The 144,179-nt window shown below is 42.1% G+C and overlaps 1 long non-coding RNA gene across 2 annotated transcripts; it reads right to left on the minus strand.

Annotated features, from left to right (window-relative positions):
* Positions 1–40,810: 40,810 nt before the first annotated feature.
* Positions 40,811–83,376, minus strand: LOC133387272 (uncharacterized). Of its 2 annotated transcripts, XR_009763440.1 has the most exons (5): positions 83,014–83,376; positions 76,437–76,504; positions 75,467–75,660; positions 43,820–43,866; positions 40,811–41,784 (listed from the first exon to the last, which is right to left on the minus strand). It is a non-coding gene; the product is annotated as an uncharacterized LOC133387272 (long non-coding RNA). The 2 variants fall into 2 exon arrangements; XR_009763439.1 differs by having other exon boundaries at positions 40,811–43,866.
* Positions 83,377–144,179: the final 60,803 nt, after the last annotated feature.

Consider the following 144,179-nt stretch of genomic DNA (forward strand, 5'->3'; position numbering starts at 1 on the left):
TTTTGCCAATAATTTTATTGTTTTAAGTCTTTCTGTAAACACCTTTGATATTTTTTACACTAAAGCGGTATATAAATGTTGCAAATAAAAATACATCAATAAATGTTGGAGTCACTGTGACCCTTGAGTCTCTTCCCACTTTTAGGAACCAAGGAATCTGCCTTATACTGACTCAGGCCATTTTGTACCATCTAACTCAGTACTCATGACATGGACTAGCATTGGTTCTCCAGGATTCCAGGCAATAGTCTTTTCCAGGAATTGAATTTTGGACCTTGTATGCAAAGCATATGCCCTACCGATGAGCTACAACCCTCCCCCTGTTTAAAAAGTATCTTTTAAAAATTTTCTTTGCAATTCACTCTTGAATGCACATCATACCTACAACATTTATTTATAGCACATTCAACACCCATTTGAAGCACATGAATCCCACCACAGAATCATGGGAATTTTCATTTATTAAGGGTGGTGAGAACTATAACTGTGAGGGGGAAACTACACTTCCCAGGATTCTTTAGGCGAAGTCATGGGCTTTAAATGCGAGTTGGATGTGCTTTAAATGTGTTGATCTACTTAATCAACTTTGCCTGCATGTAAATCGTTTTAATTAATTTTTCAAAATGGAAATGAGCTATAAAGTATACTGGGTGACCATGTGCTACTCACCATCTCTCAGCCTATCCTCCCCTCAAGATGAAAACAACAGAGTACCATGACCACCCCAAGGAAGAAGGGCACGCTTAAAATGTAGAGAAAAAATCATCTACAACCATAGTGTGAAATCAAATACTTATTGGGACGCAGTATGAAGAAATATTTATATAAACATGACTATCAAATATGTTTATTAATTACACAATCTGTAAAGATATTTGTAGTGCAATCCAATGTTTGTTTACTCAGAAGCAAGTCCCAATGTATTCAATGGGGCTTACTAAACTGGGAAGTGTGCAGAGAACTACAGCCTCAAGTGATAAGGAACTTGTTCTTTCAACAAGCCTTTTAAGCTGAGACCTTATCCCAGTCTGAGTCTGTGTTGGAATTCCTTTTTTATGCCTTTTCTTTTTTAAAACAAATATTTTAAAAGCTTTTTAAAAATGTTTTCAAAGATGTTTTAATAGATTTTAAAGTCTGTTTTTTATGATGTTTTAAAGTGCTTTTAGTACTTTTGTTTCCCGTCCTGTGCTCCTACTGGGAGGAAGGGCAGGATATAAATCAAATAATAAATAAACTTCATTCACCCAACCCAAAATTCAGAATCGTGCCTCTTTAGGCTGTTTTCCAACTGTTTATTCTTGCTTTTTGGTTATTGGATTTTAAAGGGATTTATTTCTTGTTGTGAGTTGTCTTGGTTTCCAATCACCAACCCAATCACAGAGTTGTTAGAAAGACTCCATACACACACTGCAGATGTATAAATACATACAGCCCATATAATACTTTATTGATAAACCACTTGGTCATTGCAAAAAATCAGTATTAATTTTAAACAAATCAGTATTAGTTTCCTACATAATAAAAAAACTGTAATACCTAAGTAAGCCCTGCCTAATTGCTTTAAAACAGGACTGGAGAAGAACAGAAAGAAAGTCCTTCCCCCATTTTTTAACTCTTTCCCACTCACCTCCCATCTGCTGCTGCTTTCTCCCTTCATTTTCAGCCATTTTCTCTCTCTTGCTTAATCACACAGAGCAAGCTCAGCAGAAGGCCAGTGTGAGTCACATGTCTGTTGCCCACCAATCACAGGAGCAGACTTCCCCTGCTTCGTCGAAGTAACTGGAAGGGGAGGGGGGAGGAAGAGTGAAATGAAAGAAGTATTTCTTTTGCGCATGCGGTACGTTATAACCCACTCTAAGGCATTTTTTAATCACTTAATTAAAAATAAATTGAAACCTACTTCAAATGAAGTACAGTGTTTGGGGCAAGCTCGGGCAATTGATTAGGGATACCTTAGAGTCATCTCTGAGTTGTAATCAAGGACAACAGATTATGTCAATTTCAAGGGGAAAAAGTCCAAACGGCTTCTAGTTTTTTTTCCTCCCATTTTTCACTTTAACCTGTGGATTCTCCGTGGGGGGGTTGTGTATCACCAAGAAAACTTCCAGAGTTGTAGAGCAAGCGATTCTGAATCCAACAGTATAAGCCTTGTAAGTTTTTGTTTTGAATTGGGACTATACAAAGCACGAGAAAAGGGTGTGGGGGTATTTTCATTTAACATGGTAGAACGCGAAAAATCCCTACTAACTATAGTATACAGCCACTCTTGTGGCTGTATAATACCCCCTCCATTTCAGAGTCAGAAGGAGGAGGAGGAGGACTATCCTAGAAAGACATCTGCTCACTAGGCTGGCATAGTGATGAAATCTAGAGTATGGGAACCTATGCAATAGGAATCCCCAGTTCAAATGTCATTAAATGGAGTAAATAAAAACATAGAATTACAGAGATGGAAGGGACAGTAGAGATCATCTAGCCCAAAGCCCTGCTCAATGCAGAATCTGCAATGCAGTATGCAACTGCAGCAGGTGTGGGGAACCTTTAGTCCTCTAGATGTTGCCGAACCCCAATTCCCATCATCCATGACCATTGGCCATGCTTGCTGAGGCTGATGGGAGTTGTAGTTCAGCAACATCTGGTGGGACAAAGGTTCTCCACCCCTGAACAACATAATTCCTGACAGATTGATGTACAGCCATGGCTAAAATAACCCCACTGACCTCTTCTGAAACAGTCTATTCTACTGCAGAGCACCTCTTAACATTAGGTAGATTCTTCTATGGTTTAGCCCAAATCAACTTCCCTGCCATTTCTAACCACTGGTTCTATTCCTGCCCTCTGCTCCATTTTCTTCTGTGTTACAGCCCCTCAATTTGAAGACATAATTCATGTCTTCTGGGTGTGATGCTTAACATCACAGAGTATGGTCTCAATGCACATGAAGTCACCACCTTGCTGACGCTAAACAGGTTTGGGTCTGGTCAGTACCTGGATGGGAGACCACATGGGAACCACATGTATGCTGCCTTGGGTTCCTTGATGAAAGAAAGGCAGGATATAAATGTAAGAAAATAAATAAATAAATAATAAACATGATATTGCTGCTCAGAACACAAACCAGTGTTGAGTTCCTCCCCCCTTCTATATGACATGTTGGCAGATTTACCTGTGTCATTTCCCCAACATGCCCCTATCTCTACCATCAGCAAGGCAATAAGGTGGAGTGAAGAAACCAACTTTATGACACTGGCAAGTCTGCTGAAAATCCTCAGAAGAGATTTAGCTGAGAAAATCCTTGCGAATTTTATTTTCCTCCACTAAGGGGGTGAAAGGGCAATTTTGCTGAATATTTGCCAACTTTTTGTTGGGGCAGTGGGGGTGACCACCATTCCAGCCCAGCCCAGCCCACCTCCAGGAACAATGCTAGGAGGATGCAAAATACTGACGAGATTGCAACATAGCTAATTTTGGGAAAAAATCCCACCAAAATAGTCCTGGAGAATTTATCTTTCCCCTAGAGAATATTCAGTGACACCCTCCTCCTCACAATTTCAGAATAAGTGGGAAAAGTAGTTCTTCCTGCTTCAGTCTTTACTGCATTGGTGTTACCTTGAACACTTTGCACCTATTGACATTCCCCTTCATTCCCAAAATGCCCCTAGAAACTAGGGTGGTGAATTTGGGAGGTTACTTCAGCCACATACAATTAATTGAGATAGATGTGGATACAACCCTAAAGCAACCTATTACTAAGCTAAGGCAACCCCAGAAATGGTTTGAGATCTAGATGGTGAAAAACGGGATTTACATTTTAAAAATAAAATATTAAACACATAATTGAGAACAGGAGTGGGAAACCTGTGACCCTCTAGATCAGCGATTCCCAACGTGGGTGGCAGCACCCCCCTGGGGGGCATTACAGCCTTTCAGGGGGCATTGGCGTGACTACAAACTTTAGGGGGGCATTTGGATTCATTAGGGGGGCATTGACATTTGGCGGTCTGATGCGACAGTTGAAGCATTTAAGTTTAATTTTATTTAATTCACAAATGATTAATTTTTAAACTGTTTTGTCCCCAGTTAGAATGTATTTAATAGTCTCAATTCATGGAAATAACTATAAATAGTATGTGCTCTTTAGTAAAGAAATTCTGAATAGCAGCCAGTGTCATATCAAGGAATGGGGATATTAGCCACACCCCGGCACTAGGTAATGTTCCGATGCTGTCTTGAGGGATGTTGGAACCAATCAAGAGAGAGTGTTTGATAAGCTGGGTGTATTGGTGGTGGGTGCATTCTTCCAACGGATGAGTGCCGTGTGCAAACGGGTGATGCAGACAGTCAGTTATTCGCTGGTTTTCTTCAGGAATGGGACACACTCGCTACCCGTTGTCTCTGTGATGTTTAAATGAACTTGTTTAACAAAACAATGCCGGTAAACTGAATGAGTTTGTTGTTAAGTAACACAGTGTATTCTATTGGTTCATACTGTGTGGACATAATTAGTTTTTGCTTATATTTTTAGGATTTGTGGAATAAGAAACAACTCCTATATCTGCAATTTGTTTCTTGCATGTATTTTATGGATTTATATACTCCAGATATTGTGAAGTTAGCCAAAACTCATCATGCTCAAGGATCACACTAGTATTTTATAATAAATCTCATTTTATTTACTTTTCTATAACTATGTATGTATATTAATAAAGCATACTAAGAATTCAATGTGTAATCTAAGTGCAATAAAAAGGCATGATAAAAACAATCAGTAATAATAATTGAAAATACCTTTTATGCATTACTCATATTTTAAGGGAAGAATAGGAAGCATTGGCATATACTTATCTGAAGGGGGTGTTGGGCACAAAAAGATTTTGCAAAGGGACGTTGGGTCGAAAAAGGTTGGGTAACACTGCTCTAGATGGTGTTGGACTGCAGATCATTGGCAATGTGGCCAATGATCAGGAATGAGGCAAATTGTAGTCCAACAACAGCTGGCCACTGGTTCCACCTCCCTGCTGTAGAAACACACAAGCATAGCCCTAGATTCATGGAGTACAGGGAAAGGTATTAGCTACGTACATTGTGATCCTATGCAAGTTTACTCAGAAATAAGCCCCATGGAATACTATATTTGGGCTGCCATTCTAGGCACACTTACTTGGGAGTAAGTCCCATAGTATTCCATGGGGTTTACTCCCAAGTAAGTGTGCCTACAATTACAGCCCAAGTCACATTGAAATTGGTAGGATCTTAATTATGTTTTATTCCATTGCTTTTAACAAAATTTAAAATGCAATCTTATGCATGTCTACTCAGGGCAAATCCCATAGTTTTCCATGGCATCTGCTGGATTGTGTTCAAACACGTGAAAAGCTGGATTATTTTATGTGCACATAATTAGGGCAAGACATTAAAAATGTATGTAATGTATGTGTGTGTTCATGTGAATGTACACACACACACACATACTTGTTAAGTGCCAAACAAGTGAATAAACATTTCATTCAATATTATCTGCTTCATTTAGCTTGCAATAGCTTTAATAGATAATATTCACAACATAGTGTGCTTGAGTGAGCACAACATTTGCAATTCTGGAGCACTTACTCGGACAGGCAGGAAACCACAGAAAGGCAATTAACATTTATCAAGAATCAAGCAAAGCTTCTGTGGCAATCAAAGAAAGAGTGCAACTAGAAAAATGCCACTTTGCTGACAAAAGCAAAAGATGTGGAGATTCTAGAAAAGGGAACATTTGCAAGGAGAACATTTAAATGGCTTGATTCAGGCAAAGCTACAGACTTTCGAAAGCCCCCATTAAGAACAGGAAAAGTACCCTACTGGATCAGACCAAGGGTCCATCTAGTCCACTAGTCAGAAGTCTCAGCATGGCGTGAAGGCAGTAGCTCCCTCTTACTGGCTTGCCCACAACAACTGCTATTCAGAAATAAGCTATCTGTAAACACTGAGGTTCCACTTAGATACCATGGTTAAGTGGCATGCTCAATTCCCCTGTCCCATGCTCTTGTCCCACGCCCCTGCATCCCAGCCTGGTGGGCCTTGGGCATGCTTTCTCACCCGGCCTATGTAGAATTCAATAGTACATAAGTCTGGGAAGCTTTGTTTATTTAACACAGATGAGGTAAGATAGGCTCTTATGTGTACTTCATTGCAAATGCATATATAGGTTTTTTTATTACAATCAGGAATTCAAAAAGAGCTTAAATAGTCTGTTGCATGAGTCTTATAACCACTTGAACAGCCTTTTTAAACTGGATGGCAGGATGATATGTTTAAATCTAACACAACAACAATAATGTATTTATGCAGCAGTCTTATACAGCACATGACACTTCATCGAGTAACATAAACAACAGGAACAATAACGAAAAAAGACTTCAGCTCTATGCCTTGAGTAACGTACAATCTAAATGCACAATCCTATGCATGTGTACTCAGAAGCAAGTTCCACTGAGTTCAGTGGGACCTGGGTGAGCCTAACAGAGTCATAAATAAAAACTGTTTACAAATGGCTAATAGTTAATACACAACTTCTTATTTATTTATTTATTTTTAAAAGCATACTACAGTTGGAACGAATGAACAATGTAACCACTATACTTAAAAAAATCCAGTACTAATCTGCACTCTAATATTAAGCCTTAGCTTGGTGTTTCCTGACAGGAGTCCAATTTAACCAATCTATTGATTCAGGATTCAGTGTTTGTATCACTGCAAAGCATTTGACAATATATTCAATAGAGTAGCTGGATTAGTGTTGTTTGCATTTGTTTTCATTTATTGTGCTGTTTATTTGCATGTTTGTTTGGCTTTTAGTATTGCTAATCCCTTTCATCAGATCTAATGCCGTCTTGTGCAAATAAGAAAATCCTCAGGGTTGCCCATACAGTCACTTTTTACAAATATTTCTTGCCCAGAGAAGCCACTGTGCAAATATTGGTGTAAATATTCATGAAAGACCTGAGACCAGCTTGTGTCAAACTTCGAGATGGAGCTCCTATGGGTAGATAGCTTCATTAGAAATCAAAATATCAGTGGAAGAGGGGAAAAGATACCTTAAATAACACCCCAGATTAGAGATATGCTAGAATTCTGCCCAATTTGGATTTGATACTGAATTTTCCATTAATTCACTTTTTCTTTATTGTTGTAGATCAGATTTTTATGTAGTAATTTTCTGTGGCTATTTTTTTTAAAAAATCTTTAAAAGCCTCTAAAATATCGATATTAAGAACAATAACTTTAGCAATATTTCCTTTAAAATGATCAATATTGTATCTAAAGATAATATTAATATCATTTTTTGGCAAGGAAAACATAGGCTTTAAACCACAAATGGAACCCCACTCACAGAATGGATCTAAGGGCAGATCCACATCACATATTTAAAGCACATCTAGCACATTTAAACCCCATGATTTCTCCCCAAAGAACCCTGGAAACTGTGGTTTTCCCCTCTAGAGCTACAAATTTCCAGCACCCTAAACAAGCTACAGTTCCCATGATTCTTTGGGGGAAGTCATTTGCTTTAAATGTGCATTGGACATGTTTTAAATGCATGGTGTGGGCATCCCCTTACTCATCTCTCCACACTATTGCCTCCTCTGCCCTTTCCCCAAGATCATCCTGAGGGTCAGGGGATACTCAGGAATGGCATTGCGTGTAGTGTCAGGAGGGGCTTAGAGAAGGGTCAGCAGAAAATGTTCATCTTCTCTTGCGAGAGGAGAAAAGCCTTCTGCCCATGCTGGGACCTCTTTGGCTCCAGCCCATATTTGACATCAGCTGACATAGTCAAGGCCACCTCCAGTCATGAAGTTCAGGATACAGTCACAAGCGGAGTCTGGTTACAGCCACATATGGCTAAAAGAATGATTGAGAAATCTGTATCCATAGAGACAGGACACATTTCTGAAGTTCTCTATTTTCTGCTTCTGGTACAAACAAGTATGAAGGGCAAAAGGAGATGAACAGAGGCTCCATGTGATGTACTTGTTGCTAAGCTATACGAGAGCAGCCAGCAGGTGAAAGATGGAATGTGTCAAAGATTCTCCATATAAAATAATCATTGCAAATTCAAGACTACACAACAAGGAGAACAATCTTAGCTGAGCCTTTTTCTTTCTAGTTTTGTGTTTCCAAAGTGCACTTTTTAAGTGGTTATCCTCCCACCTGTAGTCTGAAACGGGTGGTAATAACATTCACAAATTCTTGAAAAGAAAAATGGAAAAAAGAACTTTTTCAACAAAATATTGTAAGCATAAATTGCCATTTGGTATAAACAATAAAGATTTGACGTGCAGGCTGGTTCTATATACATACCCCACATCCCACTTCAACGGATTAAAGTTTATCACCAGATGATATCATGTTGAGCATCTGCTCATGTGATCTCCCTATGAAGAACTCTTGATAATCAGATACTAAAGTCCTGCTCTATCAGCTAGGGCTATGCGCCAGATTTGGCTGAGTCCCAAGTCAAATTTGGGCTATTCAGAGGCATTTGGGTTTTGGCCAAGTCAGGTTAAGGCAGTTTGGATTGGATCCAGAGTGACCAGAGGCTGTCAGGGGATGGGGCATCAGTCAGGAAAGAGAGGCAGCCTGCAAAAAGGCTCAGACCTACCTTCTGTGTCTTTCCAGGAGGAGGTGGGCGCAACACCGCAGCACTCCTTTCAGCTTCAGTTTCACCTGGCAGGATCAATGCCTCTGCACAACAGCTGTGCAGGGAACTGATTTCCAAAGGAGCACCATGCGGGATTAATGCCTGTTGAGCAAAGGCAGCGATCCTGCGGACTGAGGGTGCTGCTTGGCAGGAGGCCTTTCTTCAGGAAAGCCACTTGTGAAGCAGCAGCATGCAGGATTGCTGCCACCCTTCAACAGCTGTTGAGCAAGAGGCATTGATCCTGCAGGATGTGGGGTACATTTCAGCATCCCACAGAAATTGACTCCCGCTCTTGTTCGGGATGTGGAGGAGACACAGTGTCTCCTTTCCCTGTCACATGCCCACCCATATGTTTAATTAGGAGGGGGGTTGCCCTAATTAAACATTAGTCCTATACCCAAACTTATTTGGGACTGGCTCCAAGGTGGGGCAGGTGCTCCCTGGACTGACCCAGGGCAGGTCAGCCTTATGGATTAGAGACACAGGGCAGATCAGGGGGGCTGTGCATAGCCCTAGTATTAACCTCTACTTGCTTACCAGCCTTATCACCTTCTTCTGTCTCCCAAGCAGATTGTTCTCACTCTTTCAGTTCTCACAGCCAAGACAATCAAATAAGGTCCATTAGAGGGATCTTCCTTCTGCTTAGGCTTATAGTTTGCCAGGTTCCATCAGACTGAACAAAGTGGTTGATCACAGAGCCGACAGGAGCAGCCGGGAGGCAGAACTGCTTAACACAAATCAGTGTAGCCAACGTGGTGCCCTCCAAATGTTTTGTATTGCAACTCCCATTAGCCACAGACAGCACATTGTCAGGGCTGATGGGAGTTGTGAACTATAACATATGTAGGGCATCACATTGGCTACCCTTGAGCTAGGAGGTAATACACAGCGGCATCACTAGTGGGAGTGCGGGGGGGTGCGGACCTCCAGCGCACGCACGTGCTCCAGGCTGCACCGACCCGGACCGCTTCTCGGCTCCTTTGCTGGGCAACGGCATGGGGCAGGGCGGCTCTGGGTGTCACCCCCCTCAGGGCACAAAGCAGAAAAGTTACAGCTCTGGATTCAGAACTGTAAAGTTACAGCTCTGGATTCTGGGTGCAAAACTGAGAGACATGTACAGTTATTTCCTGAGCCCAAAACTCAACTCTAAATCCATGGGCTCACCAAAAGCTTAGAGGAGAAATACGGAAGGAAGACAATGCTGTTTGCTCTGCATTTTGGAAATAACTTACCCGACTGGCTGCTTCCAGACTAGGGTTGTCAGGTTCTTGACCTGAGACTGATCCTGTATCTTTAGGAGATGAGAAAGTCAGCCAAGTGCAGGTGTTCTTGCAACTCTGTAATGGGAAAAACCACAAGGTGGAATTCTCCCTCCCCCCTGCACAACTTTTAAAGATACAGAAGACCTCTTGGATGCTAGGCCCAGCCTCCAAGAGGTCTTCTGTATCTTTAAAAGTTGGGCAGGACGAAGGGAGAATTCCACCTTGTGGTTTTTCCCATTACAGAGTTGCTAGAACACCTGCACTTGGCTGACCTTCTCTTCTCCTAAAGAGACAGGATCAGTCTCAGGCCATGGACCTGGCAACCCTACTCCAGACCCAAGTGAGGATTGGAACACAGATATACTGAGTAGTCAGCACATCTATGAAGTGATCTGCATGTGGGTCTGACAACAGCTTACAGATCCTTATGAGGCGGTCTGAGGGCTGCCTTCTTTTTCTTTCATAAAAACATTTTAAAGCTTCTTGGAGCAGCTAATAAGTTCACTGTGGCCTAGGGATGGAAAGATCTGCCAGTTTTGGTTCTCTCAGTTTCTCATTTTTCCAATCTTAAATTTCATTACCCCATAGAATTGACTCCTGTCTTGTTCAAGTTGGGGAGAAGGAGATACTACGTCCTTCCCCTGCCCCTCTTCCATCCCTATGTCTTTGTTTACTGTAATTAAACATTAGCCCTACTCCCAACAGTGCTGCACCAATTTGTGATTTTAAAAAAAATAAAAATCCTCATGAAAATTCTCCAGCATTTTAGTGCAAATTTCTCCTAATAAAGACATTTTTGTAGGCAGTTTTGACTATGCACACATTTTTGCAAGCCATCTCTCATCACCATCATATAATGCATTTTTGTATGTTATTTTCACTCAGACACTCATTTTTATGCACACTTTCCCCCAATATATGCATTTTTAATAAACACTGGGTGGCAAAGTTCATCGCAGAATTCAAATAAGTCCAAATTTCAAAGGACGGCAGTGTTTCGGTTCTCATATTGTTTCAGAAAGTGCGAATTTGATAAATTCTGCCTGAAATATGAACTGAATTGAAATTCTTGTCCATCCCTATTGTGGCCACAGTGGCAAAATGTTCCACAAAGCGACTGTAGGTCATAAAAGGCAGGACCGGCGTGGGGGATTCTATGGGGAGAAATTATGGCTGCCACCACAGAGGATGGAAGTGGGACTATCAGGGAGTGGAGACAGGCCATGTGATATTCCCAACCACCCCCTCCACTTGTTCAGTGTATGTTTGGAGATAAGGGTTATGGTACAAGTGATGCAGGTCTTGGCTTGTTCAGTGGCTGAATAGCAGGCTGCCTGAAACTCCAGTTGAACTTTCTTGATTGAAGAATATGATTCAACTATAATAAATAACTGGGTGGCTTGTGTATCAGACTGAACTCAGGCCAATATGGGCATTTTATTGTCATCTGTTCCTGTATGTAGCATTATCTTTCCTTAGTGTACACTTCTTTCTACTGCTACTTTTAACAATGAATCTTTGTTGGGATGTCCCCACCCCTCAAAAAAGGGAGTTAAATTACAATTTGATAGATGATTTGTGGAGCCACAAATCTCAAGTCAGAATCCTTTGAATCTTCTAAGGCATTTCTCCGATAAATGCTGAGATCCCATACACACGCTTGCTTGAGAGCAAATCCCATTAAACTAGCAGGAAATGCTGCCTGATAAATGAGGAGTGAACAGGATTTAGCTGTGTGCAAAATCTTCCCCATTTGTTTCATACCACATGACAATTTCAAATTGCAATATTTTGTTCTGAAAAGTGTTTTTCTTTTGTTGAAAAAAATGTTGATGTTGCTGCCTTTCTAACTTCTAACTATAAAATAGTCCTTTGGAGGCATTAAGTTAATTTTAATGAGTCAAAGCAGAATGCAATTTGGTAGTAAAATATAAAGTGAAAAGACCATTTTAAATGAAAGATATAATCCACCACCTTTGCATTATTTTATTTTATTTTATTTCTAGACATTTTACTGTGCAGTAGAGCAGACAATCTGTTCTTCCTCTTAATAATATGGAAGGGTGATTGCACCAATGTCCCAAAGTCTGCAATCTTTAAAACCTAATATTTTCACACTACTTTACAAGTGTTACTAAAGCATGTAAGAAAGAAAGAAAATGGATGATTGCACTGGGTGAGGAAGATCCTCAATATTACATAAAAGTTCAACGGAGGAATAATTAATAAAGTGGTTGTTTTGACTCCAGGGAGGAAAAGAGAAGTGTGGCGGAAGTCGTACATTCAATCCATTAGAGAGAAAAAGCATGACAAAAAATATTCCTCTTGCTATTGTTTCAGTGCTTCAGTTTCCCTGGAAACTGCTTTTTCTCATTGCCATTCTCTTATTTGCCCTAATTGACCATAGCTCTGTTTGCCCTCACTGCTGTTCAGTGGAAGCTGGGCCATTGGGGCAAATGCTCAGTCTAGGTTTCTCCAAGCCTACCTGCTTTGTTATTTCCAACCTGTCCAGCGGATGATCCTGGCTGGTTGCTTCCTCCTCTGTCTCACTGTTGCTCTTGTAGAATTCAGCGGGGGGGGGGGAGATTAGAATTAGTTGTCTCTACCTGACATTGCCTCTGGTTCCAACTACTGTTGGCCTCCTTGCCTTCTGCCCTATCAGTCTCAAAAGGCACCAGCCACCACTGCTTCTATTTAATCCTATTGTGTCCAGAGACCCAAACGATTTTCTTTTTTAATAATCTGTGTAGACTTAGGGACATTTGTGCAAGCACCCTTTCATCTTATCAGAAGGCATGAACTGAAATGTGAAATTCACTGATCATCACATTAGAAGTAGCATTCATTCTGGTATCACTGGCCATATCAAAGAGGTTACTGCAGACAATAGGGTTAAATGGCAACATTGGCACTGAGGGCAAGAAAAAAAGGAAATGACCAAAACAACTATGAAATGATGCATATGTGTTTGCCGACAGTGACCAACATTGCTAAAAATAGGAAGAGCTTTTTGATAGTCATGAAAACAAAACGGAAACTGAGGACAGTTTTTTCTGGTCAGCCTTCCTGCTAGCAGGATTTCTCAGGTGAGTTTCACACTTTCCTCTTTCAAATGTTGAGGAGGTATACATGGGAAGCTGCAATGAACATATTCTTTGCTGTCTCCCAGAACATTGTAATTCACATATCCTTTGGGAAGAAAGGTGGGATATACATTTAATAAATAAATACATAAATAGGGTTCAAATTGGCAACTGTGTGAATGTGTTTTTAAAATAAATAGCAGGATCTGGACTGGGATCTGGCAGAGGAACAGAGGTCTCTAGATTTGGACTGTAGAAGGGGAAAGTTGGGTTAAGTGTCTCTTTATCCTTCACAAGGGTCCCACTCCTGATCTCCCCCCACCTGCCTTTTGACTTTTAAAAATCCATTCATGCAACTGTTAATTGCAGGAACGGAAAGTGTTCACCAGTCACAAGATTTTAGTTGTAAGTGTAGCTTTGGGAAGCAGCCTGATCTGTTTCAGAGCCTCTCTGGGTCTTCCCAATTTGACTCATTCTTCAGGACTAGGGATGGGCAAGAAATTCGATCAAGTTCGTATGTAAAGCTGAATTTAGTAAATTTGCCATTTCTGAAACAATATGAGAACCTAAACACAGCCATCCTTTGAAATTTGCACTTATATGAATCTTGAGATGCATTTCACCAACCAATGTTTTACAAAAATGCATATATTAGGAAAAAGTGTGCATAAAATGGTTTTTTTGTGATGCATTATATTAGGATAAACTGCTTGCAAAAATGTGTACATTAGTCAAAACTGTATACCAAAATTTATTTATTAGGAGGAATTTACACTGAAATGCTACAGAATTTTCATAGGATTTTTTTTAAAAAAATCAAATTGCTGCAGAAATGTCCAGAACCAAATTTAAGATTAGAAAAATGAGAAAGTGAGACAACTGAAATTGACAGATAATTCTACCCCTGTTCAGGACTAAGTTATACCCATTAAAAATGAAGCTGTTTTCTCCTCACTGACTATAATGGGGAATCTAAAAATGGCAATATATCTCACCACCAGCCCCCCTTTTTTAGAGATTTGAGTGTAATGTGCATGCATAGGACTTCTTCCAGAATAGCGATGGGCAAATCTGTTAATTTCAGTTTCTCTAAGTTTCATCCAAATCACTGCCTGTATCTCAGGCCACATGCACACTATAAAGTTCAAGCACTATGATACCACTTTGACAGTGCCGCCAGGGTGCTGGTAGTAGGAGACCCCATTCCCCTTACAGAGCTACAATCCCAGAGTTCCATGGGAAGAGGGACTGATTGCCAAACCACTCTGAGGACTGTAGCTCTGTGGGGGACTTGGGGACTTCTAACAATTCTCAGCATGCTTCACAAACTACTCTTCCCAGAATTATTTGGGGGGGGAGAGCCATGATTGTTACACTGGCATCATAGTGCTTTAAATGTATAGTGCACATGTGGCCTTTATCACTCTTTGGGCTGTATACTATAGCCAGCATGGATTTTTCACATTCCACAATGTTAAATTGAAAATATCCCCCATGCCACTCTGATGTTTCCCATAAGCTCATTTCAAAACAAAACCTTACAAAACTTATAGTCCTGAACTCAGAAACGTTTGCTTAACAATACTCTAAGTTTTCATAGCAATACAAAAAACAATCAGAGAGAATCAAGAGTTCAAAGTGTAAAGAGAGAAAAAAAACCAGACCCCTGTTTGTTTGTTTATTTATTATATTTATATACAGCCCCATAGCCAAAGCTCTCTGGACAGTTTACAGATATTAAAAACATTAAAAACAAATATACAAATTTTAAAACACAAAAAACAATTTAAAACACAATTTTAAAAAATGTAAAAACAATTTAAAAACACATGTTGGGCTTTTTTCTGTCAGAGTTCTCATAATTTGTTGAAATTCATTAAAAATCAGCCATGTTCTCAGAGTACCTGTAATCCTGTTACTGACCTTGCCCCATACTCTGAACTTCATCTTCTGCAGTTCAAACGTTTAAAAAATGCCTGGCAGATTTTTAGTTATTTTAAGAAATTTCGCTTTGGAGTCAATGATAAGCGTGGGCATGCTCAGTAAGAACCAACTGTCAGTGTTAGCCAGACTCATAGCTGCTTAGCTTGGCTATTGAGGGGGTCACACCCAGACAAGACTTTATTTCACTTTAGACAATCATGGCTTCCCCAAATAATCCTAGGAAGTGTAGTTTGTGAAGGGTGCTGAGAGGAGACTCCAATTCCCCTGACAAAGCTCCAGTGGGCAGAGTGGTTTAACAGTCAGCTCCGATTGAAGCTCTGTGAGGGGAACAGGACATCTAGCAACTCTCAGCACCTTTCACTAACTACACTTCCCAGGATTCTTTGGGGAAGCCATGGCTGTCTAAAGTTAAATAAAGGCCTGGTGTGGGTGTGGCCAGTAACAGCATTGGTTTAAATTTGGGTGGAAGGCTACATATGCCTACTGTAGAATAAAAAGATGGGAGAAACACTGAAAAACAATGATACTCTTCACAATGTTTTCCTTCTAGAAAGGAAAGGGGCTTCCCCTCTGCCCAGTACCCACCCACCCAATCTTTCCCCTCCCCCCTTTCTGCCCTCCTCCTCTTCCCCTCCCTGCCCCTTCCCCAGGTCAGCCTCACTTATCCTAAGCATGATCGTACAGGAGTAAATCCCATTGAATGCAAAAACCATGCAAATGATCAAACCTGCCCTCTTCTCCTCCCTACTATCCCTTCCCTCTTGACCTTTCCCTACCCCTTCCTTCATCTTCCCTTACCCTCCCATATCCCTTCCAATCCCCTCCTTCCCCTCTCCTCTTCCCTCCCTCTCCTCTTCCTCCATGGTCAGTTTTACCTATCTTAAGCATGATTGCACAGGAGTAAGTCCCACTGAACTCAATAAGCATCCAAATGATCAAACCTATCCTCCCCTCCTCCCTCCCTCCCATCAGCTCCCTTTTGCCCCTTCCCACCCCTTCCTTCACCCCTCCCCCTCCCCTTCCAATCCCCTCCTTCCCCTCCTCCTCGTTCTCTTCCCCTCTCCCCTACCTTCCTCCTCCCCTCTCCTCTCCCCTCCCCCTCCTCCCTCCATGGTCAATTTTACCTATCCTAACCATGATTGCACAAGAATAAATGCCACCCTGGGCATATGTAAATTATCAGACATGCTTTCCCTCTCCTTTCCCTCTCCTCTCCCTTCCTCCTCCCTTCTTCCCCTCCCGTGCCCACTCCAGCTCTCCCTCCCTCCCTTCATCTTCTCCTTCTCCTCCCCCTATGCACAGTTTTACCTATCCTAAGCCTGATTCCATGGAAGTAAATCCCACTGAATTCAATAAACATGCAATCAAACCTGCCCTCCTCCTCTCCTCCCCCTCCTGCCAGCTCCCATCCCCCTCCTGCACTCTGCTCTTCCTCTCCTACTCCTGCCCTTCCTCCTCCTCACCTTCGCATTCCCCTGTAGTCAGTTTCACCTATCCTAAGCATGATTGCAGGGAAGTAAATCCCACTGAACTCAACAAGCATGCAAATAATCAATCCATTCTCAATAAACTTGCACAGGATTCAATTTCTTACCTCCCAGATTAAAAAGCAGAGAAATTCACTAATAGGCCAAAAAAAACAAACAAACCTTGCGGTTTAACAACGTACCTATAGCCGACAGATATTTCTATCAAACTTAAAAACCAGGGAAATTGGGCAGCTATAGTGGATACACCAGAGGAGCAGGAGACCTGACCTCGTCTCTAAGATATTGTGCTGCCCTACAAATCTGTAGCAATGCAAACACAATTTGAGTTGATCTTTCCCGGTCCAATCACTTCCTGTGCAGCTTTGACGTATTTGGGAACATGTGCATCTGAGCATATGATGAGTGGTGGCAGCACCTGCAATCAGCCCAAAGAACAGAAACAAGAAATGTGCTGTGCTGATCTTGTTTTAGCAGGGAGGAAGCAACAATATTAAGAAAGTTGCTATAGTCCAGATAGTCACTTTAAATATGTTTAATTTACTTTTAGTGAAGTTTCCTATAGTAAATCATTTACTATTGCTTCTTTTTCTGTGAATGTGTGAAGTACAGCAATACTTTGCAACCCAAAAAAACCTCCAAAACCAATGGTGGAATAATGGCACTGACTATTCTGCAGAATAGTTTTCAGTAGAGATGAGGAGTGTCTCAGTTTGCACAAGATAAAACAGTGGGAGATGAAATATATTCTAGCAAAATTCTAGGTGCACTCTTAATTTCCTTAAGTGGAGTGGTTTAAGCACAGCAGGCTGAAATTATGTATCTTGGGCAGGCCAAGTTTGTTTTTTCTAACAGCTAGAGTCATTGCTTAGGTAGTAACATATTGTAATCAGTCTCATATCAAACTGCAGTGTCAGATTCAAATGTTAATGCACCCAATATAGAAATGGAACATAACTTCCAGTCTTTGCCATCATATGACACTGACCAATAAAAAGGCTTTGAAATTAATAAAAATAAATTTGACACAGATTTCTAGGACAAATAATGAGAGAAATATAATTTTCTAGGTTAGATTCTCTGCAGAAACAGTAGTAACACAGGAAAGAAGCAAAGTAAGAACATCAACAAACCTACAAAAATATAATTCTCCATCTTTGGAGATGGCAGGTTGCCACAACTCACCTAATGCTCAGAGGCACCTGTTACCAAATTCTTCCAAGCTACACAGGAAGTGGATTGCACTGTGAAAGATCAACCCAAATTGTGTTTGTATTTTTACAAATTTGTAGGGCAGCACAATATCTCAGAGAGGAGGTCAGGTCTCCTGCTCCCCTGGTGCATTCACTATGGCTGCCCAATTTCCCTGCTTTTTAAAGTTTGATAGAAATATCTGTTGGCTATATGTATGTTCTTAAACCACAAGGTTTTATGGCCTGTTAGTGAATATTGACTGTAGTTAACACTTGACTTTGGGTGTATGGAGAACATTCATACTCCATATGTATATAGTCCATCCAGGAATATAAATTGAGGATTTCATCCTTCATGTTAATTAATTCTCTTTTTTTTACCACTAACATAAATTCAAGAAACCACTCACCAAACTTTATTTTCAGCTCAACCCAATTACATTGCAGCTTATGGAGTTTATCCATATCTTTAAATAAGAAAGTAGAAAAGAAACACAAAGATTAGATATAATGTAATGCTATTAATATTGCTATTATATAATTATGTTGTCTCCAGTAAAAACTTAAAGGGATGGTGCATTCAGAGCTGAAACACATAAGGCTTTTTTCATGTTGGCAACCATTATTGATGGTCTCCTAAACTGCACTTTGGAATACCACAAATATGCTACTTGGATGACAGTTTGTTGTTGTTACATGCCTTCAAGTTGATGACGACTTATGGTGACCCTATGAATTTGTGACCTCCAGTAGCATTTTTTGTAAACCACCCTGTTCAGATCTTGTAAGTTCAGGTCTGTGGCTTCCTTTATGGAATTAATCCATCTCTTGTTTGGCCTTCTTTTTCTACTCCCTTCTGTTTTCCCCAGCATTATTGTCTTTTCTAGTGCATCATGTCTTCTCATTATGTGTCCAAAGTATGATAACCTCAGTTTCATCATTTTAGCTTCTAATGATAGTTCTGATTTAATTTGTTTTAACACCCAATTATTTGTCTTTTTTGGTGCAGCTTCGCTTACCTGCGTGAAGCTCTGGGGAGCGGAGCATAGTTGCGGCCGAGGGTGAAGCCGCAGAAGCCATTTTAAGGAAGGGAATGTCGTGCGTCGCCTTGTGATGATGCGCAACGTTCTGCACGGAGGAGGCGGAGCTAAGGTGCTATTTAAGCCCACGCCGCCTCTTCCGACTTCCTCTTGGCTCGCGACGCCCACCCCGCCCTCCCTCTTCGGTGTGCCCATGGTTGCTTTGGGGCCGAGTAGGAATTTTTATCCTGCCCACCCTTGTTGGTAGGCAGGGTTTTTTTTGCCTGCTCCACACTTTGGGAGATGGAGGGAGATGGGTTAGGGGGTGTCGTGATTAATAGGTTGTATTTTGGCTAATTTGGCTAATTTGGTTCGAATCAAAATCTTAATGTGGACATTTGAGACACGGATTCGGTAAAGTGCGGGAGGGGAAATAGGTAACGACAGCTAGGTGCCCCCCCTAGGCACCTTTCAAGGTTCCAGAGGCCTGTCTCTCAGGGTTTTACGGCCCGAGGGCAGGATATGGGCTGCTTTTGGGGCCAACTTACCTCATTCACCCGAGGGTTCTACGGCCCCGGGGGGTGGTGACGTGGGAAGGCCTCCCTACTCACCTATAAGGTGTGGCCAGGGCAAGGGGTAAGCAAAAGGGGCTTGCCCTTTGCCCCAGTAGGGGCTGGTCGCCCGAGAGCTGTAGGGCAAGCTGCTTGCATATAGTTAGTTCCCGCACTTAGGTTTCATCTCTGCAGGTCGCTTTAAACATTCTTGTTTGTTATTTAATAAAGTGGCCCTTTATTCAACCATAGCTGCTGTTTGCGTATTATTTTACCCGTCGACCGCAACAGTCCATGTTATCCGCAAATCTTTCCTCCAACACCACATTTCAGACGAGTTGATTTTTCTCTTATCTACTTTTTTCACTGTCCAACTTTCACATCCATACATAGAGATCAGGAATGCCATGGTCTGAATGATCCTGACTTTAGTGTGCAGTGATACATTTTTGCATTTAAGGACCTTTTCTAGTTCTCTCACAGCTACCCTCCCCAGTCCTAGCCTTCTTCTGATTTCATGACTATTGTCTCCATTGTGGTTAATGACTGTGCCAAGGTATTGATAATCCTTGACAAGTTCAATGTCCTCATTGTCAACTTTAAAGTTACATAACTCTTCTGTTGTCATTACTTTAGTGTTCTTGACATTCAGCTGTAGTCCTGCTTTTGTGCTTTCCTCTTTAACTTTCAACAGCATTTGTTTCAAATCATTACTGGTTTCTGCTAGTAGTATTGTATTGTCAGCATATTTTAAATTATTGGTATTTCTCCCTCCAATTTTCACACCTCCTTCATCTTGGTCCAATCCTGCTTTCCATATGATATGTTCTGCATATAGATTAAACAAATAGGGTGATAAACATAAAATAGCATACCTTAACATGGATGGGTGGAGATAAACAACTGAAGCATTTGTGCATCCAGGAATACACCTTGAACTGAACTATCCAGCCCAGGGATCATTGATAAAGTAACACATGTGTCAAGAGGAAGTGAAGAAGGTAACAGGAGCTGCGACAGATTTATGACAAGGGAGGGAGGGGAATATTGGTTAAAATTTGATGTTATACTCCTGGGTTTGCTTCTCTAGCACAAGCAGCTAGGACAGGGGGTAGCCAACATGGTGCCCTGCATATATTTTGGACTACACCTCACATTAGCCCCAGACAGAACAGCCAATGATCAGGGATGATGAGAACTGTAGTTCACAACATCTGGAGGCTCATGGGCTACCCTGATTTAGTATATTATTGTTATGTGCAAGCAGGTATATTTTTGGATCTCCTCTAAGTCCCTCTTTTCCTATAAGCTCTCATTTTGTCCTGTTCCAAGTCCCGCCTTTAGGAAAGGAATGTTATGCTTCCACAAATGAGAGGGCATTTTCAGCAGTGGCATCCTGACTTTGGAATGCCCTCCCTAAGGATACAGGTCTGGCGTTGACATTACAAGCTTTTCAGTTTGCCCCAGAAACATTCCTGTTTGCCCAGATATTTTAGCTTTTAATTGATTTTTGGAATTTTGTTCAATCCTCTTTTTCAGATTCTCTTTTCAGATTTTTATTTTGTCTTCTATTTATTTTCTCATATTTAGTTGCCATTTTGAAATTGTATTTTTATAGTGTCTGAATAAACATTATTGACACTTTTCACCCTGGAATCTTTTGAAAAGGATGCTTAAGGATTTTTAAAGTAAATAGTTATTATATTTATTTAATAAACAGTACAGTATTTATTTAATAAACAGTTTATATATTCTTCGTCTGCATATCCGCATCGCCCACCTGAAATCTCTGAGGTCCCAGCTTCCTGACATGCTATTGGCTTGAGTCCGGAATGTATCCATTTGTCTTGACACTTATCCATTATGTCTGTCTCAGAACTGGTTTACACAATTGTGCACATTCTTAGTTGTTTTAACCTGAATCTTATTTTCATCCCAGGATGTGGTAATAGTCTTACTTTTGAGCTATTCTGTATTACCTGAAAACAAATTTGTATTACTGGCAATGGAAGCTATAACCAGACCAGTTTCTGCCCTGGGATATTATTGAGAGATGTCAGTCTAATAATACTGTAAGTATTAGAAGACGTGTGTTGATTTTCTTTGTGCATCAATGCACACATTAAAAACTAGGGCTGTACACAGCCTGTCCCCTGAACCACAGCATGGTTCTGATCCAGGAGGCATCAGACTGACTTACCCTGGGTCAACTCCAGGGACCACCTGCTCTGCTTCAGAGCCAGTCCTGAGTAAGTTTGGAGGCAGGGCTAATGTTTAATTAGGATAAATCCTCCCTAATTGAACATAAGGCTGGGAGGGGGGAAGGTGATGTTGTGTGCAAAGCAGCATCTGCATTCTGTAGGATTTCTCTCTTGGCTCAAAGGCTGATAAGTAGATGGAGCAATCCTGGATGGTGCTGATTTGCAAGCAGCTTTCCTTCAGAGCAGCATCTGCACCGTGCCAGATTTATGAGCCCACTCAACAACTGCTGAGCAGACCCATAGATTCTGTGGGGTGGCACTGAGGCAGGGAGCCACAGCACTGGACCTACCTTCTCAATCTTGGCTTGTTTGCAGGTTTTCCCATTTGATGCCCCACCCCTGACAGGCCCAGATCACTCTGGGTCATCCAATCTGATCCATGGTGATCGATGGCTGCCTCAGCCTGACTCTGCTAAGGCCCAAAAATCTCTGAATAGATCCGATTTGCCTTGGGACTTTACCAAATCCGGTGCACGTGGGCTCAACATGAATAGCCCCAAACACACCAAGCCGCTGTTTAAATGGAAAACACAGTGTGGGTGGCTTACTGGGTATATGTTGCCTTTTTGAATCAAACTATAACAAAAGATAATACTATTAATATATATTAAACTGTTCAACAACAATTGTAAGCTGAGAGATCTAGATGAGAATATAGTTCTGACCTTTCATCAAAATTTTGCCACTAAAGTCTACCTATAATTTCCAGGTGAAATCTTCAGGTTCAAAGAGCATCATGAATCAGATTTAGAATCCCCTGGTGTGAATATCTCAGGTTTTGCTTCAAGTCCTGTAAGTAAAGAGAGCTGTTCTATTAGCCACTGATGACAACAGATGAGTGAAGAGGCCTACATTACAAAAAGTGAGGAATTGAATTTGTCTTACTTTTCAATTCCTTCCTTTTTATTGATGAACGATATCCAGAGGGTAGCTCACTTTATAGCTGAAGGGACTTCCAACATCAGCAGTTCTAGTTCTGACCTTTGGAACCAAACTAAACATGTTTCTGGACTATACCATTTCAGACACTGGCAGCAGGAGGGGTGTATGAAATACTTTGTATATTACAAAAATAGTTTGTTGAGGATAGGGATGGAGTTCACTGCCTAGTTCCGATCCACTTGTATTCCGAGAGTCTATTTGATCATAATCACCCTTTTTTTTGTTTGCGCTTTCTTTGGCACTTGCCAATTCGATCCGCTGGTTGTTTTTTTCTGGTTGAGAAAAAAAGTGTAATTTTTAACGTAAATGCCTATATAGGTGATCACGGTGTTCCAAATTGATTATCTTTTCCTATTTATCACATCTACACACTGTAACAAATGCATCAACTTAGAGGAAATTATGAAGATAATTACATAAAATAGGGGGGGAATCTGTGCTGCTTACAGCTGTGACTTGCCCCAAAAAATCTATGCCACAGCCCGCCACAAGAAATCAGTGCTGGTCCGAAAAGATAGGGGATTGTCGAATTCAGTCAGAATCTGGTACTAAGTTCGATTTAGTGGATATTCTCCCCCATCCCTAGTTGAGGATAAGGGTTCTAGACTCCCTGACATGGTACTTTGCTATGTTATAGGACTTTGCTTTTCTCCGGACAGCATTCAAACTTGCTTTCCACCTTCAGTCTGATGTGGTACAGTCTAGACAGAGCTGCACAATGTGCTTCTACTAACCATGTAGCTCAGCTCTGAGACAGACTTCATCTCCCTTCATCCATATATAATATTTATCCATGGACAGAAGCCACAAAAGAGGTTCCAAAATGTTCTTAGATAACACATCCCACCATTCTCATTTAAGGGAGTAGGACCTCAGCAGATGAATTATTTTGGTTCCCCTTTTTAAATGGGGGAAAATACCAAACTTCAGCCTCAAATTAATGTCTGTCTTAGAAGTGTGAGATGCACAATCATCCAGAGATACCCTAAGGGCACTAAAAAAAGAACACATTGTGTCCTGTTGATTAGGTTAGATAATAGTTTCCCATGGAATAACCTTGGGAAATGATTGCTTCAATAAACAGTGAAGCTCATTAACATTTAACAGCAACTCTGTCTTTGGTAAATGGATTGTATTGAAAAGGATTTTCAGTAAACCACCAAGTAATTTTCCTTCCTAGAGATCATTGACCTCATTGTTCTACATATACCACCACCATTGCCTGGTTCTGTCCTTGGCCTTGTTGCAAAACAATTATATAAAATAAAACCTCTGCACTGATTCTAAGGAATGGGGGGGATGAGTAAATCTAATGTATAACATCACTCACTTCCATAATTAACAATGATCATGTTGCTTAGCATCTGAGCGTTCCTTAATAATTAAAGGACTTTTGGGGCCTAAAGATTAAAATGCAGACATGTTGGCTCATAATAAAGTGGTTCACTTTAAAAAATTTCATTCTCTTGTGTTTTATTCCTCCCAGTCATCAGTCTCTTAATATTAAAAAAAATCTAACATGCAGACAAAATAAAGTTATTTGCATGGAATTTTGCTGAATGCAGCAGCTACACAAAAAAAGTCATTTTTTCCTATAAGGCTTAATTCAAGTTGCTGTGTAAAATTGTATCAGCAAGGAGGAATTCTTGTCATCTTAATTTTACACCGAATATGAATTGCTCACAGAAGGCTAGAAAACATGGAGCAGACTATAGATTAATGGAATCATACATAAATAGCTGGTTCTGATATTTCATGGTTAATTATAAGCTCAGTAGAGAACGTCCATAAACACTGGAGATTGCGTAGGTTCATATGAATGAATGGAGGTTTGTTTGCATATAACTTTCCTCTTTTCCCCATGGATATAATGCTTTTTGTCCCTCCCAACTGATCCCCCAGAACTCCTTAGTGGAAATCCCTGTGTTGACTTCAGCAGTCACTGCTAATATTAATTCAAGGTGGAACAAAAAATTACCAAAAGCATGTGACTGCTGTGAAAACAATGACCTCTTGTTTAGTTTCCCTTCTCCTTTTTTCTAACACATATGCCATGTATTGTGAATCATTGCTCCCTCTTCACTCCTCCTCTGGTGCAAGCAGAAGAACATAAGAAGATAAGAGCCTGCTGGATCAGATCAATGGCCCATCTAGTCCAAGATCCTGTTCTCACAGTGGTCAACCAGATGCCTATGAGAAGCCTGCAAGCAGGACCTGAACACAACAGCACACTCTCCTCCTGCAGTTTCCAGCAACTGGTGTTCAGAAACACACTGTATCTGCCCATGGAGGCACAGCACAGCCACTGATAGCATTATCCTCCATGAGTTTGTCTGATCCTCTTTTAAAGCCATCCAATGTGGTGGCAATCTGACCACTGTGGGAGCAAATTCCATAGTTTAACTATGTGCTGTGTGAAGAACCACTTTCTTTTGTCTGTCCTGAATCTTCCAACATTCAGCTTCATTGGATGTCCATTAATTCTAGTGTTTGTGGGGTACACACATGATGCTGCCCCTCTGGGCAAGGTACAGGAATTACAGACCAAAAGCCGGGTGTGGGTTGAAACAGACCACAACTTTATTGATTTCAGCAGGTAAGTAGGGTTGGCATGGTATTGGGGCAGGATCCCTTCAAACAACCTGAGTGTTGCTTGACAACTGCCTCAGAACGACTACTGAGGGAGTTGGTCAGTGTAAATTGGACCCAGGGTGGTGCATGTCAGGCATCTGGAGTCTTGCTGGCAACCCGAGCCATATGGCATCACAGCTGCTGCACACTGGGTCAACATCTTCATCTAGCTATTCCCTATAATTTCAAGGTTTTGTTCCTGGTCAGTCATTGTCAGTTCAGACCCAATGAGCATATATGTGAAATTAAGATTTTTTTTTGCTCTGACATATGCCACTTTACACTTGTTAAACTGTATGTTTCCAAGCTCAATTCAAGGTGCTGGTTTTGACCTATAAAACCTTACACGGCTTGGGACCACATTACCTGATGGAATGCCTCTCCCGATACAAACCCACCCGTACACTACATTCAAGAACAAAGGCCCTCCTCCGGGTGCCTACTCCGAAGGAAGCTCGGAGGATGGCAACAAGGGAGAGGGCCTTCTCAGTGGTGGCGCCCAAATTATGGACTGGTCTCTCTGATAAGGTGCACCTGGCGCCAACTCTGTTATCTTTTTGGCTCCAGGTCAAGACTTTCCTCTTCTCCCAGGCATTTTAGCATGTGTTTTAAATTGTTTTAAATTTTTAAATTGTGTTTTAAATTGTTTTTAAAAGATGTGTTTTTAAATTTGTATATTTGTTTTAATGTTTTTAGTTACTGCAAACCACCCAGAGAGCTTCAGCTATGGGGTGGTATATAAGTACAATTAATTAATTAACACTGAATTGTATTTGCCATTTTACCACTCATTCACTCTGTTTGAAGAGGTCTTTTGGGAGCTCTTCATAATTCCTTTTATGCTTAAACAAACCTTGACAATTTAGTATCATTGGTGAGCTTGGCCACGTCACTGTTCACCCCAACTCTAGATCATTTATCAACAAGTTAAAAGGCACAGGTTCCAATACTGATCCTTGGGGGACTCCATTTTCTACATCCCTCCATTGGGAGAACTGTGCATTTATTCCTACTCTCTGCTTCCTGTTACTTAACCAGTTTCTGATCTACAAGAGGGCCTCACCTCTTAGTCCATTACTGCAAAGTTTATTCAGGAGCCTTTGGTAAGGTACTTTGTTGAAAGCTTCTTGAAAGTCTATGTACACAATGTCAACTGGGTCACCTCTATCTATATGCATGTTGACACTCCCAAAGAATCGGTTACTGAGACAGCCATGCTGGTTCTGCTGCAGCGAGGCTTGTTCTTCTGTATGCTTGGTGATTTTGCATATGTTTGGGTTATCTTTAACAATATTTAACATCAGTTTTCCCAGGACAGATGTTAAGCTAACCAGCCTGTAATTTCCAGGATCCCCCATCTCGATCCCTTTTTAAAGATTGGTTTTACATTGGTCACTTTCATGAACATGTATATAAAGGACAAGTTACATATTTTTGTTGGAAGTTCAGCAATTTCACATTTGAGTTCTTTGTGAACTCTTGGGTAGATGCCATCCTGACCCAGTGATTGTCCATTCTTATTTTGTCCATTAGGCCTACTTTGTCTCTCAAAACTAGAGATGAAAACATCTGTCCATTTTGATTCTCTCAGTTTCTCTCTCTTTTTTACTCTTAAATTCAGTTCTCCACATTTCTGCAGCAATTCAATTTTTTTTTAAAAAAAATCCTCATGAAAATTTACCAGCATTTTAGTGTGAGTTTTTCCTAATAAACACATTTTTGTGGGCAGTTTTGATTAACGTATACACTTTTGTAAGCAATTTCTTGTCATTTTTGTATGTTATTTTCACTCATATATTCATTTTTATGCACACTTTCCCCTAACATATGCATTTTTGTAAGCATTATTTGGTTGGCAAACTGCATTGCAAAATTCAAATAAGTGCGAATTTCAAAGGATGGCTCTGTTTCAGTTTTCATATTGTTTCAGAAAGTACAGAACATTCAGGTTCATTGGATGTCCATGCATTCTAGTGTTATGAGAGAGGAAGAAAAACTTCTCTGTTCACTTTTCCCATGCTATGTATAATTTTATACCCTTCAATCGTGTCACGTCTTACTTGCCTTTTCTCTAAACTAAAAAACCCCAGATGCTACAACCTTTCTTCATAGGGGAGTCACACCATCCTCTTGATCATTTTGGTTGCCCTTTTCTGAACCTTTTCTAGCTCTACAATATGCTTTTTGAAGTGAAGTGAGCAGAACAGTATTCCAAATGCAGCTGCAGCATAAATTTATACAATGGCATTATGATATTGGCAGTTTTGTTTTCAATACTTTTTCTAATGATCCCTAGCATGGAATTTGCCTTTTTCACAGTAGCTGCACACTGGGTCGACATCTTTATTAAACTATCAACTACAACCCCAAGGTCTCATTTCTGGTCAGCCATCACCAGTTCAAACCCCATGAGAGTATATGTGAAATTAAGATTTTTTTACTCCAGTATGCATAATTTTACACTTGTTTCCATTGAATTTCATTTGCCATTTTACCGCCCATTCAGTCAGTTTTGAGAGGTCTGTGACGTCCTTCCCTGGCACCACCTGTGTCGCTCTCACTCGTGGCTACCAGCAGTCAGGATCGTCATGTCTATTTTTACCTCTCTCCGCTCTAGCACAGATCTCAAAAGATCCCCCTGTTAGGCCACACTACCCAACACTCTGTGTATCCAATATAACCTCTAGACTGTGCCTTAGTCTCTTCCTGGTTATTTTGATACCTTGTGTCTGTGTGTATAGGTAATTCCCAACCCCCCTGAAGCCTCTTGCCTATGAAGCTCACAGCTCTGGGTTGCTCTGTGGTACTGGATGTTGATACAATATCTCTTCCTTCACCGCTGCCATCATTCGATACTATTTCTTCTTCAGCCTTGGTTACTCTGCCTCCCCCCGGTCTGTGCCCCCCCAGCTGAGGAATCAGGCTTTAAGTAAACCAAGAAAATATTTATTGATAACACTAAGAATAACAAGATTACTTATAGATTTCATTGACAAGCATATGGTTTCATATATGTTTCTCTTATGTTCCTAATTCCTACTATTTGCCTCAGAACTCCCAATCCAATATCTCAACAGCCACTTCTTACTCTCCACATCAACCTCCCTGTCCACAACCACCTTGTCCAACCCCCCACGACTCAACTGTCATCCTGTCATTTATACCTTCAGCCATTCAAACACACAGCCAATCATCATCCAGCATTCTACAACCCATGTACTCCCCCTTCTCACTCACTCCACTTACCATATTTCCTATAATAAACCTGCACTTACCATATTTACATTACATTCACATACAGGAACATCACAAGGTCCTTTTGGAGCACTTCACAATTGCTTTTTGTTTTAACAGGCTGAACAATTTTCTATTATCAGAAAACTTGGCCACCTCACTGCTAATCCCTAACTCTAGATCATTTATGAACAAGTTAAAAAGCACAGGTCCCAACATTGATTCTCGGGGACTCCACATCTACAGCCATCTATTGGGAGAGCTGTCCATTTATTCATACTCTCTGCTACTTAACCAATTGCTGTTCAAGATGCTCCTCAGCAGGTGTGGTGACCACATCCTTAGGAGGGGCAATATTAAAATCCAAATCTGAAGTTCAAACAACAAATTTATTAGAGACAGGGAGGGCAGGGGCCTCTGTGGGTCTATCAGGGGGAAGAGTCCGACCTCCCCTGTTTAGAACATCAACATTCCCCAGGGTTGCCCCTATTGTGTAAAACAAAACTAGAGGAGTTTGTGGGGCAGGGCCAGTGAGGGGTGTAGCCTGGAGTGGAAGCATGGCCAGATAGTGAGGCCTGGAGGGCCACATTTGGCTCATGGACCTGAGGTTCTCCACTTCTGGTTTACAATAAACCACAATAAGCCAGCTACCCTTGCTTATGATGACACACAAAGACAGCCATAGTAATACTGCATCTCTCTCTGTTTCTGCTGCATACACAGTCATCCAGGCAACACTGTGAATGTAGACTGCCCTTCAGAAATGATCCTAAAGCATTTTGCTTTGATGTGCTTCCATCAGTGCCCCTCTGGCAGTCTTCTTCTGGCCCAAGTTGTGTAACCGTGATGAGGAACAAAGAGTCCCACTGAATCAGAGGATGAGTTACGGTGCCCTCTAAAAACAACTTTTACTTTTGAGCCTGGACATGGTAGTGACCAATGCTCCAAGGGGCCTGATTCCTTTTAAGGCTTCTTAACTAAGCATGAAGGATCCCAGACAAAAAATGTGGTAACTTCAGGTTAATTGTCCTTCCTTTAGTCCTATGAGGCATGTGTGTTAATTCAAGGCTAATTAGCAAGTGCTCCATGAGGCAGCTAAACTGCACTAATGCATTTATAAGAATTCTGCTGCGGAAGAAGTAAGCTTGCTGCAAATTGAAAGGGAACATTTCCAAATGAACAGTTAAGGAAGGCCTTAATTGTCTCCACAGTTGGGCTTGATTCACTTCATGGACAAAATGTGTCTGGAGCACTTGTCAGGAAGAATGGTGGCCTTTTCCTTGGGTAACAGAAAGTTCTCAAACACCAATATTAGTGTTCCATCTTGTCTCCATCTTTGGAGAACCAGCCAACTGGGTCATGAATGATCAAATACATCAAGCATGAATGTAACTATGGGGATTAGATGGTTGTTGGAAGCTAGTGGTTATGGGAACTGGTTCTTGGAAGCTACTGAACACATTCAGCTCCACTGAAGGATGCAGATAGAGAGCCTGTAAAGCAGCAGAATGAATCATTCTGAAATAGAGTGAATGCTGTCACTCCAACCACCCACATGTTGAGACAGGAGTCTATGGAAATTGCTCTGAGTTTTGCTCCTTTCATCAGACTCCTGGAAATGGTGCATACATTTATTAAATGGGTTGCCAACTTTGATTCCAAAGATTCTGGGGCATAAATGGGACCAGTGGATGAAGTCTGGTGGATTCCCAAAGCTTTCTCTTTCCTCCTGTGGCTGGTGCTGGCAGATGCAGAGGGAAGTGGAATTCTCCTAGTTTCTGCTGATGCCAGGTTATGATGTTTCGCTACCTCCAGCCATGTTGCCTCCTGCATTTCAGCAACAGCATGAGAGGAACCTAAAGGGGAGATTATAGAGGAAGGACATACATGCAACATTCAGCCTCTGAGCGTGCATATTTATGCACTAGAGCTGAATTTGAGCTGAGGGCAAGTAGGGATGGGGAGACATTCAATTCAGTTCCCATTTAAACCCCAACTTACCCAATCTGCACTTTACGAAACAATATGAAATTTGCTCTTCTTTGAATTTTGCAAAGTAGTTCTTGAGCCACATAATGAATACCAAACTGGGTCAAAGTGTGCATAAAGTACATACATTCATGAAAATTGCATATAAAAATGTGTATTTTAGGAGAAATTCACACTAAAATGCGAATGAATTTTCACAAGTTTTTTTTAAATGAAAACTGTTGAGGAAATGTGGAGCGCTGAATTTAAAGTTGGAGAAATGAGAAGCTGAGGGAAACTGAAATTGATAGATTTGGCCATCCCTAGGGGCAAGCTACTGCCAACATCTAATGTCTGTGAGATCTTCACTGACTGTCAATCTGCTACCAGGCAAAATTCAAGATTTTGGTACTATATAGTTTGGGACCAGGTTACTTGTGAGACTGCATTACTCCTTATATATCCAGTAGATCATTGTATTCTTCTTGATGGCACATAAATATCAGAAGCCCTCTCCACAGCAAGTTAACAAAGGGATTCAATGTGGCTGCCCCTGTTCTGTGGAACAGCAACCCTGTTGTGGTACAACAGTCACCCATTATGTCTACATGCAAGGAACAACTGAAGACATTTTTGGTTCAACAGACTATATTGGCTGGATGAAGGGATCATCATCACCATAATCATAAACCTGTATTTAGTTGTTTTCTGTATTGCTTTTAAACTTTTTTTGGTTGTTTTTATTGTATGATTGTAAATCACCTTGAGACTTCTGTGAAAGGTGATTCATAAATGCATAAATAATGTGGTTCCTGAGTGTGCATGTGTGGAAGGGATGGAGGAATCTCTCAGTTTGAGTTTCTCTCCACTTCTCATTTTCCCAGTCTAAAGTTCAGTTCTTCCCATTTCTACATCAGTCTGTGATGTGTGTTTTTTAAAATGTTCTCCAGAAAATTTGTCAGCCTTTTAGTGTGCATTTCGTCTCATACCAATTTTTGCAAGCAATATAATGTATTTTCTATGTTCTTTTCACAAATATATTTACTGTAATGCCCATTTTCCCTTAATACAGACATTTTTGTACACATTATTTGGAGAACTACATCGCAAAATTCAGAAAAGTGAGAACTATCAATGACAGTTGCATTTCAGTTTGTGCTTTGTTTCAGAAATTGCAAATTAGGTAGGGATTCCTCCTAATTTGAAGCTGCGTTGAAAGGCAGAAGAGCCTATTTTTTTCCTGGTCAGCTGGTAGCTCTATATGAAGCCGCTTTCCAAAGAGTTTGAATTAGCAGCTTTTTCTTCTTTGACTTGGGTCCAAATGCATGACTTTCTGTGTGATTTCAACTCTTCCAGTTTTGAAATTATTCCCAAGCAGACAGCTTACTCTGTTCTTGACCTTATGTTGGCTTCAGTTGGGTGGAAATCGCTTCCCCCAACTGTCTGCAATGGGTTTCAATTTCCCCTAGTCCTAATAACATTCCCATTGGGACCTTGTGATTCTATTACCAGCCAGTGCCTAACAACTCAGACAATTTTATTAATATTTGCATTAGGAGGGAATGGCAGTAAAAAGACATTAACCCACAAAGTCATGAAATGCTCTGTTATCTTGCATATCCTGAGCCAGAGAGAGAGATTTAATAACATCACTACATAATAAAGCTTCCATGCCTGATATGATCCCAGAGGAAGAGCACAGTGGAAAAAATTAAAGATTTATGGTTTCCAATTTAATTGTATTGTAGAAACAGAGTCTACTGCTATTCCTATTATACAGTCTATTTATACAAAGTTGTGCAAGGGAGAGAGAAAAAACAAGCAACAATTGTTTCCACATTTTAATGCCCTGGGAGTTCTATAGAAAATGACAAATTGGTTGATATGTACTCCTACCAAGAATAATGCCTGGGTTTACAATAACTTAATGTCTCAAAAGGATATGTTGCCTGGTCTGTAAACAACTACTCCATGATAAATGAATGTAGAGGCATAACACATGCTCTGAGAGTGTACATTGCTGAAGCATAATACTTATTTATGACCTTTCATTGATCTGTGCTTTGCCTTTCCAGTCCCTCTGACTTTAATCATCCATATTTTAGGCCTAATTTCCACAAACAACAGATGAGGTTCTAAACTTGTATCTGGACTGTACCTCTTCAGATTGCAGATGGAGGCTTGCGTGATTGAATGATCAAAAAATTCCCTGCATAGAGAAAATTATCATATCATGGCAAACACTAGGATACAATCTAGTTCTCTACACATGGATATTTTGTTTTCATATGGAATATCATTGAGTAATGGGAGTCCCCATCTGCAGTTTGAAGCGGCCCAGTCCAGTCCAGACACAGGTTTACTATCTCATCCACAATTTGTGAGAACTAAGCCTAGGGTGGAATCAAATAAAGCTCAAATGGACTATTTCACAGGTTGATCTTCTGGTTTCATGATTTCTTCAAGGATTAAAGTGGTGCAGTGAATAGAGTCACACCTGGACATAGGAGATACAGGTTCAAATCAGGGGACCATTTCAGATTTTGATGTGTGTGTGTGTGTGTGTGTGTGTGTGTGTGTGTGTGTGTGTGTGTGTGTGTAGATTCTCAGTAAGATTTCAAGCCCACTCTGTCCCCCCCATCCCCCTCTGTGTGTTCCAGGGTGATTGTCTGCAGCAGGGAACACACATGAGTTTGTGGAGGTGTCTGCAAATTTTGAAGCCCCTCTGGAAATGCAAGGGTCTGACCACCTGTGACAGTTTTAGTACTGTACTCATTTTTACTGATTTTGAAAACTCTGAACTAATGAACCTTATCTATTCATGTTAATATATTTATATACTAATTTAGCTGAAATGTTAGATAGTGTGGTTGAAAAGCCCATTAATTACAATTACTCTGTAAATTGTGACAGGTAACAAAAGCTTACTCTCTTCTTTTACCCATCCCTCATGTTTTGATTTACTGAAAAATATCTCAAGAAACTAGTTTTGAGATGATGACGATGATGATTTATATTTATATCCCACCTTTCCTCCAAGGAGCTCAAGGTGGTGTACAAGGTCCTCCTCCATTTTATTATTGCAACAACCCTGTGAGGAAGATTAGGCTGAGAAACTGTGACTGGTTCAAGGTTACCCAGCGAGCTTCATTTTCAAGTTATGAAAATCAGAGTGTGATCCCACACATGAATTTTGACAAAAGTGAAATTTAATGCAAAAATGGGTAGTCTCTGACCCACTGATCTACCTGACACACAGCTACCAAATTAAATTATTTTCATATATCTTCTATGCCTCTCCTTCATCTGGAGGTGTCCAAAGATTGTACTACCTTCTTATCCATTGCTAAATCATAAACACCTCTGCCTAGTATTCACTCACCCAATTACCTCCCCTCCCCTCCTCCTTCCTCCCCTCCCTGTGTGCCATCCTCCCTGCCTCTAGCCCAGGTCAGTTTCACCTATCCTAAGCATTATTGTACAGGAGTAAATCCCATTGAACTCAATAAGCATGCAAATGATCAAACGTGCCCTCCCCTCTTCCTCCCTCCTATCCCCTCCCTCCTGTCCTTCTTGTTCCCTCTCCCTCTCCTCCCTCCCCTCTTTTCCCCTCCCCCAACCTCCTCCACTCTTCCTCCTCTCCTCTCCCTCTTCACCTCCTCCTTTGCTTCCTCCTCCCCTGCCCACTCCAACTCTCCCTCCCCCTTCTCCTTCTCCCTGCTGGTCAGTTTCATCTATCCTAAGCATGATTGCACCGGGGTAAATCCCATTGAATTAAATAAGCATGCAAATTATCAAACCTGCCCCCCCCTGCCCCATCCCACCTCTTCCCTCCTTCCCTCTCTCCTCCCTCCTTCTTGCCCTCACCTGTGCCATCCCTCCTCCCCCTTTGGTCAGTTTCATCTATTCTAAGCATGATTGCAGGAGAGTAAATCCCAATGAATTTAATAAGCATGCAAATGATCAAGCTACACAGGAAGTGGATTAGACTGTGAAAGATCAACCCAAATTGTGTTTGCATTGTTACAAATTTGTAGGGCAGTACCATATCTCAGAGAGGACGTTAGGTCTCCTTGTCCTCTGGTGCATTCACTATAGCTGCCCAATTTCCCTGCTTTTTAAGTTTGATAGAAATATCTGTTGGCTATAGGTACATTCTCAAACCATAAGGGTTTTTTTGCCTATTAGTGAATATTTTTCCAAGGATACTGTCAGATCACGCAGAATGTCATTGAAAATGTCAAATGTTAGTAATGTGTTTAGTCCTATGCGGAGATTGGATACTTTTTTGTTAACAGACTAATTGGCTTCTCAAAGTTTGACTAATGCATTAAAGGAATATTTTGCAATTAATTTTACTCCAGGAATGAATTATATAATAATTTGGGGTGCTGCGAAATTGCAGCGTATTGCAGAAATGGTGAAACATAAAAAAGGGTACACCCTGTTAGGATTCAATTGATTTCGGAAATAAAAGGTCTGGAAGAGAACATAAAAAAGATGGTAGTAAGAAAGGATATACTCAATTAAATAGAAAGAGGAAAGCATTAGAGGCTCTTAATTCAGTAAAAATAGCTAAATTGATATGGTATACAAGAGAAAGATTCTATGAATCAGATAATAAGAACTCTAAGTTATTAACAAATACTCTCCAAAAATGTCAATTAACTCGAATAAACTCAGTGTTTCAATCGGACGGTAATCTGACACATGATGTTAAAGAGATTAATTTGAATTTTGCTAATTATTATAAAGAATTATATAGGTCAGTAAAACCTAAGGATGAAAATCTTAGGGAGTTTAATCCACCTAAGCTAAATGAAACATAAAGACAGAAACTAAACTCATCTATATTGGAGGAAGACATTTCCCTGGCAATTAAAAAACACAATAAAGCACCAGGACCAGATGGACTGGGAAGTTCTTTTTATAAAAAAATTAAAGAGTTGCTAATCTATTAGCAACCTGCTCCATCTATTTAATCTTATTTGGTCTGGAGGTTCCCTTCCCCAAAATGTGGTCTTTAACTCATACATGGTGTTGCCCAAACACAACAAGTATAAAAGAAGGGTTGGGTCTTATTGCCCCATAACATTATTAAATCAGGACCAGAAGACTTTTATTTCAATACTGGCTGCTTGGCTTAACTCTATAGTTTCAAAGTTAGTTCACTTGGACCAAACTGGATTTATTCCAGGAAGGCACATCTCAGATCCTATTCAGCGATTACTCAACATTATCTATCACACCCTACAAAATAAACAACCACTAACCATTTCCTCCCCAGATATGTTCAAGGCTTTTTGGCAGCCTTTAATGGGCGTACATGATAAAGGTTTTTAAAAAATATAATTTGGAAGAAAATATTTTGTCAATGACATCTCTATTATATGTGAAAAATGAACCAATGGTTTGAACAAATTATTTGGACTCCTTAAGGGTGTTGATAGAAAGAGGGACAAACCAGGGCTGTCCCTTATTTCTGTTGCTCTTCGCCCTCTCCCTGGAACCTAATGCAGGTAGATTACAGAAAAATGTAGAGATAAAAGCAGAGCTTGGAAAAGTTACTTTTTTGAACTACAACTCCCATCAGCCCCAGCCAGCATGGCCACTGGATTGGGCTGATGGGAGTTGTAGTTCAAAAAAGTAACTTTTCCAAGCTCTGAAAGGATATTGCGGGAGGGCAAAGAGCATATATTAAATATGTATGCAGATGATGTGGTGTTTTTGTTAAATGGACAAGAGGTAACAGCCTGTGCTCTTAAAAAGGAATTAGAAATATTTGCTAATGTGGCAGAACTTAAGGTTAATAAGGCCAGGGCCGGCTCCATCATGCCAGGGCCCTTGGGCATCAGCTTGCCCTGGGCCCCGGCGTGTGCGCTCGAGTGCGAGCATGAGCATGAATGCAAGCGGCTCGTATGCGGCCCCCCCATGCCCCCACCTACCTGTCTCCTGTCTTTTACCATTGCCCTCAATGAAGATGGTGGCTGCAGTTTCCCTAAGGGGATGAAGCCTCTGCCGCCATCTTGGTTGATGGCATGTGTGCGTGCTACGTGCGGGCATCTCTGCCATCAACTAAGATGGCAGCTGCGGCTTCAGTACCTTAGGGAAACTGTGGCCGCCATCTTCATTAAGGGCAATGGTAAAAGACAGGAGACAGGTAGGTGAGGCAAGGGAATGGCGGGCAGGAGGATGGTGCCGTGGATCATGGATCACAGATCGTGGAAGGGGAGCAGACACCCATCATGGGCTCCTGTAGCTCCGGGGCCTTCGGGCCAGTGCCCCACCTGGCTGCCCTTTAGAACCGGCCCTGAATAAAGCAACCATATTTTTTTTTCCACACACCCCAAGTATACAATTGCAAATATGCAAGATATTGGGAGTAACTATTTGCACTAAATTTTTTCATTACTTGGGAGTGCTAATACCAGAAAAGTTTTCTAAGTTATTACATGTAAATTATTTTCCCTTGATCGGAAAGATGAAGAAGGAAATAAAGTGAAGGTCAAGACTTAATTTATCAGTTATGGGGAGAATTGCATTGATCCAAATGAAGTTAGTGCCAAGATTTTTCTTTTTGTTTCAGGTTCTCCTCATCCCCCTCCATCAGAAAATTCTTTTAAAAACAGCAAAAATTAATGAACTCATTTATATTTCAAAATAAGAAACCCTGACTGGCCATGAGAATGTATTATAAAAAGAAGCATAGAGGGGGATGGGGACTGCCAAATTTGCAAGTTTATTATTAAGCATTTCAACTATGCCAGTTAAGTTTTGTTATTATGAAAGGAAATAAAGTCTGGATTCAGTTGGAGGAAAAAATATTAGGGTTAGGCCCACTATAGTCAAATCCTTTTCTTCCTATGCAGAATGCGCTCATAAGAAAAAATCATAATCCATTTATAAAAAATATGTTAAATATTTGGAGAAAACAGCAATCTAAAATATCTCCAGTATGTTCTCCTTTAACTCCCATGCAAAATATACAGGATTGATGAACAATGTGCTTAAGCAATCTATGGTTAAATGGGAAAGATATGGTTATTTTCAGTTAAGGGATTTCTATAGTAATGGTTCTCCTATCCCGCTAGCCCAATTTAGGATAGATATTCCAGATTTGGGATTGAGTTGGCTGCAGGCCTATCAATTAGGGCATTTTAGGCTGGCGGGTCAGCCTGACACTGTTTTAAGTTTTTTATATTTTATTTTTATCTTTTAGTTCTTTTATTCTCACTTTCTTATATGTGCATGCACATATATACATGTTTGTATGGGTATGCGTATGCATAATGCATTTTATGTATGTATGTGCATAATGCATTTTATGTATTTTAATTGTATTTTATTTTATACATTTTAATTTACTGTAATGTTTTATGTTTTATTATGTATTTTATTGTGTATTTTATTTTATATGTGTGCAATTTTATTGTAGCCGCCCTGAGTGCCCTATTGTAGGGTAGAAGGGCGGGATAGAAATATTTTAAATAAATAAATGTTTTTTCCTAAAAAGTCCTCAGGTTAAATCACATGACAATAGGCTGTATACTAGTTTTGAGAGTCTATGGGGGATAGGGGAAGGGAAGGTAAAGGGATAGTCTCAGCATGTTATACCAGTTTAATAGATAAAATGATGAGTCAACTAAAAGGATTAAAACAACAATGGGAAGAAGACTTGCAGATAGAAACTGAAAGGCCAGAATGGATTAGTTTATATACATTTAACCATTCTAAGACTGTGTCCACAAATAATAGAGAAATAGAACTAAACATATTCCATAGATGGTACATGATGCCAATTTGTATGTCACATGTTTCATCCATGATAAGTTCATTATGCTGGTGAGGGTGTCAATTAAAGGCACATTTTCATTTATGGTGGGCTTGTGCAAAGATAGCAGGGTTCTGCTATATAGTACATAGAGAAATGTCTAATATAATTAAAGAAAAAATTGACCAGAACTGTTTTAATTATCTTTATTTATGGGTGGAAATGTTGATTTAAAAGCAAAGCCTTTAATTTCAAAGTTATTAATGGCAGTATGCCAAACAGTAATACACAAGTTGGAAAAAGCTGGAAAGATTAGACTTAGATGTGTGATATAGAAATATATGGAATATAGTAGTGTTAGATAAAATTACACATGATCTTTGATACCTACAAGGTAGGGTAAAAGCACAGGCTTTTGAACCCATTTGGTGGAAATTCATGACATACATAAATGAAAATGATTTAAATGGACAACTATCAGATGCTGCCAGAATCATTTGGTTTTCATAATGAATTTAAGGTAATAACTTGCTGTAAAATATTTAGATTTGTAAGATATACTTGCTGCCTATGTTATTTTGATTGTAATTAGGATAATAATGAAAATATTTTTTTTAAAAAAATACTAGATATATTTGCAAATATGTAAAGGAAGGGGGAAAACCACTCATATACGGAAGCAAATATACTACCCAATGTGAGTGTAATAACCCACGGCTTTGACTCCTCATCTTGAGGAGGCTATGGATTTGGAGAAAGCATCCTAGTGGGACAGAAAATTGCCTTCAAAACTGGACCAAAATCTCCCACTACTCTTGAAATTTCAGGAAAAATGTGTTCATTTCAATCGGGCTTTCGGCCAGGGTTTGGTACAGAAACAGCCTTGGTCGCCCTGTATGATGACCTCTGTCGGGAGAAAGACAGAGGGAGTGTAACTCTGTTGGTTCTCCTTGATCTCTCAGCGGCTTTTGATACCATCAACCATGGTATCCTTCTGGGGCGACTTGCGGACTTAGGAGTTGGAGGCACTGCTTGGCAGTGGCTGTGCTCCTACCTCGAGAATCGTCTCCAGAAGTTGGTGCTTGGGGAGCACTACTCGAATCCCTGGGTACTCCAATATGGGGTCCCGCAGGGTTCGGTTCTGTCCCCCATGCTTTTTAATATCTATATGAAGCCGCTGGGTGAGGTCATTAGGAGATTTGGAGTGCGTTTCCAGCAATATGCTGATGATACGCAGCTCTACTTCTCCTTTTCATCTTCTTCAGGTGAGGCTGTCAATGTACTAAACCGCTGCCTGGCCGCGATAATGGACTGGATGAGAGCTAATAAACTGAGACTCAATCCTGACCAGACTGAGATGCTGTTGGTGGGGGGGCTCTCTGCCCAGATGGTTGATGTCCGACCTACCCTAGATAGGGTTACACTCCCCCTAAAGGAGCAGGTCCGTAGTTTGGGGGTCTTATTAGATCCGCTCCTGTCACTGGAGGCTCAGGTAGCCTCGGTGGCACGGAATGCGTTCTACCAGCTTCGGCTGGTAGCCCAACTACGACCCTATCTGGACAGGGAGAACCTCACCACAGTTATGCATGCTCTGGTAACCTCTAGATTGGACTACTGTAATGCACTCTACGTAGGGTTACCTTTGAAGACGGTTCGGAAACTTCAGCTGGTGCAGAATGCTGCGGCCAGAGTTCTTACTTGGACTAAAAAATCTGACCATATAACACCTGTCCTGGCCCAACTGCACTGGCTACCAATATGTTTCCGGGCCAGATTCAAAGTGTTGGTTCTTACCTATAAAGCCCTTAACGGCATCAGACCACAATACCTGGTGGAACGCCTCTCCCGCTATGTACCTACCCGTTCGCTACGCTCGACGTCGAAGGCCCTTCTCCGGGTCCCAACTCATAGGGAGGCCCAGAGAGCAATAACTAGATCTAGGGCCTTCTCAGTGGTGGCCCCCGAATTATGGAACACCCTCCCTTACGAGATACGCCTGGCGCCTTCTTTGTTATCTTTTCGGCGCCAGGTAAAGACCTACCTCTTTGCCCAGGCATTTTAATTTTTAATTTAATTGTAATTTTATTTTAATCTTTGTCTTAACCTTGCTTTTAAAATGTTTTTATAGTTGTATTGTACCCACACTCACCTGTATTTTAATGTGGTTTTATTCTGTTGTACACCGCCCTGAGAGCTTGTCGCTAAAGGGCGGTCTAAAAGTACAATAAATAATAATAAATAATAATAAGAGGTCATGTTGCCATCCTCTGAATTTGAGAACTCCAGCCCCGAAATCTCAGTGGAACTATGGTCTCCTCTACACTGGAAGGTTGGAAAGCCCCTTTAACTGAAGAGCTTCTTGTACTAGAAGCAGAGTTGCCTTTTCTTGCCTTATTGGAGCCTTGACTTTGCTTTGCCTTGTTTGAGCCTGCGCCGCCTTGCCAGAACTATGCCAGAACCTTGCCTTGCTCTGCCTTTCCTGATTCTACTAATAAAGACTAAAGTTAGACTTGCCACTAAATTTCACCTTCAGCAAACACAAGATAAATTTGAAGGTTATTTAGGGAAAATTTGACAGTCATTTCAGTTAATACAGTTGATTTTAAAACTGAGCTCTTCCACTCTCTTTATCTCATCAACAGCATTTTGCATTTTAATTTAACAGGGATCCATGGAGTCCCATGTGGAAAAATTCCTGTTGCCACCACACCAAAGAAGACTCGGGACACAGATATGGTATAATGTTATATTTATTAAAATATAACAAATATTAAGCCATAATCCAATTCAATGAAATTAATCCAATTTAACTCCTTCGGGCAGGTGAAGTGCAGACTAACTAGTAGGGAATACTCCCTCAATCTCAAAATAGGTCAGTCACCTTGGACTATAACTCCCTACCAAGGATGTGGGAAAAGTCATCCCTCCTTGCTATTGGATTCAAGCATATGGTTCCAACTTCCGCATCCTGGCCCCACCGTAAAGGCGTTCACCATGATGTGCAAGCCGGTCCCACTTGGACACTCCCCAGATCCACAACAGACTTTAAGCACTGATGGTTCCCTAGGGAGTGCCCTTTACCAAAATGCCTCATCCTCCTTAATTTTTCCCCAAATACCTCACCTGTCCGAATTCCACGCCACAAGAGGGGATCAGCTGAAGCTTGTTCCCCTCAACCCAAAGAAAACAAAAAACCCAAGCCCAACATAAGGTCCTCCAAGAACAAAACGCACCCAGTCTCTGAGTGATGAACACCATCATCTCGGAATAAATGTGGAAGTTGAAATTATACCCTTTCATGGGGAATAAAAGCTCCACCAAGTGATAAAACTAGGTCCCAAACCTTTTTATTAACCCACCGTCTGGACCTATCAATCCTATTGGGGTGAAGAGCACCCCTCCAAACTCTCCTCTCCAGCATATCCGACCACACAGTAATGAGATCCGGATATGAGTACCGCAGCCAAATTAAATCATGAGTAACCTGAGCCCCAAATCCATGGCTGGCTGCTGGACAAAATCATTCTCACCCAAATAGACTAACAAGACATGGGGCCGATGGGCCGAAGACATTATTCGGCATACCAAAGGCAAAAAAGCATCCCACAACATGCCCCTCTGAGCCTCCCAGCTGACTGTCACTCGCGCAGAGAGCTGTAGCTGCATCCCAGCAACCGAAGAGAAAGCCCTCTGGTGGGCCCAAAATGAGTGGCCACACAGGATGATCCTTGCAGGGACTGGAAGGCTCCGCGCACCTGAAAGGAAGAAAAAACAATAAGCTTTAGAATCAATATCGGACGTACGTCTTAAAAGCTGCAGATCACCATCGGCCAATTGCCTGAATATCATCCACGCTCATGCCCACAAGGGCTGCGGCCGTAGCCACCCCACTGTGTAAAGAATGCAGCCCATAGACTCCATGATCACATCCACCGGCCAACAAGGCCTGCCGAACAATGGCCAAAACTGAAACTGAGTCAGGGCAAAACCATCCACATTGACGAAGAGATAACGCTGGCCCGCTGGCCGAACCGACAGGAATTGTTGCATAGCAGAAACCGGGCATAAATCAATCACTGGGCAGCTGCTTAGAGACACAGCACTTACACGGTCCCTTTGGTCAGTCTTAGAGACTCTTAAGGAGAACATCACAGAATTAGCACCTAACGTGCAATTGCTAGAGCATAAGGCTCCATAGGACACATCACGCTTTGAGGAAATCAATACTTTACTAGGGCGAAATACACCATAAAACATCATCAGAGCTACTGCAGTGAAAGGTGCGACTCAAGAGATGAGCATAAAGAACGAAACAAAGGCAGGATCTGGAGGAGGATATCAGGCGTGATTGGCCTCCTCTGGTCAGTGGGCCTGGAAGCGGAACGCGGCCAACCCTCAAGGACCTTTCTGCCCTAAAATCTACAGAATGATCCTGCAATCCTCTTGCCTTGGAAATAAAGGCCAGTGCAGGGAGGTGTCCAGCGATAGTTGTAACAGCAATATTTTTGCCCTCTTAAATATAACATAAACTGCAGCAAATGAGATACAGGAATTGGCCAAGCAAGAGGCAGAGCACTGTGAGCTCAAAACGCCTGGAATTCTCCAAAGGCACACTGGTACGGTCTCTGAGTGCTGGGAGCAAGGGCAGAGGCTATGGCAGCCCCCACTTCTAATTCCAAGGCTCCACAGGAAAGGAGGTAACGCTGGCTCGTATGGGCTGAATACAATCTGTACTCATGCTTGCGAGGGTGGCGGCCGCTGCCGCTCAAGTTTGAAGAGGAATATATAGCTCATACTCTCCAAAATCTTACCAGAGGCCTGTAAAGCCCCCCCGAACAACAGGCCAGCACTGGAATTGGATTAGGGCAGATCCGTCGAGATGTATGAACAGGTAAACCTGGCTTGTATGACCTGAATGCTTCCAGAACGCAAGTCCACGAGGGCAGCGGCCGCAGCCGCTCCTGTATGAAAGAAATGTAACCCCCACACTCAGGGATCTCACCCACATGCCCTCGTGACCCTGCAAACATACCAATAATTAAAATTGACTCAAAGCATATCCGATGCATATGAAAAGATAGCGCTGGCCCACTGGCCTGACAGAAAGAAAGGTCCTTTACAACAAAACCAGACACCGAGTGGGCAATGGGTAGCCCCTCAACTTCACTACCACGCTACTACCCACTTGGTCCGTATTGAGCATATGCACAGAAAACATCACAGAAATGTAAGTGCGGGGCTCAACATGACGTGACTTGCCTGGAAAGCTTTACCAGGGCAAAAGGCTCCCTAAAAGTCATTAAGGCCACTGCCTGGAATAACTTTCCTCATAAGGAGGGAAGCACTAAGTGCTTGTCGAAGGCAGGAGCATCATTAGTACATCAGGGGTGAATGGCCACATAGGACCAGGCGGCCTTAGGGTGGAATGCAACCAGCCCCCTTTGATTTTCATAAAATGGGTTCCTGAATGCGCTTGGCCTGGAAATTAAAGGCCAGGGCAGAAAGGTGGCCAGATATATTTCTTACAGTAACACCCTGCCCGCTTTAGGAGAGCATGATTTGCAAAGGTGTACATCATTCGTATATCAGGGGTGAATGGCCACATAGGACCAGCCATGCTGTTACGCAGGCAGAAGGCAAATATGTACCACGAACACTATTGGAAAATGGCCCAAGGAAATAAAGTCAGGAGTGAGCCCTGTGCCACGCAAGGCAGCTGGCCTTTGCTCAGCACACCAAAGGTCCTTAAAATTGACACCCAAACCCACCACCGGCTGCATCAGAGCTTACCTGCCATTCAGCCTCCACGAGCAAGTCCTCTTCTTTCAAAAGAGCAGCTGTGGAAATCATTTGAAAAGGTAAGCCAGATGAGGAAATCCTCCCGCCTCCTATCTGAGACTCTACTGAAATGAAAAACATGAGCACACCCCTTTCATGCCAGGAAGGCACCGTCGGGAGAAACGACCGTGACCAATCAACTTCTGAAATAGAAAGAATGTGAACATAGGACCAATGACATGATGCACTGAATCCGCCTTTGAGCATGGCAGTCCAAAAGTCCTATAAATGTGTATTTGAAATAGCAACATAAATGCATGTTACTTTCTGAGAGAATGCTTGTGTGCAGGAGTTTTAGCCGGCCACAGATTGCCAGGACCGTGCTGGCACTAAAAGAGTACATGTTGGATGTGACAAAAGGGGAAATTGTTCAATTACTCACACATCTGCCAGGCAGCACATGTACAATCCCAGAGAAGTGATCAGGATCTAGACGCCGGCCTGGCCATAATACAAATGCCCACACAACCTATGCAGGCTTCCCACTGAAGGTTCTCTTTCAGATGACTTAACAGGTACCACCAGCCCAATGTACTAATGAACGTGAAGCTGACAGGCAGAAATCACCTATCGTGTCCGAGACTGCTCTAAAATAGACACAATTTGAAAGAGAACCTATATATATTGTGGAGCATGCAGGATACAATGGATATGTCTTAGCAATAAGTTTAAATTGGTTTAAACAAGCCCTGTAAAGCTTTAAATTATAGATTTACCAAACGCTAAATAAGTTACTTGAAGCAAGGAGCAGCAGGCTGTCACTTTAAAATGAGCATATTTTATAATTCATGTAAAATTTCTAATCATTTACAGTAAACATCTTGGATATTGCAATGAAGCCACAACAGTGAGTTTTATCTGGCTGTAGAGGATTTCCTTTGAACTTACATGGCATATTTTACCTTTTGATAATTCTCACTTGTTCACATGTTTAGAAGCCTTTTAGAAATTCTGAGTAGCAGGACTGTAATTTTTTCACATTAAATTAAAATATCTACTGCGCCCTCTCAGGATGATATTGCATAGCATATACCATATTCTCCATGCCAGATACATGCCACAGAAATATGGAGCTAAATAATCTAAAACAAGATCTTAAAAGTCAAATAAAGAAGTTGTTATTGTTGTTATGTGCCTTGAAGTCGACCACAACCTATGGCGACCCCACGAATCAGCAACCAAGAGCATCCCCCATGAACTACCCCATTCAGATCCTGCAAGCCCAGGCCCGTGGCCTCCCTCATGGAATCAATCCATCTCTGTTTGGCCTTCCTCCTTCTCCACTCCCCTCCGTTTTCCCCAGCATTACCGTCCTTTATGGTGAATCAGGTCTTCTCATTATGTGTCCAAAGTATGAAAGAATCTGTTGCTTGAAAACTTAATCAGTCAAAATTGACCTCAGTAGCCTGACTGATGTACGATAGAATAAACAATGTCATAGGCAAATGCTCAAGAGTAATGACTAATGTGCCTATGAATAATAAATTATTATTATTTTATTTTATTTTATTATTATTATTATTATTATGTTTAATACGCATCAGTTAGCTAGGCAAACAAATTAGACACCCCCCACCCATACAAGCCACTTACGCCTCTCCCCACCCTATAACAAGCCACAGGGTGGGAAAGAAAGCCAAAGCCAAAGATGGGGGGGATAAAATGAGGGGGGGTGAAAAGGCCTACCCCACCAGCCACAAAATGCAATAAACGGAGGTGGGGGGGAGGTTCCAGCCAGCTGAGCCGAATCAAAGAGCCAAGACAAAGGCGCTGAATAAGGGGGCTGAGCCACAAGTTGAGGCAGCACAGGCCTGGTTAGGAAGGCCAATGCCAACCCCCCTGCAATCGCTGACCTCAACCCCAACCATGCAAGGCAGGCCCCTGCACGACCCGCAACCCGACTGACCAAACAAAGGCCCCAGCGGGCCAATACACCTAGAGCAGGCTACCGCTGCCATCCCGCACGCAGCAGCGAGCCATGTGGGTCTAGGCGGGCCGAGGCCAGCACTTGGCTGGCGAAGCCAGAAACGCCGCAGACCCAGACATGCGACGCCCGCCACACCCCCTTGTCCAGCCACCACCCAGAGATACCTCACAAGCCCAGCAACAGCGAGCAGGAGCACGGGTGAATCCCGTGCAGCCATGGGAGCTGCCACCAGTGCAGCCGTGTCGGGGCCACAGGAGGTCAGCCCACCAACCGGCCTCACCAAACCCACGTGCAGCCCTGGCCCGCCAACAGCCAGCCCGCAGCCTGCGAGGCGGGAAGCCGCCACCACCAAGAGTGCAGCAAAAATGACCTGCTCCCGTGTCCTGCCTGCCTGCACAAAGAGAAAGCAGGTGACCGCAACCCCAGGAGTTGTCTCTCTGTCTCTGTCTCTGTCTCTGTCTCTGACTCTGACTCTGACTCACTCACTCACTCACTCACTCACTCACTCACTCACTCACTCACTCTCTCTCTCTCTCTCTGCATGATGATGTTCCCGCTCCCGCAAGGCAAAAAAGGCAGGCCTGCCAGGGAGGAGTGGTCTTATATATCTGCTGATCCCTGTCACCTAATTGGCCCTAAAAATACCATCTGACCCCCTTTGCTTTCTTAGGGAACCTTCTCGAGCCTTCTACTCAATATGGGTGGCGGCAAACACACCCCCTCAAAGCGGGAATGCCATTGTCTTCACAAGCCATACAGATCTTCCTCAGCATATGCAACTAATCAGGGTGGGCCCTGTTCTTGCACCTTTAACAGCAGCATGATCTGCAGAAATCAAAATGTGCTGATTTTCAGGGTATGGTGGGAAGCATTATCACTTGATAGGGTTGCCAGGTCCATGGCCTGAGACTGATCCTGTATCTTTAGGAGAAGAGAAGGTCAGCCAAGTGCAGGTGTTCTTGCAACTCTGTAATGGGAAAAACCACAAGGTGGAATTCTCCCTTCCCCCTACACAACTTTTAAAGATACAGAAGACCTCTTGGTTGCCAGGCCCGGCCTCCAAGAGGTCTTCTGTATCTTTAAAAGTTGTGCAGGACGAAGGGAGAATTCCACCTTGTGGTTTATCCCATTACAGAGTTGCAAGAACACCTGCACTTGGCTGACTTTTATTTTTATTTATTTATTTATTCGACTTATTAGTCACTTATCTGGCTGAATTGTCAGCCACTCTAAGTGACGTACAAAACAGAACATGTAAACATCAAAACATTAAGAGACTAACAATAAAAACTAACAATAACGTAGAAGCAACAAGTTCCAATAATCTTCTCCTAAAGATACAGGATCAGTCTCAGGCCAAGAACCTGGCAACCCTATCACCTAAGAACATCTGCTGATTAAATGCACAAGAGCAATGGCCAGGAAATAAGTTGTCATTCCTGTCAGAAGCAGAACCTGAAGCTATTTTCCCCTTGGCCTAGGCTAGCCCAAACTCTATTGTCACTGGGACTTCCTGTTACCTTCTCTACTTTGATTGGAGTACGGGCAGCAAAAGGCACTTAGTATGACGTTTAGCACGATGGGGCCTTGAAAATGCTTTGGAGCTCCAAATGCTACATTAATACAGATAATAGCATCTATTCATGGTATTTCCTGCCTCTTTTCTGTGCTGAAAATATACAACGAGATACTTTTCTCTCAAGGTAATAGAGAGCTATCTTTAATCTTTCACACTAATACACGAGCATCTGTTATGTGAGCATTTGAATGGCAGCCCTTTACCTGCAAACGCATTGTCTACAGCTTGGATAAATAAACAATCCTGCCAACTGAAGGCATCTTTTCTATCAGGATTATAGACCACCATTTAGGCATTAAAAGCAAATACAAAAGAAGGAGAGAGTCTCTAAAAGCAAGCATAAATCTCAAAAGTCTACAAAAGTCTGCAGTGAAATATTTTCCCAGGAATGCTTGCAAATGGCACTATTGTTTTTCTCCTGATTCTGTTTTACCAGCCTGTTTAAAGGGCAGCCAGGATCATTTGCAAAATGCTAGGTTGCAATTCCAACAGGTGGCTGAGAGTGACATGCAATATTCAGAGCAGGCAGGGGAGGAAAAACAAGTAATCAGATTTCAGAACTATATCAGACTCTTTTCAACAACAATGTGTCTATACCCTATGGGCTGCCTTATTGTTCTCAGAGAAAGGCACATCTATTAGTAATGTCTTCTTAATCAAAGACTCATAGAATCATACAGCAGTAGGCTTGGAAGGGGCCTATAAGGCCATCGAGTCCAACTCTCTGCTCAATGCAGGAATCCAAATTAAAACATTCCTGACAGGTGGCTGTCCAGCTGCCTCTTGAATGCCTCCAGTGTTGAAGAGCCCACTACTTCCCCATGTAATTGGTTCCATTGTTGTATGCCTCTAACAATGAGTAAGCTTTTCCTGATATTTAGCAGAAATCTGGCTTCCTATAACTTGAGCCCATTTTTCTGTGTCCTGCACTCTGGGATAATCAAGAAGAGATCCTGGCCCTGTGTGGCAACCTTTCAAATACTTGAAGAGTGCTATCATCTCCCTTCAGTCTTCTCTTCTCAAGGCTAAACGTGCCCAGGTCTTTCAGTCTCTCCTCATAGGACTTTGTTTCCAGTCCCCTGATCATCCTCGTTGCCCCTCTCTGAACCTCTTCCAGTTTGTCTGCATCTTTCTTAAAGTGCACTGTCCAGAACTGTACTCAAGATAAGGCCTAACCAGTGCTGAATCGAGGAGAACTAGTACTTAGTTGGAAACTATACTTTTGTTAATGCAGTCTAAAATAGTATTTGCCTTTTTTGCAGCCACACTACACTATTGGCTCATGTTCAGCTTGTGATCAACAACAATTCCAAGATCCTTCTCACATGTAGTACTGCTGAGCCAAGTATCCCCCATCTTATAACGGTGCATTTGGATTCTTTTTCCTAAGTGTAGAACTTTGCAATTATCCCTGGTGGCTCTCAAGCAATGGCATCTGGCTGCTTATGGCATAGCCAGTAGATTTGCAGCCCAGTAAGAAAGGTATGCAGGTGCCAGATGCATAACCTGGTATATAAATAAACTATCAGCACAATAGTGAAGGAGATTACTGTTATCCCTACTTTTCAGGCAGGGAAGTAGAGGTGAAAGACAGATGGCCAAGGCTACCTAGTGATTCCCTCACTAAGCTCAGCCTTAACGCTTTTGTCTCATCACACATTGCTTGCATGAAGGGGTTACCCAGGTACAAAAGGTTCTGGAGATTAGCATCTAGTCTACCTCCAATGATATCTGCATGCCCACCACACCTCTACACACATATTAGCATAGACATCTGAGGTGGGGAAGCCTATGTACATAGACCTCTGCATGCATAGGCATCCCAGATCCTGGGAGCTTTATTGTGCAGGGTTCCAGAACCTAAAGGCTAACATGTGGGTGGAAAAGCCAGGGGAGCCATGAATCCCTGGAGTGGAGCCAGAGGCCCAGTCCTCCAAATGCCCCTTCATACAACCAATACATGTAAATGGCTTGGATCTATGGGGCAGTAGTCGACTAAATCCTTGCAGTAGCGCAAGGGTCAGTGCTAGCGCAATGGGATTTCCCCCTTCTCTTCCCTGTGCACATGCTCTGCACCATTCCCAAATCTGCTCTGGAGGGCTGGGGAAAACCTCCGAACAGATTTAGGGGCATGCTGGGAGAGAAGAGGGAGAGTACGTTCTGTTGAATGTTCACCTTAGTGCTACGTTGAATACACCCCATGGTAATGCCCCCTTTGATGTGTAAGTGCTACCCAGTTGGTAAGATCTTCATCCTCAAGCTCCCTGCTTAATTTCCTCTGTCATTTGAAGACTGGTAGGGGATTACTTGAGAGAGGGCCTTTTGCACATTAGTGCCAAAGTTCTGGAATTCAAGTTCATTCTGCCCCTTTGTTGTTGACACAGCTAACCCATGACATTCTGCTGCCAGAGGTAAAGGACGCAATGTCACCCCCCTTCCCATCCCATGTACAGAAGGCAGCTGGGCTTGCCTCCTTGTGACAGGATTACATCCTCAGTTGTACCTGAGGGCAGCAGACCACTGTGTGGGGTACAAAGCAGGTCATGTGACACACACAGCTTTGTCTTTCAACAGAGGAAACCGGCTAGCTGGGCTCAGGAAGAATAGTTTGGGGGGATGCTGCCACTACCTCACACCATCTGCCCCCTGAAGCGTTGCTTCACTGTGCTTAATGGTGGAGCCAGCCCTGGCTGTTGGGTCGTCCAGTGGCAGGCAAAGACTATGCTCAGGGCCAGAGCCAGGCAGGGAATTCCATCACCCCTGAAATATAAAAACTAAAGAAGGACAAATATCTAAACTTGTCTTTATAAAAGTGAGACTTAGAGAACTGTTTCCCTAATGTGGGATTTTTCTCCCTTAGCTGTTGTGTTGAACTTCTGTTCCCTCTGGTGGTTTTGGTAGTGCTTTACTGCAAGTTTCTAAGTTGTTTTAGCTCCATGTTCTTAATTGTTTTAATTGTCCCCTCTCATGTTAATATATGTAGTTTAACTTGAAGGACATTTTTCATGCAAAAGGGGGAAAGAAATATTGGCCATAGTTCCCTGGGAAGAGGAATAAATTGTTTAACCACTCTGAGAACTGTTGCTCTGCGATGGGAATAGGGGTCTCCTAACAACTCTCAGCACCTTTAACAAACTACAGTCCGCAGGATTCTTTGGGGAAGCCATGATTGTTTAAAATGGTATCATAGTGCTTTAAATGTATATTGCAGAAGGCCCACCTCCCAGAAGCAATTAGAAAGCAGCTTAGCTCCTGCCCACCCCCTCTTATGTAGTTATTTACTTCAGAATTTATAAACCACTCTACATGGAAAGAATACCCAAGAATACCCACAAAAATAGAATATGCAACTTAATACACATTTAGGATTGCCAGGCTCAGGGCCTGAGAATGATTAAGAGAAGAGACAATTCAGCCAAGTGCAGGTTTTCTTGCAACACTGTAATGGGAAAAACCACAAGGTGGAATTCTCCCTTCCCCCTGCACAACTTTTAAAGATACAGAAGACCTCTTGGTTGCCAAGCCCAGCCTCCAAGAGGTCTTCGTATCCTTAAAAGTTGTAGAGGGGGAAGGGAGAATTCCACCTTGTGTTTTTTCCCCATTACGGTGTTGCAAGAAAACCTGCACTTGGCTGAATTGTCTCTTCTCTTAAAGATACAGAATCATTCTCAGGCCCTGAGCCTGGCAACCCTACACATCATCAAACAATATTCAAAAAACAAAGTCAACAAGCGGTATCAGCTGGCATGTTGCAGGCAGAGCTACCCTCCCAACAGCTTAGCTACATCTAGAGCTTCCCTAGATTACCTAAAGTGATTTAGACATTGTTGAATAGCGGTAATCAAGTTCTGGGTGAGACCAGTAAGGAAAAGAAGCTAAGGAGTACCTGACTAGTTTCAGTTCTGTGTGAAGTATGATAGCAGCACACTGCTAAGTAAAGTTTGTTCCTTCTAATCCAGCTTCTGTGACTCATTTATAATCTTGCAAATGATGCAGTGCAGCGATGAGGTCTCACGATCCTGAACTCATCACTGCCCTGCCCGACCCCAGCTCAGTTCAGGTAAGTTGTAGTGACACTAGGGATGGAAAGATCTGTGCATTTCAGTTCCCTCAGTTTCTCATTTTTCCAATCTTAGATTCAGTTCTCCACATTTGTGCAGCAATTTTTTTTTAAAATCCTCATGAAAATTCTCCCGCACTCTAGTACAAATTTCTCCTAGTAAACATATTTTTGTAGGCACACATTATTGCAAGCAATTTCTCACCATATAATGCTTTTTGGTATGTTATTTTCACTCATACATTAATTTTTATGCACACTTTCCCCTAATGTATGCATTTCTGCAAACATTGTTTGGTAGGCAAATTTTGTATTGCAAAATTTGAATAAACATGAATTTCGAAGGAACGCTGTGTTTCAGTTCTCATATTGTTTTGGAAAGTATGAATTTGAAATCTGAACTAAATCGAAATTCTCACCCATCCCTAAGTGACACTAGTAGGGTTGTCTGGTTTTCATCCAAAGACTCCTTGTTTGGGGGTTCATTTCTGGTCTCCAGGTGAGTCATCTTAATCTCCAGATTCTTAGCTTTCATTAAAAAAAAAAGTTTCTAGGTGGTCTGGTTCAAAAGCTACAAACCAAAATGTCAACTGCCCCCCCACAACTTCTGTTAGTATTGACTGCTCTAATCCCTGCCCTTTCAGTTTTTAGCCAACAAGTGAAGTCAGGGTTGTGATTGACAATAGCAATAGCTAAACCCCATTTCAAGTTCTGAGTTTCCTTTTCTTGTTTGTCTCACATCAGGAATTCAGTAAATACATAGCTTTCAGCAGCATGAAGACTACTTTCTCTGTACAGGACTGGGACTTGCTTCTGAATAAACATGTATAGGATTGCACTCCAACACAAGATCACAGCAGGATCTTGGTAGGCATAAAAGTGTACATGCAAGGGGGGTTAATTACTTGCAAAAATGGCATATTATACTTTTTATCTTTCAAATAATGTTTGAACAGAAGTTTTAAAAAGTGTACATGCCACAGTGTTATACTTTTCTAATTAAGGAATCAAACAAGTTTAAATTTTACTGGACTGCTGAAGAGGGCAGTTTATTTGTCTTATTCATAACCTGTTTTGAAAACCTTCCAAATATGAAGTGTTTCTGGGAGTAAAGCTACAATGCTGAGCCCACATACCTGGGAGTTAGCCCCACTGGTATAGTAGACTTACTTTTGAGTAGACATGGCTAGGATTGTGCTGAAAATTAATGGGACTTTTGATTGAACATAGAAAAGAATTTGTTTTGTATATCTTCCTCTCCCCTTCCGATCATTTTTCTAGGCAGTTAGGCAGGGCTTACTTTAGTGTCACTGCTTTAATTTGGCAGGAAACTTATACTTACTTTAAAAAATGTTCTGCAGTGGCCAGCTAGTTTTGACAATAAACTATTATATGGTGTGTATGTATTTTTACATCTCCAGTGTGTGTGTATACGGAATATTTTCAACAACCCTGTGAGGTAGGGTTGGAAACCAAGGCAGTTCACAACAACAAATAAAGCCATATAAAATCCAGTCACCATAAAACAAATATAAAACAGTTGCAAAACAGCTTAAAGTGGCATGATTCTGAATTTTGATTGGGTGAGTGAAGTTCCTTATCATTGAATTGTAGTCCTGTGCATACTTCCCTGTCTGAGTAAGCCTCATTGAATACATTGGGACTTGCTTCTGAGTAAACATGCATAGGATTGCACTATAAATATCTTTACAGGTTGTGTAAATAAAGAACATCTTTGACATTCTTATAAATATTTCTTTGTGCTATGTTTTGATATGCATCTGATTTCACGCTTTGGTTGTAAATTATTATTTACAAATTATTATTTCCTTTACATTTTAAGTGTGCCCTTCTTCCTTGGGGTAGTCATTGTCTCCCTCTGTTGTTTTCACCCTGAGGGGCAGAGAGATGGTGCGTAGCCCACAGTCACCTAGTACACTTTGTAGCTTATTTCCATTTTAAAATTTAATTAAAATGATTTATATGCAGGCAAAGGTTATGAAGTAATGCAGATCCACATATTACATTTAAAGCACATCCAACTCACATTTAAAACACATGACTTCCCCCAAAGAATCCTGGGAAGTGTAGTTTCCCCCTCAGAGTTATAGTTTCCACCATCCTTAACAAACTACAATTCCCAGAATTCTGTAGTGGGATTCATGTACTTTAAATGTATGTTGAATGGGCTTTAAATGCATGGTGTGGATCTGCTCTAGTATGCTGTGCATTCATTAGTGAATTGAAAAGAACAATTTTAAAAGATATATTTTTAAACAGGGCTATAGCTCAGTGGTTGGGCACATGCTTTGCATGCAAAGGTCCAAAATTCAATCTCTGGAAGAAACTATTGCCTGGAATCCTGGAAAGCCAATGCTAGTCCATGTCATCAGTACTGAGCTAGATGGTACCAAATGGCCTGACTCGGTACAAAAGAGGAAAGAGACCCAAGGGCCATAGTGACTCCGAAAATTATTTATGTATTTTATTTACAACATTTATATACACTTTATTATAAAAAAAACTCAAAGTGGTTTATAGAAGGAATTAAAACAATAAAATTATTGGCAAAAACAGTTAAAGACAGGTATTTAAAAGCATTCAAAATAATAAAACCAACAATGAATTAAAAACAGATACATAATTAGCTTCAGCATGCCTTGGTAGGCTTGCCTAAACAAATATGTTTTTAGCAGGTGCCAGAATGAGTACAATGAAGGCGCCCGCCTAATGTCAATAGGCAGGGAGTTCCAAAGCGTAGATGCTGCCACACTAAAGGATTGATTTCTTACAAGAGCAGAACAAGTACGATGTGGCACCAGTAACATGGAAAGCACAGCTTGAACTTGGCCTGGCAGCAAATTGGCAAATAGTGCAGATTTCAGAGCAGACGTATTATGTGCTGATAGGGTTTCACTCATGTCAGCAATTGTGCTGTGGCATACTGCTGGACCTAGAAACACCCTCATTTAGCTGAGATTTCTATCATAATTTCCAATCAGAGAATGGTTTTTGTTTGAACGGTATGCTCCAAGCAACTGTGGTTGATGCTTAATGTATCATACTTAATGACATCACTGGGCCTGCCCCTGAAATCTCAGGGTTTGGGTTGCTTCTGACCTAGCAACCCTAGACGCTGGTGTTGCTCTGCCCCTCTACACCAGTTGCTACTACCAGCAAGACTTAAAATCTTTCAGAAAGAAAGGGACTCATTCCGGAAGGCTTGGGAGAAAAAGGTTTTCAACAGATATCTGGAGTGGAGGGAAGTCCCTCAGTTACAAGTGCAGGTAGAGACACCTGTCTCAAGGCAGTAACTCTCTCTCCAAAAACCTCCACATTGGCCTAGGGATAGTTTTACTTTATCTACAGTGATCCATTGTGGAGCAGAGATCTGTAAAGTTCTGTCGTGGGTGCTATATATGAAGGAAAAAACACACATACTGAGATTCTGGAGTAACAAAGAACACTTCACTTTACTTGGTATTGTTTTTTATTATTATTATTATTATTATTATTATTATTATTATTATTATTATTATTATTATTATTATTATTATTACAATTTCTATCCCACCCTTCCTCCCAGAAGGAGCCCAGGGTGGCAAACGGGACAAAACACTAAAAACATCTTAAAGCATCTTTAAAACATCTTTAAAACATCTTTAAAAAAAAAAAAGCTTTAAAAACATCTTAAAAAGCAATTCCTACACAGATGCAGACTGGGATAAGATCTCTACTTAAAAGCCTAGTTGAAAGAGGAAGGTCTTCATTGGGCTCCAAAAAGATACCAGAGATTATATATATAAAACAGAGACTAACTTTACAACTGCCAGATTCCATATATTATAAGGTCTGAGCGTGGCTGATGGGAAAAAGGCTTCCTTTACATCACAAATTGCAATGACCCATGTGGCTAAAAAGAGAAGAGCACAGCTTGATGGGCACCCCGAGGCACTGAGGATAATGTGAAGGGGTTTCCTTAGACTAGTTTCTCAGTCACAGCAAATTCTCTACAGTCTACATGTCAAAAAATGGGTGTGGTCATTTTTTTATGGACAATTGCAGGGGGGAGTTTTTGGTGTCACAATGGGGTACCAAATGTAAAAAATGTTTTATTTTTATTTTATTTTATTGACATGGGGGGGACTTGTTGCCAGTTGTATACCGGGCCCAATTCAAGGTGTTGGTTTTAACCTTTAAAACCCTATACGGTTCCGGCCCAGTTTATCTGAAGGAGCGCCTCCAGTATCACCAAATATGCCGCCAAACAAGATCAGCCTCACAGGACCTTCTCTCGGTCCCACCGACTAAGACAGCTAGGTTGGTGCGGACCAGGGAGAGGGCTTTTTCGATCGTGGCCCCCACCCTCTGGAACTTACTTCCCTTTGATCTTCGGCATGCCCCCTCCCTGTTGACTTTTCGCCGAGCCTTGAAGACCTGGCTCTTCAGGCAGGCCTATGGGATCTCTGGGGTGGGTTAGGTTTTACATTGTATTAATGTAAGATGGTCTTCAGATGAGATGTTATGATATTAATAATGTGATGATTATGTATATGAGCAGATTGTATTTTATATTGTATTTTATATTGTACGTCGCCCAGAGTGTCCGTTCAGTCGGACAGATGGGCGTCTGCTAAATAAAATTTTATTATTATTATTATTATTATTATTATTATTACTTTTGGCACCACATTGTCACAGTGGGGGTCCAAGGGAGCAGTCTGTTTTTTTAAAAAAAGATTTTTATCTTTTCATATTTATTTATTAAAATGGGAGTCTTGGGAGGGCACAAAAAAGTCTGGCACCATGGCACCACAGTGGGAAGCCCACAGGAACAGGTTTTTTTTTTTAAATTACAACATTTGGAGGCACCAAAACATATGGGAGAGCATATGTGGCTCATGGCTAGCCACCCGTCATAGGGAATTCCCACGCTGTGTCTACAAAATAGAATTGCAGGTAGCAGGGCAAAGAAAGACCTCCGTGTGAAACACTGGACATCTGTCACCAGAATAGAGATGGGATCCATTGGCCAGTGCAGATTTGAAAGCATGTTTTCGACTGTATGCCCCCTTCCTATGCATTCAGGTTTCCGAGGTACCAGAGAGATGAGTAAGGCAGACTGAGACGCAGGTTTACTTAAAAGGAGAGTGTTTACTGAGTAGCTTTCAACCCACAGGTGTACCCAATACACAATGGGACAGGCTGCCAGGCCCTGCACGGACATGGACCAGGCTGAACACTGAACCGGGCAGCCAAGAACCCTTATATAGGGTACATGTTTACAATACAGTAAGGAACAACTAATTACTACAAAGGATTAAGTCATAGCTTTCCCAACATAGCCCTTCAATGATGGGACTCTTTCCCAGGATCATACAGCAAAACACTAGCTGATAAGCAATGCCTTTAATTGCCTGGTGAGGCATTAACTGGCCCAAGGTCTACACTATCTGATTAACAAGGCACCTTCCCAGCATCACATAGATACTCTTGGCACAGCATCAGAGCTTTCCTTGTTAGGAACCCCAGATTAGACCCCAGGTGGCTCTGAGGTATACATTGACAGTCTTCCTGCATGCTTAGATGCTGAATGCTACACTAGAGAGAACTAAGGCTGGGGGGGGGGGGAATACAAGCCCCCCTTGCCTACAGGCAGCTATTCTGCTGGTTAAGAGGCTGAGCTTGCCCATGGGCCGATACATCGACCTAACAGGCCGGTATCGATTCGAGTTCACTCTTTGTCTGCTAGCCATTGCTTTTACTGATCTGGTTTTTTCCCTTGCAAAAATATTGATATTAGTATCCATATTTTAAAGAAAATATTGATAAAGGAAATAGCGATACAATTATCATTCTTAACATTGATATTTTAACATTGTTAAACTGTTATCTTTTCAGCACCAGGTCAAGACTTTCCTCTTCTCCCAGGCATTTTAGCATGTTTTTAAATTGCTTTTTTGAAAATGTGTTTTTAAATTTGTATATTTGTTTTTAACATTTTTAATTGTTGTAAACCACCCAGAGAGCTTTGGCTATGGGGCAGTATACAAATGTAAATAACAACAACAACAACAGTAGAGAATAAGCAAATCAATGGAAAATTCAGTACCAAATCCAAATTGGGTGGAATTGTAGCACGTCCTTATGCTAGAGTAAACACTACTGGGCTAAAGGGGCCAGTCATCTGATTCAGTTTATGGTAGTTTCATATGTTCATCAACTGGGCCACTTTGGTCTTCTTAGACTACAGTCCTAAACATACTAACATGGAAGTAAGTTTCACTGAATAGAGCAGGATTACTTCTGCTATGTAAGCATACATAGGATGAAGGCTGTACGAATGTATGTTAACACAGGACTGAGTTCTCTCCATCCCTCGGTCTCGATATTCATCATTTGTTTTGTTTTTTGAAGCAATCTGACTTCAAGGTGGTTTTATGACCACAGAATCTCTGGTCACCAGGAAAAGCAAATCGAGGACCAGGGATAACAAGTTGCTTGTATTTGAGTCATGAAGGAAAAGTAAGCATTTAAAAATCTCTTACAGCTCCCAGCTCCCAGCCCTTTCAGAAAAGCTATTAACACAAAGAAGTATTAAGGTGCTGACAATCAGCTATTAAAGAACCTTAAATGATGGTGTCAAAATGATTTAATTCTAATAGTTTTCTGATGGTATCCTCTCTGTTAAGGCCCTGCATTCACAAGAGAACATGACAATCATTTTGGCATCCCCCTTATAATGGGGGTTATTAATAGAGCTTCAGTTTATTGATTTCTATGGCTAGATAATGATTCTTGAACAGATGCATAATGTGGCCTGGGCTGAATAACTGATGGCACTGAGAATTACAGAGCAAGCTGGAACAAGCGGGATGATGTGGTAGTGAAGAGAGAGCCCACCACACGAAATATAAATGGAGGCAGGGGAAGCTGCTACGATCAGACCAGGAATATTGCATGATGAATTACTCTATTACAGTGGGGATGAAAAGAGAAGAAAAGCAAATGTCAAAGGGAAAGGAAGGAGAAAAGGAGCTGATTTCACAATGCAGTTAAAGACAGTGCCACTTCAGAATGAAGGTGGTGGGTAATCAAAAGTTTGAATTCAGCCCTATGTCAAAAAGTCCTCACTAATAACATGTTAGGCTAGACTAGGGTTGCCAGGCTCAGGGCCTGAGACTGATCCTGTATCTTTGGGAGAAGAGAAAGTAAGCCAAGTGCAGGTGTTCTTGCAACACTGTAATGGGAAAAACCACATGGTGGAATTCTTCCTTCCCCCTGTACAACTTTTAAAGATACAGAAGACCTCTTGGTTGCCAGGCCCGGACTCCAAGGAGTCTTCTGTATCTTTAAAAGTTGTGAAGGGGGAAGGGAGAATTCCACCTTGTGGTTTTTCCCATTACAGTGGTGCAAGAACACCTGCACTTAGCTGACTTCCTCTTCTCCTAAAGATACAGGATACAGTCTCACGCCCTGAGCCTGGCAACCCTAGCCACCGCAACTCCCCCCGCAACTTCTGTTAAATCAACTCATAGCTGGCTTGCTCTAACCCTTTCAGGTTTGCAGACAGTAAGTGAAATTAGGGTTGTGATTGATAAGGGATTTGTTGACCTCCCGGCAATAGTGAGAACCCATTGTAAACCCAGAAGACTGTTGTCCTTTCCTGCTTTTCTGAAAATCTCATAAATTGAGTAAGTTTATAGCTTTCAGCAGTAGCAAAGGTCCTTTTCTCTGTGTGTGCAGGTCAGAAGAACAAAAAATCACAGCATGATCTGGGCAATTGTTTACTTGTTATGATTATATTATATTAATTGTTATGATTATAATAAAAGTATACATGCAGGGTTTTTTAAATTACTTGCAAAAATAGCATATTATACATTTTATCTTTCAAATAATTTTTGAACAGAAATTTAAAAGAAATGTACAAGCAGCTTATGATTCCATTACACTAATTGTAATATTTTTCTAATTATGAGGAGTCAAACAAGTTTAAATGTTCCTGGGCTACTGAAGAGGACAGTTTTTGTGAAATTCATAGCTTCTTTTGAAAACCTTCCCAATATGAAGCTTTAATCCTATACTCACTTTTCTGGGAATGTATAGCCAATTACTGCAAGAAATCTAGATGTCCATTGAGGAGATTAGAAGTGACACATGAATGGCCTCTGCCCCCTAATTATTGCCCCAAACCCCAGATTTATGGGGGTGCTGATTGCTTTTGCACTCTGTTACTGCTTAGAATTGGAGTCTGGGAAGCTCAAAATGCAGGCTTCCTGACACAATCACAGCATTTGGGAAGTATTCCTATGCCTCTGTGCTCAAAACAACACAGGGTCAGGGAAGTTTTTGCTCAGTGACCAAAACAATGCAGTTTGTCCCATGCTCTTGCTTTGTCAGGTGGATTTGTTTATGCTGCGTCTGGCAACCAAGAGGTCTTCTGTATCTTTAAAAGTTGTGCAGGAGGAAAGGAGAATTTCACCTTGTGGTTTTTCCCATTACAGTGTTGCAAGAAAACCTGCACTTGGCTGAATTTTCTCTTCTCTTAAAGATATAGAATCATTCTCAGGCCCTGAGCCTTGCAACCCTAACAACAGTGGTTCCATGAGCTCATCTCAACACCCTCAAACCCACAGATGATGCTCCTTGTTGCTTGCATGATGGTATGTAAAAGAGAATTCACATACTGGGAACTGTGGCTGCAATTCCTGTTGTTCCCAAGCTACTGCCTGTGAAGGCAGACCAAACCATGTGTGTTATCTCTCAATTATTACTCCCTGGAATTGGGTTGTCTGTCAAAATGAGTTTATAGGGTAGGCAGGGTAGGCAGAAAAGGGTATATAATCTTTTTAACTCTTACTCATTTCTCAAACTTTTCTCTGCAGTGAAGGGTCAAGTCTGTAAAAAAGTTTGGAGCAGCCACATTAAAAGGCAGGCAGGGCATTCGAGGCACGGGGTTGCCAGCCCTGCTTTGATATTGATATCTTTGCAGAGGATCCCTAGTCAAGCTTTACCAATAGCACAATCCTAACCATATCTACTCAGAAGTAAGTCCTGTTGAGTTCTATGGGGCTTAGTCCCATAGTAAGTGTGTTTAGATTTGCAGCCTTCAGGGGCATTCATCTTTACTCCGGAGTGCTCCCATCTAACATCTCCACAACACTAGTTCTTCCTACAATGGCCTGCTGGTGACTGGCCTGGCCTGAGGGCACTTAAACCCTTCTTGCCAGAAGCAAGTAGGCTAGATTAAATGTTCTCTACCTAGGCTCCCTAAGCAGGTGAGAAGGAATTATCTTCAGCTGGACCTGGGAACACCTTCATTTAGCTAAGACTACTATCTTAATTTCCAATCAGAGAATTTTTTTTGAGTGGTATGCTCCAAGCAACTGTAGTTGATTCTTAATATGTCATACTTAATGACATCACTAGAGTCCATCCCATGACATCACTGGGGCCCACCCATGTGACATCACTAATGCCTGCCACTGAAATCACAGGGTTTGGGATGCTTCTGACCAGGCAACCCTATTCCCTGAAACAGGGAAAAGGTTCCCGGAAGTAGGAATGTTTGAGGAATTAAGTATTTATTAATTATGATATGAATTGACCTGATCTATACCTCCTACACTAATTTTGATACTAAGTTAGTCATCCACTGAATGTCATGCTTCCCTAATGTTCTAACATGGTTCTTGACTCAACCCTTCCGCACTCCCCTCCCTGTGTCTGTAATCCCTCCCACCACCACCCCCTGCTGAAATTAGGCTTTTAAAGGCCTCCTATTTGCTCCAATAGGAGCCTAACAAATATGATCCTTTTTTAAAGTCTAATTATGGCAGGAGAAGGTGAGACACTGTGTGTGTGTGTGTGTGTGTATGTCGTATGTTGTATGTGTGTTGTATGTGTGTGGTGACATGAGAGAGTAGGCTTTGACCCTAACCACTACTTTAGCCATGCCCACTTTCATTTTGGCCACACTCACTTCTGGCATGCCCACCCCCGAAGGTTGGCCTTGGGGTAATACAGCACTTAGGCTGAAAAAAGTCCCCTGTTCCTGACCTACACTCATCAAAATAGAACTTCTGTTTTCTGTTTGGCAAAATAAAATTTAAAAAATGCAAACTAAAGTGTTCTCGAAGCATGTGATTTGAATATTTGAATATTGATTGGAGGAAAATGACAACATTCATATTTGTTTCAATTGCAATCAAGGCACTGCCTGGTGTGAAATGTTTTCTGCAATCACCATACTTACACCTCTGCAATTCAACTAGTTCAGAGTGAAACACAGGTAATGCATTATGCTACACTAACACTGCAGGACAGAGGTACCTGTTTATGATTGATAAAGGAAATAAATAAATCTATTCCACCCCTCAGAAATCAGACTAACACAACCTATGTCCGCAGGCCTTGCCTAGTATGAAAAGATCAATTCTCTGCTGTTTACTTCTCTTCCCATGGAACATGATGGAATTCTGTGTAAACATGCTGATTTGGCTCTCAATCAAATCGAAAGCATTGGTTAAGCAAAGTCAGGCGACTCACTTTAGCATTTTGCTCACCTGCCTATACGCCTACTGCCTCCAAAGAGATTGCCTCCAGCCCCAGCAGAGTGCAGGCACAGCAGCTAGGCCTCTGTTTGCAAATCCTCCCTTTTTAAAAAAGCTGAAACTCCAGTGCAACTGTGAAGCAGCTGAGGCTGCATTTACAAAAGCCCTTTTCAAAAGCTAAATTCTGGCGATCAACTGCTTGGTGAGGAAGGTGAAAGGGCGGGGAAGGGAAATCTGCTCCGTTTCATTCAACATAGGTGATTGGTAGGATTTCACATTTTTAAAAGTGGCTTGGCACACACAGTTTTGCCTCTTGGACTGGAAAGAGTGCTGATGTATTTACTTATCCAGTGAGAGGTACATGTTGGGGCGCCCTACTTCAATTCCTACTTAGGAACACAGAAAGCTGCCTCTTATTGGTCCCTCTAGCTTAGCATTCTTGCACTGGCTGGTTGCAATTCTCTAGGTTTTCAGACAGGAGTCTTCCCCAGCCCTATCTAGAGATACCACAGATTGAACCTGGGGCTTTTGGCAAGCAAAGCATGGGCTCAGCCACTCAACTGGCCCTTCCCCTAGGATTCCTCAGGATCCGGGTCCGGGTCAGGACAGTTAGGTATAGATCTACTGATTCATTTTTAGCAAATGGTTTGTGGGATGTGTGGGAGAGATGAGCAGGTGATAATCCAGTCATTTGCATTGATCAAGAGGATGGGTATTGCTATGCTCTGCTAATTTGTGCTCACAGAGATTTGCTCCCAAATACATGGAAAGCTGCTGTGTAACAGGTTAGACTACTATACGTCAATGAAAAATGGAAATGGACTGCCTTTAAGTCAATCCCAACTTATGGCTACCCTATGAATAGGGTTTTCATGGTAAGCGGTATTCAGAGGAGGTTTACCATTGCCTCCCTCTGAGACTAGTCCTCCCCAGCTGGCTAGGGTGTCCTCAGCTTGCCACAGCTGCACAAGCCAGCCCCTTCCTTGTCCGCAACTGCCAGCTGGGGGGCAACTGGGCTCCTTGGGACTATGCAGCTTGCCCATGGCTGCACAGGTGACAGGGCACGTAACCCCTGAGCCACTCACTGTGGGGGTGATCTTTAGCTGGCCCTTGACACCCAGGAGACACGAGAGGGGATTTGAACTCACAGACTCTGGACTCCCAAGCCAGACTCTCCTCCCCACTGTGCTATACCAGCTGTAGACTCCAACTGCTCCAATATTGCCTACTCTGACTGTTAGAGGGTCCTCAGAGTTGCAGGGAGAGGTCTTTGCTATCACCTGGTACCTTATCGTTTTAAGTGGAAATACTGGGGATTCAACCTGAGGTCTTCTACTGAGTTATGGACCCTCCCATAAAGTAAGGAAGTCTGCACAGCATCGCAACACTTTCCTGTTCTGACAAGCATGAAAATGTTTATGTTGTGCATCCTGGTTTTAGAACATTTTGATCTGCTGAGCTTGTTCCCATTATTATGCTGTTGTTCTGTTTCCTTTATGGAACTGTTTTGTTTTGTTTTAATAACTGTAAGCCAGCCTGAGCAATTCAAGTGCATTGGAAGGCTGGAGTTATAAATTACATAGTAGATACATACAAACATAAATAGGCTATAACAATAGGGCAGATTTAAGGGCTCTTACAATAAGCACACAATTGTTTAAAAGACAGGGGTTTAGGATGGGAGGGAAACCCTCATGTAGGGGTGACTGAAGAATTTGATCAGTATGAATTCTGATACAAATTGCACTTCCCAAATGGTTCTCAAGAGTAGAGATGGGGGAGAAATACCATTCAGTTTGCATTTTAAGCCGAATCTATCAAATTCTCACTTGCTGAAACAACATGAGAACCAAACCACAGCCATCCTTCAAAATTCACATTTATCCAAATGTCCCCAGCCAAACAATGCTTACAAACATGCATATGTTAGGGAAAAGTGTGCATAAAAATGAATATATGATTGAAAATAACCTGCAAAAATGCATTATATTAGGAGAAAATGCTTGCAAGAATGTGTACATTAGTCAAAACTGCACATAAAAATGTGTTTATTTTGAGAAATGAGCACTAAAATGCTGAAGAATTTTCTCGAGGATAAGCAAAATGCTGCAGAAAACTGAATTTAAGATTGGAAAAATTAGAAACTGAGAGAACTGTAGCTTCCATCCCTACTCAGGAGTATTGGGGGGGTATTTTGAGAGAGAATATGTTAAGAAAAATATTTTAAATAGGTATGGAGGGCTTCACTGGAGAACCGGGGTATGCTTTGGAAGAGTTAATCATCTCTTTACTCAAGAGCAGGGAACTATCAGCCCATGAGCTCTCCTCAGCCCATGGAATCTTTTCATTCAGCTGACCCTCTCAGTAGGCCATGCTATCTTCTCGTCTACCCATTTTCTTGTCTGCCTATCTTTTCTCTCTCTCTCTCTCTCTCTCTCTCTCTCTCAGACATACATATTGTCTTCAATCTAGCCGCAACCCCAATGAGGATGAGTCTGATCCTTGCACAGTCCTAGTATCAGGGGCAGCATTGTTTGCAATAGGGGCATAACCCATCATTCCTTGTTAAAATCTTGTAACTTTTCATACCACAAATGTTTTTGTTGATGTTGAACTATGGAGCTTTTGTTGCACTATAGAGCAAGGATGCCTCTTCAGACAGCAACAATGCAGTAACATTTGGGGAAACAACACATAACGAATAAAGGGGAATGATGTGTTGTTGGGCTACCACTTATACATTACTGTTATATCAGTAACATAAGTTGCAGAATACACCTGCAACACACACACACACCCCATAAAGTACCAGCCTGGAGGAGCTCTTTGAGATGTCCTATATGACTTATCTCCCATGAAGCCAACCTCTTGCCATGTATGACAGCCTAAGAGGATTCATCAGTCTCATGCTTTTGATGTTTGCTTGGAACTGCTAAAACAGAGGGAGGCTGTCAGAGTAGAGAGGCTCTGTTTGGCTTTGTGGATCACATTTTTTCTTTTCTAATTTAACATATAACAAAAATAATATGGTTTGGGGAAATAGTAAACAGTGAGGTTTACTATTAAAATTAATTGTAATGACTAATAATTGATTAATAACATAATTATTGCTGCCAAAAAGTATTTTATTTCCCTCTCACTTCACTGTTACTATTCATCCCAAACATGAATGTATTGATATGATATGATATGATATATTATCCTGTAACTGAGAATAACACTTCATGCATCTGATAAAGTGGACTATAGTCCAAATAAGCTTTTGTCATAACAAATTTGTAAGTCTTTAAGATGCCGTAAGTCTCTTTGTTGTTTAGAAAAATAATTGAGTACATCAATAAGATCTATTAATAAACAGATAAGTGTTGTGATAGGTAGTAAATAATATAGTGAATTCTTGTTTCAGCCTAACGTTAAGCTCCTTACAGTGACATCATCAAAGACCTACTCATTAACTGATAAATTTAAGAAGATTCTGTATTTTAATGCCATATCTTGTATAATATTGACAAAGTTAACAGATTCTTACTTCATAATTGCTTTGCTATGATCCTGACTAACATCTACATATAAGCAGATAACCAGGTAGTACTGCGGAAAGGTTTTTAAAGTTCAAAAAAATGAAAGGCTTCAGATGTTTGGAAGAAATAGCTCCATTTCCAAAAGAACTACAAAGACTGCTATTTGTCATTCCATTAGTCCTCTTGCCCTTGCAGTCGCTACCATCAGGTACCATTACAGATTTCACTTGTTTACCTCCATTTAAGCATGAGCAGCCAATGGAGTGCAAAGATGAGCTGTGGGACTACTAAAAAAAGTGACCTTTCTGCTCTAGCTGGAAACATCTTATTGGTATTTAGTGTTCTGTTGATTATTCATGAAATTCCTCGAAATCATCTGGCTGATCAGTTGCTGCAATGCTTGCTTGAAATGGTAAGATATAGGCTGGTGGTAAATTTCACAAGCATACAAATGTTCAAGCTTTTAAACTAAGGGCTTGCTTCCACTCACCCTTTAGCAAATTTGAGTAGTCTTATGTACCTTCCCTCAAAATTGCTTCAACAAAACTCCTTTTAAGTTTTTCTTAAATTTCTGAAGAGAATCTAAGAAGGTGAACCTCTTTCTCAGAGAGCTCTTCCAGCTCCTTTCAAAATTGTTTCCTTTTGGTTTTTTGTAATATCTCCAAGGTTTGATGGAAGTTGGAGTCCAACAACTCTGGGAGGGCCACAGGTTCACCATCCCTTCACTACATCCAGGTATGTCCCACTCCTGCTATCCTCTTCTTCTCTCGCCTGACACTACCACCTGCCATCCACATTCCTCTTCTTCTTTTCCCTCTTCCTTTTTGGGTTGTCTTGCTGGTAGCAGGGATAGCACCCTCTGCCCCTTCGTCTCCTCTCTGCATCACTGTGAGGGAAGGGCCAAGGGAGTCCTTCCTATTGCATCCACATTTCCCCCCCAAAGCACTGTAGTAGAAGAGAACTGGTACAATCATTCCTCTAGTTAAAAACTAAACCTGTGTATCAAAAGGTTCTATACCTCCCCACCACCACTCTCCCCGCTTGAACCACACCAGGACATTTCCCATACAGTCACATTGATTTTGCCTTTACAAAAAATAAAAATCTGCACTTTGGTGGTGGTTGCAGTGACTGAGTGGACAGAGTGACATGAAGCTTTCAGTGAAATCACCGCCCCAACTTGGGGTGCCTTGTTAAGATCACAATTCAACTCAAGCAAGTAAAAAAACCAACACTCTTGAGGCACCCTTTGGCTCATGACTGGTATTTCAGAACCACTGCACACCTTTTGCTTAAATAGATTTCTTTCTCTTTTATATAAACCGCATATACAGATTTTTTTCTTGCTTTGGAAATTAAGGGGACACCTGTCTAGGTTTATTACCCAAAATTCTCCCATTCCCTGGAAGAGTGAATGAGATCTCTATGTCCAGAATTATGTAGTAGAATTAAGTTAAAACTTCATAAATCATTTGAAAATTGCCTTTCTGTTCTCTTGCAAGCCTGCAGAAGTAAATCAAAAGGAGCTCAGCGCTTTATCTTATATACCATATTGCTCACAATATATTCATGAAAGTCAGCTGAGTGCTTTTTAAGAAATCCTGAACTGACAGTTGATGAAAATGAAGTTCTTTGCTTCATCATAATGAAGGTGAAACTCCATGAGTTTGGAGTTGCCAAGTGAAGAAGCCTTCAAATCATGCCTAAGAGTACAGCCACTTTAGCTCTGCTCACTCAGTCAGAAACTGTGAAGGTCAATGGTAGCTAATAATGTGTACCCTACAGATGCTGTTGGACCACAACTCCCATCATGCCTGACCATTGGCTATGCTAAACTGGACCTGGTGGGAGTTGTAGTCCAACAATATCTGGGAGATATTTAGACTCTACTAGGTATGTGCAAAGCTCACAATTCCAGCCTGTGCCATTTTTCTTTATTGTTACACTTAATCTGATCCCATTCTCTTTCTGCATTGTCTGCAGTTTTTTTAATCTTCTCCAGACAGTATTTCAGTATTATTTTCATACATATATTTAAATATGTCTTCCCCTCAAAATGCATATTTGAATGTGCACCTACTCTCAAAATATAGTATGTATTTAAATACATGTTTTTGATACATCTGAACTGTTGAGTACTGTGTCTCAACATAGCTAAGCTCCAAAGCTCACATTAGTGTAAGAGACATAGTTCAGGTCCTTTTGTACAGAAATTTGCAATTATGGAATCTGTCAAGCATCCCTAGGCTGACTGAACACATGTCAGGGGAATAAGATCACATCTGATACTCCTGCCCCCAACCCCACGTATTCATGGGCTCTCTTGTGCATGGAGCAGCCATAATCATCCTCTTCCTCTTTGCATTCAGCTTGCAGAGCTTCTCATTGTTTGAAAAGTGAATTTGAAAGGACCTCACAAACCCCATTAATGCATTCAGATTAAGCATTCAATGACTTCACATAAGGAAAGGGGTGAAACTCTGCTCCAGTGCCTCGCTCCCTTCATGAATTCATTGCATACCTGAATAGATCACCTACCCACCCCCCGCTCCACATATATAACTGTATAGGTGGAGGGCTCTGTCAATGTGATTGGGGGGAAAAACATGCTGCTCTGGGCTCCTTCTGGGAGGAAGGGTGGGATATAAATTTCATAAACAAACAAATAAATAAAACTGTCACTGATCAAGTTCCTAATTTCAGGTGCAGAGCCCTCCACACATACAGTTGTACATACTTTTCAGATATTCAGGGCCTGATCACATTCTGGCTTAAAGTGCATCTGGTGCTTTTTTAGATCCTTTTAATTTGGACCCTTTGCATGACGTTTTTGCCAGTGCGAGTGCATCAATGCGATAAAAATCCGAAATTGATTTGAAAATCCACACCTGCTTCGGTGCCAATCTGCTGTGTGTGTTTTTTCTCTGCTGTTTTCGGCTGTGCGGGTTGTTCACCTCCCTTTCTCCACCCCCCTACACTGTCTATGGACATCATTTTGTTTCCTGCCTGTGACAAACAAACTTCCGGTCGCTCTAGCCTTCCTTTCCACCACTTTCCCCCCAGCAAGTTCCCTCCCTCGGTCGTTTAAACCAGCTATATGCTCTGTTTACTTGCTATTTTATTTTATGAGCTGGGTGGGACAATGAGGGGCAGTGCGGGAAGAGAAGGGGCACTGCGCTGCCACTCTCCCCTGTGCCTCTTTCTGCCGGGGGGAGGAGGAGGAGGAGCTGCTTCACTCAGTGCCAGTTTATGGGGAAGACACCAGATGGGTATTAAGGGCTGGTGCTCGGGGCGCGGGTGGGCGAGCAGCCCCTCGCCCCCTCCACTTCGAGGTGGTGGCAAGCAGTCCTGCCAGCCAGCGAAGGCTGCCTTCCCTACAGCCAGCGTGAAAGCCCAAGGAGGAGGGAAGAGATGCAGACCAGAGAGCAGGACTTGCCGTGGGATGTGCCAGGGCAGCCCTGCTTGCGTTTTCTGGAGGGGAAAGGGGGGTCAACCCAACCCCCCCATCTAACACTTTCCAGCCTGGACACAGCCCGGGGAAAGCTCCTGCAGAAGCCCTGTTGCAACTAAGGTCTCACTCACAAAGAGGTTGTGTGCGCACACAAACACAAAAATATACATACTGTGCACTATAAACATTTCATTCCTTCACAAAAAAGGGCTTTGTCTAGAGGAAATGAAACTGACAACAGAAAAAAAGTAATTTGGTGTCAGTTGCGCCCCCCCACTGTCTCCTAGTGTGAGATTGATAGAAAAACCCACCCCTTCTCAATTAGCGAAGGGGATGTTCCGAAGGGAGTTAACATTTAAATTGGGGAAGGGGCCACAAGGAAACAGTGATACTAATAAAGGTGAAGGTGTGTGAACAACACAGCAAATTGGAAGGTAGAGAGGATGGACGGGTGTGAACCATGGAACTCTATTGCAAAGGGAAAAGCTTCAAATTTGATATGGATTTTAACTCCCATGTGAACCTGGCCTCAGTGAACATGCATAAAAGGAGAGACAGAGCTTGTGTCCTTCCTCAACTAAATTTCTCCCTGGATCTTGGAATTCAGAAATACCTCAACTTGTTTCTGATGTGGAATTGATGATTTATGAATTCCCCCCAGTTAATTTATTCATTTATTTTCAAGTTTTGTACACAGCACATGGAATTGGATGGACCTTTCAGATTCTTCTTGTGCCCCCCCTTCTGCATCACCAGTGTGCATGTACACATTCATAAGACACTGCAAAAAAAGTGGGGGAGAGAAAATGACATGATCATATGCATGATTTTTGTGCAGTGCTACTAGCATGCTATGCACCCTTGCTTGTATTGATTAAACACTGCAGCAACACAAACTTGAGGTGATTGTACATCACACGTATGCATCAGTAAAACAACAAGACACCACCTGTACAATCAGTTTCCCGGCTGTTTTGTCAATGTACCTGTATAGTTTGGAACATACTGGCAAATCAGCTGAAGGAAAGGAAAGCTGTAGCACTTTGGAATTAATTTTAGAAATTCTCCTGTTTCAACTGGAATTCAGGAAGAATGAAATGCAGTGGGAAAGATGAATCAGAGGAATAAAATGGGGGAAATTCACTCATCACTCCTCTGAAGTGGTTTCACAGAGCATGCGAACCAAAATATATTCATTATTCGTTATATCATTTATTCTCTGTCATGCTTACACACAGGCACGCATCTTCCTCTCAGTGCAGAATATGGCTGGGGGAAGGGTGTTAATGAAGTACAGTGTGTGTTGTTGACCCAATAAGAAAATAGAGGTAGGAAAAAGACGCCAAACAATCCAAAGGAAAGAGCTGTCCCCATATGGAATTTCCTACAACTTAAGAAAATGGGCATATAATAAGCAATACTTAGTAGTGTCTGGATCGTGGGGCAGTGCTGCAGCTGCGCTCCTGACACCAGCCTCACTTCAGCTATGGCACTAGTACAGGACAAGGCCAATGTGTGAGCCCCAGCACTGTTCAGGTAAGCTGCAGTGACACCAGCGTCTGGAGGGTGGCTCCACAGTGCTGCCCCATCACACTAGTTGGGCAATAATATAGATGGGATTTTTTTCTTCTCTCAGGGTGAAACAGGCCTAAGATAAAAACAGCTCACAGGGCATTTTTCATTGGCCTTGCAACTGTACTGTCAAACAGGCATGCCAACAAATCAAACTTTGGCTCACAAGAACAGAAACAAGGCAGTGGCTTGAAAACAAGCTCTCTACCTCAAACACCCTTTGAAACAGAAAAGTATTAATGCTGCATTGGAAAGCCGTGGAGGGAGAGGGCAAGTAGATCTCATTGGGGAGGGAGTTGCAGAGCCAGGGTGTGATAGCATTTTATTGAAGTCTTACATCCCTTCATCTGCCTGTCCTTTTGTTCCTGATGCCTCTTTGCCTTTTTTATCCTAACACCCCTAATGACCACATTGATTAAACTAAGTGTGCATTCTAGAAATATTAATCTGGAAAAACCACAGATTCCAACACTGATCATTTCTACGCTAGTAATCATTTGCGACCACAACCATGAAAAAAAGAGAGGTGTGAGACACAGGTGAAGTTGGGTGAAAACCTGGGCCATGTGCATTAAACTTATTCACCTTAATAAACTTTATTCAAATAAATGAATTGTCTGCAGTGTGCATGTGGGGGTACCTAGGTGTTAAATCCCTCGGGTGAGACCCTAAAAGTAGAAAGGGAGGCCTTCCTGACTCACCCCCTCCCAGTATCCCACAACTCCAAGTGGGTAGCACAGCTTAGCCTCCAAAGGTGAATCTTACCTGGCCAACAGGCCCCCACAAGCTCCAAGGCCAGTCTCAGGTGTCACCTGTCCCCTTAAAGGTGCTCATCAATACCCTCACCTGGGAAATTTCCCACACGTACCCACCTAATATGACCAAATTAACTTATTTACACATACTAAGAGCCAAATCAAATCACGGGCCAAATCAAACCAAAACAGATTAACAGCCAAATCAGCTGAATTAAAGACACAGTGTAGAGGGGGGGGGAAACAGTCACCCAAAACCCGGCCAACCCGTGATAAAACTCCTACTGGCCTTCCTATAGGCAACCAGTGAAATCTGCACTGTGCTGAGGGAGGGAGGGAAGGTGCCACAAAGCAGGAGTGGCTAGAGGAGAGGGCGTAGCGGGCTTAGAAGGCTTTCATCCCTGTCCTGCTCTCCAAGCGATGTAGCACATGTGCTATGCGTTCTATGTGACAAAACCACACCAGGTTTTTGTTCTTGGTTTGACCGCAAATCCAGTAAATCAAAAGCTCAAAAGCCCTATTCATGCATTATCTGTGTGTAGGGAAATTATGGTTTTCACAGACAAGGGGAGTGTGCTTCTTGCTCCACCCTGGTGTCACTTTCCTGACTAGCCATACCCTCTGACGTCCATGGTTAAACATAAACATACATTTTATTTTGGTCAACCAACCATTAAAAAGTACACATAATCAATCATAAAATCAAAAGAGCAAAGGTGAAGATTTAAGAGCTAACAATCATGTAATGGCTAAGAGATGTTACTACATTCAGAAATATTGCTATCGTTTAGTAATGAATTTATTGAATCCCTCAAGGAAAATGCTCAGAAGAGTCTGTAAGGATTGACCAGGAAACTGACTCATAAGGGGGTAGATTATACTTTCTCTGACCCCTTGATAAAATCTTCAGGAGAAAAAAAACATGTGGGAAACTGTTTCAAGTACTAATTGATTACATGGGTAGCACCTATCCTTAATAGGAACTTTAGCAAATCTGCTGTTGTAACATCTTTGAGAGTAAAATGTTAAAACATGCCAGCAAATACTTTGGCATTGTTACAAAATGTAAGCATCACATAAGTTGATTAGAGGGGTGGCCATGGTTGAGCGCAGTTGCCTACAAAGGGACCCATAAACATGAGCAACTGCTTGTAGTGGCTCCTTGCAACTGTGGTAGCGAAGTAACTGAGTGTCTTGATTGTAAGCAGTCACTTGTGTGTACAAGTCCATTTTCAGACAAACACTCTCAACACACATATCAGGGCAAGGCTAGCAACAGGCTATGACACTGAGTGTGAGGATGGTACGTACGGTCACATTTCTTCACCTCAGTAATGTGTGAATACTGGGGAGGAATCTGGCACAGGTGGACATCATAAATACTATGACCTTGCCTTCTTTGTCATCGAAGCAATACTGTTCCCTCCAGGGTCCAGTTTTTACACACCCTCCTGACATAGATTTGGGTGCAGCACTAGCTCCTGACAATCTGGGAACAGAGTGAAAGTTGTAAAGCACATTTCTTTGAAATAGTGGAATTTGAGGCAGAGCAACTGTGTCTGTGCCTACTGTTCTATTAATGTATCTGAGTTCCCTTTCCCCCGTATGAAAAATAATTTGGAGGAGTTTCCATCTCTTCTCATCTTCTTTACTAGTCAGTTAAATATATTGATATCTGAGTGACATTAAGATATTTTTCATTTGATTTTACTTAACCAAATCCTGCTTTACTTTTTTTATGACCCCCCCCCAAAAAACCCCCACTGTTCCTCTACTCACCATGTTCTTTTAGGAGATATTTGAAAAGCATTTATGCCAATGTTTCCTCTCTTATCTCAGCTCCCATGAACCAGCTATCTAATTATAAGAAATATTACTCTCATTTTATAATGGTCTCTAGAAATACATGTCACCTTGCCTTTTCACAAAGTGATTACTATATGTTAACCAGCCTGGACTTGCACTATTTACTTGCTATTTATTAACTGTGAACATAATCTACCAGGAATTTCTTCTACGGAAGAGCCATCAAAATGGAAGGAAATTGATCACATTCATAACTTTATTTATTAATTAAATTTACATCCCACCCTTCCTCCCAGAAGGAGCCTGGGGGTGGCAAGCAAGCAATAAAACACTAAAAACATATTTAAAACAAATTTAAAAATAAAACAAAATCATTAAAAACACAGATGCAGACTAGGATAAAGTCTCTACTTCAAAGGCTTGTTGAAAGAGGAAGGTCTTTAGTAGGCATTTGTCTAATATTTAAGGGTAGGGAATTCCAAAGGGTAGGTGCCACAACACTTAAGGCCCAATTCCTATGTTGTGTGGAATGAATCACCTGATGAGGTGGTATCTGCAGGAGGCCCTCACCTGCAGAGTGCAGTGATCAACTGGGGATTATTATTATTATTTATTTATTGAATTTATTAGTTGTCCATCTGTCTGGTTATCCAGCCACTCTGGGCGACGTACAAAATAGACATACAAATACATTAGACATTAAAAATCTAAAAACAATGATAATAAAATCTAGCCCATCCCAAAAGCCTGCCTGAAGAGCCAGGTCTTCAAAGCCCGGTGGAAGCTCATCATAGAAGGGGCATGGCAGAGATAATTTGGGAGGGAGTTCTACAGGGTGGGGGCCACAATCGAAAAAAACCTCTCCCTAGTCCTCACCAGTCTGGCTGTTTTGACTGATGGGATGGAGAGAAGGTCTTTTGAGGCTGATATTGTTGGGCGGCATAGCTGATGATGCTGGAGGTGCTCCTTCAGATAGATTGGGCCGAAACCGTGTAGGGATTTAAAGGTCAAAACCAACACCTTGAAGTGGGCCCGGTAAGCAACTGGTAACCAGTGCAACTCTTTTAGCACTGGAGTGATGTGATCTTGCTGGCAGCTGCCTTTAATTAGGCGCGCCACTGCATTCTGTACCAGTTGCAGCTTCCGGACCGTTTTCAAGGGTAGCCCCATGTAGAGCACATTACAGTAGTCTAGGCAAGAGGAGACCAGGGCATGTACCACCAATGGGAGCAGATGATTGGGAAGATAGGGGTGTAGCCTCTGTATCAGATGGAGTTGATACAGTATTGCCCGGCTGTGGACCTGGTCTCTCAGGGGCAATTGTACCCCATTGAGCACCAGGTCCAAATCCCCTAACCTTCCCTTGTCTCCCATGAATAGTACCTTGGTTTTGTCAGGGTTCAGCTTTAGCTTATTCCTTCCCATCCAGCCACTCACCGACTCCAGGCACTTGGACAGGGTTACTACAGCCAACCTCAGTGAAGATTTGAATGAGAGATAGAGCTGCATGTCATCTGCACACTGGTGACACTACAGCCCAAATCTCCTGATGATAGCCCCCAGCGGCTTTGTATAGACGTTAAATAGCATTGGGGAGAGGATGGAGCCCTGTGGCACCCCACAAGTGAGAGGCCAAGGGTCCGAAACCTCATCCCCCAATGCTACTCTTTGGTGCCTACCAGAGAGGAAGGAATGGAACCACTGCAGTACAGTGCCCCTTATGCCTAACCTCTCCAGGCGGTCCAGAAGGATACCGTGGTCAACGGTATCAAAAGCCGCTGAGAGATCCAGGAGGACGAGGAAGGTGCATTCACCCCTATCCAACGCTCTCCACATATCATCCACCAAGGCAACCAAGGCTGTTTCAGTCCCATGTCCAGGCCTGAAGCCCGACTGAAATGGATCCAGATATAATGGTAAGGCAATATTTCAGGTATCCTGGTCCCAAACTGTATTGGGCTTTATACACCAAAACCAGCACCTTGAACTTAGCCCGGTAGCTAATGGCAGCCAGTGAAATTTTATACATTCACAAGTCAACTCACATTAAACTAAGCATTTACAAAAAGAAAAAAAAAGAAAATCCTACCAGTAAAGTACATTTGATTTACTTTTTACTGAAGCAGAACTCATTTGCTTGACTCATCTGTTCACTTGCTTGGCTTTTTTTTTTTTTTTTAATTCTAAAGCAATTCCAAGATTTCAAAGAAAGGCTGTAGCTCAGTGGTACAGCTCCTGTGTAGCACCCAGGAAGTCCCAGATCTACTCTTTGGCATCTCTGGTTAAATAAGGATCAGGCGTGAGACCCCAGAGAGTCACGGTCAATAAGAATAGACAGCACTAGGTTAAATGGATAAATAGCCTGAATGTACCTCAGTGGTAGAGCATCCACTTGACAAGCAGAATGTTCAATCCCCAGCATCTCCAAGTAGGGTTGGGAATGTCTCCTGCCTGAAACCCTGGAGAGCCCTGCCAGTCAGTGTAGACAGTACTGAGCTAGATGAGCCAATGGTCTGAGTTGGAATAAGGCAGCTTCCAATGTACCTTACTAGTATAATACAGTTTCCTGTGTGCACATTAAAAAGTATAAGTTAAACATTGTACAATAAACAACCTGTGGAACAAATCAAAGCTTGGCTGTGATTTGGATTGGAACAAAGGCACAAGGAAGAGGAAGTATTTACTCCTCTTCCCTAGCATTATGACTCTCTTCCAAAGTGGGAATCACAGACACTTCATCTAGCCATTTTGAAATCCGTGGGAGACCTGATCATGCACCTTCCACTATCTTCCACTACCTTGTTTTGAAATTATCACTGACCTACCCACCCTGATCCTGAGATCTCTTTCTTAAATAGTCAATAGGATCTCTTTCCTAAATAGTTCAGACTTCATTAATGTAAGTTCGAAATGTCTGTGTGTGTGTGTGCTCATGTCATATTAAACTTATTTTTGTTTAATCTCATTTGTCATTTTGGTACCTTTTCATCTTTTGGAAAGATCCTTCAGAGTCTGCTTGGGTTTTTACCCTCCTAAATTATTTGGTTCATCTGAAAAATAGGGCTATTTCACAGCTCAACCCTGACTCCAGATCATATGCTTCAGAATACATTTTAACTCATGGATTGATTAGGAATTATCTGTATATTTCCAGTTCATAATGCCCTCTTTTGAGCATAACTATGCACACATTTGAGTGATTTTTGCACCAGTCATTCCTGAAAGGTATTGTCCAAACTGGCCCTTAATCATGATAATGGTTCTATCCTGCTCCAGTGAGTTCTTGTTCAAGAGAATGGTCATATTATTAAGATCAAATTAAATGCAAATAAAACTATGTACCTTAATTTCTGGTGTTTCAACATGATCCACATCAGAATTAGAAGTTCTCCCAATGCTGTACTGTAATTCTGCCCAAAGCAATGAAAAAGTTGTCACGTTGTGTTGGTACATGTAACAAGCAATATGACAAGTATTTGATAGATATTTAGCATTAGGGGTTGATTTTTGCATTTGAAGAAGTTTGGCATGTTTGAGTTGAATCCTCAAGTCCTTGTTTGTCAGAAAAACCTATTATGCCATTCTCGCACATTTCTTTAAAAAGTAAGATGACACATTATTTCCCATTATAGTACTTTTGAGCACAGCATAGTGTGTGTGTGTGTTGCATTTTGCAAATGGATTTTTTGCATCCTGCAATGTTACATTGAAAATACCCTCATGCCATTCTGATGCTTCCCTGAGCTCATTTCAAAACAAAACTTTAAAAAACTTATAGTCCTGAACTCAGAAATGCTTGCTTAACAACCCTTTAAATGTTCATGTTGATACACAAAACAGTCAGAGAGAATTGAGAGTTCAAAGTGTGAAAAGAGAGAAAAATTGTTGGAATTAATTAAAAATCAGCCATGTTCACAGAGTACGTGTAATGCTGTTACTGACCTTGCCCCATACTCTGACCTTCATCTTCTGCAGTTTAAAAGTTTTAAAAAAGCCTAGCTGATTTTTAATGCCTTCTTCCTTCCTCCTCCCCTCCCCTCTTCCTTCCTCCTCCCCTGCCGACTTCAGCTCTTCCTCCCTCCCTCTTCTGTCCCCCCCATGGTTAGTTTTACCTATCCTAAGCATGATTGCATGGGAGTAAATCCCACTGAACTCAGTAAACATGCAAATGATCAGACCTGCTCTTCCTCCCATCCCCCTCCTTCCCTCTGCCCTTCCTCTCCTCCCCTCCCCATTTCCCTGTGGTCATTTTCACCTATCCTAAGCATAATTGCATGTGAGTAAATCCCACTGAACTCAATAAACATGCAAATGATCAGACCTGCCCTCTTCCTCCTATCCCCCTTCTTCCCCTACCCCTGCCCTTCCACCTCCTCCCCTCCCCATCCCCCTTTAGTCAGTTTTACCTATCCTAAGCATTATTGCAGGGGAGTAAATCCCACTGAACTCAATGAGCATGCAAGTGATCAATCCATTCTCAGTAAACCTGCACAGGCTCCCATTTCTTACCTCCCATATTAAAAAGCAAATAAATTCACTAATAAGCAAAAAAATGCCATCATATCTGAACCCTGCATTTCTGCCCCAGGTTTCTTTTGCATATATTCTCTAAAATCAATGAGACTTTTGCCTAACTGGGGAAGGACTGAACTCAAAGGTGAGGGGTGGATTTGATAAATGAATGGAGAAAGGTCAACAGTATCCATTTGTGCTAATAATTCAAGGGCTGCCTGAGATTTTCAATATATATCAAAATGGTTTTCTGGATGATTCAATCACTAGAGATGCAGCTCTTCCACCTATGAAAGTGATGGATGCTCTCAGCATCTTGTAAAGAATTAGAAGGCTTGGCTTAGCACTGCTGATGTCTTATTGTCTGCCTCTAGGCCTGCTGTGTAGGGGTGGGGGGAGAACGTTCGTTACATACATGGGGCTCTGGAGAGCTGGTGCCTCTAGATGCAAGAATAACATTTGAGAATACAATGAGTAGTTAAGCCTTTGGGGAAACAACAACACTTGTATTGTACTATAGAGTCCTTTGTTGCAAAGCTCATGGGAAATAAAAGAAGATGGCCTCCTAGCTTCTCTCAGATTAAAAGATTACCAGGGAACAGTACAAAACAAGAGCTCGAATAGGCAGCTGCAGAAAACTAAATAGTGATAGATCATTTCACAAAGGGCTTACTTGCTAAACATAACATGGTAACAGAGAAAGCAACAAAATAGAGGTGAATGGAGAATACTGACTGAGGATGCCACCCATCAATGAGGGTGGGTGGTGGGGAGAGCAAAGTTCAGTTCCCATTTGTTCTTCACATTCCTGAGTGCTACTTCCCAAGATTGAGTTTAACAGCAATGATGGCAAACTACCCCAAACGCATGCTACACTGAACACAGGTACAAGATGTCTCTACTAGGGGTGGGATCCATTGGTCAGTGCTGCTTTGAAAGCAGTCCGTCAACCTAACAAGCCATATCAATTCGACTTTGTTGTTTGTCTGCTATACATTGTTTTCCTGGTCTGATTTGTTTTCTACCCCCAAAAAACAATATTAATATTGATATTTTGAAAGGAAATATCAATAAATGAAAGGAAATATCAATATTTTGAAAGGAAAGCAGCTTCGCCGCCGCCGCCTCCACTGTCATACACTATTATGGGCTTTGCTTGCTTCCTCCTCACTTGGAGTTTGGATTATTTGGAGGGGGTTGGCACAGAGAGAGAGAGAGAGAGAGAGTGCTGTGCTGCAGTACTGTGCTATGAGTAAAAGCAATAAATGAATATATCCGAGGGGGAAAAGATCTGGTGTGGGGAAAAGCTACTGAAGTTCAGAGCCAACAGGATCACTCCACAAAGATGGAGAACATGCAGACCACTGAAAAGTCCAGCGCTAAATCTGAATTACATCTACATTGATGATAGGCAATATCTTCTGTCATAATGGAGGGCAGTAGGTTCGCTTAAGGAATGTAGGTCAGGCCATGTGGCACACACCCCTCTGTCCTCCAACATATTGGCACCACTTCCTGCCTCACCACCCCCAGAACCTGCTGCCTGAGGCAAACAGAATTAGAAAAACGAGGAATCAAAATTGACAGATTTGTCCGTCCCTAATCAGGACTGGAAACTTCAAATCCACTTCTTTTCTGTGAATATTGACTCACATTTAAGCCATTACAAAGCACACTTAAGTGCTTTCATTCAAACCATTCTGTTCTGACTTAAGACCTACTGATTTCAGTGGGAAATATTTAAGCACACCCATTAAAATCAATGAAACTTCAAAGCTCTTAACTATGGCTTCATTGTGCCCAGTGGAAATAACCAAGCTTGAATCCAAATGTAACAAGTTAGGATGACATATTTAGTGCAAAGACCAGAATTTTAACTAGGAACCTGAATTAAAATACATTGAGGTCTACGGGTATTTTTTCTACAATTAATATAATTTTATTCACTTTATGAACAGGCTAAGCTAAAATTCTCTGGAGTGGATTCTGATAAAGGCATTAGACGTTACGATATAAGGGTGATGACAACAGGATGAGCAACTGCAGGGTGTGGAGAGGGAGCATAGCTCAATGATAAGTGCACATATTCTGCATGCAGAATGTGCCTGTGGTCTCCAGTTAATGGTCAGGTAGCAAATGGTGGAAAAGACCTCTGCCTAAGAGCCTCGAGAGCACTTGCCAGTTAGAGTAGATAATACTGGACTGCACAGACCAACTGCTTGATTCAGTATAAGGCAGCCTTGCATGTTTATAGATATAGGTATAAACACTTCCCATGTCCATGAACAATTGTGGCATCATCTGCCATGTCCACTGTGAGGTGGTCAAGATGTTTCCATAACAGGTGCTGAAGCACCTAACTATATTGTAAGGTGTTAATATTTCACATTCCCTCACACTCCACTAGATCTGACATAGCTGTGCCAGAGAGGACGAGGCTTAGTGGCCAGAGAAGCCTGAAGATGCCAAGTCAACCCTCAACTGCATATAAGGTGAATTCTGGAACGGGAGGAGAGGCTTTGCAACCAGAGTAGTCTGAAGACGCCAACTCAGTCTTCAGCGGCATGCAAGGTGAGTGCTGGAATGGGGAAGGAGAGATCAGCAGAGATAGCAGCAGATGCAATAGCTCCAAACAAAGGAGCTTTGATAATAACGCCACCATAAACTCAGAGGCAGCAGAGAAAGCTGAGATGAAGTAGATTTGAGGTGGGGACTGTTAAAATAGAGGACCATGAGTTTAGCAGCTGGATAGTCCTGAACACTGGAGAGACCTTGGGTGGGGAATAAAGTGTATATAAAACTGTGTATAGTAATTGAAACTGTACTGTTATGCCTCACAGTAACCTTATGATGAGAAGAGACTCAGGCCTCCTCCAATGAAGGAATAAGAGACTCACTAAATCTCCTCTGCAAGCTTGAGTGGACTTGGGGCTCTGAAGGGATCGTATCATGCTGCAGCAGCCTTCAAGGGCTATAAACTAGGACAAAATGTTACAGAGAAGTATGAATACAGAAGTAGCAAGACTCTTGCTCTTGCTTCTCCAAACATCCAAAGCAAAGGTAAAATAGGCAGATTTTCCTGTGAAAATTCACTCACAGCCCACTCATGTAAATAGCTACTTCTTCTAGATCAAACTCATAAACCAGGTTCAGCGGTGGCATCTGACAAGGGTTGGAGAAGAATTTTGCTGAAGATGGGACCTGACACTGGATTTCCCTGTAGTTTGCATGTGCAGAGTGATCTGGTTTGCTGCAACCTTTAGCAGCTTTTCTTCAACACACACACACACACACACACACACACACACACACAAACTTGTGGCAACCATAGCTACATCAAGCAAGCACTCACTCCAGTCTGTCTGGAAGTACTGCATTTAAAAGGTTAATACTACAGAGATTAAAAGGCAGGCCTAGAAAATCTCCTTAACCTGGCCACTGAGTCAGTAGCCAAATTGAGGAGCCACTCTAGGCTTCCCTTTTAATCTCTTAATCCTTTAAATGTCCTTCTACCCTCTCTGTATACCAAGCCACATTAGAAGATCGGCCTTTACAGATTCTCATTCCTTTCCCTTCCCTGCTCATTTTATTTATGATCTCTCTCTCTCACTCTTTCTCTCTCTCTCTCTCTCTCTCTCTCTCACACACACACATACACACTTGCCCCTCTTTTCAGCTGCTCTCCCTGCCTGTTATTTTTGCCAGGAAAAAAATTGAACTGGAAAAAACAAGATAGTGGAATGGAATTGCTTGCCAGTTTGATGAAAATCAATTGGACCATCACCAACAAGCAAATGGATAGAAGATAGAGAGGTGTGTGATGCGACGGAAGATGGCTGCTGGCAGGCAGGTCCACTAGCGAGCTCTGGAGCTCATACCCACCTCGCCTCTTTTTTTGCTATCTTTAGAGATATTCTTTGGAAATTTTTATTCTGGAACCTAACAGCATCAACAACACCTATTTTTTGAAGGCTATGGAACCATTTTATCAGCAAGAAAACAGACTCTCTATCAGCCGGTGAGTCACAACTCTGCTTCGTATTACTAACTCAAGGAATATAATTTACCATAACAAAATCTAAGGATTCCTAAGATAAAACTACTTAGCCTTGGAGTCAACAATTTATAATTATACCTCCGTTCATCTTAGAGTTTAAAAGGCAATCCTTATAGTTTTTAAAATGGTTCAAACAAGGAAAAGATGTTATGAACATGACCATAAATCAGACCAGGTTTTGGAAGAATCTGGGAATGGGGATCAACAGCTTAAAATTACAAACTTCTTTTTACCAACCAAAGCGGATAAGACAAAGAGAAATGCGTCACGATCTACTGAGAAAACCCCTTCCCAAATCGAAACAGAACAATTCTGTTCCTGCTTGAGTGAGGAATTCCAGGCAAGGGATGACCCAGAAATTATACAAAGCCTGGTGTATGGAACATCCACAGATCCCCTTTTTGGGCAGACGCATACACCTAGTCTGATCAACTCTCTGCTGCAGGTACCTGAAAGCAAGGAGACGCCATCTTCCTCTCTGTACAAGGACACTGACTTACATTCCCCCTTAGACATTCTGTCTACTGTGCATGCTGCAGACATCGACAGCCAGACTCCCATTTTTACTCAATCACAGCCATCTTCTGCCTGCTCTACAGAAGTTACTGAAACCACGGAACTGGCACAAATTGGCCAAAAACTACTTCTAACTGGCCAAAAATGTCTGCAGTTACAATTAGCCATTGTGGCAAAAGAGACTGAAAACATCAAAGCTTTTTTGGAAGAAACAAACAACCTTCTAAAATCATTTATGGAAGAACTATCCAAACTATATTTGAGCCTAAACTACACTCTTCCCCCCCACAAAACAACAACAACACTGAAGTGTGCAAACATAAAGAAACCTTGTATTGCACCTAAGGAGAAAAAATCCAAAAACATAAAAAATTACAAACCGCCAAGGAGTAAGAAGATGAACTTTCAGAAACTTTTTAAAGTACTTAAAGCTCAACAGCAAACAGCTTCGCAAACAAAGAATTTATCTGCTTCATCTACAGCGAGAACACCCCCTAGATCTTATTGCAAAGCCTTACCAGAAAGCAAAAAAAGTCCAAATCTCCCAGAGCTACTTACTCACCCCAACCCGAGGTCCTATAGCGGAATATGCTCTACCAATAACAAGATTTCACGATGAGAGAATACAAATGGGAATTGGCTTCTTAAATATAATTCAAACAAACTTGCACTGCTGAATCTTCCTCTTCTTAACATCAAAGAAAAAGTAAACATCAGGAAGCAAAGAGTGTGTTACGCCCTCCAGTCGTTAGGTGTAATGGATTTACGGCCTGACGATATCTCGTATGTGGAATTCCTTTACAACCCCTCAACAAAAACGTCTGCTTTACTTACCTTTAAATCGGCTGAGACAACAGCACGGATAATTGCAAATAAATCCCTTCTCAGCTACCATGGAATATCCGTTCAGAGACATTTCACAAACCTGGCCAGTCCAATTTCCTTGTTCACAAAGAGAACTCCAACAACAAACCTTATCTCTTCACATGAGAGGAGGAAGTTTTCCTCGAACAGCAGCAAAAATATATCAAACTCTGGAAACTTGGATCCATTCCTGGAACAGCTTCCTCTTAAAAGCACATTAAACATGAACTGCTCTTCTCTATCATTAGGACCAACTATGCTGGAAAAGAATTTATCCCCTTTGACTCCCCCAGCACAAGAAACATTAAACTTTGAAACACTTAACTCCATAAACTCTGATCTTATTATTTTGGATGAAGTAAGCTCCTCCCCACCACCAGCTCCCATTTTCGTTCCGTTACAGTCACCTCCTTCTCTGGTAAACAGTAAGGAAAATCAAGATCTTGCATTTGACTTTGCTTGTGAGGGAGAGGAGGAACTATTAAATAGTTTCCATACATTCACTGAGATTGAACAAAGTGAGGTCATAAACAAAATGCAGAATCTGTTAAACAATCTAAGGGCAAAAAGGACATGTTCCAGATACTTGGAGGACTATGAACTGAACTCACCATCCAGCATTCAAGTTTCTCCTCTGAAAGTTCCCTTAAAGGTACTGCCACATTGTTACTCAAATGTTTGTAGACCTAGCACAATATGTGATGTGATAGTACATGAGGTTCCTGAACTGACTTGACAACCCTTATTAAATTCTAAAAACCCGATTCTATCCTGTGAATCTCCTGAAAAAATGGTAAACCCTCATTTCAGGACACCACAGCACTCACTCTGCAAATCTTATACAGCAAAGGAAATTTCTCATCCTACGAATCCAATTATTAATGCATGCCAGGTTTCTGTTCTCTCACCTAATTTTACATTCCACCTTCTCTCCTGGAACATTGCAGGGTGGAATGCCAAACAAAAAATTCCTGACTTTATTACTTTTCTGAACAAATTTGACTTAATTTTCTTACAGGAGACGTGGTGTACCCTTAAATTAATAGTGGATGGTTTCTCTTGTTCATGTTTACCAGCGACCTATTCCCAACCCAGTTCCAAAGGCAGACCCAAAGGAGGCCTAGCCATACTCATTTCTACTTCTGTAACAGCTCACTCTATAAGTTTAACCCCTTGTAAAAACATTGCACAGGCTGTTTTATTATCTTTTAGCACATTTTCTCTTCTGTTAGTAAATGTTTATATTCCCCCTCATGCCTCTCGGGCACAAATTGACTGTGACTGGGACGTTCTTACCAATTATCTAACATCACTCGAGGCTAAATTCCCCAAAGCGCCTCTCATTGTTATGGGTGATTTCAACGCCAGGTCTGGCCCCCACAATGATGCGCTATTTGCTTCAAACCTCTGGGGGGGCGAGGACACCGCCCCATACCTCCCAGGCTATGCTAGGACTTCCAAGGACCCCAAGATAAATTATGGTGGAATATGTTTATACCGATTCCTTGCTAGACACAGCCTAATAATGTTGAACGGTCATAAGCAGATAGATTCATGTGCGGAATTTACCTACATCTCTGGCCTCAGGAGCAGTGTCATCGATTACGCCTTGATCTCGCATTCCCTGTTCAGGTTTATTTTGGACTTTTCTGTCGGCTCCAGACAGGATAGTGATCACCTTCCCCTTACCTTTTCCTTTTATCTACCAGAACATGGTCACTTGCTCCTTACCCATAAACCAATGGCAAATCTAATCCACCCTACCCATAAAAGGACATTTTGGACTCCCACAGTAGCCTCTAATGTGGCCTTATTTCTCACTTCCCCCTCTGCCCTGTCCTTACAGAGGGAGATCATGCATGCTTCTGATTCATATTTAGCGTCAATAGCGTATAACTCCTTAATTACCAAACTTAAAGCCTCTATTATCCCACCATCTTCTTCCTTCAGGGCTCCTCCTACCACTGGTTTTCCCAGATGGTTTGATAAGGACTGTCTTGATGCTAAGAAACAGCTGAGACGGCTATACCTTCAATATCGACACCAAAATTTAACCACCCTCCCCCCTGAGTATTTTATTATCAAAAAATACTACAAGCATATGATAATCATCAAAAAAAGGCAGGTGATGCATGAAGATTGGGAAGCCTTAATTCAAGCCTCCAGATCAAATAATTCGAAGTGTTTTTGGGAGCTGATTTCTGGTTCTATGAGCCCACTAAATCCGGCCCCTTGCCACATTTCCCCATACCTCTGGGAGAAATATTTTTCTGCAAACAACGAGACTGTAAATGCTGTTTCCTTTATTGATAATTTAACAAATCTTCCCACTTGACCACCTGTAACCCAAAAAGAAATTATTGATTTGATTGCTAGCTTGAAATCCGGCAAAGCTCCTGGACCTGATAACATACTTTCTGAAATGTTGAAGGCGCACCAAGCTTGGTGGGCCCCTCTTCTAGCAAATTTCTTTACTCTGATCAATAATTCCGGATGCTTCCCTGAGTCTTGGCTTGAATCCATAGTTATCCCTATATTTAAAAAAGGGAACAAAGAGGACCCAGCAAATTACCGCCCAATTAGCCTCCTTTCCATTATTGGCAAACTATATGCCTGCTACTTAAAAGAGAGACTCTCATCTTGGTTGGAGGAGGATAATATCCTTGGGAGGGAGCAGGCAGCTTTCCAGAAAGGTAGGTCTGGGATAGAACACTGTGTGATTTTAAATCACTTAGCTGAAAAATACAAGAACCGCTGGGGTAACGGCCTGTTTGTTGCCTTTGTCGACTTGAAATCGGCTTTTGATTCCATCCCTAGGGAGATACTATGGGCGAAACTCGCAAAATCTACGATCGACAAGAGACTCCTCTTCTTAATTAGCCGTCTGCACCACCACACATCCTTTCGTGTTAGATGTAGTCGTGAAGGTCATCTCACAAACCCCATTACTACAACAAAAGGAGTTAGACAAGGCTGCATACTAGCCCCACTTTTATTTAATTTTTTCATGAATGATCTGTCCCTTTATTGTCAATCCCCGGACTTCCACCCCCCTAAGTTAGCAAACCTGCATTGTCCCTTGTTATTGTATGCAGATGACGCTGTTCTCCTTTCTGTTTCTAAAGTAGGACTCAAACGCCTAACTAAAGCTTTTATGAGTTTCTGTCATGATAACAAACTATCTATAAACTTTTCCAAAACTAAGATCTTAGCTTTTGCCAAGCACTCTCCTGCTCACGCATGGACAATTAATACCCATAAAATAGAACAGGTTTCTCATTTCAAATACCTTGGTATACTTTTTCATTCCTCTCTGTCCTGGAATCCCCATATCCGAGGGGCTATTTCTACTGCTCGCAACTTAGCCAGTGGTATTCGAAGGTTCTTCTTCACTAAAGGAGGACAATACATTCCGGCAGCCCTAAAGGTTTTTAGATCCAAAACTATTTCTCAACTTCTCTACGGGGTACCTTTATGGATTGGCGCCTTCAACTCTTCTGCGGAGGCAGTTCTCTCCTTGTTTCTCAGACAAATTTTTGGCGTTCCCAGGTGCGTTCCTGCGGCGGTCCTTAGGTTAGAATCTGGCCTAGTCTCACTTGAGTCTCAAGCGTGGTTGGCCGCCCTAAATTTCTGGTTTAAAATGTCTTATGAAAAATCTACTGGCTATCTCCCTTTACTCTGGGAAGACTCTTTTACCTCGAAATGGGCCCGTATGTTTACAAATTACCTTGCAAGTATTGGCCTCTCAATTGAACATCTGATGTCCCTCGCTCCAGAGACAGTTAAACATTCTATCCGGACTCGTATCAACGATATGGACTTCCAACGCTCCATAACTGCAGCCACCTCGACCTGCTCTCCTATTCACTTTGGTCTGAGCTTTGTGCCTATGCTCAGTGCCCCTTATCTGGAAACTCTTACGATCCCCAAATATCGTCTAGCCTTTACAAAGGCTAGATTTAACTGTCTTATCTCTGCCTTACTTGAAGGGAGATTTAAACGTATCCCGTATGCAAACCGATTATGCCTTTGTGGTGTCAGCGCCATAGAAACTCTCTCTCATGTCATCTTTGAGTGCGCCCTATATGACGATATTCGCTCCAAATTCATAACCCCCATCATAAATAAATACCCCTACAAACCGCTTAACTGTTTACTTTTACATCTTTTGTCAGCAGCTAATAAGGATACTATCTTGTCAGTTGCTAAATTTATTTTTGCGGCTCAATCAATTCGGAAGGCATCTATCCTTTCAGAAGCTTCCGCCACCCAACTGTAACTGTTTTCCTTGTTGTTTTATTGTTTTACTGTTTTAACATGACTGCAACTTTGTAACCTTTTATTATAAATGTATGTAGTTTTATTTATAAATGTCTTTTGGTCTATGACCGTATCAATAAAGATTGATTGATTTACATTCCTTGCTCTGCCCACTCTTGCCTCTGGCCCTGCCCACCACTGGCATGTGGTGCCCAGAAGAGAATGTGGCCTACAGGCTGAACATGGTTCCCCATCCCTGCTGCATAATCAGCAGAAGTCAGTGGAAAACCTCTTCTTGGTCTGTATTGTATCGATTCAGGGTCCAGATTAGAGCAGGATTGCTTGTTTTTATATAAACTGGCATATCAGCAGGGCCAGCTGCAGAACGTTGCAAGGTTGGGTATTTTCCAGGGTCTCAAGACCAGCAGAGAACCCACTGACTCCATAGTGTTACCATTTCCACTTAGCACAGAATGTTCAATAACAACAGATGTATCCTAATAATAACAATTCTCCATTTGCATGGAATGCCTCTTCCAGGTTAAAGAACCCACTGAGGCTGCCTTGGCCAAAGCCCTGAGCCTTTGGAAGACATGAACATGTTTTAGATGTGCTACTATTAGGAATGGGTGAATCTGTCCATTTCAGTTTCTCTCCATTTCTCATCTTTCCAATCTTAAATTTACTTCTTTATGCCTCCCTGTCAATTGCATTAAAAAAACCTCCTCTTGAAAATTGGTCAGCATTTTAGTGCAAATTTCTCCTAATATACATATGTTTGTATGTAATTTTGCCTAATGTACACATTTTTGCCCAGTAAATGTTCTGTAATATAATTCATTTTATATGCTATTTTCACTAGATTATTCATTTTTATGCACACTTTACCTCAGTATATGCATTATTGTGCACATTACTTGACCAGAGAACTGCACTGCAAAATTCAAAGATATGGAAATTTCAGAGAATGGCTGTGTTTCAGTTCTCATATATTGTTTTGGAAAGTGCAATTTAAATAGGTTTGCCTTTAAATGTGTACTGAATTAAAACCCTCCCACATCCCTAGCTGCCATATCTCATTTTGCCCCAAACGTTTAGAAATTAATGGTATGGGCTTCTTTAGATTAAAAAAAAAAGTTGCACTGGCTGAAATACACAGGATTTCTTTCTTTAAACTCCAAGCACCATCATTTTGAAACAAACTGCTACTGCTGTTCTAATTTGTGGGATCTGCTGGTCCCAAAGTGGCACAGATCCCCAGGGGGCCTAACCCTTGGTACTGTCAGCCATGCCATCCTGAAGCTGGTGGAGTGATAAAGAAGGGGGGAAATGCCCCCACCTTCTGCCCTGGCTACCACAAGCTGAGGGTCCTTCTCTCCATCCTGTACCCACTTTGGATTGCTCTGTGTTTCTTTAAAATACATAGCCTAATAGAAGATGCAGTGCTGTCAGATGAGGTTAGTGGGGTACAAATAACATTGGGACATGAAAGATATTTTTTCTGCTTTCATCTTTTCTGCATTTCTTTTTACACCAGGTTACTCCCTTCCTTTGCCCAAGGCAAAAGCTGGGTGCTTTCCAGGTTCCCTGCCAGTTCTGTAATATGGGTAAGAATGCCTCTCCTTGTCTACTGAGCAAGGAATCAATAGTTTATTAAACCCCAGAGTCTGTTTCCTGAAGCAAGTGAGCCATTGCCCTCTGTGCAATTTAGTGAATTTGTGTTTAAAGGAAGTAGTTCTATAGATCTGGGGAGGGGAGGAGGCTATCCCTAGGGAGATAGTTTTCATTTGTCAGTACTTTCAAATTCACATGGAGCAGTTCACATCGGGTATGGCACATTGGTATGATGAAGACAAGGATTAGTAGGGAATTAGTCACCAAATCTGAATATTATTCAATTATTGGGACTGGGCAATCACATCTTATCATCCAGCCTAAAAGCCACATAGAATTCCCAAGCAATTGCAGTTCAAGGAAAGGATGAAGCATCCAAATTTTGTTCTGGGAAACAGGATTCCTGTTTCCTGTTAACATTTTCAGACCAGAGACAATATTACAGCTACCATGATCTGATCCTCTTCTAAAAGAGCTGGCAGAGGCATGAAGAATATCAACAGAAGGTCACCTAGATGGGACCATGGGAGAAATCAGTTAAGAAAAATGACACAGTCCACACCACGCTGTGCAGATATGCCATCAAGACTGTTGAACGTGTTAATGTTTTTAATTGTTTTATGGTTTTATAGTTGTAACTATTTTATTCACTTTACAATTGCATATTTTATTGTTGTAACCCATCCTAGGACCTTGTGGTGAAGGGCAGGTAAGATATCTAATAAAATAAATAAATAAATAAAATTTGATAGAGTCTTTGGCAAAAGAGCATTTAAATTAATGCTTCACTGATTAGAACTGCAATCATATACCTAATTACCTAGGAATAAACGTCATTGAGTTCAATGGGACTTGCTTCTGCAGAGCTATGGATAGGATTACATTATAAATATAATTTTCCTAGGTCCTCCCTCACCTGAATGGGGTATGCAACACTGGGGGAGAGAGAAACTACTTAATTGCCACATTGGTGGATAAAAGAAAAATAAAAGGAATCGAAGAAACATTAGTAAAAAAGTGATATATAAAGGCTGTTTCGCAGATCTGGTTATGAAGTGTTGCCTTTTTGATAGCCTTAAAATCCTCAAACTTTGGAATATGTGGGTGGTATTCAATGTCAGTCATCCTACTCAGAATAGACCCACTGAAGTAAATAAGCATGACTAACTAATTTCAGAGAGAGCCAGTGTAGTGTAGAGAGAGCCAGTGTAGTGTAATGGTTAATGTGTTGGACTAAGACCTGGGAGACCAGGGTTCGAATCCCCACACAGCCATGAAGCTCACTGGGTGATCTTGGGCCAGTCACTGCTTTCAGCTTCAGAGGAAGGCAATGGTAAACCCCCTCTGAATACCGCTTAACATGAAAACCCTATTCATAGGGTCGCCATAATTCGGAGTCGACTTGAAGGTAGTCCATTTCCATTTCAACTAATTTCAATGGGTCTATTATGAGTAGAACATAATTGGATACAACCCTTGATCTCCCTTGTTGTTGTTGTTATGCACCTTCAAGTCGATTACAACTTATGGCTACCCTATGAATCAGTGACCTCCAAGAGCATGTGTCATGAACCACCCTGTTCAGATCTTGCAAGTTCAGGTCTGTGGCTTCCTTTATAGAATCAATCCATCTCTTGTTTGGCCTTCCTCTTTTTCTACTCCCTTCTGTTTTTCCCAGCATTATTGCCTTTTCTAGTGAATACTGTCTTCTCATTATGTGTCCAAAGTGAGATAACCTCAGTTTCATGATTTTAGCTTCTAGTGATAGTTCTGGTTTAATTTGTTCTAACACCCAGTTATTTGTCTTTTTCGCAGTCCATGGTATCTGCAAAGCTCTCCTCCAGCACCACGTTTCAAATGAGTTGATTTTTCTCTTATCTGTCTTTTTCACTGTCCAACTTTCACATCCATACATAGAGATTGGAAATACCATGGTCTGAATGATCCTGACTTTGGTGTTCAGTGATACATCTTTGTATTTGAGGACCTTTTCTAGTTCTGTCATAGCTGCCCTCCCCAGTCCTAGCCTTCTTCTGATTTCTTGACTATTGTCTCCATTTTGGTTAATGACTGTGCCGAGGTATTGATAATCCTTGACAAGGTCAGTGTCCTCATTGTCAACTTTAAAGTTACAGAACTCTTCTGTTGTATAACTTTAGTCTTTTTGATGTTCAGCTGTAGTCCTGTTTTTGTGCCTTCCTCTTATTATTTAATCTACACTGGCTTCCAGTAGATTTCCGGGCCCAATTCAAGGTGTTGGTGTTAACCTTTAAATCCCTATACGGTTTTGGCCCGGTTTATCTGAAGGAGCACCTCCAGCGTCACCAACTATGCCGCCTGACAAGATCCGCCACGCAGGGCCTTCTCTCAATCCCACCAACAAAAGTAGCTAGGTTGGTGGGGACTAGAGAGAGGGCTTTTTCGGTGGCAGCCCCCACTCTCTGGAATTCCCTCCCGTTCGATCTTCAACATGCCCCTTCCCTGGATACCTTCCGCCGAGCATTAAAAACTTGGCTGTTTGGTCAGGCCTTTGGGACTATCGGGATGGGCTAATTATATACTCAATGCCCGTTGCTATGTATTACAATTGCTGCTATTCTGTCACTGTTGATTACTTGTATTTTATTGTATTTATTGTATTTACTGTATTTTGTATTTTATTGAATTTAATATGTACGCCGCCTAGAGTGGCTTCGGCCAGATAGGCGGCCTAAAAATTAAATTATTGTTATTATTATTATTATTATTATTATTATTATTATTATTATTATTATTATTATTAACTTTCATCAGCATTCGTTTCAAATCATTACTGGTTTCTGCTAGTAGTATGGTATCGTCTGCGTATCTTAAATTATTGATATTTCTCCCTCCAATTTTCACACCTCCTAATGAAGAGTGTGAAAGTTGCAGTAAATGTAATTATAATTCTGTTTTAAGATTTAGGGATCATCCACATACTGGAGTTTAATGTGAATTTAAACCTAGTTCCTGCCCGTCTCTGTTTTGTTTTGTTTTAGTTTTTAGCAGTGACAATGATTTTCTCATGCAAGTGGCAGCCCACACTCCCAGCTAAATTTAGATTTTCCCAATCTGCAGACAATCTGATAATAGAAGAAAATCCAGTATAAAATTACATGTTATTGACTGTGGATGCACTGAAACACATTGTGTGTGCAGGCTTATTTACGTATCTGGTGATATTTTACTGGGTGCCATCTGTGGCCACACCCCCTGCTTCCATTTTGTTTCCATCAGCCCAAATGAAAGGATGTAGACTGCCCTTTTCCACTGGTTGTTGCTGAGAAGTCATGTTCACGGAATTTTTTATTTTAAAAATAGCTCATTTGCACAAATAACTGCATTAAAAAATAAACATTGCTCTTACAAGTACAGGAGGAAGGGAAGGGAAAGAGGAGGAAAGGAAGCAGCAGTCTTTAATGTGAAGGACTTCAAAACCTTGCCTAGTTTGGAGTAACACACACACATTTCCATACATGTAATATTTTTCTTAGGCTGCCATGACACTGTAATCACATGAGAGCTTTCCAATGTTGCAGGATCATGGTGGTGGCAGCAGGTGAGGCAGGTGGGTGAGGATAGTCAAGGCAAGGCAAAGTGGAGGGGGACTAGGTGAGGCAAGGTGGCAGGAGGGCAAGGCAAGGTGAGGCGGGGGACAAGGCAAGGTGAAGTAAGAGGTGGAGATGGAGGCCTTGGTGAGCTGTGGTAGCCTGGGTGAGCTGTGGTAGCCTGGGTGAGCTGCAGAAGAACCGATGAGACAGGCAGGTGAGGCAAGCACGTGAGAAGCGCAAGTGGAAAGACAGTGTCACCATGTACCAATGCCTGGAGGCAGTGAGGGGGTTGCCGAAGGAGGTGGGGAGTGCCTGGGGTTCCCATTCCTGGGGTGAGGTGCTGGAGTTGGTACACAAAATGCACAAGGAAAGAAGCCCTCTGTGTGTGTGTGTGTATGCACACTACCTGACCTGATCTGGGGACTCAGTCGGGGGGGTCACCCCAACCCAGGCTGAACCTGGGACCACCCAAACCGACCTGGATTCAGCCCCAAGTCAAACTTGCAAAGAGCCCTCCACTGTGCATTGAAGTCCTGACATTGTCACAGCTTCAAAGCACCATATCACCTGGCATTAGTGTGATGTCACCACACCTACCTGCCCAATTTGGCCCATGGGTGGTAGAAGATATAAGCATCTGGCCTGCCAATGTCCCCCCATCCTTGTGTCACCAGATTCCTTTGGGCTGACCAGATGTCATCTCTTTTCCTGCCACTATCAGGGTGGTGCAATGGACCAGCAAGACTCAAGCCAGCTGTTCCCTCTGCTTGCAGGCCACCCCAGTAGAGCAGGGAAACAGGTTCCTGGGCCCTGCTGCCAGATTCTCTTATTCAAGCTCAATGGCGCCTTACATCCTGCCTCTCAAGGACATAATGCCTGACTTTGAATGCACCTTGACTGTCATTAAAAAAAAAAGAGCTGGCTTGATGATATAAAAAGTTATTTTCTCTTTTTCTTTCTGTGCCTGATATTTTGTTTGCCAAGTAACCATGCTGCAATCATTTATACACCACTTTTATCTTGCCTTGGTGTTCCATGTCTGTTCTTCTGTGCCTCTTTTAATCTTTAATCTCACTGAATTATATGGTACCAAGTGGCAATATAAACACTTAGGAGGGGTTTGCTGCAAAACAACAGATGACGTCCTTGAGGCTCAGGGAGCAAAAGTGCACAGTCTTCTCTAGTAAAAATAAGAATCTCCTGGTCATTTCTTCCAATATTAATTTTGCCCCTCTTAACCAGTAGGTGAGAGCCAGTGCAGTGTAGTGGATAAGGTGTTGGACTATGACCTGGGAAACCAGAGTTCGAATCCCCACATAGCCATGAAACTCACTGGGTGACCTTCGGCCAGTCACTGCCTCTCAGCCTCAGAGGAAAGCAATGGTAAACCATCTCTGAATACCGCTTACCATGAAAACCCTATTCATAGGGTCGCCATAATTCGGAATCGACTTGAAGGCAGTACATTTACATTTTAACCAGTAGGTAGACGGGGTGGCAGCAAAAATCCCAGGATGACTTTATTTAACAAAAAAATCCCTTAATTGTTGAGCCTTGTATGATTCACAAATGCCTCCCAGGACCAGACCCAGGTTGCCCTTTGATGGGTTGGGGGTGTGTGTGATCATGTGCATGTTGTTGTTATGTGCCTTCAAGTCGATTACGACTTATGGCGACCCTATGCATCAGTGAGCAATGGCAAGAAGCTACAAGCCACCATCTTGATTATTCCATGATGCCCCAGAGTGACTCTTATGTTGAGGGCATTGTGGGAAACTTAACATGGAGGCTCATCAACCCAGAGGAGGGGGCAAAGCAAATGTAAACATCAGTGTACCCCGCTTTGTCCCTGTCAACTGCCCAAGGGTATCAAGTGCCAACACTTTTTCATGTATCACCATAATAGTGTGGGGAGCTGCTTCATTATGTTCCAGTGCCAAGACGTTCTAGTAACTTCTGCTTGCAGGAACCATGTATGAAAGGCAAAGGATACAGCTGTTTCTCAGGCCACTAAAGTTCTCCTTTGGGTCTGGGCAACTTCTATTTGGGAAGGAACCATATGCTGCTGCTGCCGCTTCTTCTTAGCATTAGCATTAGCATATATTGCCCGCCTTTTACCCAAAGGTTCCCAGGCGGTTACATCCTGCCTCTCCAGGACATAAAGCCCGACTAAAAGCAACCAGAATCACAAAATAGGGTGGATCTTAAAAATACACATCTCAGGTGCCAAAGGCCAGGGTAAACAGGTATGTCATGATTTATCCTTACTATAACATTCATAGATCAGTTCCTCCATGCAGATGTTACTAGACCATCAAGGGGAAATGGTGCGCCACGCTGGCACAGCAACATCTGATCATCACTTTTAGTGTGCTGTTACTGTTAATTTTCAGTTTGCATAAATTGTATTCATATGAATGTTATTGTCATAAGTCACCTTGACAGTCTTTGGTAGAAAATGACAAATAAATCAAACAAATTATTTATTTCTCTTTTCCTATCACTATCAAGGTGGCGCTGTGGAGCAGCAAGGTTCAAACCATCTGTTAACTTGGCCTGACTCTGAGGGACTAAATACAGAGCTCCACTTGACCAGCCCAGGTTCTGCTGTAGATGATTGACTGCTGGGGTGGTCTTTCCACAAAGAGGTTGATTAGATTTGTGTGTGATTTCAAAGGTGCTCTTATTTGAAAGAACATTGTCCCTCCAGGTGGCCCCCCAGATTATGTTGGACTCACTCCAGTTCCCATTAACCCCTGACAGTATATCCATTGGTCAGGGATGATGGAAGTTGTGGTCCAACAATAACTGGAAGCATTGCCAGCTGGCGCCCACAGGGACTGGAGGGACGGCAGGGAGGGAGCACAAACAGTAGGCGGAACCAGAGCCAATGGGAGCTGGAGCCAACTCATTCTAGTTTTGTCCCCATCTTCCTCCTCCTCCCTGCTGAGTTCTACAAAGGCAACACTGAGAATAAAGAGGAGGAAGCTGACAGCCAGGGCCAGCCCCTGGACTGGTTGTAAGTAAGATAGCAGGCACGTGGAGGTTGGCGAAGATTGGCGGGGCAGTGTCCCATTTGCCCTAATGGACCAGCCTCCACCATTAAAATGACTGCTAGGTTTGCAGCTTAGATATGCCTTATCTGTGAGCCGGACTTAAACTGTCTTCAGACTGGCTGTAAGTAAGAAGGTAGGTAGGTGAGTGCTGACGGAAGGCAGGCTGAAGTTGGATGGGGCAGTGCCCCACTTGCCTTAATGGGCCAGCCCCCACTGACTGGAAGTCAATAACTTCCTCATCCCTGTTTTAAGCAAAAAATACTTTATTTCATATCCTCATATCTCTGTAACTAAAAAAACACATGCCCCTTCAATTTAAGGACTTTACACTCTGCAGAACAACACTGTCATTCAGCGACACAGTTGGTGTCCTTTTTATTTATTTGATTTTCAATTTGGCAGCCTTACTGATGTGACAATCCCTGGCTTCCCCCTGCCCCTCCCAATCCTCTCACTCATGCTTCAGCTGGACTGCCAATAGCCTAAGCAGTTGCCAAATACAACAAAAATCAGTCCCTGGGATCTCAAGCTGTGTTTTAGTGGCTCTGAATTTATGCTGGCTGCAATTATAACCAAGAAACCAATTTGCAAGCGGCAGAGCCCAGGCAGGATGAAAAAGTGAAGTGTGAAGAATATTGATGAGGGAAATGAATTGTCAAGGCGGACAAAGCATTCATTAGCCAGGGTTGCTGAGTGGCCCCCTGTTGATCTAAAAATCATCTGATCTTGTCTTTGCTAGGGGGAAGGCAGGCTTCAGTGACATGCATGTCTGGCATAGACAGCAGAAGGCAAGAAACAACTTATTTAAAATAAACACTTGCGATGAAAGCTGTAGGCAAGTCCACTTTGTCCACACTGTGGTCCTGGCTGCCATTAGCGCTTGGCACACAGTCTGCACCACTGAAGTTTCCAAAAAAGACTGTTGGTTCTGAGAAATTTGTAGAACAATGGAACTTGGAAAAAATACAGCCACTGGGCAACAGTACATTCATCAAAATAACTATAAATTCCCTTCATCTCTGTTGGCTCTGTTTGGGACTCCCCTGTTGTACTATTTCATGACCTGAATGTCTTCCTCCTCTGAAGCCTGAATTCCATTGGACTCCAGCATTCCCTGCAAGTAGGCCAACCACCACTCACTGCAAATAATTTCTCAGTCCTGATCCACTCTTTCAGAATCAGTACTGAAAGTGTCTGCTTTATTTATTTATTTTTCTCGGGTCAGCAGTTGATTATTGTCAAATAACCATCTATCCTGCTATACTTTGGCTAGACTTATTTGTGTCACGGTTTTCCCTTTTAGACATTCATTCGTCTTCTTATTCTTACTTTTGCAACAATCCTGGTTGTTTCTGAAAATATATATTCAGCACAGTTGCATTGTATCATGAGCTTCAGAGTCTTAAATTTGTAAGTGCGCTCCGTAAATTCCTCTGATCTCCTGACCTAATCCCATCATGCAGTATGAGTTGTTAGAAAGGAAGGTGGCACATTCTCATGGCTGCAAGGTTCCTGCTGTGGACCTAGGGTCTCCAGTGACATTGAACAAAGCATACATAAACAAAGACTCTTGATGGTTCATATAAAGCTTGATTTAGGGATTCTTCCAAATTCACTGCTGTCAAATTTCTCAGCTGAAGCTACCATTCTGACCAGGGTCAATCCCAGGCTTGAGTGGGCTCAGCAGTGCCTCTAGGTCCTCACCAATGTCCCCATCAAGTGGTACAGGAGGTGGTAGAGCCGCAGCAGTGACCTCCCTGTGGTGGCAGCAATGTGTTTGTTTGTTTGATTGATTTATATCCCACCCTTCCTTCCAGAAGGAGCCCAGGGCGGCAAACAAAAGGGCTAAAAACACATCAAAACATCATAAAAACAGACCTTAAAAATACACCAAAACAAAACCAGATGGAATGGTGCAGGCCAGAGCAATTACAATGTTGGGTGACCTTTGGGTTGGCGAGGGGCAGCCTGTGAACACACATTCATGGGAGGCCGCTGCCAGCAACCGGAATTCTCCTGTTCTCAGCCCCACTGTGCCACTCCCTCAGCCTGGTGACCTCAGTGCCATCACTGCCAGGATGTTTTCCTAGCTCTAGTCGGAGTTGTCAGGGACTGAACCTAGGATGCATGTGCCCTACCACTAAGCTATAGTCCTTTCCTTCTGCATATGCTGTACACCCTATATGACACAGGTAGGGATAAAAGGATCTGTCAATTTCAGTTCTCTCTGTTCCTTGTTTTTCTAGTCTTCAATTCAGCTCTCCACATTTTGGTAGCAATTTGTGAATTTTTGTTTAAAAATATCCACATGAAAATTCTTCAGTATTTTTGTGCAGATTTCTCCAAATAAATACATTTTTGTATGCAGTTTTGACTAATGTACACATTTTTGCAAGCAGTTTCTCTTAGGATAATGCATTTATGTAGGTTATGTTCACTAATATATTCATTTTTATGCACACTGTCCCCTAACATTCATTTTGAAAAGAATACTTGGCTGGAGAACTGCATTGCAACATTTGGAGAAGTGCAAATTACAAAGGATAGCTGTGTCTCAATGCTTGTACATTGTTTCAGAAAGTGCAAAAAAATTAAGCAGGTTCACTTTAAATGCAAACTGAACTAGATCTCTCCCGCTTCTTTATTTCTGTTTTCCACAGCCATTTCCAATCAATTTCCAGATGTATTCCACAAATTCACAACACTTTATCTTCCCCACTAGCCCTCCATTCCTTCTACCCACCCACCCCCAGCCTAACCACCCCAACAGTCCCTTTCCCAGCATTCAAATCTCCTTGGCAACAGTTGCCAAGAGGGCCCAGAACTGCCTCACCATTAACTAGTTACATTTTTAATTATCCACTGTTTTCCCCAGGAAACGAGTCTTATGAAATCTATTAAATCCAAAATAGAAATATTAAACAAACCTCTCATAAGAGGAAAATGCAGGGGGTTCTGCTTTGAAGATTTAGGTTGCAATTTTATACACACGTATTTATTTATTTATTATTTGATTTATATCCCGCCCTTCCTCCCAGCAGGAACCCAGGGAGGCACTTGTCCAGGAGACGGCCCCACTGATTAAGTAGGACCTATTTCTGATTAGACACCGAGAGTTGGTTTACACTGAAATCCTATGCACAATTACTGGGCAGCATGCTCCGCCAAAACTCAGTAGGACTTACTTCTGAGTAAACATGCTTAAAATTGGACTTAGGTTAGACCTAGGCTGGTGAACCTCAGTTCTGGAGGCCAAATGTGATCCTCCATGATTCTCTACATGACCCTCAACACTCTCCCCAGCCACACCCCAGATCCCTAGGCCACACACCTCACTGCACCTACCTTGAACCCTCCTTAGGAGTTTTTGCCTGGTTGGAATGTATTGTTGAACTCTGCTAATGCTGTTTGCTTGTCAGAAAAGGTACACTTATTGGGGGGGGGGTTCAGATTCAGCAATGGATGTGAGTTCACATAAGCTACATACCCCCATCCCAACTTCTTTCCATCCTCCATCAAGGTAAGCAAGAGGCATTATTGTAGTTCAAAGCACATCCCAGCGAGGCAAATGCACTTATGGTGGGTATACAGTAGGGTTGCCAGGTTCATGGCCTGAGACTGATCCTGTATCTTTAGGAGAAGAGAAAGTCAGCCAAGTGCAGGTGTTTTTGCAACAGTGTAATGGGGAAAACCATAAGATGGAATTCTCCCTTCCCCTTGCACAACTTTTAATGATACAGAAGTCCTCTTGGTTGCCAGGCTGACTTTCTCTTCTCCTAAAGATACAGGATCAGTCTCAGGCCATGAACCTGGCAACCCTGGTATATAGTATGGATGGTGAGAAGTATGGCATGGATAGACTTCCAAGGGTTAGAGAGTGGCTTACAGTCAGTCGCTGGGCCCACCCCTGGCTTAGTGGAATGAGCCTCTGCTTCAGAGATCACCCATTCCACTAAGTAACTACAGTCGCTTAGGCAACAATTATATGCATACTTTCCTGGGAATAAGCCTCACTGAACACAGAGGAACTTACTTTCAAGTAAACTTGCCTAAACTGTTAAGGAACTAGTCGCTGACAAGGAAGGAAGAAGGAAGAACATTTTTAATGTTCAGGAAGTGGAAAAAGCAACACATCACATTACATTGAAGATAAATGTAATAAAAGTCTTGGAGTAGTTGAAACTCATTTTTTGTTGCTGAGAATTTGAGCCATAATTCAAGGAATGGGTTACTCCCATGCTTTAAGTTGGCTTCCTGCACTGAGCAGGGGGTTGGACTCAAAGACCTTATGGGTCCCTTCCAATTCTACTATTCTATGATCCTACCCTCAACTAACCAGGAAACAGAGCAGGGCTTGAGCTGCCCTCTCTGCCTTAGGATGCATTATTTAAATAGCAATAACTTCAAATGCTTTATACCAGTGCCCTCATTTACATGTTGCATTTGGATTCCTTGATTTGTATTTATGTATTTCACTGGGATACTTTCTTGGCATTCTACATTATACCAGTGTCACTATCGAGGCTTTCCATTAACCAGTGATTTTGACTGAAAATGATCTTTTCAGAAAATTAAGTTGAAAACTTGGAAGCGAACTGAGTGGGCACCTGTGAAATGAAAAGCCAATCCTTGTTATAATGAAAGGCTATTTCTGGCTTTTTTGATGGGCTGGGCAGGCTGGAGAGGTAGTTCTAAATCAGTGGGCTGTGGACTAAATATATGGACAAGACCCAGTTATATATCAGCTGTGTGCATGAATGCTGTTACCACAATTCAAAGAAAGTGATGTGAAAGCACTACAGATCTGAGTGTTACCACCTGAATTGGCTGACAAATATTTTCTATTAAATGCTTAACTGTTGTAAAATAGGTTTATAATGGAAAAGAGGAAGGCCGAATGCTTTAGAAAGACCATGAATATTCAGAGATCACAGCTAGCCCTGATGATTATATTCCCATTAATAATAGAGCAAATGCATGACACAGTGTGTTACATTGATTAGCAAACTCCTTCCCCCCTCCTTAACTGTTACATATTTAACACATTTTCTTTATCTGCAGTTGATGATTGGGGAATGAATTTCACCCACAGCAACATTTCAAAGCAACTTTGGGATCCTTGCTCTGGCAAAACAACAAAGGGATTTTCTGGGGCAAGCAAAAAGAGATTAGTCAGATGAACAAAATTTCTGGGGGAGGTTTCTGCGTTCTCCCAACAGAGCTCCACAGAAAACATGAACAGGTTCTTCTTAGTCAAGCTCTGCTATCAGTTTCATCAGGGCATAGCTCTTTCTGAAGCTATAAAATTATATTTTTGGCTGTGTCACTTCTGACTTCGGCGTGGAGAGTTATGATGGAGTAAGGAATATCAGAGGATTTTTATCTAGGCCAGATTTGTTTGCTGTGCCATTGTACATGCAAAGTGGCACTGAAAATACAACAAATGTCTGCCCCCATCAGTGCAACATGCCCTTTTGTATGTGCAATTACACAGAAAACATTGTTCAGTCACATCCTGTGCAAATTTTAAAAGTGTTTTTACTGGCACAGCAGAGCTGCCAGGCTTTGAAACTGCTCCAAGCAACTTTACAGTTTCAAAACAAGTAAAATGAAAGACCAAGCCCTCTGTTCATCTTGGATACTCCACAACCAAGTATCCTTGTCCTACAGAGCCTCTACATACAGGTAGGTGCTCACACATAAGAATTTCTCTGCAGAGAACTATGCACAACACATGGTTGTTGCAGGAAGATTTTCTAACAGAAGGGGTGGAGCTAAAAGTACACAGCAATTCTGCCATCAACACAGTTATGCACTGCATGTGAGTAATGCATGAATACAGCTTCTGTAGAGAGAATCCTTGACGAGGTGTATATCTGAGGTGGCTCCTTTTTTGCTTCAGAACATGAGTTCGATTTCTTGCATTGATTTACTTTTTTAAAATGTTAAGGAATTGCTGCATTATATGAATAGGGGACTCTGGTCAAAATAATGGAAGTCAGATTAATATTATTTATTATTTATTTAATCATTTGATTTATTTCCTGCCCTTTCTCCTAGTAGGAGCCCAGGGCGGCAAACAAAAACACTAAAAGCACTTTAAAACATCATAAAAACGGACTTTAAAATATATTAAAGCACAACAACCATTAAAACAGATTAAAACAAAACATCTTTAAAAACATTTTTTTAAAAAGCTTTAAAAACATTTTTAAAAAGAAGGTTTAAAAATATATTAAAAATTAATTCCAACACAGATGCAGACTGGGATACAGTCTCTACTTAAAAGGCTTGTTGACAGAGGAAGGTCTTCAGTAGGCGCCGAAAAGATAACAGAGATGGTGCCTATCTAATATTTAAGGGGAGGGCATTCCAAAGGGTTGGTGCCACCACATTAAGGGTCTGTTTCCTATGTTGTGATGAAATGGTATCTACAGGAGGCACTCACCTGCAGAGCGCAATGATCGACTGGGTATATAAGGGATAAGACTGTCTTTCAGGTATTCTGGTCCCAAGCTGTATAGGGCTTTGTACACCAAAAATTAAAACTTGAACTTAGCCCAGTAGCTAATAGGTAGCCAGTGCAATTATTTCAGTAGCAGAGTGACATGTTGGTGATAACCTGCTCCAGTGAGCAGTCTTGTTGCCACATTTTGCATCAGCTGCAGCTTCTGGACCAACCTCAAGGGTACCCCCACATAGAGCGCATTACAGTAATCCAACCTGAACATTACCAGTGCATGGACAACAGTGATCAGGCTATCCTGCTCCAGAAACAGCTGCAGATGTTTTACCAGCCGAAGCTGGTGAAAGGCACTCCTAGCCACAGAGGTCACCTGGGCCTTTAGTGGCAAAGATGGATCCAGGAGCACCCCCAGACTACGGACCTGCTCTTTCAGAGGGAGTACGACCCCATCCAAAGCAGGCAACTGACCAATTAGCCAAACTCGGGAACCAACAACCCACAGCATCTCCATCTTGCTAGGATTCAGACTCAGTTTATTGGCCCTCAATCAACACACCACTGAGTCCAGGCACCGGTCCAGGGCTTGCACGTCCTGTTACAAAGAAACAGAGCTGGGTATGATCAGCATACTGCTGACACCTTGCCCCAAATCTCCTGATGACTGCTCCCAAGGGCTTCATATAGATGTTAAGCATGGAGGACAAGATGGTACCCTGCAGCACCCCACAGCACAACGGCCAGGGGGGCGAAAGACTATCACCCAATGCTATCCTCTGAAAACAACCTTGGAGATAGGATCGGAACCACTGTAAAACAGTGCTTCCAATACCCATCTCACCAAGTCAGCCCAGAAGGATGCCATGGTCATTGGTATCAACAGCCACCGAGAGATCAAGTAAGAATAACAGGGTCACACTCCCCCGTCCTTCTCCCGATAAAGGTCATCCATCAGGGCAACCAAGGCTGATTCAGTCCCATAACCAGGCCTGAACCCAGATTGGAATGGGTCAAGATAATCCATTTCATCGAAAAGTACTTGCAATTGCTGCGCCACAACCCTCTCAATCATCTTCCCTAAAAACGCAATATGTGTGACTAGTGGTAGTTGTTGCAAAACAATGGATCCAGGGTGGGCTTTTTCAGGAGTGGTCAAATCACCACCTGTTTCAGGTCAGCTAGATCCACTCCCTTCCGCAACAATGGGTTGACCACACCCTGGATCCACTTGGTCAACCCCCTCAGTGAGCTTTAATAAGCCAAGAAGGGCAAGGGTCGAAAGAACACATTGCTGGCCGCATCTTTGCAAGCACCTTGTCCACATCATCAGACCTCATCAACTGAAACAGTTCCCAAGAAGTTGCAGCAGATGTTGCACTAGACACCTCATTGGGGATTACAGTAGATGTGGATGAGGCATCAAGATTGCTACGGAGGTGAGACAGTCAGACCCACTCAGTATTTTTCCCCAGGGCCGGTTCTAAAGGGTGGCCAGGTGGGGCACTGGCCTGACAGCCCCTAGAGCTACAGGGGGCCCCTCAGCTGCCCCTCCGTGCCCCTTCTGCGATCCATGGCCCCCCACGCCCCCCCACCTGTGTGTTGTCTTTTACCATTGGCCTTAATGAAGATGGTGGCTGCAGTTTCCCTAAGGTACTGAAGCCCCTGCCGCCATCTTAGTTGATGGCAGAGATGTGCGCGTGTAGCATGCACACGTGCCATCAACAAAGATGGTGGCGGAGGCGTCATCCCCTTAGGGAAATGATGGCCGCCATCTTCATTAAGGGCAATGGTAAAAGACAGCAGACAGGTAGGTGGGGTGATGTGCATACGCATGCACATGCACGCATGCGCGGGGTCCAGGGAAAGCTGATGTCCAAGGACCCCGGCATGCCTGGAGCCGTCCCTGTTTTTCACACAGGGCATATCTACTCCCCTCCCCATCTCACACCCAGGGAGGGCCTTGCAGACTCTCACTCTGAAGGCATCTGGTGACTTTCTCTTATCATTCAGTTCACTGTGCAGGCTCTCACCCTGTGCAGGAACTACACATGCTGCCTCCCCACTATCAATCTCCTCCAGATTGTTTTTTTAAAATAGAAGGGGGTAGCACCCTCACCCTAGGGACTCCCTAAGGGTCTCCCCAAGGGGCTACCCCACCAACAGCAGACCCGCCACCCAAGGGCAACTGTGATTTTATGCCCCCTGACCAAGCCAGGAGCTGATGCAAAAGGCTGCAAGATTGACTGCAGCCTCTATCTGGAGTCAGGGTCAGGCAGGAGTCCCTTGCAGCACTTACCAGGGACTTCAGCAGTCTCAAGAGACAGCAACTCAAAGGAGCAAGCAAGCAACCACCCAGATGCTCAGGTACTCACTCCAAGAGCAGGGGTACTATCGCTGCGGTCCTGCCTCGCAGTTATTGCCGGTGTGGGCCGTGTCACCCCTGGAAGCCATCTCTATTTCATCACCGTTTCATCGCCGCTGCCGCCCCCTGCTTGCCTGGGCCTTGCGTCATTACAGTGCTTGAACTGCTGCTGGCTCTGGGACGTGGAAGAAACTGTGCTGGTCTAAGATGGGGTGTGTATGAATGTGTGAACGTGAAATTGGGACGGTATTAGATTGTTTTAGTTTAATTATTTTATTTAATTTAATTAATGTACAGTTGCTATAAGGAACAGAGGCGGGTCTCCGGACTAATATTGTTTTAGGGTGGGTGGCCTGTTGACTGACAGATAGGGATAGAGACATGTGCAAATCAGGGAGGGAGGTGGGGGTTCAAGTGATTGGAAGATTGGGCGGCAGGCGCTGGAAAGGTGCTGTTGGCAGACCATGCCAGAATAGGGGAACAGGGGATAGATGCATTATACCCATCCCCTGTTCCGGGTCTGCCCAGAACCAGACGAAAACTGGGGGACGCAAGGTTCCTACCGACCTTCGACTGTTGTTATGTAATGCCAGGTCTGTGGCACAAAAAACTTCGCTCATCCATGATATGATCTTGGATGGGCGGGCAGACCTGGCATGTATTACGGAGACTTGGTTGGACGAGGCCTCTGCTCCCATTCTTGAGGCCATGTGTCCACCAGGTTTCCGTTATGCACAGCAGCCGAGGGTGGGAAGGCGGGGAGGCGGCGTGGCAGTCATCTATCGAGAGTCCTTGGTTTTTGCCAGACTCCCTCTCCATAGGACTCAATTTGTTGATTGCATGTACTGGAGGTTGGGCCCGAAGGGCAGTTTAGGGAGCCTGCTAGTGTACCACCCACCCCGCTGTTAGCGTGTATTTATGAGGTCTATAGCCAAGTACCAGTAATGTGGAGTAAATGCCAGTCATACACAGAAGCACTTCAAGTAAGAAGGACTTTTATTGGCAAGTAGCACCTGTCATGCTCGCCCGACCCTCAGGGTCCCGGGAACATGCATCAGGCTCAGACCCCCACCCTTAGGGAAATGAGACTGGAACCGAAAAGCTCTTACTTCACCCTTGCCAAGGCTGTGTACGCTCACAACAACCCTGCACGGTAGAAGGTAGGCTGCCACCACCCCTGTAAACTGGTCCACTCAGAGCCAGGGGATCTCTGAGCCCAGAAGGTATATAAAACCAAGGTCCTAAAAGGCAAGAGTCACAGTTACACTCCTTGCCAGGCACCTCTGGTTTAACACTTAAAATCCAAGCTTTTAACTTCTTAACCCTCTTTGGTAGTGAGTGACTGAGGTTGGGTCAAAACACTGAATTTAGAACCACCCCTTCTCTCAAATGAACACACCAGGTTAAATAGAAGTAGCTTTATTAAAATATATAAGTGCACATATCATATAGCAGCAAGTAATCCTTTAAGACCATTCACCCAACAGGGGTTTAGGTTCTTACAAGAGAATTCATACACACAACAAGAAAATAATAAACTAGCTCACCTAACTACTTACATACGAGGTAGTTGGTTGCGTGGCACCTCTCCTAAGAGAGATGGATGTTCAACATAAAGCAATGGAACCAGACATAGGTTGCCTTCCCATAAGCAACCCCAGGAACCATAAGGCAGAAAAGGTTTGGAACTCTGGTGCCAGTCAGCATAGGCAGAGAACAGAGAACAACAGCTATGGGTCCCTAGCCCTATACTTAAGGGAAAAGGATCCTAACGGTCCAAGATTAATTGACCAATCAGGAATTGACTGATGTAACTTTCTTCTCGATGTTTCTCACATTTTCGCGCCTTCAGGCCCCCCTCCCAACGGTGTTTTCCAACTGCATAGGCCAAGGATGACCTTGGGTGCCAGGCACTTGTTAATCAGCAAAGATAAACAGGTGCAGCTTGTTAAGGCTTCTTCTAACCGTCTTCAGCTGGAAAAATGAAACTTAACTTTACAAATTGGCAAGGCTTGTCTTTTCTGACTGTAACCATCTCCCAGAGTCCCTTACTGGAGCCAAAGTGTTGTCAGCAGATTTTTAATAACTCATGACCATTACAGGTTCATGACACGCCCCTTTTTGGGAAGATGATGTCAGAACTCTGGATAGTTCTGCGTCATCGCCACAGCAACCAGGGATAAGGGAACAATAATAAAAAATAATAATAATAAAAAAAAAATTCCACCAACATTACACTATATACAACATATATTTAAAAAAAAAGAAGGAGAGAAAAGAAAAGAAAAAGAAAAAAAAAGAAAAAGAACAAATTAATACATTTTTAAGCAAGTGAGCTACTTCTTGACTTATGCCTTCTTAATATATACTAAATTACAAAATAACAACAAAAGGGAAAAAAAATTAAGGGACCCCTAAAACACCCAAGAAAAGAAGACTTTATTAAAAAATAAAGAGATAGAATAAAAAATGGGGTGATCCAAAAACTGGTCCAGGTTCAAAAAAGGTCATAAGCCATAAATCTTATAAAAGTCCATAAAACATATTAAAAGCGTAAAAGAATAAAACAAGGTCTAAAAACAATCCAGAGGTCATCAGAGCCGGAAAATCAGTCCGTGGAATAGGCATGAATCAAATGTCAGTCAACTGGAACAGGTAACCGACATAGGGCATCTTCAGCAACCTCCATAGCAGGAGTGCAAGTCAAAACCAGGTGTTTCCTAGAAAAATATTGCTTCATCATATTCACATGGTATACTTTAGGTTTCTTATGGGATTTAGGGTCAATTAGCAGATAGTTGGTGTCGCTCAACTGGGCCTTGACAATCAAAGGGCCTTCCCAGGCCACCGACAACTTATTGTCTACTTGGGCCTTTAGTACCAAAACTTCTGACCCCTCAACAAAGTGTCTTTCTTTAGCGTGAGCATCATAATGGGCTTTCTGCTGTTGTTGAGCCTCCCCCAAATTCTCATGAGCGACAGCCAAAACATCTCTTAAAATATTCTGTAACTTCTGGAGGTAAGTTACTACCGACACAGGCATAGCTTCCAACCTTCCTTCCCACTCATTCTTGAGTAATGACAAAGGCCCCACCAGATCCCTTCCAAAAACTAGCTGGTTGGGGCTGTAGCCCAAGCTGGCAGAGGGAGTAGCCCTATAGGCGAACATCAGGAAAGGTAAAGCTACATCCCACTCTCTAGGATGTTCTAACACATATGCCCTTAACATTTTATTAATAGTGGCGTTCATTTTCTCACATAGCCCATTCGAGGAATGGTGACCAGCAGTCGTAATGTGATGTTCCATACCAGCAAGTTCCCAAAGTTTTTTAGTTAACTTGGCCACAAAACTCGGCCCTCGGTCTGACAAAATAGTCTTGGGAAACCCCCAACGCGAAAATAACTCTAACAAGGTTTTAGCAATGACTGGGGCAGTGATGGAACTCAAAGGAATAGCTTCAGCAAATCTCGTGGCAAAGTCAATTACAGTCAAAATAAATCTTCTCCCAGTCTTAGTCGGATTAAAAGGGCCGATCACGTCCACAGCCACTTGAGCAAAAGGTTCTGCCACAATCTGGGATACTTGTAAGGGTGCCTTGGGGTGATCACGCGCATACCCAAGTTGTTGACAAATATCACAGGATTTTACATATTCTTTAACAGTCTTAGCCACTAAGGGCCAATAAAAATGCTGGGTAACAGAAAACAAAGTCCGTTTCACACCCAGGTGCCCCGCAGTCACAACATCATGGGCCAGCCGCAATACATCCAGGCGAAAAGGTTTTGGCACAACTAATTGTCTGACTGGTTGCCAGTCCGTAGAATTCCCCCCAGGTACATGTTCTCGATAAAGCAAGCCTTTGTCCCAATAAAATCTCACTTTCACAGTCTCTGATAAGGCACGAGGGCTTCTCTCGGCTTCTTCTCTGCAGTTTTGCAAACTCTCATCCTTCAGTAAAGCTGCCTTAAAGGCTTGGGAGCTGGCTGCCGGTAATTTACATTCCTCCGTCTCCCCCACACTGGGTTGAAAGGAGTTTTTTCCCTGTTGTTCGGGCAGGGTCCCAGCCCTCCCAACGGCAGCCCTCTCTTCCTCGCCACCCAGAGGCCATTTCTCCCCACAGTCTTCCATAGGTTGTGACAAAGTTTGAGACCTGGTAAGAGCGTTTATTTCCGCTTCACGTACAGTCTCTTGATGGCTTAGGAACAACAGATCAACTCCTATTAAAACATCCCATAAATGGTCATCCGAATGAACTATAACTCTATGGCGTCCAGTCCAGCCTCGGTATGAAAGCACCACATCAGCTACAGGCACTTGCACTGTCTGCTGGCCATACGCTGTGACCGCCACTTGTAACTCTGGAACATATTGCTCCGGCTTAACCAGCCGTTCTGCAATACTGGTAATTTCTGAGCCTGAATCGATTCTTCCCTTGACCTTAATACAGTTTACATATATGGATTCGGAAAACTGCGTTTGAACCCATTCTTTACATTCCGATGAAAGGGGTCCTGGAGAGTCTTTCTCTGGAAACAAACTATTCTTTACTCCTCCCTCTCGATCCCCTGACACAGTCTGTACAACACTCACCGGCAGGGCTTTAACAACTGGTCCACGAGGAGCCTCAGGACGGTCTTGTGAATTTGGGGCAGAAAATACAAAATCCGATTCTGCTCCTTCATTCTCCTCGGCTGACGACCATGAAGAAAGTTCAGGAGGTTCCGCTCCAGGGGACGTTAAGTCTCTCACGCGTGCAACTGGAGCAACCTTTGGGTTCTTCCTTCCAGCAGGATTGGGCTTAGACAAGGTTTTAGAACAGGAATTAGCTTTATGACCAATTTGCCCACATTTAAAACAAATTATTTCTCCACGGGGCTTCTCTTGCAATGCAGCCTCGGGCCGGGCGGAAGGCACTTTGAAGTAGCCAGCAGGCCCCCCTTTCTCTTCCTTCGCCGGTTGCCCTGGTTTCTGCATACCTGCGGTCTCTCGCCTCGGCGGTTTCACAGGAACGTACTCCGGTCTCCGAAACAAAGTATACTTTTCTCCAGCTCTGTTTTTAAACATACGATCTGCTAGCATGCCTGCTTCAGTCAGAGAACGGGGCTGCTGGTCTCTGACCAGAGCCATCAAATCTCGAGGGAGGCGTCTGTAAAACAGTTCTTTTGCAAACAGATCTAAAACCTCCTCTCGGGTTACAGCCTCGGCTGTGTCAGCCCAACGTTCCACATTTCTGCCCATCCGTGCAGCAAAGGCTGAGAAGCTTTCCCGAGACTTCTTCTGGTCTGCTTCTAAATGCCGAAAACAATCCTCTGCTGTTAGCGCAAAGTGAAACTTGGCTAAAGCATAAAAGTAGTCAAAATCATCTGCATACTCCAGTGGCAAAGAGTTCAACAGTTCTCTCAACTCGCCTTCAGCATTAATGCGTAAAGCACTCATCCAGTACTTTTTAGGCACACCTTGATCTCTACAAGAGTGAGCAAAAACTTGGAAGAAGGTAAAAATGTCATCTGTCTCACGAAAGGTCGGAAAGGATTTTTTATGGAGGTCTGGTCTTCCTCCTCGCGGTTGTTGCATCTCACAAGCAAAGCTTTCCCTACTCCGGCGATCTTCCTCCATAGCCTTGAACTGCAGGGACAACAGCTTCATTTGCTTAGCCAGGTAGCGCTGCATGCTCCTAGGCAACTCTTCCTCATCCAAATCTGATTCCTCCTCATCTTCGCTATCCTCAGTTTGCTTAGACACGAACTCCTGGTCATCCACAGAAGGCTGAGGCATAAACGACAGAGCAGCAGCGCCTTCTTCCAGCTGAGCAAGCTGACTAGGCAACGCAGTGTCTGCCAGGAGCACATCCTCGGCTCCATTCTTTTGAGATCTGGTTTTTATCTTTTGCGACATTCTGCACTAACCTTACTACCCAAAGTAACAAACAATTGTGTCAGAAGTCTCTTTAAAATTTACAACTTGCTGCAATGCACTTATCTCACACAGCGTGTTCACTTAAGAGCAGGAATGGCTTCGATCCTCACCACTGCCAGCCATGTCATGCCCGCCCGACCCTCAGGGTCCCGGGAACATGCATCAGGCTCAGACCCCCACCCTTAGGGAAATGAGACTGGAACCGAAAAGCTCTTACTTCACCCTTGCCAAGGCTGTGTACGCTCACAACAACCCTGCACGGTAGAAGGTAGGCTGCCACCACCCCTGTAAACTGGTCCACTCAGAGCCAGGGGATCTCTGAGCCCAGAAGGTATATAAAACCAAGGTCCTAAAAGGCAAGAGTCACAGTTACACTCCTTGCCAGGCACCTCTGGTTTAACACTTAAAATCCAAGCTTTTAACTTCTTAACCCTCTTTGGTAGTGAGTGACTGAGGTTGGGTCAAAACACTGAATTTAGAACCACCCCTTCTCTCAAATGAACACACCAGGTTAAATAGAAGTAGCTTTATTAAAATATATAAGTGCACATATCATATAGCAGCAAGTAATCCTTTAAGACCATTCACCCAACAGGGGTTTAGGTTCTTACAAGAGAATTCATACACACAACAAGAAAATAATAAACTAGCTCACCTAACTACTTACATACGAGGTAGTTGGTTGCGTGGCACCTCTCCTAAGAGAGATGGATGTTCAACATAAAGCAATGGAACCAGACATAGGTTGCCTTCCCATAAGCAACCCCAGGAACCATAAGGCAGAAAAGGTTTGGAACTCTGGTGCCAGTCAGCATAGGCAGAGAACAGAGAACAACAGCTATGGGTCCCTAGCCCTATACTTAAGGGAAAAGGATCCTAACGGTCCAAGATTAATTGACCAATCAGGAATTGACTGATGTAACTTTCTTCTCGATGTTTCTCACATTTTCGCGCCTTCAGGCCCCCCTCCCAACGGTGTTTTCCAACTGCATAGGCCAAGGATGACCTTGGGTGCCAGGCACTTGTTAATCAGCAAAGATAAACAGGTGCAGCTTGTTAAGGCTTCTTCTAACCGTCTTCAGCTGGAAAAATGAAACTTAACTTTACAAATTGGCAAGGCTTGTCTTTTCTGACTGTAACCATCTCCCAGAGTCCCTTACTGGAGCCAAAGTGTTGTCAGCAGATTTTTAATAACTCATGACCATTACAGGTTCATGACAGCACCAACAGGTCCTATTAGTAGAGTTCAAACACTCACTAGCACAAGTCACCAACAAAGTTACCAGCATACCGCTCCACATCAACACCTTTGTCTCCTTTTATACCCCCACACAGGCTGCTCTCTAGCTCTCGGCTTTATGGGCTAAAGTGTGAAGAGCTAATCTCCCGCAGCTGTGTCTGTAACGTGCCAAGGTTAATCACTCAGCCTTCCCGTTAATTCATTCCTCTCCTGTTTTCCTGGAGGATCTAAAACATTTACTCACTGGTAACATTCCCCCACTTTTGGATTCACAAGGAAATACAGGTTTTGTTACATAATAACTTCTTTTGTTTGTTACATTTTTAACATACATTTTGATCCAGATACATTTCTGTTACATTGTTACATACAGTAAATCAATCAAGGTACATTTTCATCCATATGATCCATCCAATTTCTCCCCCCGTCTAACATAGCGAACCACAGTTTATAATCCTGCGCAGTCCAATCATCCTCTTCTTCATCGGACTGTACTGGTTCTATGGTTGTCTGGGTATTTACTTTAGCTACCGTAAACCTGTCAGGTGGCTTACCCTGGGTTGCCCTTTGTGATCTTCGGGGCTCAGTTTCTGACTGACTCGGCTCGGTTTCTGTTTCTGTCTGGCTTTCCATTTCCCCTTCTACCTTTACATTAACTGTTTCTTGTTTTATCAACGTTCTCTCATGCTCTGTACTCTGTGCTTGTTCTATACTCTCTTCCTCATTATTGCTATTCTCTGTGTCTGTCTCCGTTTCTGTTTCTGAATCAGACTCAGATTCATTTACGCGTGCGTGCTGCATCTGGTTAGCATCATGACTGTGTGTCAGCGTTCCATTATGAAAAATCACTATGTCATCCTGTGAACTTAAGGGTTCAGTGGTTACATTAATTTCCTTTCTGTATGCACCACCTCTGAGTGGTTTGTTACTTAATTTCCTGCTTAGTACTACTCTATGTGAGCCTGCTACCCACACTCTGTATGCTGCTCTTTCACATCCCAGAATGTTCCCTTTAACCTATTTACATGGTTCACATTCATCTTCACCTCGTGCCTCCTGCACGTGAGCCCAGCATGTTGCGCCGAATTCTTTTATGTGTGCATGTTTCGGCTTTTTACCATACAGCATTTCGTAGGGTGTTTTCATTATAAGGCTTGAATACAGTCGATTTAAAACATAATTCGCATACATAATTGCTTCACCCCAAAACCCGGATGATAGATTACAGCCACGCATCATAGCACGCATCATATCCTGAAGGCTCCGGTTACGGCGTTCCGCCGATCCGTTCTGGTGTGGAGAGCCTGGAGCCGTTAAGGAATGCTTAACGCCCCGTTCTTTAAGGTATCTCTGAAATGATCCTGAAAGGAATTCACCTCCTCTATCAGAATGAAGCTGCGCTACCTTAATATTATGCTTAGCTTTTACCCATTTTACAAATTGCTTTATGTGACTTTCCGCTTCATTTTTCGATTTCAATAGGTACACAAAACTAAACTTTGTGAAATGATCTATAATCACCAAATAATATTTTGCACCTCCCTTAGATTTATTAAATGGACCAGCTAAATCCATACTGAGTAACTCGAATGCTCTTTTGGATTTCCAATCACATTTAGTGCTAATAGGTGTTGCTATTGCTTTGGTTTCTTTACATACAGTGCACTCAACAAAGGTATTACAGGGTTTAAACTTTATGTCTGCGCTGTGCTTAGGCATTAGTTCCAGCGTAGAGTAACTTGTATGCCCCAGTTTTTTATGAAAATCATGAATGCATCCTTCATGTTTAGGTTTGTTTCTTGTTACATTAACAGACACCTTAGGGATTTGCTCTATTACGTAAAGTGAGTTCTTTAGATATCCCTTTACTAATACTTTCCCTTGTTTCCTTATTTCACACACTCCATTAGAAAATAATACATCATATTGCATTGCATTCAGTTTAGAAACTGACATTAAATTTGATGAAATAGTAGGACCATATAATACGTTTGTGACTAATGTTTTAAGACAGTGTATATATATAACACCCCTCCCAAGTACCTCACGCGTTTTTCCATCCGCTAAGTAAACTTGTTCAGAAGTGGCATTAAGCTCTCTAAACATAGCTTTGTTGTTGCATAAAAAATGAGATGATCCAGAATCGATAGTCCATTCCGCATTTTTGTTCTCTCCTTCTTCTTTGTCTTTTGCTGTTACGACTCGTACAAACATAGTCTCTTTACCTCGCTCAGCTTTTCTTTGTGACTTGCAGTCTTTGCGTAAATGTTTCTCAGAACCGCATCTGAAACATTTCTTTACCGATGTTTCTCTGGTGTCTTCTCTCCTCTGTGCTGTGCCTTTTGTGGAATGTTGCAGACTTTCTGTGCGACGTTCCGCCTCACGCAAAAGTTTATCAGAGACATAACTCATTGTGAGCTCGCATTTGGGCATAGCTTCCAACGTGCAAATGAGAGCATCGTAGGATTTATCCAATGAGGAAAGTAACACAAAAACTTGCTGTAAGTCCGAGTATTCCACATTTCTTTCTTGTAACTGTACAAACAAGCCTTAAATAGTTTGTATGTGTTTACGCATGCTTATTCCCTCTGTTAAGCGCGTTTGGAATAGCTTTCTCGCGAGTAGAACTTTAATTCCAGCTGTGGTTTTAATATGAACACTCCGCAGCTCCTCCCAGACCTCTCTTGCAGTTTCTGTTTCTCTTACGTACAGTAGCTGAGAGTCTTGTACACCAAGTATAATAGTAGCTCTTGCCTTCTGGTCTTGGCGTAGCCATTCCTCCGTGGGGTTAGAAGGTGCGTCTGCCTCAATGACGTTCCACAAGTCCTCTCGGATTAGCAGCATCTGCATCTTTATCCGCCAGCTTGTGTAATTCGTGTCATTTAGACGCTCCAATGGCATACCTGAGGTGTAGGACATTGCCATATTGGTTTCTCCAGGTGTTTAGCTTGACCACGGTCATCCTGCTGGTTTTTCCTTTCTTCCAGCGTGTTCTGGCTTACTGGTACTGTGGGTTAGCCCTCAAATTCTGGGCCCATAACCCTAAATGTTAGCGTGTATTTATGAGGTCTATAGCCAAGTACCAGTAATGTGGAGTAAATGCCAGTCACACACAGAAGCACTTCAAGTAAGAAGGACTTTTATTGGCAAGTAGCACCAACAGGTCCTATTAGTAGAGTTCAAACACTCACTAGCACAAGTCACCAACAAAGTTACCAGCATACCGCTCCACATCAACACCTTTGTCTCCTTTTATACCCCCACACAGGCTGCTCTCTAGCTCTCGGCTTTATGGGCTAAAGTGTGAAGAGCTAATCTCCCGCAGCTGTGTCTGTAACGTGCCAAGGTTAATCACTCAGCCTTCCCGTTAACTCATTCCTCTCCTGTTTTCCTGGAGGATCTAAAACATTTACTCACTGGTAACACCCGCTGCACAGCAGACTCCCTGGCCGAGGTGCTGGAGGTGATCTCGGCTGTACGGGCGTTGTCCCCAGAATTATTAGTGCTGGGTGACTTCAACGTGCATGCCGAGACCACTCTCACTGAAGCCCCTCGGGACTTCCTGGAAACCATGGCTTCCTGGGAACTGCACCTCAGTAATAGGGGGCCCACCCATGTAGCCGGTCATGCTCTCGACCTTGTGTTTGTCCTGGAAGAGGAGAGAAGTGCTCTGAAGTTGGGAGTGGTTTATTTCACCCCGGTGTCATGGTCAGATCACTACCTGGTAAACATAGACTTCTCAATGCCGCACCCCCTCCGCAGGGGTGAAGGACCTATTAGAATGGTCCACCCCAGGCGCCTGATAGATCCGGATGGATTCCTAACTGCGCTTGGGGAATTGGAACCTGCTGAAGGTCGCCCGGTCGAAACCCTGGTGAGGGAGTGGAATGATGGGATCACCAGGGCATTAGACCGGGTGGCTCCGAAATGTCCTCTCCCCCTGAATAGAACTCAGTTAGCACCGTGGTATACACCACGGTTGCGTTCTCTGAGACAGGAGGTGAGATGACTAGAACGCCGGTGGCGGAAATCCCGCTCAGAAGATGTCCGGACACAGGTTAGAGCAGCAGTAGCCGCCTACCAAGTGGCAATACGGGCAGGAAAGAAGGCCTTCTTTGCTGCCTCTATTGCGTCTGCGGAGTGCTGTCCCAGGAGGCTGTTCCAGGTGGTCCGGAGCCTGGTCGGTCCAGTCACCCAGGAACACTTGGAACAGTCAAAGGCCTCCTGTGACATATTGACTAAGCACTTCGCCGATAAAATCGAACATTTACGGAGCTCGATCCCATGCGCTGTGGATACAGTAAGTGAACCAGAGTTGGCCAGTTGCAAGCCGGTAAGTTGGGATCGGTTTCGGCTTCTCCCTTCTGAGGATGTGGACAAGGTGCTTTCGACTGTGAAGCCTACCATTTGCCTAACTGATCCTTGCCCATCGTGGCTCCTTGTGAGCTGCAAAGAGAAACTGGGCTTGGGGATTAAAGCGGTGGTAAACGCATCCTTGCAAGAGGGTGTGATGCCATCAGCCTTCAAGGAGGCAATTGTAAAGCCCATCTTAAAGAAGCCCTCCTTGGATCCCCAAGTTTTTAATAACTTTCACCCAGTTTCGAACCTCCCATTCTTGGGCAAGATCATTGAGCGAGTGGTGGCCAACCAGTTGTCAGCACACTTGGATGAAACGGATTACTTGGATCCATACCAATCGGGTTTCAGGACTGGTCACGGAACGGAAACAGCCTTGGTCGCTCTGGTAGATGATATGACGAGGGCATTAGATAGGGGAGAATTCACCTTTCTTGTCCTTCTTGATCTCTCAGCGGCTTTTGATACTGTCGACCACAGTATCCTTCTACATCGCCTGGAGGGATTGGGAATTGGAGGTACTGTATTGCAGTGGTTCCGTTCCTTTCTCTCCGATAGGTACCAACAGGTAGCATTGGGGAAGGAGGTTTCAGACCCTTGGCCTCTCAATTGTGGTGTGCCACAGGGCTCTATCCTCTCTCCCATGCTATTTAACATTTATATGAAGCCGCTGGGGACAATCATTAGGAGATTTGGGCTGCAGTGTCACCAATATGCGGATGACACTCAGCTCTATCTCTCGTTTAAATCTTCACCAGAGTTGGCTGTGGAGACCTTGTCCAAGTGCCTGGAATCCGTGAGTGGATGGATGGGAAGGAACAAGCTGAAGTTGAACCCCAATAAGACCGAGGTACTACTCGTGGGGGACAAGAGAAGGTTGGGAGATGTTGACCTGAAGTTCAATGGGGTGAGTTTACCCCTGAAGGACTAGGTCCGCAGCCCTGGGGTTGTACTTGATTCCAGGCTGTCCATGAAGGCTCAGATTTCGGCAATGAGCCGGGCAGCCTGGTATCAACTACACCTCATACGAAGGCTGCAACCCTACCTTCCTGCTCATCAGCTCCCACTGGTAGTACATGCCCTGGTCACCTCTCGATTGGATTACTGTAATGCACTCTACGTGGGGTTACCCTTGAAAACGGTCCGGAAACTACAACTTATACAAAATGCGGCGGCTTGATTACTCACGAATAGCCGCCGCCGGGATCACATCACACCTGTGTTGTTCGATCTACACTGGCTTCCAGTTGTTTTCCGGGCCCAATTCAAGGTGTTGGTATTAACCTTTAAATCCCTATACAGTTTCGGTCCAGTTTATCTAAAGGAGCGCCTTCAACGCCACCAATTATGCCGCTCGACATGATCAGCCACACAGGGTCTTCTCTTAATCCCGCCGACAAAAACAGCTAGATTGGCGGGAACTAGAGAGAGGGCATTCTCAGTGGCGGCCCCCACCTTTTGGAACTCCCTCCCACAAGATCTATGGCACGCCTCTTCCCTAAATGTATTCCGTAAAGCCTTAAAGACCTGGCTCTTTCAACAGGCCTTCGGGATTTCCGGGGAGGGTTAATCGCTATGATTGGAATGCCTCGTACCCTGTATTAGTATTGTTCTCGCTGCTGCATTGTTTATATTGTATTATTGTATTTTTTGTATTGTGTTTTAATTGCTTACTTGTACATCGCCTAGAGTGGCCATTGGCCAGATAGGCGACACATAAATTAAATTTATTATTATTATTTATTATTCTTCTGTCCCCCAGTGCTGCATAAATATTCAGTGCTGAATAAATAAAACAAGCCAGGAAGCAAGCATAGAGATATTATTATTATTAATATCCAGCCCCCCACCCCTATGATTAAATAAATAAATAAAGCCTTGTAAAATTGATTTCTTGGTTTTCTCTCTTTGATGCCCTTCCTCTTCAATAGGTTTAATCATGTCTTCCAGTCACAAGTTGTTTAATATCCCTTGATAGCTAGCATATCAAATAGGCTTTATTTTCCCTTTTACTACATATCATTATTTTAACAATACAACAATGAATTCCCTTTCCCATTTCCCAGCTGCCACATGAATCATCAGGCCAGCCTATTGTGTTGATGCCAAAGCTATTGATTAATTCCAGGTATAAAACCAGTTACACAAACATGATAATTACACCTATAATGTAGACAAGGCAGACAGCTATAATGTGAACTCGCCTTATGCAAAGTGTTCTCTGGTACACCCCTTCCTCTGTCAGTAGGCCTAATGGGATTACCTGGCTGGGTCTAGACACTCTTTAAATTCCCCGCAATGTCCCAGAGTGACTTGTTTGGGACATCATGGGAAGTAAAAGGGTGGCTAGATCCAACCACCTGGATGGAAAGGCCATGGCTCAGTGGCAGAGCATCTACTCTAAATGCAGAAGGTCCCACATTCCATCCCCAGCATCTCCAATATTGTCAGTGCAGACAATACTCCACTAGATAGATCAATGGTCTGATTCAATATAATGCAGCTTCCTACATTCTACCTGATGCTGCTCAGAGTTTCAGGCCAGAAATACAGTTGAAGGAGGGGCGGTCTAGGCATTAGCAATGGGCACTGCCAGAGCATTGGAATCCTGGGAGCTGCCCAAGGATGTCAGGTGCTGTTGCTGGAGCTGATGTCAGAGATGGCCAATTTAGGTATTACTAGCAACTGTTTTGCTCTCCAAACAGGAGTTACGGGTCAGAAGTCTGTGTTGTCACACAATCCAGCCCATCATTGGGTGGTTAGAATTAATAATCAAGTTTGTATTCTGTACTAAGACAGCTTCACAATTGTCAAGCACATCCCACTCAGTTACAGCCTGGAGAATTACATACAGTATCTTGAAAAAATGTGAATGAGAGTGTATAAAGTCATCTCAGTCTAATTCACCCAGCTGTAACTATCCAAATTGAACTATTTCTATTACACTCCCAACAGCTCCTAAGATTATCCTACACCTAACTGCTAGATTTGTCATTAGGATGGATGCCTTTAACCTTGATTTGAGCTCTGCTTTTATTGAGATTTGGATAAATCCTTTGGTATCAGGGAGAGATAAAAGATACTCCTGTCTTGAAAGATGAACCTTTTATCCAGCTCTCTCTATTCATAAAGCTTGTAGGCTGTTCCACTTTTTCTTGACAATACATGTTGTGTGTGGTTTTTCAAAATGGTAGACACATTTATTTTTGCTGAATGTAGAGGGTAAATATAAAGGGTTGGCAACCTGTGGGCCTCCAGATGATGATGCACTCCAACTCCCATTAGCCCCAGCCAACATGGCCAATCTTCTTGTGAAATAGGGATATGTGTGTGCTGGGGGGGGGGGAGAAAGAAAATCACCACATATGACATTCAAATACATTTGGCCTAGTGCCACCCCAAGACATTTTGCTATCTGAAAAAGTGCTGAAATTCTCACCTCTGCTAAGGCCAACTTATTTAAAAGTTGTGCTGTATTCTAGAGTTGAGTGAAAATGACTTCCTCAAATTTTTCACTCTATTTCTGTCAGCAAAATTGTAGATATCATTTCAATGAATATCCTCCAGGGGGCAGAGAAAAAAAACGATCAGCAGTAGAATGTATTCTTTCTTCCTGTTCCTCCTCCCCAAAGGAACTGTGTTGGCAGCCTGACCCACCTTTTTGAACTCTCCCCAGTAGTCCAGCTCTGGCATCTTTCCGGTGTATTGTGTGTAGGGGTGTGGGGTGTGAGGATGGCATCCTCCACACAAAAATAGTGGAGAATATCACATCAGAAAATGGAAATTGTAAACATTGGCTTAAATTTGGTGATGCTTCTAAACACCACTCACTAGTTGCCAAGCCCTTCCATTTCCATGAGAACATGAGGACTGCCCTGCTACAACACATTAAGGCCCGTCTGTTCCAGAATTCTGTTTCCTAACAGAGGTCAGCTAGACGCCTGTGGGAAGCCCACAAGCAGAGCATGGGTATACTGGGGGACTTTCTAGGTTAACAGTTTCAAATGCTGCTACTCTCCTGTGGTGTAACATGACACATGGGTACGGATGGAAGGACCTGTCAATTTCAGTTCTCTTTCTCTATCATTTTTCAATCTTAAATTCAGTTCTCCGCATTTCTGCAGTAATTTGTGATTTTTTAAAAAAGAATCGTCATGAAAATTCTTCAGCATTTTGTTGCCATTTTCTGCAATAAACCCATTTTTATGCAGGTTTGACTAATGCACACATTTTTAATTATTTATTTACTTATTAAATTTATATTCCACCCTTCCTCCCAGTAGGAATCCAGGGCAGCAAACAAAAACACGAAAACATATTAAAAACAAATTTTAAAATATATTAAAACATCTTTAAAAACATATGACAACAAAACATATTTTTAAAAACATCTTTAAAAGCAATTCCAACACAGACGCAGACTGGAATAAGGTCTCTACTTAAAATCATAGAATCATAGAATAGTAGAGTTGGAAGGGGCCTATAAGGCCATCGAGTCCAACCCCCTGCTCAATGCAGGAATCCAAATCAAAGCATTCCTGACAGATGGCTGTCCAGCTGCCTCTTGAATGCCTCCAGTGTCGGAGAGCCCACTACCTCTCTAGGTGAGTGGTTCCATTGTCTTATGGCTCTAACAGTTAGGAAGTTTTTCTTGATGTTCAGTCGAAAAGGCTTGTTGAAAGAGGAAGGTCTTCAGTAGGCGCCGAAAAGATAACAGAGATGGCACCTGCAATTTTGCAAGCAATTTCTCCTAATATGATGCATTTTAAAGGTTTTTTCATGAATATATTCATTTTTACACACATTTTCCCCTAATATAGGCTTTTTTGTAAACATGGTTGGTTGGAGCACTTGACTGCAAAATCGGATAAGTGTGATTTTTGGAGGGTGGTTGTGTTTCAATTCTCATATTGTTTCAGAAAATGTAAATTTTAATAGATTTGGCTTTAAATGTGAACTGAATCAAATTTCACCCACACATGGGCTAAGTCCAATCTTGCATCCGCATCCCGAAAGGAGGAAGCTATTTGGAAAGCCACTTCTGAATGTCCCAGTGGAGATGAAGGGTAAGAAAGAGATGCCAAAGGGCAATCTTGCAACAGCTTTACCCCCACTCACCCCAACCCAAAGCTATTATATAAATATCCTTTTGTATAGGAGTTAGAAGAGGGGGGATTGCATTATATCTGCAACTGGAGTGTGGCAGCAGAAACATCAGGACACCTGGGAGAGGACTCTTTATTTAACACATCCACAGTGCCTCTTTATCTGGAGACTTAGGAACCATCAGCCAGTATGCATTTTTAATGATTATTTTTAAGGAATTAAAATTTAAAAATAAAATTAATTGAATTGAAACTGCATTGCAAAATCTATACATGTACACAACTGTTTTTTTAACTGTGTTGTAACCTGCGTATAACTCTGGATATTGTGAAATTAAGTTTCTTTTAAAATCTGAAACAAATGAAATTCTTTTGACCCGTGCTTCAATGAGTACAGTAACATCAGTTTGCTGTTGAGCTGCACAGTCCATATGTGTACATTCTGTGACACAACAGATCTTTGCAGTTGATGCATTGGTGGTTCAATTATTGCTCTTATATAGGGTTTGTTTTTTATCATTTTTGCTTATATTGATTAGGGCTGACATCTTTATTGATATACTGTTGCTCCTTTCTGCTTGGATTGTCATTGCTGGTGTGTGTGTGCAATGGAATGCTTGGAGTACAGTTGTTTGTGGAAAAGTCAGATATAAACTAAAATCTGTTCTAATCTCATGAATCGTTGCCATGCATTTCTAGAGGCACTTCCATTTCTTTGGGTTTCTGTATCTCAGTTCCAGAAGAAATGCCATCTGCCCTGATTTCTCATCAGTTTACCTAACAGATATCGAACATTTCTGGCTTGAGGATAAGGCAAGTAACAAAGTGGGTGCACCCTGTACCTTGTTGTTGAAATACTGCTTCATACTAGGGATGGATGGACTCATTAAAGTCCAGCCCATCACCGTTCTGTATGGGGAAGGGATGGGAAGTTTGTGCCATCCCATTTCCAGATGGATGTTTTATGGAAAACCCTTAAAAATCTGCACAGAATGTTTAAAAAATGAAAAAGAAAATGTAAATACTTATGAGGGCAGCAGTGCTGCTTGCGACTGGTGATAGAAATGTTTTTTCTTTTCTTTTAAAAGGCTCCAAAGCTGTTTAAATACTTGGAGGTGTGTTCTGTTTGATAAAGAGTTGAGAACTACTAAAGGATGTGAATGGGGGAAGCTTTACAAGTTCATTTCCATTATGTATTGTCTTGTCACTCTCAACTGGCAAAGTGAGGAAGCAGCTCTTTATGGAGGCTCCAAAATGTCAAATTGTAATTTGCCATGGTGTAATCCTCTTCAGCATCCCCCAACTTTTTGAATCTTAGAGATGGAGGTCTCCCATCTATTCCCTTAAACAGAAGGGCCTCTGCTTCCCTGAATGCCGAAAGCAATAAATGTAATCAATACTTTTAAATTAGATGAACTTGCTGTGACAGAGACTTGGCTTTTACTGCTTGACAAACCATTTAACCATTTCCAAAAGAAACCTCAAAAGGAATAAGGTGTGACACACAAGGCCCTTTCTTGTCACATTGCTTTCACTTGCTTTAATTTTGTTACAGCTCAAAATCAATATTTGGTCAAATCATTCCCCCACCCCCACAATCCCAGAAAACAAGAAATGAATTCTCCTCTCTTCTACACCCCCTCTGTCTAGTTCTCTTGTCTTTGAACTACCATGTTGCTATAAGGAAAATAATTCATTCTTTATAGGAGCTTTTGTTTTTCATAGAAGATGGTTAGTGGGACTCATTTGATTAAGTGCAGATACAGAGGTGCAAGTTGACAAATCTTCCATCAATCAAGCTGCCTGCTCTGGTGTTAAATTGCAGATTAGGGGTCTTACACAGTAGGAGGCGGAGTGGTAGGTCAGAACCACAGAGAGGCCCTCCCGTCACTCGCATTGCTGCAGGTTACCTTGATATGGATGGGGCAGGGTAGGTTAGCAGTGAGGCTAGGGTTGCATGGAGGCACTAAATTGGTGCATCCACAAGCCCCAACCTCGTCACTGTTCTGCCCTAGACCACCCCACCCAGGTAAGGTGCAGGGGTGCTAGTAACAGGTGGCCAGCTCCACAGCTCTGCCCCACCACACCAGCTGCTACTGGGCTTATCCACCACTGGCATCTGAGATCCTTCTAACTGGAGAATTGTATTTGGGACCTGCATTTGATCTGCCAGTGAGCTATGGCTTCTTCTAATATGCAACACTATCCTACTCCATTTCACTATCAGGAATTTGGGATGCTCAAGGATTTTGCTCTGTTCATATTTTTAAGCAAACCACACCACAATTGCCATTTCCTCAACTATTACACAGAATGGGATGCAGCTACCCTTCAGTTTTTCCAGTTCTTGGAATTTTGTGATACAGTTCTCAGCTCGAAAAAGTACTGAAATGTGTATAAAAATCTGCGTTTTAGGTTAACATGAGGGTTTTAGTTTTAAATGCACACATTTTAGCGTAAACTTTGCATTAAAAGATGTATTAGTGAAAAAGAAGTTCAAAAAACTGCAGATTTCTGCATCAAAATTGCAGATTGATGCAGAAATAGGACGGAACAGCCTTATGAATGAATGCATGTGAAGCTGATGCTAACCATAAATAGACTGATCTGGCCATCCCTGTTAGTGATACATTGTCTCCTAGACATGCATCTTGCTCTGTGCTGGCCTCTGTTATGAGGCAAACGTCCATTCTCCTTCTTATTGTTTTTTTGTACACTAACCCATCGCCAAATTCCCTTACTTTTTCTCTTCAGCATATCATACATGCAATGACATGTGAGACTGACTGATTCACTTATCTTACTCTCTCTATCTCTCGCAGATGTATCAGAATTGTTAAAGGTGTTTCCACATGACCTAGAAAGCTGCAATTCGGAACACATATAGCCCAAGACACCCCAATTTCTTGTAAAGGAACATGTGGTAGACAAATGGCATGTTAATTACTAGAAACGTCTCAAAGTAAGACAATGTTTACATGTAATGTTAATAACATAAGAAGAGCCTGCTGGATCAGGCCAATGGCCCATCTGGTCCAGCATCCGGTTCTCCTGGTGACAAAGCAGATGCCTCTGGGAAGCCCTCAAACAGGACCTGAGCTCCAGAGCAATTAGTATTCAGAAGCACATTGCCTCTGACTGATTCAGAGCATAGCTAGGAGCCACTGAAGGTTAGACAAATTCTTGGAGGATAAGGCTATCAATGGCTACTAGCCATGATGGCTATGCTCTGAAGCCATCCATGTTAAAAGTTTAAGAAAGGAAGTTTGTCTCATAATAGAGGCCAACACAGAGCAAGCTGACCTATGTGTATGACAGAAATGTTGGAGTCTTTCTTCCCCACTGTGCACACTTGTATCAGGGTTTGTCAGGGCTAAAGGGAAATCATGAGGAGTAAGGAATATGTAGCTGCCCCCTTCATATATAGTCAGAATGGCACGTGAATGACAAAACCACATAAGCAGGGCCAGTTACACAGATGCTTTTGATCCATTGGTTGGGAAAGAACTGCATGATCATTCCCATCCATGTGGTCATGTCATTTACACAGAGCCTGCAGGCAGGTGGGATGGCATCATGGGGAAGTGGGCTCCCTGATGATTGCATGATGCAAATATATAAAACCTTTATTTCTCTATCTTCTTATGCAACTGTCATCTATGCCAGCCTTTCCCAACCTTTGGGTCCCCAGATGTTGCTGGACTACAATTCCCATCAGCCCCAGACAGCATGGCCAATGGTCAGAAATTATGGGAATGTAATCCAGCAACATCTGGGGACCCAAAGATTGGGAAAGGCTGATCTATGCCATTTATAGTGCCACTTACTCATATTAAGTACCACTTTATGGCCTGTTTTCTCCTAGAAGCAAATCATCTGTGTTTGTGCTAGAAACAATCCCCCCTTCACCATCATGATTATATCATGCCTTTCTTCTAAATATGCTCCCCTTCTGAATCTCTTAACCACCTCTATGTAATTACTGGGTCAATGTTTATTTCTTGTAGAATCAGTTTCTCCCCCAGCCCTACGTTGTATACTGATCAAAATACACTGCTAACTTATTCAGTGTGTGATCCCTGATTGGATGGGATCATCCATTTGACTAATCCATGAAGAACTGCCATCAATTGCCCTATGTAAATAATACAGCTATATTATCTATTGTAACTGGATTAATTAGCAAATAAATGTCCCACCTTTCATAACCAAATGCACATACTAACATACATATGAGAGAGACAGAGAGAGAGACAGAGAGACAACATAATAATGAATAAGCAAGTTAGTCAATGCCAAATATAAATAGAAAGGAGGAAAGGAAATTTACAAGCATGTTGATGTGACATGCTCACATTCTGTGTTATTCCTGACTGAGTGGGACCACCCATGTCACTAATATAGGAAAGACAAAAAAAAAGAAGCAGCCAGGTGGAATGCATTGAAGCAGCAGCAGCCAATGTGCAGGATTGTGGGGGTGTGTGTGAAGAGACACACACAGGATCATCATTCAGTTGCAAGTGCCCTCCCATCATCCTCTTGCCAATTCAGAACTAGTGGTGATGTGGAGGCGGGTTTTTTCACTGGTGTTGTGGACTGCAATCCCTGATGAAATATGAGAGGCTCCATCTGTATTGGAATTCTGCTGACTTGTGAAGATGCACCTGTTTACAGAGGCATTCCCTTGATCGCATGACCTTAGTTTCCTGCTTTAATCACTGTGTTTTAATGGGATTCATTTATTGCATGTTTTAATTATGGTGTATTTTTAAACATTATGTATAATTATACAATGTTGTATAATTGTTTTTTATATTTTGCAAACTGCTTAGAAGTCTTAAGTGGTATATCCCTCCCTCCCTGCCTCCATCATCCCTTGAAATATCATCTCACCCCTTATATAGCCAGTCAGTCACTGCATTCTGCGAGTGAGGACCTCCTACAAATATCATCTGATCAGGAGGTCTAACGTACACAATATAGGAATTGGGCCTTTTGTGTTGTGTCACCTACCCTTTGGAATTCCCTCCCCTTAAATATTAGACAGGCACCATCTCTGTTGTCTTTTTGGCGCCTACAGAAGGCCTTCCTCTTTCAACATGTGTTTTAAGTAGAGACCCTTATCCCAGTGTGCATCTGTACTGAAATGGTTTTTAAGGTGTTTTCAGGATATATTGAATATGTTTTAAATATGTTTTATTATTTTATTGCTTGTTGTTTGGTGCCCTGGACTCCTTTGGGAGGAAGGGCAGGATATAAATTTAATAAATCATCGTCATCACATATCTTTAAAGGTGGTACACTCTTATGCAGGACTGCATCACAGCTAGGGATGTGGTTGAATTTCTCAAAATTGTAATTTGACACTGGATTTCCTATTTATTCATGCTTTTTTGTCCTCATGGATTGGTTTTTTCCTAGGAGTTTTCTGCGGCTAAAGCAGCTTTTTTTAAAAAAAATTGCCTCAAAAATATTGATATTCATATTATCCTCAAATTATTGATATAAATATTTATATTTCCCTCAAAATATCAAGTATCAATATTTTGAGAAAAATAACAGTATTTTTTAAAAATCTAAGAAAAAATGATAATATTAATATTGATATTTTTGCAGAAAAAAACCAATTTGGTATTTATCACAAATAGTGAATATTGATCCCTTACAAAGTGGTACTGGAAGGAAGTTCAACGGAGCGAAAATTGAACTGGCTACCACAGAACAACTCTGAACTCTTGGATTACCTCTGGCAAGGTGGCTCTAAACTGGGAGAACACCGGGGAGGGGGGAACGGGACATAAAAGCAATGAATGGAATATATGCCGTGAACTCCTGATTAAGTTTTCAGATGAGACAAGTCATTGAGACAAGTCATTGTAAAAAGTGCTCTCTCTGGTATTTTTGATCGAGGCACTTGCACCAAGTGAAGTTGCTGCCGAAACTGCTGGACTGCAGATAACCTGCAATAATTGCCTCCCAGCTATTCTCTTCAAGATTGATAAAGCTGTAGGTACATTGATTTAAATTAAACATTTATTTCCTAGAATCCAACCTTTCCACTCAAAACAAGTAAGGAGCCTGTTCAATTTCTCACCAAAATTATGCCCCAGAGCTGTGTTTGTAATTTGTTAACTGAATGCAGAGTGAGCCCTGATGCTGGCCCTGGTCCTTCTATATCACATGAATAATGAATTGTCACTTGTTACAGAGCACTCAATTCATAATGTACTAAATTGTAACTTGTTAAGATTTTACATATTTATGTTTCGAGATGACTTCATTTTGTATAATTACAGTCGACAAGAAGCACCCAGATTGTTTTCCTCGTGTTGGATTATACTTTCTCCTGTGTTGTTTATGCAACACATATTGAGAGGTATTCAGTGTTAGTCCTACTCAGAGTAGACCCACTGATGTTAATAAACATAACCCATTGGGGTCAACTCTGAGTAGGACTTAGTTGAATACAACCCATAGGGTTGGATACAGACTAAGCTAGTTATGCTGAGCTCCCATTGAAATCAGTGAGACTTCACTATGTCATGATGACTAATTTTTCCCATTGGGATCCAAGTGCAACTAGCTTGCTCTGGATCCAATCCAGTCTGCACCAGGTAGCAGACCTTGTTTGATTTTAAGTTAATTTCCACACATATACATGCACACATTATAGAAAGTGCCCAAAGCTCTGTTTGGGAACATTGATGGGACAAGAGACAAAAAACAGAGGAACTTCCATAATTCCCCTCATTCAAATTTCTCCCTGGATTGTGAAGTTGTGAAACAGTTTCCAAATGGACCCAATTCACTAGGAATCATCTATTATTACATCACACAGACCTGATTTTGTAGAGGGAAGTACATGGGCAGTTCACCACAACGTCCAGTTCATGCATTCATTCATCTTTTCTCTTACACATTCCCTGTGCACATTGATACAGCACTGCAAAAAAGAAAAAAAAAGAAAAGAACAATCTTTATGCCAGGGATGGGGAATCTCAGGCCTTGTGGCTTTCCAGGGCTCTCTAGCTGACCCTTGTGGAGGCTGGTTCATTAGGACTACTGGAGCACTGCCCCACCAATCTCAGCCTGCCCTCAGCCAGTCCTCACCTTCCTGCCTCCTTAATTATAGCCAGTCCAGAGAGTCGCACTGCCTTTCAGCTTCCTCCTCCTTAGTCTCAGTGTTGCCCCTCGCAGAACTCAGGAAGAAGGAGGATGGGGACAAAACTAGAATTAGTTGGCTCTGCCTGTCATTGGCTCTGGCTCCATCTACTCTTGGGCTCTCTGCCTTCCGCCCCACCAATCACAATGGGCACCAGCCACCACTGCTCCACACTCCTTTCCTAGCTACACCCACTTTTCCAAGGCCAAACTCTTCATCAGCCCTGATTTACCCTCGCACAAGGTAATAGAAGATAGCTACATGAAAGCCTCACAAAAGAAACATTCAGACCTCTTGCATCTTGCACCTAAGAACATATCTGAATGATTGCGGCGTAACCTGACTTTTGACCATATCACCAATAAGTTACAGAATAGTATTGATAGATATTGGTACCTTGTGCAGCACATTCCTGGTTGCCTGGAAAAACCTATGATCTAATTTCAAAGACCCAGAAATCTCAGAAATCATCAGGAGCAACTTCAGGGAACACCCACATCATCCCAGGCCAGTAGTTGGCACAAGTGCCCCTATAGGGCATCATCCATGTGGCCACTGTACCTACTGCAGATACACGCAGAAAAAACTAGGATTTACTAACCCCATCAACCAGCAGCAGTATACTTTAAAAGTTTTTCTACATGCAATACGCCCAATGTTATTTACATCATTCAATGCAGCTGCCCCAAACTATATGTAGGTCAGACCAGCAGAGTTCTCAAAGTACGGGTAGGTGAACACTTAAGCAACATTAGGAACAGGAGATCAGGCGCACCCCTGGTCAAACACTTTGTCAGCTGTGGACACTCTCTAACAGATTTTAAGTTCTGGGCTTTAGAAAAAATCCATGTGCAAGACAACCACACTTTGCTTAGAAAAGAACTGGCATGGATCCTGGAACTTAATACTCTTGTCCCTAGTGGGTTAAATGAAGAGATGGAGTTTCCTCCCCTTTTACGAGTTTTAGTGTTTAGTGACGATCCCTTCTTTACAACTGTGGTCAATTCCTCTGTCTCAGAACTAATAGAGACTCTGTTGAACGTATATAACTCTATGCTTTCCACTACAGCAGTTACCTGATTCACTTCATACGTGCAGAATTAGTCTAAAGCTTTTTGCAATATTTGTACAATTTGTTTAAAAGACTACTTTGGATACAGTTTTCACGTTTGGTTTGTGAGTATTCAGTTTGTCCCTTTTCCCATTTGCCGTTTGTATGTTATGAGTTGATACAGATACATTATTGATTATACTTATGTGTATTTTATCTCTAGCCCCTGAAGAAGGCTGAGTTTTATGTGGCCGAAACGCGTTGGGCTCATTCTCTCAATAAATCGATTTGGAATTTTTTACTCACATTCCTTTGTCTCCTGCATCCTGGGGTTTCCCCCCCTTCCTTATCTCTGCCTTTTTGGATGCCAGCCACCCGTGCTAGCTGTTCCTGGACGGTTGCCCAGAAGGACATGCTGCTCTTATACTAAAAAAAAAAGGTTCCCCACACTTGTTTTATGTGCCAGTAGCCCTACTCATCACAGATAACAATATATGCATGGAAGCTGTATTATCTTACACACACGCACATACACACACACACAATGTCCATAGAATGCAGATGTCTGATGGGAGGAAAGAGTCTTTGCGTGTACTGGCTTCCATGCAATCTGGAATTCCAAATGATGCTTGTATCAAAAATTGTATTGTATGATGTGTTACCAATGAACAGAAATGCTCTGGTAAAACCATTCCCTCTGAGTAGTAGCAAGATCTGTCAGTCACAAAAGATCTGTCCATCCTCTTATTCCCACCATGATGTTTTCCTCTTATGGCAAGCTTGGGAAGAAATGTTTCAGTTTTTGCAGGCACAGTGTCTGCAGTGATTTTTCAATGTCCAAATCTCTGAAGCATCCCCAGTCACTGTGGAGGTCCCTACTTTGGTTCAGAACACTTCAGAAAGATCCTGCTTTGATTCAGACAAACATCAGTTTTTTCCAAAGCAGCCTGCTACAACCCAAGATTCAGGATTTGTCCAAATCTGATGCCCCTAGTTCATACAGTATGCCCATATATTGAGGGTAAATTCCTCATGAAGGAAGAGTTTCAGTGGGATTATTGTTACACATTTTCATCTAAGGTGTGGCTGCAAGCAGGTGATGTGTTGTAAGCACCTGTGTGTCTGAAGTAAATGGCTACAGTCATTTCAGAAACTACAGTCAAATCAAGCTGCGATTCCATTTCTACTCCCCTGTGACAGCTTGATTATGATATGTCATTCAAGCTGATATCCATTTCTTTTGTTTGTGCCTTCTTGCATCTGCTGTATATCAAATGTTATCTGCTAATCAGTTTTACTTTTCACTGTTTAGAACAGACAGCCCCTGTTTTATGTGCTGAGATTAGCAGTTTTGTGATATGTTGGGATGGGTGTGTGTGTGTGAGGGGGAGTCATCACTTTATTTCCAGAGCTGAGATCTGAGCCAATCTCTCTTCTGTTGTGATCCTGCTGATCTTGGCCCTCTTTTTTTATATATATAAGTGTACACACCTGGGACCTCACACAGAACAAAAGGGAAGGGAAAGCGTAAGGAAGCAAAATGGAGTTGTGACAGGTATGTGCAATCTAGGAATGGAAAAAGCTGTCAATTTTCATTCTCTCAGTTTCTCATTTTTCCCCTCAATCTTAAATTCAGTTCTCCACATTTCTGCAGAAGTTTGCAATTTTTTTTAAAAAAAAACACTACATGAAAATTCTCCAGCATTTCAGTGCAAATTCCCCCTAATAAGCACATTTTTGTAGGCAGCTTTGACAAATGTACACATTTCTGTAAGCAATTTCTCATCATATAATTCATTTTTGCATGCAGTCTCATTCATATATTCATTTTTATTCACACTTTCCCCTAATATATACATTTTTGTAAATACTGCTTGGTTGGAGAACTGTATTGCAAAATTGGAAGAAGTGTGAATTTTGAAGGATGGCTGTGTTTTGGATAGAATAGAATAGAATAGAATAGAATAGAATAGAATAGAATAGCAGGGAGAAAATTCAAGTCCCCCCTTTTAATACCCAATGTCTGCTTTGGCAATCCCCCTAACTAGACAGGACAGAACCATATTCTTTCCTTTCTGTGATATCATGGAATATTGCTGGATGGCAGAATAAGTGTGTAGGTCAAGAGTTTAGTAAATTTCTTTTACCATATGATATTCTCTGTCTCCAAGAAACTCTTTTGCTCTCAGGGTTTAGTTCCTTTCTCCTACCTGCAATAAAATTCCATCAGAAAGGTAGAGCTAGCGGAGGCTTGGCCCCATTAGTCTCAGTGAAACTCGATGCTGTGGCTGAGGTAATTTACCAATCTAAACCAAACTTTATATTATCAGTATTGGTAAGAGGAAATTGGGGGGATGAGCTGGGCGCTTTAATTTACCTTAATGTTTATTTTCCACCTGATAAAACTGTGAGTTCAAAGTTACTCTGGGAAGAACTGGCAGAGGTTTTGAACCTCTGTAGTATCCAGAAGTAAGCATAGCGGTCTGTGGAGACTTTAATGCCCATATTGGTTCAGGACCTAATGAAAAGGAAAATGTTTTTGGGTTAGACTATAGTGATGTTTTCCCATATGATCGTCTGTCTCAGGATAAGACAGCTAATGAAGAAGGCCGAAGATTACTTGAGCTAATGTCTTGTTTCCAGCTGATATGCCTTCATGGCAGTCCACAGGATAACTCTAATGGATATTTCACATTTCTTAACAGCAAGGCAGGTAGCGTTATTGATTATATTTTTTGCTCATCTAAACTACTGTCCTACAAGGTGAACTATAGCATCTTAGATCGCCCAGAAAGTGATCATCTACCTATACTCTGGACTATATTTATACATGTTCCCCTATTGCACCTGACAGAGGGAACAATTAATTGTGGGAAACTATTAAGATGGTCTTACTCTGTCAGTCAGACAGTACAGGATCAATTGAATAGTCCTCTTTTGGAATTGTGGTATAATATTGTAGAAGGACATTTAGATCCTATAAAAGGTATTCTGACTATTTCTAATGCCTTAAGGCCATTCTTAACAAGAACAGTTCATCAGTCTAGAATGGCCCCCCATAAAGAAGGATGGTATGATACTGAATGCAGACAAGCAAAAAAAGAATCTTGCTCAATTAACCAGGAAGGTAAGGCAGCTAAAGCTGGAAGCTGATTTGGAGGTACCAGTCTCTTGCCGTTCAGCCTATAAAGATCTTCTTAGAAAGAAGAAAATGAGACATATGGTGGTCCAATGGAAAGAGCTAGGGCTGGCAGCCCAGGAAAGGAATGAGAGAAAGTTTGGGGATATGATCTCTATGTCAGACAAAGGATCAAACCCAATATTGGAGGCATGTATTTCAGCAAACACTTGGCACACCTACTATAGCAATACTTTTGGAAGTGATAAAAACACTGGCATTAACGGCCAAATTTCTAATGTGGATTTGTTGGCTGCATTGCCAGAATGGCCCCTGGTTACAGAACAAGAAGTGTGTAAACTTATTCATGCCCTAGCAGTAGGTAAAGCACCTGGTGAAGATATGATCCCACCGGAGGTTTTTAAGAGTAACTCCGAATGGTGGACTCCTCTCTTGGCTAAATTATTTTCTTGTATTAATACCACAGGGCTTTTCCCCGAGGGATGGAAACTGAGTATAATATTCCCAATATATAAGAAAGGAGATAAATCTAAACCTCAGAATTACCGACCAATTAGTTTATTGGATGTCAGCTCTAAGATATATAGTCGCTTCCTTCTCCAAAAGTTGACAGACTGGGCAGATGAAAATAATATTCTACATCAGGAACAAGCTGGATGGAACAGCACATTACACCAGATCTTTGTGTTATATCACTTAATACATAAATATATCAGTGGTCCTTCTAGGAGGCTTTATGCTGCTTTTATTGACTTTTCCTCAGCCTTCAATTCAATCAATAGGAACCGATTGTGGGATAAGCTCGCAGGGACTAACATTGATAAGAGAGTGTTTGTTTTTGATTTGGGAACTTTACACAAACATGTATGAGGGTAAGAGTTAGTACAGATGGAAGATTGACGGAGGAAGTCTGTACAACCAAAGGAGTTAAACAAGGCTGTCTGTTAGCACCTCTCCTGTTTAATCTTTATATTAATGATATGTTAACTCGTGGCGCAGAGTGGTAAGCAGCGGTAACACAGCCGGAGCTCGATTCCAACGGAAGGAGGAAGTCGAATCTCCGGTAAAAGGTGTCGAGGTCCACTCAGCCTTCTATCCATCCGTGGTTGGTAAAATGAGTGCCTGGCATATGCTGGGGGGTAAAGAAAGGCCCAGGAAAGAACTGGCAATCCCACCCCATATATACGGTCTGCCTAGTAAACATCGCAAGATGTCACCCTAAGAGTTGGAAACGACTCGCACTATAAGTGCGGGGACACCTTTACCTTTACTTTTTAACTGAGTTAAGCCATCCAGAGCATTTCCCCCTATCAATAGGCAACCATAAAACTGCTATACTAATATATGCAGATGACTTGGTACTGTTATCTATGAATAAAATCAGGCTGAAAAGAAGCCTGGGAAAACTTTATGATTACTGTAAAATAGAACAGCTTATAATTAATTATGTTAAATCTAAAGTGATGGTTTTTGGCAGGCATCCCCCCAGGAATAACTGGGTTTTAGGTGGAAACAAGATAGAACAAGTTTCCTCCTTTAAATATCTTGGAATATATTTTGATGAGAAAAATTCTTGGAACATTCATTTACAGAATGCTAAAATAACAGCACAGAGAACAATCCAAGCTATTCTCAATTTTTATTTATTCTAGGGGAGGCAGGTTGGTAAATCCTGCACTGAAAGTGTTCCATGAGAAAGTGGTTCCTCAAATCCAATATCGTATTGAGATTTGGGGGATAAGGAAGAACAACCTGAAGGAGCTGGAGGTCTGCCAAAATAAGTTTCTGAGATACTTATTGGCAGTACCCCCAGGGACTCCAGCCTCGTTTCTTAGGACAGAAACAGGCATGGTATCAGTTAAAGCTAGGGCTCAGAAGGCAGCCCTTTTGTATTATAAGAGGGTCCTGGATATCACAGAAGACCGTCTTCCAAAGCTATGCCCGAGAGAGCAATGGAGGAAGGGTGGATGGGCCAAGTTATGCCAAGAGTTGCTGATCTCTAAAAACCTCCCACTGGACTTTTTTTATCATCCCAGGATTTAAAAATAAACTGAGAGATTGGATATATAGGATGGATAACAATCAGGATTTAGACCTAATCAAATCCTCACATTTTTCTTACTGGTATTGCTTGTTGAAATCAAACCATGAAAGAGCCCAATACCTACAAATTCTTACTTTTGCCTCTCTGAGAATTGCATTTACAGAATTACATTTCCAAACTATGCCCTCAGCCTTTCTGGATGGAAGATATAGGTATGTCCCAAGAAATCTATGGTTCTGCATCTGTGGTGGGGGAGAGGTAGAGGATATTTCACACTACTTACTATATTGTCATTTATATCAGATCCCTAGGGAAAGATTTCTGGGACAGATTTTGACAGCTTTACGGGGTGAGACTACCTTCGTAAAAGTATGCTGGTTACTGTCAGATTGTGATCCATATGTTACATACAAAACAGCTCTGTTTGCTAAGGCAGCAAAACATATTGGCGCAATTACCTTGAGTGCAATTGCAGTGGCTTGTACAGGGAACTTGTTAAATTGAATCTGTCTGAACTTTCTTATTGTATATATACTTTCTTTTTTTGGTTTGTGATGGCTTTTAGTCAAATAAAATAAAATGAACTGACATATTGTTTTGGAAAGTGCAAATTTGATAGATTCAGCTTGAAATGAGAGCAGAATCAAATTTCTTGTCCATCCCTAGTGCAGTCCCCCAACACCATTTTGTTTGCCTTCTTTTGGAAGCTTAATTTTAAAGGACATATATTTCTACATAACTTGGGGTTCCTCTTCTGTATTTATTTGTGGGTAGTCTAATTTTTCTTCCAAAGTGATCAACACTCAACCACTCAATCACCCAATTCTACTGTTAGAGTGAATGATAGAACAGAACAGGAACAGAACAGAAGTTCTCTTCACACTATCCCTATTTAGAATCAACTCATGTGATTAACAGATTGCGTGGAGGGAGAAAGTGAGACTGTGCCTGCTCATCCTACCCTGGCTGCTGCACCCATTGGCCCCCACCATCCCCAGATGTGTGTGTGTGTGAAAACATCCCTAGAGGGCAGCTTGTGTATGTATGTAGGTATTGATGGAGGGATCCACTGAAGTCCTGTCCATCCCACTTCTCAGAGGGCATGGAAATAAATCCCTTTCATTTCCAGATAGAATTTGAACAGGGAATCCTTTAGAAATCCACCCAGAAAACACATTATAATAAAGCTATATTTGAAAACAACTTACAAGGTGATCCAAAGGTTGCATGGTGACTCTGTTCCTTCCTGATCCCTAAAAAAAAAGTTTTTCTTTAAACCTTCTGAAATAGTGTATCCAGACACCCACATCCTGAGCGGCCAACATGAAGTGCTTTTGCCATCACACAACTTGAATTAATATAGAGCATGTCCCCATGGGAGTCATGAAGCTTGACATTTACATGGGGGCAGCCATATTTTGCTCTATACAGTTCTCCCTGGGAGCAATGGAACATCATCAAGCTCCATTACTCCTGACGGGACTTATTCTATGATCATTCAAGGCACACAATGGCAAGAAGCCCTACACGCTGACTTCTCAGGCTGTGGATGTTGTATACATCATTTCAGAAGCTTTAAAGGGGGAAGGGAGCCAGTGTGCAATCCTGGAATCACCTCATAATGGAATCTACCAGACTGCAGATTCTGAAGTGGACCATTGAAGGGTCATGCTCTGTCCAGATCAGGTGAATCCACTTTAGAATCTGAGTACATCGGATTCCTCCTCCATCCCTATATGTAGGCTCGACCTATTATTCTGAACCCTGCACATTTAGGGTTCTTAATCATGGGAGGGAGCCTGGACATCTATAGGAGTCTCCATTCTACAAACACCTCCCCAGAAATGTGTGGACAGTGGTAAGGTATTATGTTTGCATTCACACTAGATCATCATAACATGGATTTACTTCAGTATGGAACCGTTTTGATTCCATTATATTCCTTACAACAGCTGTAAGAATACCTTTCAACCCTGGATTGAGTGTTACTCTGAAAGCTTGGTGTAACCTCCAAGATGCAACCCAACTGATTTTTTAAAAATCATTTATGTTTGTCTGACTTTCTCCTTCTCTCTTTCTTTTATCAAGCTCTCTTGATAAAAATGGTGATGGTGCCATTGGTGCACGTCATGTTAGGTCAGAGTCAAGGAGAGAGAAGATCAGTTCAGTTAGGATTTTAATGTAAACATATTTTTTTAATGTTAACTGGAGCACGGTGCAGGGAGCATATTACTCTTGTGCTTTATCAACTCCACTGGCTCCCAATTTGTTTCTGGGCCCAATTCAAAGTTCTGGTTCTGACCTTTAAAGCCCTTAATGGCCTTGGATCAATATACCTGAGGGACTGCTTACGCCCATATGTACCTGCCCAGGATTTAAGACCATCTCTCTCGGGTCTCCTCTGCATGCCTAGAATAAAGGTTATTAGACTGACAGGCACGCGGGAGACAGCTTTTTCAGATGTGACCACCAAGCTTTGGAATACCCCAAGAAGTCCGCTCTGCTCCCTCCCTGTTGGTTTTCTGGAGACTTCTGAAGACGATCTTTTTCCGGAGAGCCTTTAGGAGGGACTGAAGGTAGAGCCTAACATTGATTTTATGCCTTCTGTTAAATTTTACCTTTGTAGTCCCTTTAGTACCACTCCCTATATATATGTATATATATGTGTGTGTATGAATGAATGAATGAATATTTTATTACTGTCAATGACCAGCAGAAATCACAGTACAAACTATAAAAACATCATAAAAAGTTAACGGTACAATAACTGTATAATGATGGGCATATAAACTCAGTCTAAAAAACATTATTCAAACTGCAACGATCATTGATTTGGCAGCGCTTTTCGATATTTAATTGCTGCATCACAAAAGCTCACGACCTTGGATGTTGCTAGCGGTTTTTTATTGGCTAAAAGATATTGTACATAAAAAGCAGTGTCCCTACCCGGAAATTTCTGTAGGATAGGGGTAATAAACCAACTGCGGAGGATGTGATAAAAGGAACATTCTAATAAAACGTGGCTCACGGTCTCTACAGCACCAGTATCACATGGACAGTGACGTTCAGCGAGTGGGATTTTTTTTATACCTACCCTCTAAGAGTGCAGATGGTAGGGCGTTATGTTTGGCCAATGTGAATGCTTTCCTGAGTCTGGGTATATGGAGGAGGGCCAGGTAATGCACCGGGGTAAAAACTTTTGAATAAAGACTAGGGTCAGAATTAAGACCAGCAAGGGACAGGTGGTTTTGGAATTCCATATTGAATATTCTCTGCGTAATAGCTGACTTCGCTTGGGAGAAGCCTAGCGCTAGGATAGTAGAGGGAGAGAAACCCAGAACGGAAAGTTTAGTAAGTAGAGATTTCTTCCATTTTGACTGATACATATCAGATAGCATGAGAGGAGCCAAACCGACTGATACAAAGATCAGTTTTAGCCAATACCTGAATTTGAGCACCCATATACGAGCCTCAATGGTAGGCAGACCAGCTTTAAGGTGTAATTTGGTGTTCAGGACGCATGAGGGAGTGCCCAATATGTTCCTTAGAAACTTAGTTTGGATAGTTTCAAAGGAAGTATAGCTGCCATAGACACTTATCTGGGCACCATATAGTAGTCGGGAGATGACTTTAGCAGAGAATACCTGCAGCGCAGATGGAACAAATTGCCTGCCCTTCGTGTAAAAGAAGGAGAGGAGTGCCTTAGTGCTCCTCATAGTGTTTACCCTAGCATTTTTTGCCTGCAGGTGCCATAATCCAGAGGAGTGAAGGGTTATTCCCAGGTACCTGTATGATAGTACTTGTTCTATGGGGGTACCGTTTACTCGCCACCGATGTTTCACCCTCTTCCTAGTAAATACTACAACCTTAGATTTACTGTGATTAATAACCAGCAGTTTGTTGTTACAATAACTGGCGAGGGCTCTGAGCAGGCGACGAAGACCAGTACTTGTAAGAGACAAAAGTACTGCATCATCTGCATACAGAAGAATAGAGAGAGGCCTATTTGACAGAGTAGGATGGTGCGTGGGGCATTGCGTCAGGCTTTTAATTAGGGAGTTAATATATAGATTGAACAATGTGGGGGCTAGAATGCAGCCCTGCTTAACTCCCTTGAAGGTGGAAATGGGTCTAGACAAGTTATCAGCGCTATTACATCTTATGTGAACCTGAGTGTTCTGGTATAGGCCACGAATCAGTGCTAGTAAGCGTCTGTCAATGTTGGTGGATTCAAGTTTTGCCGAAAGCTTATCTCTTGAAATAAGATCGAATGCTGCCTTAAAATCAATGAAGGCATCATAAAGAGCACCCCCTGGCTTGGAAGTATATTTTTCAACAAGATGTTGTAGGACAAAAGCATGGTCCAAGGCAGAGCGACTCGCCCTGAAACCGGCTTGCTCTTCCTCCAAAATATTTTCCCACTCCATCCAAGTTTGCAATTTTGTAAGTAAGTGACTTGCATAAAGCTTACTGAGGATATTTAGCAGGCTAATAGGTCTATAATTGGCTGGGTCCGCACAACTACCCTTTTTGAAGATTTAGTACCACTCCCTATATATATATGTATATATATGTGTGTGCATATGTGTATATATATATATATATATGACAGTTTTGAAAGCAACAAACAGAACTTCACTCAAGCTTGCTCTGGATCCCTATAAGGATCCCTATATATATATGAGCCAGTGTGGTGTAGTGGTTAAGGTGCTGGACTATGACCTGGGAGACCAGGGTTCAAATCCCCACATAGCCATGAAGCTCACTGGGTGACCTTGGGCCAGTCACTGCCTCTCAGCCTCATGAAAACCCTATTCATAGGGTCGCCATAAGTCGGAATCGACTTGAAGGCAGTACTTTACATATATATATATATATATATATGAACGTAATTGTGATTAACCAAACAGAAGTTTTTATTATATTAAGAAAACATTTCAGCTTCCGCCTTCATCAGCTGCCAACATATAAATGCTGTTACCAAGGTGGCAGTTATAGAGCTTTGAGGATGGAATGCTCAGAGGGGCTTCATTTGCAGAACCTAAGTAGTGCTGGTACTGTCCTCCAGGTTCAGGCCATGTGTAGATATATAAATATATAAATTTATTTTAAAGTTTTTGTGATTTTACTGTTTACAATTTTATTATGTAGGTGTTTGATTTTATTTTCGTAAGCCGCCCTGAGTGCCCAGTTATAGGGTAGAAGGGCGGGATAGAAATATTTTAAAATCAATCAATCAATCAATATCTCATTTGCACTTTCTGAAAACAGATGTAAACTGAAGCATGACTATCCTTTGAAAGTCACACTGGATGTTGTGATGCAGTTGTCCAACCAAATAATGTGCACAAAATGTGCACATTAGGGAAAGTGTGCATCAAAATGTATACAGTAGTGAAAATATTGAAAATACGTTGTATTCAGAAAAACTTGCACAAAAAATGTGTATATTAGAAGTTTGCATTAAAATGCTGATGAATTTTCATGAGAACCTTTTGCAACAAAAGGTGAGGAACTGAGAGAAGCCAAAATTGACTAATTTTTCCATCCTTAGTCAGTGTACAATATCTTTTTGCATCCCAGCCAACTAGTTGAAGATCAATGCATTATAAAACTTCCAAATAACTACTAGGTAATTTGGATGCAGACAGCTGGTATAGCACAGTGAGGAGGAGAGCCTGGCTGGGAGGCCAGAGTCTGTGAGTTCAAATCCTGACTCATGTCTCCTGGGTGTCAAGGGCCAGCTAAAGATCACCCCCACAGTGAGTGGCTCAGGGGTTACATGCCCTGCCACCTGTGCAGCTGTGGGCAAGCTGCTTAGTCCCAAGGAGCCCAGTTGCCCCCCCCAGCTGGCAGTTGTGAACAAGGAAGGGGCTGGCTTGTGCAGCTGTGGCAAGCTGAGCAGGCCTAGCCAGCTGGGGAGGACTAGCCTCAGAGGGAGCCAATGGTAAACCCCCTCTGAATACCGCTTACCGTGAAAACCCTATTCATAGGGTCGCCATAAGTCGGGGTCAGTTTGAAGGCAGTCCATTTCCATTTTCAGTTTGGATGCACCTGAGTCAAACTGGCACAACTTCTTCTATTGTATGTGATGAACAATTGCTAAAAGGACAATTGCAGAACATGGTTTCTCTGATGTAACAGAACAAGTTAAAGGAGCATATTGCAATACCAGAAGAATAAAAACCACACCGAACTCACATTTCTCATGAGGCACGATTAGTGATGAAAAAATACCACCAAACTTCAAAACATATATGCCTTCCTTTGCTTATCAGCAAACACTTTCCAGTGAACACACCAAAATGAAAAATGTCAGCTCTTTCATGTGAAGGATGTTAACCTTCTCATGGATCAGTAGCCTTATCACACAAGACGTTTAAATTACTGCAGGAAGATGTTGTCCGTGTCCTCTGAGTCCTGCAGTAGCAATTTAGCATTCCATGCTGAGACAACTGAGCATTGGGCCCGTTCCAGAAAGATAGGTGCAATTGTTATATTTTTGGTGGATTAAAACAAACACAAGATTTGCTTTTCCTTCCCCTCCACCTGCTCCACCAGATTCAGAAGATGTGGAAGCTTGGATTCTAAAAATACATAATAAGAGATATGAGGAAAGCAACATCACATATCTGTGAAGCTTAGCCAGACTAACAGATGTTACACTGATTTTCCCAGGCAAAATGTGTCTCTTTCAAAACAAACAAACAAGCAATCACTTTCAACCAGTTCCATGAAGCCTGATCTATGCATGTTTTCATGGATGTAAGTTCCACAGAGTTCAGTAAGGCTTATTCCCCACATAAACAACCCTTATCATATTTATTCAAAAGAAAGTTCCACTGAATTAAGAAGTCCTACTGAATTAGGACCCCCTCTAGGATGTACACCTTAACGTGGTGAGAGGAATTGAGAGTGTCGAAGAAGCTGAGAGCAATGCCATCAGGATTCTAGACCAAGAGGACTTGCAGGGTCCTAGCAGGGTCACCCAAGGTGGAATGGTCAAAGCTGAGACACCAGACAAAGATGCATCCAGACTCAGAGGAAGGTAATGGTAAACTACCTCTGAATACCTCTTACCATAAAAACCCTAGGAGTAGATACTCCAAAATGCAGCACGAGATAGTGCTGGAAGATGAGACCCCCAGGTCAGAAGGCACTCATCAAGCTACTGGGGAAGAACAACAGACAAGTACAAGTAGTGCTGTGACTAATGACACAGCTGGGTCAAAGCCAAAAGGAAGCCCAGAGGCTGATGCACACAGATGCGAAAGGAGAGTCCGGAGTTGTACCATGTATACAATAGGAACATGGAATGTGAGAACCATGAACAAGGGAAAGTTAGAAATTGTCAAGCAAGAAATGGAACTTATCAACATCATAATACTTGGCATGAGTGAATTAAATGGACAGGAATGGGACATTTTCAAGCAGGCAACTACAAAATATTTTATGCAGGAAATGAGAAATTAAGAAGAAATGGAGTTGCTTTAATAGTAAGAAGTGATGTAGCAAAAGCAATTAGGAGCTATAACGCAAGGTCTGAGTGAGTGACATCAATGAGATTTAATGGGAGACCTATTAATATAACCATCATCCAAGTCTATGCTCCAACGGCAAACTCAGAAGAAGAGGAATTGGAAAGATTTTACACAGAAGTACAGGAAGAAATTGATCACACACCAAAACAAGATGTGCTGATAATCATGGGGGACTGGAATGCAAAAGTAGGGAACACAGAAGAACTAGGAATTGTGGAAAATTGGGGCTTAGGAGATAGAAATGAAGCAGGAGAAAGACTTTCTTTCAAACACATTATTTGAGCAACCAAAAAGACAACTGTACACGTGGACATCACCAAATGGTCAATATAGGAATCAAATTGATTATATAATTCATAGCAGAAGATGGAGAAGTTCCATACTTTCTGCAAAAACAAGACCAGGAGCAGACTGCGGTACAGATCATGAACTGGTAATATCAAAAATTAGAGTAAAGATAAAGAACAATAAAGCAATCATAATGCCAAAATACAATTGAAATAACATCCCAGAAGAATATAAAGATCAAATAAGGAACAGATTTGAGGCTTTCAACTTAGTTGACAGAGAACCAGAAGAACTAAGGATTGAAGTTAGATATATTATCAGGGAAGAATGCAAAAACACAATATCTCTAGTTAAAAAGAGGGAAAGACCTCAATGGATGACTGAAGAAACTCTTAAAATGGTTAAAGAGAAAAGGAAAGCAAAAGCAAAATGAGATAGAAACACAGTTAGAACCCTAAATGTAACAATACAGCAACTAGTGCATAGGAACAAAGAGAACTATTACAATAGCTATTGTATAGAAATAGAAGAGGACAAAAAATAAAAGAGTAGAATAAAAGCCCTGTTCCAAAAGATTAGAGAAATTAAAGTGAGATTCACTAATAGGCAAAAAAAACCTTGCAGTTTAAGAATGTACCTATAGCCCACAGATATTTCTATCAAACTTTAAAAAGCAGGGAAATTGGGCAGCTATAGTGAATGCACCCAGGGAGCAGGAGACCTGACCTCCTCTCTGAGATATTGTGCTGCCCTACAAATTTGTAAAAATGCAAACACAATTTGGGTTGGACTTTCACAGTCCAATCCACTTCCTGTGTAGCTTGGAAGATTTGGTAACATGTGCCTCTGAGCATATGGTGAGTGGTGGCAATATCTGCTATCTCCAAAGATGGAGAAGTACATTTTTGTATGTTTGTTGGTATTCTTCTTACTTTGATTCATTCCTGTGTTACTATTGTTTCTGCAGAGAATCTAATCTAGAAAATTTTATTTCCCTCATTATTCATCCTAGAAACCTGTGTCAAACTTATTTCTATTAATTTCAAAGCCTTTTTATTGGTCAGTGTCATATGATGGTGAAGACAGATTTTTGTGTTTTAAATTGGAGGTTATGCTCTATTTCTATTTTGGATGCATTAACAGTTGAATCTGAAACTGCAGTTTGGTGTAAAATCAGATGGATTACAATAGGTTGCTACTTCAGGGATGACTCTAGCTGTTGGAAAAAACAAAGTTAGCCTGCCCAAGATGCCTGTTTTCAGCCTGGTATGTTTAAACCACTTCATTTAAGGCAAGGTGGGCTCCGTCAATTAAAAACATACAGCACACCTAGAATTTTGCTAGAATATATTTCACCTCCCATTATTTTAACTTGTGCAAACTGAGACACTCCTGGGGTCCACTGGAGACTATTCTGCAGAATAGTCAGTGCCATTATTCCACAATTATTTTTGGAGCTTTTTAGTGTAGATTTTGCAAAGTGTTGCTGTACTTCACATATTCATAAAAATAAAAGTAAAAGAGAATGATTTCCTATAGGAAACTTCACTAAAATTGCAAAGGAAATCAGACATATTTAAAGTGCCTATCTGAACGATGTCAACTGTCTTAATAATGTTGCTTCCTCCCTGCAAAACAAGATTAGCACAGCACGTCTTGTTTCTATTATTTTGGCTGATTGCAGGTGTTGCCACCACTCACCATATGCCCAGAGGCACATGTTGCATTAGTGGTGGGTTTATACAGGACTGTCCCCACAACAGTCCACTTCATTAGTATTATTTATTACATTTGTATTCTGCCCTTCCTCCTGCAAGGAGCCCAGGGTGTCAAGCAAGATCACTAAAAGCATCTTTAAAACATCTTAATAACAAAACATATTTTAAAAGTCTTTAAAGCATGTTTAAAAATAAATCTTTAAAATTTCTTTTTTAAAAAATCTAAAAACAATTCCAGTACAGAGGCA

This window comes from Rhineura floridana, chromosome 1 (assembly GCF_030035675.1).
Source record: "Rhineura floridana isolate rRhiFlo1 chromosome 1, rRhiFlo1.hap2, whole genome shotgun sequence".
NCBI classification, from domain to species: Eukaryota; Metazoa; Chordata; class Lepidosauria; order Squamata; family Rhineuridae; genus Rhineura; species Rhineura floridana.